Source organism: Haliotis cracherodii, unplaced genomic scaffold (assembly GCF_022045235.1).
Source record: "Haliotis cracherodii isolate W230 unplaced genomic scaffold, xgHalCrac1.p SCAF_3, whole genome shotgun sequence".
Lineage (NCBI taxonomy): Eukaryota > Metazoa > Mollusca > Gastropoda > Lepetellida > Haliotidae > Haliotis > Haliotis cracherodii.
Window position 1 is genome coordinate 49,192,886 of NW_027266286.1, and position 130,604 is coordinate 49,323,489.

A 130,604-nucleotide genomic window follows, 5' to 3' on the forward strand; every position below is an offset into this window, starting at 1 on the left:
GAGCGTTTTATGCCGAGTAAATTAATTATATGTTGTGCATTCAGTGGTTAGTTTATATGATCAGTCATATACATTTTATGGATAGCGTACTCCATATGATGGTGAACTTTATTGGATCTGGTTATATGGTTTAGATAAAATTGTCGATAAAAACTGATTATCACACCAGCATTGTGTGATTTATGTCATGGAGACCTGCAGGTGTCTGTAGAGGACTCCAAAGTAATGCCCTTTGGCTTTCTAATCAAATACTCTTGTCCATGTTAAATGTCAAGGCCAGGTTACAGTTCATAACATTGTTAACATTCATATTTATAAACACGTATTGCTTAAGGATACTGAAGAAAAAGAGTTACATTTGTATGTCGTACATAAAGCGACAGAGACAACTCGATTATCATATAAAAGGAGAGTCATTAATGCAATTCACGGTGTAGAGTAACGTAGAGTGGGTACCCCAGAAAACTATGACTGTGGGCTCGAATCCCGTCTTGTTCCAGTTATGTTGCAAGATTGATAAGCACCAAACAGTGCTTCTGGGTTTCCTTCCACATTAAATTGACACGCCGTGATATAACTGGAATACTGTTCAAAGCGGCAGTAAATCCAACTCACTCAGTCTCTATGCATATGTCAAATTGAGGTGAGGTGAGGTGAAATGGTGTTTAACGTCGCGTCCAAGATTATTGCACTTATATAGCGACGTGCATTTACGTGTGTGTGTTTGTGTGGCTGCTTGTACTAGTCCGGACTGATGCCGATTTATAGTGCTAGCTCACTCAGATACCATGCCGAAGTTTAACATGAATACCCCACTCAGACACAGTATACTGACTCCGAGCCGACCAGTCCTTGTTTTAGCCCCTTAATGCCGAGCGCCAGACAGGGTAACAACAAGTACCATCTTTTAACGTCTTTTGCTATGACGCGGTCGGGGATCGAACCCCGGACCTTCCGCTCTCCGGGCGGACGCTCTACCACTAGACCACGGAGGCGGTCTCCCCCTCAGAAGAAGTTGAATATGTTTTGAAAGAACAACTTCACCCATTCGATGTTAAGGGCTCTAGGTGTCGTACATAATATTGGTTGCATGCCAATGTCAGTGTTCATTACTTTTTAAAGATTTTACGAGCTTCACAAATAGTTAATATTGGTTTGTGAGCATAAATTTCTTTATGTTACATTTTGGTTCCAAACGTACTTGTCTTGCTTGAATGTTCAGTTTGTTTGTTTGTTGTTTAACGCCGCACCCAGCAATAATCCAGCTATATGACGTTGGTCTGTAAATATTCGTGTCTAGACCAGACGATCAAGTGATTGACATCATGAGCATCGATACACGCAACTGGCATACGATGATATGCATCAATCAAGTCAGCGAGCCTGACCACACGATCCCGTTAGTCGCATCTCACGACAAGAGTTGTCGCCTTTTACGGCAAGCGTCGGTTGCTGAAGACCTATTCTAACCCGGCATCTTGAATGTTCAGTGTATGATGTATGTAACAGTATTGAGAAGGTGCATGTAACAGTACTATGAAGGTGTATGTAACGGTATTGTGAAGGTAAATGTAACAGTATTGTGAAGGTGTATGTAACAGTACTGTGAAGGTGCATGTAACAGTACTGTGAAGGTGTATGTAACAGTATTGTGAAGGTGTATGTAACAGTATTGTGAAGGTGTAAGTTACAGTACTGTGAAGGTGTATGTAACGGTATTGTGAAGGTGTAAGTAACTGTACTGTGAAGGTGTATGTAACAGTATTGTGAAGGTGCATGTAACAGTATTGTGAAGGTGTATGTAACAGTACTGTGAAGGTGTATGTAACAGTACTGTGAAGGTGTATGTAACAGTACTGTGAAGGTGTATGTAACGGTACTGTGAAGGTGTATGTAACAGTACTGTGAAGGTGTATGTAACGGTATTGTGAAGGTGTATGTAACGGTACTGTGAAGGTGTATGTAACAGTACTGTGAAGAGGTATGTAACAGTACTGTGAAGGTGTATGTAACGGTATTGTGAAGGTGTATATAACAGTACTGTGCAGAGGTATGTAACAGTACTGCGAAGGGCGTATGTTACAGTACTGTGAAGTGTGTATGTGTATTACCTGTGTTTGTGTATTACGTGTATAAGTGAGAACAAAGTAGATTTACCAGCAATTGAAATCTGAACATGTATAATATTCTGTGTTAGTTTAGGAATGTGATGCATTGCGGCCGAATTTTGGTTGCTTGTTATCTATATCCCGTATTTATATTGTGTTGTTATGTATTGGCATATGCATTTACATTTATATACTAGTTTTCAATGCAAAACTGTGATAATCTGGTAGTTACTGTCCTGCCGACAGGTGTTATAAACTGACGCCCAAAAGAAACTTTACCAACTGAAAATATAAATTTCAGACAAAGTATAATTATTTTTGACTAATGACTTGTCATTGAACGTGAGCGATTGTTTCTGGACTATGCCTATTGTCCATGATTCTGAAAGCTCGAGTTTTGTACCACACCCAACTTTGGGGGGCTCTGACGTCATTCTCGGTCGCGGTATTATTGTCATTTTCAGTGTTGATTATGTTGATATATTGATCATCTCAATACTTCATGCATGTATGTTTTGTTGTTTTTGAGCAGGAGTGATTTCAAACTCTGGTAAAGTTTCTTTTAGAAGTCAGTTTATATATTATAACTGTATTGATCATGATTGTATCATCGCTACATGGCTTCAATATTGCCGATGCGATGTAAAATGTCAACTCACTCACTCACTTAAATATAAAACATATGTGTGCAAGTTTTGTATCAATCTATGCTTCGCAAATGTCGGTGTTGGTCAAATTAACAAATTCATGATGTGAAGTATTGCCATTTGATATAATCAATTATGTTTGTGGTGTAAATTTAAATGTGATGTTATAATACTAAACATTTTTGTAAAATCTTGATGTGGAGAATTTATTTTCCATGTATGTGTACTTACTTAGAGTGATTATTGTAAGGTACGGATCGTTTCATATTCTTGGGCTGGGCTGGGGGTTGTAAAAATAAATATTTAGGCTCATAGTTTAAAATTAAATTAATATCTGGTAATACAGCATATACATGTAGCTGGAAAAAAATATATAGTCTAAAAAATCCCAGCCCAGCCGAACCAAACACCCCCACCTCAAACCGAATATAAATGTATCTGTCCCTATGTGTTATCATGTACATGGTTTCTTTTCACGTGTGTGCCGTTAGCGTTAGTATTGACTTAAGACGTCTTTGTTGTTTGTAGATGACATAAAATGCATTGGTTCACTTTGTCAATTGTTGATGTGGGTTTACACCCAAATAGATTTAGTTTGATTCATTTAATAACCATGATATGATAATTGCATGGTTGATTTGATCTCGGCTTTTGTCTTCTCGACCATGGCAGTTGGTACAGCCAGGGATTAACCTGTCAATAACTAAACTTAAGAAATCAGAAACAAACCAAACAATCTACCAACAAAAATATTATCAGTTGCGCAACACATATGATACTTTCAAATCTATATTTACAGACGGGTCTAAGGATGGTGACGCGGTTGCCAGCGCCACCGTCATTGGATCCGAGATTATGTCTACAAGACTACCAGATAATAGTTTCATTTTTACAGCCGAATCCCATGCCATTTTAACAGCTCTAAAATATATTGGTAAACAAGTTAAGATAAGCAGTTTATATCATTTCGGACTCTCTCTCGTGTCTTCAGGCTATTAAACATATATCATGTAAGCGTTCACCTTTAATTGAAATGATTGAATTATATACTCTTCAAAAAAAGAAACGCAAAGCCAGGTTTGTGTGAGGTAGGAAAATACATTTATAAGAGGAACCGTACAATGTTTTGAGCCAAAATGCTGTGGAGAGAACACTTGGTGATTGTAGTCATCTTAGTTATCGGTACATAGGAAAAGTTCAAGGTAAAGGTCAGCTACCATCAATAAGTAATGCAAAAGCCAACTGCTGCAACGTCTGGGGTTGTGATTGACGTCGGCGTAGCCGTCTATCCAATTCATCCCACAGGTGCTCTATCGGGATCAAAACCGGGGATCTGGAGTGCCAGGGGAGAACAACGTTGTTATTGTGTAGACAGGCTCTTGTGATCTATGCTGTATGCGGTCGAGCGTTGTCCTGTTGGTAATACACCGTTGCCGTAGGCTGAAATTGGGAGGACATGTGGTAGGAGAATTTCGTTGAGCCGTAAGATTGCCCTGGATATCGACCAAATCTGTCCTGCCATGATGAGAGATAGCTGCCCACATCATAACGCTACCCCAACCAAATCTGTCCACTTCTTGTACGCAGTTTCCACCGTAACGTTCTCCCCGACGTCTGTAGACCAATGCTCTTCCATCTCAAACTTGATTCGTCGGGGGGCGGTCGGGTAGCCTTGTCGTTAAAGCGTTCGCTCGTCAAGCCGAAGACCCGGGTTCGATTCCCGACATGGGTACCATGTGTGAAGCCCATTTCTGGTGACCCCCGCCGTGATATTGCTGGAACATTTCTAAAAAGCGACGTAAAACCATACTCACTCACTCACTCACTTGATTCATCGCTGAACCAGCCATTTCTCCATCGCAGTTGAGGCCATACCCTGTGTTGACGACACCAATGCAGTCGTTGTTGACGGTGTTGTCGACTCAATATGACGTCTTGTCTCGTAAACTTACTGCTCTGAAACGGTTTCGTACGGTCTGGTCGGAGATTCTGCGCAGTCCGGGTATTTGGATGCGGTTGAGGTGGCTGTGGTCGTCCTTTCACGTAGGTGGCGCAGTCGGATGTAGCGATCTTGGGCGGGGATAATTATTCTTGGTCGTCCCGACCTTGGCCGATCACATGTTGACCCATGCTGTTGATCCGTTCCCATACGCTTGTGGTGGTGCTGGGCGCTACATTGAAAACCCTGGCTACAGCTGATCAGGATTCCCCTGCCTAAAAGCGGCCTGTGACGTTCTTTCTTTGCACTTCTGTTAATCTTGGCATGAACTGTCACTGTTCGATTGATGTGGCTGAAACATTGCCGATGTGACGTAAAGCATTAACTTACTCACTCACTGTTCGATTGACGCAGATGCCAGGCAATCAAAAATCCTGCACTTTAATACCGTTCATAGTTTTGCTACACGTGCAGTTAGTGCAGCTCCATGGCACTCAACAAATCTGTGACACCACTTCTAATTCCGTGAAGGTCCGGGATATAATAGGTCTTCAGCAACCCATGCATGTCGTCAGGCGCTGACTTGGTTGATGTATGTCATCGTATCTCAATTGCGTGGATCGATGCTCATGATGTCAATCACTGGAGTGTCTGGTCAAGACTCGAATATTTACAGACCGCCGTCATACAGCTTGATTATTGCTGAGTGCGGCGTTAAACATAAAAAAAACACCATACACTTATTACAAGCCAGTGATTGGATCAAATATCCGAGATCTGATGCAAAAGAAGTCGGATACCCAAGTAGGTGTAAATAAATTACTAGAAATTAAATAAAATATCGTTTACACCTACTTGGGTTGTGAGTCCAGATTTGAAGAGGTCATTTTACGACGGTGTCGTATTGGCCATAGTAGATATACATATTAATGTTTATTCAAAGGTTTTGTGTCCATTGTGATGAGAGAGAAACGGTCAAGCTTGTTCTTACTGTATTGATTTTGCCATCACAAGAGATAAATATTTCAAATCATCTTAAGGATATTTTAAATAATATTAATGCTCATGTAATTTAGGTTTGTAAGATGAAATAGAATTGTATTACAAATTTGATTATGAGAAAATGACCTTTTAAAATCGGTAGAATGAATTTATATCTGAGTTTGTTACTGGCTGTATCCTCAACTTATTTTTTTCCTGAGAGGATATCGTAAGTCTATGTCATTCAAAGAATATGTCTGCCTACTACTCGAAGAATATTAGTGATTTTGATTGTGGCTAACAATTGCCAGCTACTGAAGGAATGATGTAAATCTTGGTGGGGTCCATACAGGTAGCAAAGGTACTGTGAGTCCCCATGGTCCCCAGGATGGTTGTCTACCTTCAGTGGCTGGCGATTTATAGCCCGTTTTTTATCTTGTATTGTTGTGTATAGTGCTGTCCTTTTCATGATTCCATACTACCTTTATATATTTTTCTGTCATAAGTCTAGTTATTGTACTGTCCTTCGTTGGCAGGTTTTTATAGAAGTTTCAATGTATTTATTATGTTTTACCCTTGACAGTCACGATATGGCTGAAATATTGCCGATGTTGACTTACAATATTTACTCACTCACATGATTTACATGTATGTGTTTGTGTTGGCATTAAGGGACAAATAAACACATTAATGGCATGACATATTGAATATCTATTTACCTAAGTAAATATCAGGCCTGAGCCGACGACGGTTAATGGTGAATGCAACATCCCGTCAGGATGTTATGAAATATAACTGCAATTTGAGTACACAGAACTTATGCCTTCTCTGCACTCGGAGGTGCCACTCTATTGTTCTGAGTGTTCCCGAGGCAGTAGCGGTTACAGTTTGTTTCCTGTTTAGCCATTCGTGTAGCCCTCGGAGTGCCAATGTCAATAATTGAGACTCCAGGAGCTGGTGATATGGGGACAGAAAACCAGAGACAGAATCAAAATCTTCAGGTTTATAAAGAGCCGCTGTCATATGATACAAAGCCGAAACAATCAAAACTTTCCAGAAACATGTTTCCTTTACGTCCAATAATCCCAAACTCCCTTGATTAACTCTCTGCCTGCAATTGAATGAGTGAGTTGGATTAAACGCCGCTTTTAACAGTACACCAGATATATCGCGGTGTGTCAGCTTAATGTGCCGTCTCTGCCTGCATTTTGAATTTTGTTTGTTGGTTGTTTAACACTGCACTCAGCAATATTCTAGCTGTATGACGGCGGTCTGTAAATAATCGACTAGACAATCCAATGATTGATATCATGAGCATCGATCCACGCAATTGGGATACGATGACATGCATCAACCAAGTCACCCGACCCCGTTAGTCGCCTCTTACGACAAGCATGGGTCTCTAAAGGCCACTTCTAACCCGGGCGTTCACGGGTGCTGCCTGCAAGAAATATTGTTTGAATTAACACAAGAAAACAATTAAGTCTGTAAATCATCGTGTTGGCCCAGACAGTCCAGAAACAGGCATCATGAACATCGATCTACGCAATTGAGATACGACGACATGCATAAACCAAATTAGAAGCCTCTTCCGACAAGCATGGGTTGTTGAAGACCAATTCCTCAACTGGCTCGGCATTGGGAACTTTGCTTCGTGTTGTTTCTCAAACCGCCAAATAATATACTGGCAAAAGCAGTGATTATATGTATTCTTCAGTCCGTCCATTCAAGACCTCAGTCTGATGGATGAAGGAAGGCGATTGATATCAAACACTGAGTGGTTTTCAGAAAAAAATAAACTCAGAAATATGAATAACGAAAACAATAGACCTACATAAGTCAAATAGATCTGCATAAGTAAATGTTATCTATTAATTTCTTTCCAGATCAATTAGATACAAACTTCAATAAGGCCTAAACTATTCCTAACTCTACTGATCTTGATAAAAATATAATTTTAACAAACTGGACAAAATTAATCGTAAAGTGACAAGCTACTGAACCAACCCACTTACGAATGCCACAGTGCCTTAAACCTCCGTAACATAACATCTTATTGTCACTGTTATTCCTCTTTATGAACTGAACTGAAATACAAACCTGACCATGTCTACAACGTTTAAAGCCCAATATTTTATTGACCTTTTTTTAAATTCTTATGGGTCTAAATAACACCTAAACTGTTTCCAATTCCATTAAAAGTTTTCCATCTCAATGTAACAATGGAAAACAAAATTACCTATATGGCAACTTACTGAAAGAAAACTTATTACAACTTGTCATGTCAAAGAAATTGCAGTACTGGAGAACACGGGAGTCAGTAACTAGTTATACTGACAGATGACTAAGGTACTGAAGCTCAAGTCACTCCTGTTACACCCAACTGTACCTCCGATTGCACAACCGATGTCGTGTGTCTTATGTAAGACAATGAGCCTTCTCCCGGTCTGGGCTGATCTGTGGATGTTGTCGCGTCTGTTTAGCTTGACTATTGGTTTATGGAATCGCGACCAGTAGTTGAGGTAACTGCTGATGCGGGAGTTGTGTCATGCGTCGACTTCCAAATTAAAACAATAAGTTTACCCAGACTTCTGTACACAAAATAATTCAACAAACAACAAAGAAATGATATACAATAAATAATTGTAATATATAAATTAACTAGGATTACAAATCAATACAAATTACTGCACAGCAATTGCAATGGCAGCACATATTAGAGTGGCAGTACAAAATTAAAATGGCAGTACAAGTACATCGACTTCGGTCACATACACTTAATAAGATTGCTAGACTCAGCAAATACCCTAATTACTTTGTTTGTCAAAGCAGGGATGTATACGATGACAATTACTTGTTATCTTATGCTGGACAGGCTAATTACTGGCAAACTTTGAAATACACAGATTTGCCATATGACCACACGGTTAAGGAAGATAGGATACCCTATGATGTTTCGCTGACCAAGCAAGAGCACGTGGTGTGAACATGTGGTCATTGCATAGCATATAGTCTGGATTTGAATATCCCTTACGCAGCTGGAATAAGAACTGCTGACGTACGCCACGATGCTAACTCTGGGCCACCACGTCAACCCAGACACCCCTTAAATATAAAGGTGTTTTGCAGTCATCACCAGCAACATAGTGAAAAGGTCCCGAGAGCCAGAGCCAGGAGTGGAACCATTTTGTACTGACAGAAATAAATCTTCGTTCCTGAACAACTGTTTTGTTACAGTACAATGGCAGTATAAAATACAATAGCAGTGGTTATAGCAATAAAGAAAGGATGATAATATTCACCTAGCAGCAACAGCTTACAAAGTAGGCCGAGGCTGGATATCCAGGGTTAAAATAATTATCTTCATACATCCGCTGGTCTTGATGTAATGCGAGATGAAATGTGAGATCCGAGAGGCACGCACTTGCCCCCTTATATATTCTAAGTGACAGATGCAGTGAGTAAAGCAAAACATGAACGCCGAACAGCAGAAAGACAATGGCCTCAAACTAAACTTGAGGTATAACAGATGTATAAAGCCTCAAGAAACAAGGAACACATTGATGGACAACAAAAACAATTAAAGACAACTAATTGCCATCACAAAGAAACAAACAAATACTAAGTCTACGGAAGTGTCTAGGCCTGAAACTGAATCAAAGACTTTGGCAAACTTATTTGCATCCATTCTCAGATATTTTTTAGAAATAACATTATCCCCGAAGATGTTATGGAATTTGATATTCCATTTGCTGGGCAACATCTACTATCATTCCAAGCTACTAGTTCCAAGGAGGCGAAATCGATAACCAATGCTGCGCCCAGCAAATCATGTTGCCTGGATCCTATTCTCACGTGGATTCTGAAAGGATGCCTGGGAATTTGTAGTCCAGCAATCTCAACCTCGTTGAACCTTCTCACCAGCTGATGATAAGCAAACGTCAGCAAACCTGTTGAAGTTGAACGACGATAAGTTTATCATCCTAGGAACTTGTCAGCAACTTCTTAAAGTTCCAAACTTATCACTGGAAGATGGTGAATCAATCCACTGTTCAACCTTCTGATCAAGCTCGCAATCTTGGAGTCATCTTTGAGTAGTCCATGTCATCAGATAAACAAGCTCTCTCAGTCGCCAGATCAGCTTCTATTCGCCTTAGGAACACTGGAAAAATCCGTCAATGGCTGTTGGATATCTGTCGAGCACATAATACCAAAAGCGTCAGACAGCACAGAGTGGACATAGCGAAATTCACAGGAACTAATCTCATCAGCTCTAGAGATTATCAAGCCCACAATATGCCCGTCTTTGTGTGTTGGATGTATGACATGTTGAATCAGATGTTTGGTAGAAATTAAATGTTTCAGTCTCTGAGAATTCACATTGTCAATCTCTAATTTTCCAACATAGTTGTATATCCTATCTGTTAGGTCACTGAGGAATGTATCCAGTGACTTTAGTGGTCGTTAAACAACATTAAACTGTCTCATTTGATTGCAAACATTGAAGTTTACATATATAATTTCAAATGAAATTGATTCCATACAAATTATAACAAAGACTTCAGTGTGGAATGTAACAGCACATCCGCCTCCATGGAGTTTTTTTAAAATGCTGATGGCTCATTGATCAATGTCACCTTGTCGGAACCATGTATTGGTAAGCCATGTATTGGCTAAGCGTCCCAGACTATTGTTTTCCACGGCTGTCCTTGAGAGATTGGCAACTCCGAGGTCTGCGTGCAGTATATATATCCTGTGTCAGGACCTTGTGTCATGAGACTATCCCATGTGTCATGAGCAACCCATGCGACACATAAACAAAAATAATTTTTACTTAAGGAAGCCATCAAATAAATTCTGACTCTGCCACAAAACCACACGAAACACAACCAACACTAAATACACAAAATAAACCACCCTTTAGCCAGCCCCCACCCCAGCACCCCTGCACACCAGCGCACCAACCCCCCAGCCCACCACCCCATTCCCAAAAAAACTTTATGGGTGGCTACCTTAACATATCGCCACTATTCACGTTGTTGTCAGGACTATATTTTGCAAATTCTCCCTCTCCGTTTTTTATTTTATTCCTGTAATGCAGTTGCTTAGCTAAGTCGCTTGTGTATTTACCATGTTTTAATTAATACTTTTTTTCTTGATTCACGACAAGTCTGATCACTGGAGCACGGCTCAGTGACATTATCAACAGGCAATATGGTATTGGGCGGTTGGGTTCTTGACACTGCAGGAAAATGTTTCTTTAGAAATGTGCAGGAGTCATGTGACAGAGGTGATCAGATGGCGCCAGACGGAAGGCTCGTCACTTGAGGTCTCCAATTTCACAGGCGACGGACTCCTTCCCGCCTACCCATCGTGCGTTGGCGATATGGATATACACTCTTCAAAAAATTAAACGCACAGGTAGATTTGTAGTAAATATATTGTACCTAATAAAGTCGATATATTTAATTCAATATCATAGTTACAAATATGAAATGTTGGAGCTCGATAGTTACATGTTGTCGTTGTACAAAGGCATTGGAAACTGTTCATTGCAATGTCAAATAAGGCCACAAGATTATGCTGACCCGTGTATCTTGTGTGACCGCCCCGGGCAGCAATCAAGGCTCTGCATCTCCTCGGCAATGACTGGATAAGTGTATGATATCTGTCCTGAACGGCCAGGGCAGAACGTTGATGGTGGCATTATGGAGGTAGTCTACCGTGACACGAGCTGTCAAAGATTGGAAGAAGGTGAGGTTGAAGAATTTGATTCATGTAGCGATTAGCTGTCAAATTTCCCTGTACCACAACTAAGTCAGATCTCCTGGTGCAGGATATGCAGGTCTTCTGGGTCGGTTTCCAGCCTCGCGAAAATGGTTCCTGACAGTATGGTCCGATATCCTCCTCAAACCAGGGATGCGTCCTGCAGTCGCCACAGCTATGTGCATTGCGATGACGTAGGTGGAGCAGTCGAATGTAGCGATCCTGTGCAGGGTTGGTAACTCTTGGTCGGCCGGTTCTCGGACGGTCTGCAGTGGAATTGAACTGTGTGTATCGGTCACAAAGGCGGCAAATAACGTCCTATGGTGATGTTCTGGTCGGCAGCACTGAATCTCGGCGTTTTCGAACTTGAAAAATGTTGACAATTGAATGACAAAATATTGGCTTATGCTTGCTTTTTATTGCCACAACCACGAGTTATGAATGACATAACTTGCACGTGCATTTTACTTTACTGTTTTCCTCCATGACATGTTTGAACAAGTGTGAAAACAATGCCATGTAAGACATTGTAAATGGACAATGGCTGCATTTTGACGCATCGTTTGTCGAATATCAGCATAATACTTATGAAGGCATATTTAACCTTCTTAAAGACCAACCTTGTCACGACATGCACATGGGTAATGGTGTTTGCGATTCTTTCCAGGTTGCCTTTGAGTAGAAGTACATGAAAGCTCCTGGGTGTCAGAAATCCACGCAGACACATGCTATCGATTGACAGATTGATCTGCCAGGTACCTAAAGTACTGAGTCCGATGGTTTATACCTGTTTGTACCACACTGACAAAACTGTACATCCTTGTCTCGAATTATGACGTAGCTTTAATTAAGTATTGTGTTGTTGATAAATGTTTTATTTTCGTTTGAGTTTAACGAATCAGTACATAATGGTAATGGGTCCACGTAGATGGATTCATTCTGCATGGTCAAGTTCGATGAAGTCAACATATTATGCACGCGCACACACATTCACACCCACACACATGCACCCGCGCACTTATTCTCAACTGATAGATCCTTATGTAAACATACAAACCGTAACCGTCAAATCGAGAGTAAGCACCATCTAATGGGTTCTAGCTGTGGTCGATAAAGCCAAAGTAACCCTAATGCCAGTGTTGCTCCATTTGGCATTACAAACACTGCGACAGACGTCATATATGATATCTAATCCGATTTCTTAAAAGCTTCACTTTAGATTATATTCAATCCTCTGTTTGCAAACGCGCATATGTTCACTTGTTATATTCACATACATATGCAGTTGGTGCACTTCGTGACCGCACATACAATTAGGTACGAGATTCCTAGAAAACCACATCACTATCTATGATCTATTGGAAGATGATGTATACCAACTTGTTAGTGTGTACGCAGTGTACGCATTAAGGCACTTCGACAACTTAATGCCTGTTAATCCTGAGATTTATAATATCCACATGTAGATATGATTCGGTTTATAATGACTTACATTTCAAATTGTGAATTTGTCACAATGCACAATGACAATGCTCAAGAAAATGTCCCCATCAATCAGTGATGACATACATCATAGCGGCCAGTCCTTATGACACACAAAAGAATACTACTTTGTATTATGTTAATGTTTATTCGAAACATCACAAACTGCATCATTGATCTCCAGTCATTCGCGTCAGTCGGTAGTTGGGATTCTCGGACCCACAATCACCATATTGCATGATCTTGATGTTTGCTTGTAAGATTTATCAATTGACACTATGTCGCCTTTATAGGGGGGCGATCCTCTCAGGTCACTGAAAAAGAATGTTTTGAAGCAGGTTCTGGCTAATTATAGTTCTTCGATACCTCCAACTACTGAACCGATTGTGGGTGTGTATAATTGCTAGACCATGACGAATCATGACCTCATGAGGTATGGACACAGACACTAATTATTCCCAATGGTGCTGCCAGAATAGCCAATATTCCAATCTATGTGCCATTAAACGTTCTTTATTCTTGTCATATATACGGAATCATTAGTGAGGTCTTCAAAACCACATGCGATGTCGATGTTACAATGTATCCATTTGATACGCAAACATGCACAGTTTTAATTTTTACCTTGCCTGAAACTATTCAGATCTCAAATGAATTCAGTCCTTATCACACAGTGAGTAGAAAGTGGGAGTTAGTAAACGTAACAATGACGAATTTAGCCCTGAATTCAGAGACGTCAAATGTAACCATAATAAACGTCGATTTTGTTTTGAAGCGGCACAGCATTTTTTATGTAAAAAATGTCATCTTTCCAATAGCCCTTCTGTCCTACATGACTGGCTTTGTCTTCATCCTCCCAGTGGAATCTAGGGAAAAGGTGTCATACCTGGTCTCCATCTAGATCTTCGTAGCTGAATCTGTGTTCCTCAACTTCGTCAATGATGTCCTGCCTAGGTCCAGCAGTCCGCCCAGGATGACATATTTCCTCACGATACTGTTGTGCCAGAGTTGTCTAGCGTTGATGATCACTGTCTGTCCTCAAACGACACCACCATGGTATTCACGCAGGGGGTTGCTTGAGAACATCAACAACGCGCAGAACCGTGAGGAAGTGTATCAGTAAAGTCTGGATCGGTAAGAGAAGGTCAATCTCCTGCAACTGACACTTCAACTCGGAAATCTTATCTCATTCTTTTTTCCGTCCTGATATCCAGTCTTGCATTCACGGTTTTCTACATCTAAGTTATGATATATAACGTATGTGATTTTCACTCTTTGTATTGATATACTACTATACTAATGATATCCAGTAGTGGATATCTTGCATTTGTCCTTGGGGAATTCTCTGCTCACATGTTATGAGACGGTGACAGATTACGGGTCATGAGATAACATAAATACTCACAAAAATGTATTAATTAATGGTTTATACTTTCTTAACGATAAGACGATACCTTTAAAATGAGTAACCTTAAACCAGCTAAATGCCAGACATTATGGTAACATGTGGTGTACATGTAGTCATTATTTGAATTTATCTTAACCTCATCCTATTGTGTACCACATCACTGTCGTATGTCTGTCAAAGACATTTTTAGTTCAGCATACTGTGAAGTATGTAGTGTTATTCATTCCGAGGAAGTTAAGAACTTTTGGCTGTACAACTCTATGCCTTGCAGGTCTGGCTCATATGTGCCTTGTAAATTGTTGTTATATTATCTGATTAATTGTATTAATTGTATACATCTTATGGATGAGACATAATGGCGAACTTTATTAGGTCTGGTTATGTGATTTGGATATAGTTGTCAATAACAGCTGAATATCATAATAACATGTGATTACACACATACAAGCCTTTACGTGTCCCATAGGGGACTGCAAAGTAATGATACTTTGTGTGAAGTATAGCCCAAACACCCTTGTCAATGTTAAACGTCAAGGCCACGTTCATTATATTATTTACATTTTGCTAAAGGATAGTTACAGATGGGAGAGTTAAATTTGTAAGTCGTGAATAAAGCGAAAATACAATCTTCATAATCATAGGACCAGTGAAGAACCGGGGTAGAATAGTTTTGTCGTATGATGCGACGAGCGGGGTCGAGTGGACAGGCTTCCTGACTTGGTTGATGCAAGTCATCGTATCCCAACTGCGTGGACCGATGCTCATGATGTCAATCACCTGATTGTCTGGTATGATTGTTGGCTCGAATCCCGGTTCGCCCTGATTTTGTTTCTAGGTTTGTCAGCACCATACCAGTGCTCGTGGGTTTCACCAAAGTGGTAAACGTCTGAGCCCTGCTTCACTTATGATGTGATGTATATGGTGGCCGAACTTTGCTTGCTGTTGTTCTGTAGCACGTATCTCTATTGTGTTGTTATGTATGGACATATGGTTGTACGTTTAAATACTACTTTAGATGCCAAACTGTGATATTCTAGTTGTTTTACTTTCTTTTGTTGACAGGTGTTTTATATCATAAATGTATCAAGTTCATGATGTGAACTATTGACATTCGATATAATCAATTATATATGTGGTGTTAATATAAATGTGATGATATTTCATTTTATTTTAAACATATTGTAAAATCTTTATGTCGAAGTTTTCGATAACTTTAACGTTTGCCTAATCATAATGTTCAACAATTTGATACGCCATTTCTCTTTCTTCCTTTTCATATATATATTCCATACATGTAAACATTATGATTGCATTGGTCACATCACCGTGTAAATAATCACAAACATGACTCCCGTGATTATCTCTGCCTGCATGAAACAAAAAGAAAACTTGTATTGAATGAAAAACAATGAATTCTTACATGCACAGCTGGAAGTGCGCCTTAGTGCGGGGAATAATGGGAAGTAGCGTGGTAGACATATATCTGGCAATACAGACACATAGTTATCGTGAAGACAGGGTGTCGGAATAAAATGAGATGAGAATAAAATGATGTAAATATATAAATTAAAACCGTTAAAACCGGATACCATGCTTAGATTTTGACTTACTTTGTATGATGTTTAACGTTTACTCAGCAATATTCCAGCTGTATGGTGGAGGTCTGTTAATCCAGTGATTGATATCATGAGCATCGATCTACGCCATCCGATCCTGTTGGTCACTTTTACGACAGGCATTGGTTGCTGAAAAACAGTTGTAACCCGGATCGTCACGCGGAACTTTGCTTTGTGTTAAATGTTTTCTAAACTGCTAGATGATATTGGCAAAAGCAGTGATCATGTGCAACATTCGGCCCGTCCGTCAGGACCTCAGTCTGATGGATGTAGCAAAGCGATTGATAATAAACAATGGTTTTCAATAATTAAATATTGCACTCATGAAAAATATGATTAACGAAATCAGTCAAAAAATCTTAAATTAGTGAAATTATTTCTTTCCCAATCGATTATATACAAACATCAATAAGGCCTAAAATAATCCCAACTAATCTTGATAAATATTTCTTTTAACAGACAAAACTAATATAAACAGATTAGCCAATCAGTCTCAAGACAATGCCTGAAGCATCCGTAAAATAACAGGTTATTCGAACTGTTATCCTTCTGTATAAAGTTATACTTTACTAAAGACTAATCTCACAACCCGTCTACAACTGTAAAATCCCGATATATTTTTTTTTACATTTTTTATATCTTTATTGGACTTAATAATATCTAAATATCTTAATATATTCTTTTCTGATTTGACCATCCCAATATACTAATGGAAAATAAAATAAATTGAATGACAACTTACCGAAGGAAAACATATTCCTAATTGTCATGTCAAAGAAACTGAAGTACTGAAGAAAAGGAAAGTTAGTAACTGGTTGTATTGACAGATGACACAAGTACCCACGCTCAAGTCACTGTTCCACCCAACTGGTCCACCCAACTGTTCCTCTGATTGGGCAACCGATGTGGTGTGTCCTGTGTCACTGGGCCTCCTCCTCCTGGTCTTGGTTGATGTGTAAGTGATGCCATATGCCCTGTGTGTGTCACTGCGCTTTTCCCGGATCTAGGCGGATCTGTAGTTGATGTGTAAGTCACTGGGTCTGGACCAATTTGTGGTTGCCGATCAACGATGTCTTGATGTGATGCTCCTTGTGGCAACCGTTCTCTCGGCTCTCTCATTCAGCCATGTTGTCTCAACAGTATTGGCGCCTGGACGATGGATCCTGACGTCACCGAAAGCGTGTTGTCTCTTTGTAAACATCTTGCCACAATGCTTGTAACGGTTAAGCTTGACCATTGTTTATGGAATCGGGACCAGTGGTTTAGGTTACTCCCGGGACGGGAGTAGTGTCATGGGACTAAATCATGCCTCCGGCCACACCTTAGAAGTTGAAGTCAGCTCCTTCCTTTATGTTTTTCCAAATTCAGATTCCTTTAACATGCTCTCCTCAGAAACAAATATTGCTGTAACATACAAAAAAAATAGTCAAAACATGTTAATGCCGTGGCTGAAATAATATACAGTAACTGTGCTTCATATAAAGTTCAATAAAAAATATATTAATTCTGAAATTCTATATGCATAAAGATAACTCCTCGACTATAATTCCCAATTTGCTGGTGACATGTTTGGTTGTTTGTTTGCTTGTTGTTTAACGCCGCACTCAGCAAATATTCCAGTTAAATGACGGTGGTAGGTGGCATGATCATACACGGCACACAGTCTGGAAGTTTGCGTGTTTGTTTGGAGCATGGTACTAAACACACGTCGTATTTAATGTAAAAAGCACATAATGATTGTTCAGCTATCAATTGATACTAAAACATTATTTTTTTTAAGTAAATAACGTCAATAAGACAACTAAATTTATATTCGACTGGTGCATCTACGGAATTGATACCAAACTGCCACATTTGCAGCTCGGACAATTTCTGGGTTGAGACCAGTCAGTGGCATAACAGTATGCAACCGCTTCAGGGAGCAAAACATCCGGCCCCAACGTCCATTGATACGCCCATTTGTGCTTCCACGTCACCGTCAGGAATCCCCTAGCTTGGTGTAGACAGTATTTGAGTTCCAACAGAGAAGACTGTGACAGTAAAATATCCAGGTCCAGGTTTCATCTGGACAGCTCTGGTGACAGAAAACAACCGAGTGTAGGTTACGTAATAAAACATCTTCTTTGGTGAACTATTTCTCTTTGCTTTCGATACGACCCCCGTGGAATATGCGCCACTACAACAACACCCTCAAAACGTTCACTGCGCCATCTGTAAACTCTCCTCCGGATATCAAGGAAGGAGAGTTTGTATTTGCTCTAACACTGACAATAACTTCAAACTTAATGACAGTCGTACCATAGCGAACGAGCATGCCTTTGACTAAGCGTTTGTGCTTCGTGTAGTGGTCAAGCCAAAGCAAACGTTTGTAGAGTTAATGTTATCATCCATTTGATGACGTGACGTCAGAAACATGTTTCACAGGGCAAGATTATTGAGATACCTAGATAACTTCTGTGCTGTGAATCCAGGACAGCCAAATTTGTGTGCACATACAACAACCCTTGCAAAGTTTGTTTTGATCAGTTGAAAATAACATTTGCATCCAGATTTTTCATCGCTTACGTCTTCAGGGATAATACTGTCACAACCCGATGGACAGAGAACACATAGGTGGAAGCCAATGGGACATGAAGCCTATTAAACAGGATAAGTGATTATTGCTTGATGAGTTCATAGTGGGCGGATGGGATGAAATAGCCTTTATCTCTGTTGATTGATGGCTTGTGGCGGCGAATGTGGATTGCTTCTGTTAGTTTTCTTATAGTGAAATCATGGAGGTTGTTGGAGAGGATTTGCACGTTGTCCCAGTTGATGTTGTGATTAGGACAGTTGCTGATATGGTCCGAGATGGCTGATTTACTGTAGGTTTTGTGCTCTTTCATTCTGGTGTTGATTGGGCGGGATGTTTCACCTACGTAAGATTGCCCACAGTTGCAGTCAGTTTTGTAAACTACACCATTAGGCTCTTGGGGTTTGGTTGTATTCCTGCCGTTGGCTCTTATCAGGGTCTTTGGGGAGTTGGATTGGTTGGTTGGTTTGTTGTTTAACGCTGCACTCAGCAATATTCCAGCTATATGACGGTGATCTGTATATAATCGAGTCTTTTCCAGACAATCCAGTGATTGATATCATGAGCATCGATCACGCAATTGGGATCGATGACATGCATCAACCAAATCAGCGAGCCAGACCACCCGATCCCGTTAGTTGCCTCTTACGACAAGCACAGTCTCCTTTTACAGCAAGTATTGGTTGCTGAAGACCTATTCTACACCGGATCTTCACTGGCCTTGAGGGAGTTGGAGCTGGTGAAGTGGGTGTCGATAAAATTGTGTCTACCTTGTCAACCATTTGAGGGCCGAAAGACATCCTACTCATTTGTAGATATGCATATTATTTCAATTCATCTCATCAATATCTTTCCAATGACATTTGAAATCCTGGCGACTCAATATTTATATTTCGTGTCCGTAATTGTCATTATGTAAACATACACGCCAAAACCGTTTCTTAATGACATAGTCTGTCTTGCTGTGGTTACTATCGTTAAGGATGTTCCATCTCACTTTTACAAAACTGCTATTCAAATATCGAATATGTATTCAAATCTCAGGCCTTGAAAGATTTACTTCAGATAAGAAGAAAACCCAACTAATAGCTGTCCTCCGTTTGAGGAAGATGTATATTTTCATATTATGTTCCCTTTATTAAATCGTTAATGCACTTCACAATCTCATACATAGTAATGCCTGAACTTCCCGAGGTCTAAAATTCATAGAATACCCGATAATTATCTTTCCTCTATTTGAAGAAGGTGTATATTCACTTGTTAAGTATTCTTCAATAAGCAGTTGATGCACTTCGGGATCTCATTATGTCTGTAATTCCTGGGGTCTAAAACAACAAAACGTACAAGTGTATATCCTTATATTGACTTGCGCCTCAATTTGTGAAAGTTACAGAAACGTGTTATAAAAGTTGCTTTGGCTCTAATGCACATTGACAATGTCAACGAAATTGTTCATGTTAATTAGTGCGATGTAATTTACAGGAATTGATCACAGACAATGACCGTCTCATACCAACAGTGTCCTACTGTATGTAGTGTAGCAAGTCTATTTTCAAGGCGAAATAAAAGAATTCTACTCAACATGATTTTCAAACATAGAGGGGGTGCAGTACTCGGCCTGGTGACTATTTGGTTTCTCCTACCAGACATATTGCTGAATGTCATGCTTTGTAGAACTATTTAAAACCCTGTTGTTAAGGACAAAGAGAAATTCATAATCGTTGAATTAGCAGATGGATGCGTAGCTATAACCAGTCAGTCAATATTTGTATTTTCCCATTCATCAACAAAATGTATGTTGGTGGGGAAATCAAAGTTTGATGTAATATTTTGACAGCATGCAATAGGTCGATGTCATCCGTTAATTGTTTTAAAGTAACGTTGTTGGCCACTCAGATACCCTGAACAGGATTAGCCTTACGGGTCATTTTAGGAAATAACAAGTGTAATATGTATATATGCACTTTATCTGTATACTACTACTACTATCTACAATAATGTAAAGATGGATATGCCGACGTCCTTTCATAATATAAGGGGACCCTTGGTATTAATCCTAACGATTCATTTGTATATTATTTGGCAGTGGTATTGTTTAACGCCACACTCAGCAATATTCCAGCTATATGATGGCGGTTTGTAAACAATCGAGTCTTGACCAGACAATCCAGTGATTGACATCATGAGCATCGATCCACGCAATTGGGATACGATGACATGCATCGACCAAGTCATCGAGCCTGACCACCCGATCCCGTTAATCGCCTATTACGACAAGCATAGTCGCCTTTTACGGCAAGCATGGGTTGCTGAAGACCTATAGGGTAGACCTATTCTACCCCGGATCTTCACGGGTCGCTGCCCACCTCGTGTTAACTTTCCAAGTTGCCGTGCTGATATGCTTTCAATGCCTGTCATATGTTCGAGTTAAGTATTACGGTGTGAACAAACTTCCTTAGCATATGCAGCGCTAACTTATGTTAAAGGCCGTTGTCGGTGAATCCGTAATTCAAATTGACAACCAACTCAAAACACTGGACTGAACCCAAGCAGCTTCACTCAATATATTTGTTAGCACCAAAGAGTTTTATTTAGTCATGCGCGTTCGGTTCCAAATTCAATTTAGCGCGGTAAAATCTACAGGTAACCTAGCACTACTATGAAAACACAGTATGTTTATCTCCAAAATCGAAACGCAGATGTACCGCATTATTGGTCTCCTGTCATTCGCGTCAGTCGGTAGTTGGCATTCTCAGAGCCACACTCACCATGCTCGTATATTGCCTGATCTTGATGTTTGCCTGTGAAGGTTTATCAAAAGCCACAAACAACACCACAGCGACTTTACGGGGAGGCGATCCTCTCAGATCATTGAAAGGGAAAGTTTTGAAGCGGATTCTGGCTAATTATACTTCTTCGATACCTCCAACTACGAGTTTGTTTCCTGAACCGATTGTGGGTGTGGATTTCACCCCAATAGCTATTCTTGACCTTGACGAATCCTCCCAGATCTTTACCTTCAGTGGTGTCTTGGCGCTAGGATGGACTGACGAGGCAGTAGCATGGGATATTCAGGAATTCCCTGGTGTTGCAAAGATGTATTTCCAACCTGATGAGATATGGACACCGACCATAATTATTCCCAATAGTATGGACAGATTAACCAATACTCAAGTACATTTGCCATTGAAAGTTCTTAATTCTGGCCATATATACGGAACCATTACTGAGGTCTTCAAAACCACTTGCGATGTCGATGTAACAATGTATCCATTTGATACGCAAACATGCAAATTAGGAATTCTTGCAAAGCCTGGAGTCATAAAAATATCAAATGAACTTTCATTCGATGCTTTCCGTTCTTATTTCACGGGCAGTACCGAGTGGGAGTTGAAAAATGTAACAATGACTGAGGAAGCCGTTGTATCAGGGACGATAATAGTAAACATGATAAACGTCCATTTTGTTTTAAAGCGGCATAGCATTTTTTATGTAACAAATGTCATCTTTCCAATGGCCCTTCTGTCCTACATGAATGCCTTTGTCTTCATCCTCCCGGTGGAATCCGGGAAAAAGGTGTCATACCTGGTCTCCATCTTCGTAGCTGAGTCTGTGTTCCTCAACTTCATCAATGATGTCCTGCCTAGGTCCAGCAGTCCGCCCAGGATGACATATTTCCTCATGATACTGTTGTGCCAGAGTTGTCTAGCGTTGATGATCACCATGTTTGTCCTCAAACAACACCACCATGGTATTCATGCAGGGAGTTGCTTCAAGAAGACCAAGAACGTGGGGAACTTTGAGGATGGTGCATCAGTAAAGTCTGGATCGGTGAGAGAAGGTCAATCTCATGCAAAGGACACTTCAACTCGGAAATCTGATCTTATTCTTTTTTCCTTTTCTATCCTGATATCCAGTCTTGCATTCACTGTTTTCTATATCTAAGTTATGACTTATAAGGTATGTGGTTTCTATTCTTTATATTGATATACTATTATACTAAGGATATCCTACCGTGGATATCTTTTATTTGGCCAATTTGGCTTCTTTTTTCCTTTCCGTCCTGCTGTCGAGTCTCGCATTCATTGTTTTCTTTATCTAAGTTATGATATGCAATGTATATAGGAGACAGGATTTTTTTATCCCTTGGAAAGATATACCATGTTATTCAGAATTCGATTATGAACACTTATGAAATATGATCCTTAGTACTTTTCCTATATCTTACAATTGTCTGTTGGGCTATTTTTCTGTTGTGGGTTTTTATTAAATTGGAACATGCTGCATGACATACTTATATAACTTTACCCCAACTACAATCTCCTTGTGGATATTGTTTTTGTTTTTTTGGGGCTGTATGTATTTTAATCATTAATGGGTGATATATTCCTTTACAATGTTTGCAAAATATTGACAGAATCGTTAGTGAGACTCCATTCCATAGGTGAAGTGAAGAATGCCCCTCCCTGTCAATGTAGATTGCGACCCGTGAAGATCCGGGGTAGAATAGGTATTCAGCAAACCATGCATGCTGTAAAAGGCGACTCTGCTTGTAATAGGCAACTAACGGGATCGGGTGGTCAGGCTCGCTGACTTAGTTGATGCATGTCATCGTATCCCAATTGCATATATCGATCCTCATGATGTCAATCACAGGATTGTCTGGTCCAGACTTGATTATTTACAGACCGCCGTCATATAGCCTGAATATTGCTGAGTGCGGCGTTAAAAAAGAAACCAAACCAAAACCAATGTAGATTTGCGTTCACACTCAAAGAGGTTTAGGGTTGAGTCTTTTCATAACCATACGATTGTCTACTTCATCAGGGCATTATTTGATCATTTGTTGCCGTTGATATTCCCAGAGGATATCCTGGTATAGATATGTCCCATGAGGCCCTGGGAAAATCCGGTTAGCACAAGAGACAGTTTAAGGCCATGAGACAAACGTTCTCTGGATAAGACCCAAGTTCTTTTCACATGATTAACCAAAGACAATCCAAAGATGAGACATAATGGGTAACACGTGATATACATATCTATATTGTCGTCCTAAATATCCCACGTCTGTCAACCGCACTAATATCGGATAACATATCATAACATATCGGATACAAAATTGGGATCAGTTTGGATCTATCTTAACTGACAACACTCCTCATGAGCAAGCTGTTAGCTGCAAGATCTGTACCCAGATTGTCTTCACAAGATCCGAAGCTGACCAGACTGACCTGGAATATATCCATGCACCGTTAGACCAGTTATCAGCAGGATCCTAAAAATGTTTTGGTGATAGCAGCTCGAGGAGGCCATAATCGTTACTGACTTTCCACCTACCCCGGACGTCTTTGCACCTGTTTTTGTTAAGTGCACATTGTACAGCAATAATTTACCTTTACATTACACTACTTATAATATTTATGAAATCTTAACTCAAAAAGTAAACCCAGTTGCAATCCTTATGTATAGTTTCTTTTTTTTTTTGCAGAGTATAGTTGACCAAACAGACTTGACACCTACGTGAAACACCAGAAACAAACTTACGAGATCCGTTGAGAAAAAAACAACACGAGTTATAATATCCAGAGACGCCATACGTATATACTAGTATATTTTAAAATATTTGATAGTCACATATGACATGTGACATTGAAGAAGTTTCTTTGTACAGCTGCAGACGTATTGAATTTTGTTCCTTTATGCAATTCGTTATAATAAAATAAACGGCCGGATATTTCAGTCAATTTATAAAATAACTGAATAATAAGACGTTTAATATATTGCCTAAGTGAAATTAATAGTCACTGACTTCAACATATACACACGATAAAAAAAAGCAATGCTCAGGTGTAGTATTTAGTTTTTTGTTACAGTAAAAAGTGGTGTAAACGAAAATGGCACAATAAGAAGCACGTGACTTATCAAAATTTCGTTACAATTACCGATGTTGCCCCTAAAGATACCTACTGCATTTCATGTTGTTGATCAGTGTGACGATACGCCCTTATACTATCAATAAAAGGAAACATCCAGTCCCGGGGAATTGCTGTGGATCAGTGCCCCTCTAACTGTTGAGGTCGTTGATTTTCTATTTGAGCTGACTGTCGTAGTTTCTGTAGCCTCTATTGTCAGCATTAATCCAGTTATATCGTGGTTGCCTAATTTGTTCATACAAGCCAGTTGATATTATGAGTAATTTCCCACCCCATCATAGGGTGGATGGGATGGCACTGCACCAACAAAGCCGCCTAGCCTAACCCGGCAAGTGTGCATTCTGTCGCACAATCCCAATGGGGAAATGCCAAATGCCAGCTCAGAATGTTTGATTGACGTTATGTCTGGATGGTGGATAGTTTGTGTACATAAATAAGCATAAAACCCATAAAACACTGCGCCACAGGTGTTGGTAACACATGGCAATTATCACTGTCGAGGATTGATGTCCTGGCTACGGTGACATGTTCCATTCTTTTTATTTCGTTATTTAATCATGAATAAAAGCGTTCTAAAGAACATAATTAATTAGGTATTGATGGTATGTATTCTGATATGCGTCAGGGAAATGCAATTTTCGATTGTTGATATAAATTCTTTACCATAGAAAATGCAACTTTGATGATGATTTCGCATTTTTATTTTCTACGTGTTATTCGAACTTTCTTGTCGGTTTACATTCATTGAAAAGAAAAGTACAATAGTAGCTTTGTCAATCTGTGGAACACTTGTTAACCTGTCATAATTGTATGTTATAGGTTATAGCAATACACGTGGTTGTTGTGTTTCTCCTTCTCCCACCAGACATCTTGTGTAAATCCAAGATTGCATTTTACTAGTAATATTTCGGGTACTGCCAATGTTATCCCAGGTTATAACACTTGTGAACTCCAGTTGAACATTTGAAATTGAAGAAATATCCAGAGCCATAACGTCAATGGAATGTAATAAAGGTCCAGGGTAAGGCGGATTTTCAGTAGAATTCATTTCTTTAAAATTTGGGAAGGACTGAGGTAAAAGGATTTTAGATATGTTAAACAATCATTTGACAGCAAGCAACTGACTTTGACTAAAAACAGGGGTATTATTATCTGTATACCCAAACTGGAAAAAGATAGAAAACTACTTAAATCTGGTGCCCCATCACGTTAATATTTTTATGTAAAACAATCAGCTCTTGTATAACAACCAGGTTAAATAGTACTCTAGATACAATAATGAGAACAAAATGGGATTCATTCCTGGTAGATGTATCAGTGAAAACATCAGGCTCTTGCCTGACATTATGTTCGTAAATAAGATACAAAATAAGAATGGATTGTTAGTATTGATTGACTTTGAGAAAGCTTTCGACACAGTATCTAAACATTTCATGAACTTAGTTTTAAGAAAGTTTGGATTTGGGTTCTTTTTTAATTGTAGGGTCTGTTGACAAGGGGATCCTGTTTTGCCATATCTTAGCTGAAATCTTGGGTATTGTGATTCGAAATAATGACAATATTAAAGGAATTGTGCTTAATGACCAAGAACATAAGTTCGGAAAATATGCAGACGACACTCAGCTTTTCCTAGATGGCACCAAGACAAGTCTCAGGGCTTCTATTCGGGTCTTATATAGAAAAATATACTACCATCAGTAACTCACTTTGGAAGGATGCCCTTGCAGCATGGAAAAGGTACAGATCTTGTTTTAAAACTGATTAAACTGCCTCAATAAACATTTGACTCGAATCATCAGTTAAATAACATACAACAGTTTGTTCAAAAAGGGTGTAAATACAATTAAAGATATCTGCAACTCTATAGGATAACTGTCTTTTGAAGAATTTGGGAAGAAACATGTCAAAGGTAATTACTAAGACTTTGGAAAAGTTATGAGGAATATTCCCACAGCCTGGAGACAGACTGTCGATACTGTCCATGTAAGCAAGAAACACAGGAACTAATAAGGTTTTGTTGAACTTAATTACATCCTCAAAAGATGCAAAATATGTCATGATGCACTTACAAATGCATAAACTGTACCAGTAGTATGTAAAAAATGGGAAAATATTACCGCTATTTCACAACCATGGAAGGTTATATTCACTGATTATATAATGTATAAAAGATACTAAGTTGGTCGATTTTCTATACAAGTTTATTCACCATATAGTATACACTAAAAATGAATTAGAAAAGATGAAAATAATAGATGTGTACTTTCTGTGAGGATGAAGCACAGAATGGAAAACACCTCTTTGTTTCCTGTGAGCATGTGAAGAAGCTCTGGAACTATCTGACTCTGTGTATTAAAAGAGAACTTGATAGCGATGTTATTTTCACTGACTTTGCAATACTACTGGGAATTACCACCTGGCTATGACTTCTTAAATATTATTATCTACGCTAATCTGCAAAAAGGTATATCTATCTCTAAAGTAATAAAAACTAACTTAACTTGGATATATACTCATGAATGATTAAAGATATTGTTCAAGTGGAGCACTTTATTGCTAGAAAGAACAGCTGTGTTGCCAAGTTTGAGGAAAAATGGCCAATGCAATTACTGAAATTCTTTAATACGAAATATTTGCTAAGTATGTATACATACACATTTATATTCATGCTCCAACCAATATCATACCTTGTCCATATGTTAAGAAATATGAATATTTTTCTGTACAATTATATGCATTCTATCCGACTATCTCACAGTCACATACTACTCCTGACTATGTATGAGAAAACAAATATGCCTGAACATGTGGAAACGTGACATCCTACTGAAATGGAAACAAAATTTGGAAAACAACACACACAAAATCCAGTTGAATCTAGTCAACTCTGGTTTCCAGAAATTTGGTAACCCTCTGTCGACTAAGGTCCTTCAATCGAACACACCCATTTTATAACAGTTGATCACAAGCCTGTTTGAAAGTGATTCATAAATACATGCATTTGATTAAGTCTGAATTGTACAATGGACTCTGCTTTTAGTAGAGATTTCTTACGACTATGGAAATGTTTTTTGTCACTTCTATTTCAATATTAAGAAGATCTACATTTTACCAATAGAGAAGAAACAAAATGGATGATATACTTGGCAGGAATGTCTGGAACAAGGTGAGTATGCCAAGTGCTTATAACCCATTTCTTCAATCCAAGAAGTTCTACTTGAATAATCCTTATCTTGAGCCATGACTAGTGGCCTTGAACTGATCGATTTGACGATATATGACATCAGCACTCGCGAAAGAGGATATTGGTTTGTCATGACTGCAGAAATAAGGGCTTTAGCTCACTGACAGATTAGGCAATCTCACCACCAAAATAGTAATATGTTATATTTGTGATATGAAGCAATTTTATTGAGCAGTTTTATTCTGCTCCAATTTCATGATTTCCCCTTTTCCCCAAGCTGATTGTGTGGATATCATGACTGGTTTCAGATTTTGTTGCCCAATTTATGATCAAATACAACAAGACTTGGGTCCTTTGCAGGTTCCTTTGGGTGTATATCTGATCCATACCACCTTCATGTTGGGTACGTGCTTAAAGCCAAGTCCTTCATGAACCTTGAGGGACACAGCATTACTCTCCTCAATCACAATAAATGCTTCCTTGCCAGTCTGAAGTCTCTTCTGTGCCAGATGTGACATGATGACTTTGGCGTATCCCTTCCCACGATGCTCCTCCATAACATGGAGCATACCAAGGGCCCCATAATGGTAGGACATGGCAAATCCAACAATGATGCCATCTGGATCATACAGACAGCAGGAAGGTAAACATGTAATGAGCTTGTTGATGTATGCAAGGGATTCATTTCCCCCTGTAAACTTCCACTCGGTGTTAACTAACTTGGAATCATCTTGGGTTAAGGGTAACAGCTTGAAGCCATTTGGAACCGGCCTGGAAGACAATGTGACATCTTATTCACTACATGATGCATCTAATCCCTCATTTATAAAGAGAAATGATCAAGCAAGATATGGGGGCACAGGTGGCCTATTCATCTGAGGTGTCACAATTATCTGTGTTATCTGAGTTGTGTCCCTTGGGCACAATGAGATTTCAATTATCGTGGGTTTAAATCCTGGTTCGCTCTGATTATGTTTTAGGTTTGTCAGCACCATACCCATGCTCATGGGTTTCACCAAAGTTGTAAAGCCTATAACCTGCAGGTTGTCATCCCCCATTAAGCTGACAGGCTGTGACAAAACTGGAATACTGTTACTCATTCACTCAAACAAGGTATTCTGTGACAAACAAGTTGATTGGAACTGGTATTAAGATGGCTTCCAAACAACTTGTCCATATAAATCCCTGTATTGTTTTACTACAGCATGCCTTCTTGATGCTATTTATTTCAATATCCTTCTCATCTTGGGGTGGGGGTGGGGGGGTTGCATCCCATGGGCATGCTAGAAACCTATGATTGTGGGTTCGAATCCCGGTTCGCCCGATTATATTTCTTGGTTTGTCAACACCTTACCCGTGCTCGTGGGTTTCACCGAAGTGGTAAACGTCTGAGACCTGCATCACTTCAGGATTTCCTCCCACATTAAGCTGACACACTGCGATATAACTGGAATACTGTTAAAAAACGCATTAAACCCAACTCACTCACTCACTCACTCCAATCAACTTGTCCATATCAATCCTGTATTTTTTCACTCACCCACACATTGTTTATCCTATTTATTTCAATATGGACATCAATCAGGCTTTAAACTTCAACCATATCTGTTGTGTCAACATCAATCTATCATCATTCACCCTTGTATAAACATCAATCATCCACATGTACATAACCTTACTACTTCACATTTCTGTACATGACATCCCAGTCTTTGTAACAAAGGAGCTGTATGTCCATAGAACTATCGCTGTGGTTCAGTATACCGACTTCTAAATGCCACTTAAAGAAGACTTCTTACATAAAATCATATCGAAGAAACGTAACCTTAGTACTTTCGTAATGTTATTGCACATAACTAACAATTAATTGAAATGCTCTATTAACTTTCTGAAAGTAGCATTTCTTCATTATTATTCCGACCTGAGTAGTCTCCCTTGTCTTAAGAACTTACTTGACATTCAGACTCTCTTGTGTAACACACTGGATATAGCAGGGCTCTGAGGGATCACTGCTTCCTCCGTGACATTTTATTGCTTCATTTATAACTTTGGAAAATGTAGTGTCCACACCTGTAAACAAACATCAACATCTGTATATGTGATAAATAAACATTATATGTATATTTGTAGGGTGCTAAATCGCCGGTCTGTGACATAAGCCACTAGTACAAAGCCTTAGTCAAGTAAACTTTTTTTCTGTCAAGTGCGGTTAGCTCATGACAGACATATTGTGTTCAGAGTAAAGTCTACTGAAGGGCATGTGGAAGGAGAGGTTACAGCTAGTATTGTCACTGGCTAGCTGTAAAACAAGTTGTACATTGTTCTGATCAAAATGTAACACTTTCAACATTGTCAGTACTACTTGGTTAATTTGTTTCGCAAACAGCAAAATAAACATCAGACAATAACATTATGTTACCTCATATAAACAGTGTATGCAGTGGAATGATCTATTAATAAAACAATTTAAAAATCAAAATTAAAATAACACAACTACTAGTAGTGATTTACTATCATATAGGGCTATCTTTAAAACATTCAGTACTATCTCTTATCCAGTTATATGAGCCAGTGATTGAGCATGTTGAGTATGGATTTTTTTCATTATTTTCTTTTTCATCAATATTCCAGCAAAAAAGCAATATTTCACATTTGGTACACCAAAGATGGGTTTCACACATTGTACCCATATGAGGAATCAAACCTGTCATGATGACCAAATGTGTTAACAACTGCTGAGTTATACTCATTTATATAACATTTATGCACAATCAACTTACATGCAAAAACAATGCCCTGACTCCAGTTGATAACTCCTTGTTGTCCTAACAGTTCGGATAAGGCCTTCTCATCTTCGGCAGCCACATTGTAGATGTTGTTGAGAAACTCAAACTATAATTCAGTGTTCAGAATTAAGGGGGGTTCTTGAGGTTTTCTCCTTGGGACTTAACTTTTAAATCCTTGACTTTTCAAATGATGGTCATGACAAGGACCCCATGATTAGTTTAGACTACTGAATAAGCATATATTTTATCATCCAAAACAGACATACACAGAACAGACCTCGTGGCTGAAATCAAGTGATATCTTCCATGAGATACTGCTACAATGAACTGCATCACAATACTCTTCATACATTGTGATGCCATTGGTTATCATGATGTAACAGTCAAGTGACATCACTATTCTCTCTGCCTCTGAAGCTGGATTATTGATAGCTGTACTTTTTACTCTCCAAACACTCGTGATTACTGTCCAGAAACCGAAAAAGTTGGAAGAATGATTTTGGCAAGCCTCAGAGTCTTAAACATTTATCAACTTGTGTTGATATAATTATTTGACATCAAGAGACCCTCAGGTGTGATTGTCTGTGTGTAACATTTGAGAAGTAAGAGAGTAATTAAGTCCAAGAATGAACTCTGAACCTGGGATGCAGTGTGACAACACAGGTGATAAGAGCAAGCGTTCTAAACATTTCAAACCACTTATTCATTTGTTCAGCAGTGTACTTCATAAAATCCCTTAATCAGGAAATAGTTCCGAACCATGTTCCAGAATTAACATCAACAGGTGAAACCATGTATTATTTTGAAAATTCAGAGCACTAAGTTCAGCATATCTCTAATCGCCAATTGAGAAAATATCTGATACCCACCTCCACAATTTCAGGATTTGGTTTGGTAATAACTGCCTTGAAGTCTGGCCATTTGTCCACAACAAAATCAAACCCTGTGACCACTGAGTCCAACTTTGTTATCACCTCATTGTATATCTGAAATAATACCACACACTTGCATTACAATGTATGACCTGGAGGTGTGTAAATGAACAGGAGTTGTGTAAATAAACATTAGCCTGGTAACATCTATTGTTACCAGTGCTGTGCGATCCAATATGTATCATACCTTGCTCACGATCCGATACTTATCACGATACTTGCATGTGCATTCTGTGCATCTAACAGGATGGCCAAATACCTTGCACACTAACAATTTACATTTGATAGTATCAAGTATGGCACAATGGATTCCCCAGGTCAAAAACTGCAATTATGGAGTTATATTTTGGCTGGACTAATGCATTGTCCAGAAGGGACATAACTTGTAATAGCCAGAATTCTAGCCTAGTTCAGCAAGGGTCGAAAATGGACTTTTAGAGTCACCGAACTCCCTTGTCTCAGGAAGGTGTTTGGATCCACATCCTCTCCAGACCCGGCTGTAATGGCTGCTGTTTGTGCTGATCGATCATTCACGTCAGCTCAAGTTATTTTTGCAGGCTGATATATTCTTATGTTTTACATTGGTTTTAATTTGATGAAAAAAGAACATATTTTTTAAAATTTTTGGATATGTAACTTTAAGACCGTGTAGTTTAACCATTGTGTATTGTATGATACATATCTCCATGTTGGTACGAAAGAAAAACATCATGGAAATAATCTGGAAAATAAAAGCAGTTGATTAATAACTATAATAAAACAGGAAGATTGCACGCAACATTAAAAAAAATTATGTGTAAATAATAAAGGCTTTAAGAATAAGATGAAACAGAAATGAAATGCTCGGTATTACCACGGACCTATATACAAGGCCGTGGTATTACTTTGTGCAGGTAAGAATGAAGTGTCAACCAGGTCGCACAACGTGAAAAAGCAGACACACTGGCACAGCTAGCTCAAGACACAGCAGAGATACAGCCTATTCCCTCCAGCAAACTTGAGATAAAAAGAAAAATCAAAGCCCCCACAGCCCAAAGATGGCAAGTCCAATGGGCCGCAAGCAAAACTGGCAGGTGGCTATCCAAAATTCAACCAAAAGTCATACTCTACTTAAATGAAGGGAAAGTTGAAGCAGCCATCTCACGCCTCACAAAAGGCACTATAACAAGGTATGCCCATCTTGCAATCAGCCTGAATTCATTGCTCACTTGTTACTGGAATGTCAAGACCATGGCCCAACCCAAGTTCAGTAGAAAAGACAATAATTGCAGTTAGATCCACCAAAACGAACAAATTGTAAGGATTATCTACATTACGAAACATGACTAAGTAACAGAATGTGACAGGCGATTGGTTGAAACATGTCGTGATTAAGTCACTCTCACTTCATTTTACAAACTCCAAATTTTTATGAGAAACCAAAATGGTGCTCTCCTTCAGTCAAAAACAAACTAACCCTTATATTTCCCCACCTTAAGGGAGAGGAAGAATAAATCTAAATACTATTCTTCTGAGGCTACAGTGTAATGAAGACCAAGGCAATCATTAATATTTGTAAGGAAATATATTTTTGTGTAGCAGACGCCCCTGAGCTACATAGAATCTACAGATGTGGACCATAGACTAGCTTGGAGCAGAGTTTGGTAATTTTCATAATTCTTAAAACAGTACTTTATCATTATTCCAATAAATTCGTATTGTATATTGAGGTGAAAACATATTCAATGAAAAAACAAACTGCATTATTTCAGTACTCTTAAATCTGTTATTGTCTTTTTGTGCACGTGAGTGAATGAGCTAACAAAATCAGATACAAGAGTTACCCCCCTTCCATTCAGCTAACACAAGCTCCTTCTCAACGCGTGACACCTTCCTAACACTCTCGGAAAAGCGAGCTCCCCGAACGGGCTACCGGGCTATATTTTGATAAATGTATTAAAATTAAACCTTTCCTCAATAGTAGATTTACTGGTGGTTTCTCTTTATTCATCAGAAGGCAACATTACGCAATCGTCTAGGATCCCTAGCTCCTTTGAACATAAAAGATAACAGTCAACAAACCCGGTGTGTGGGTGGGGGATGGGGGTTGGGGTCCTGTCCCTTATTCCATCGTCATCACAGCATGACAGTTACGTAAAATGTTAAGTACAGTGAATGTGTCACCTTGAAATATCTTGGCTTGTGTTGAATTCGGTCCCTCAGCTCTGGAAGTTTATGGTCTGCTAGAAAGACTGCCATGGCCTTGTGACGTGTTGAGAGGGGTCAGCCTTCTTGACCGAGATTTAAGACACAGCTCCACTTCTGCAATGCGACCCTTATCAAGATGCACGAAATGGGTTCACATCAATCCTAGGAATAGGCTATATACTGCAGATGGGTGAAGATGATGTTTGTTTTCAAAATCTCTGCCGCGCACAGGACTGCCCTCATGTCTGTGTAGCGTGCGCAACAGAGGTAGGGGACCGGTCTATACCACACGGCAGTCTCAGGCCACGTTACGTGGTCGATTTCTCTCTTTTAAGTAAACATATGCGCTTATTCTGAAATCAGAACAGAATGGTGTAATGCAAGCCTTTCGGAACGCTTCGCATATTGTTTAGCATATTTATGTAGATATGCTACTGCGGCTGCGACAGTTAGGTGCCTGACAATGTATCTTGATTTCACGGCGCCAGCCTGTACCCCCTACTCTTTACAGTTTTACGAAGTTTACAGGTTAGTTTGTTTTTTATTTAAGGAGAGTGCCATTTTGGTTTCTCAAAAGATGTAAAATGAAAAGAGAGTGACTTAATCTGGACCTGTTTTAACCAATCGCCTGTCATATTATGTGACTTGGTCATGTTTCGAAATGTAGTTAATCAAAGACATATATACAATAATCCAAGGTATATACATGTATATACAATATCTTATATACGTCTTTGAGTTAATCAAGGCGATTTGTTGATTTTGTTTTCGAGAAAGCTTAAAATGTTTAGGGAAATATATCTCCTATCGCCAAAGTTAACGGGTCTATATTTTATAAGGATAAACATCGCGTTTTGAGCTATTATCTCCTTTAGCTTCTTCACGCACTGACCCTGCAAATGCTGTACATCGTACCCTATTCAAGCTGTAAGCTGCCGCGGGTTTGGAGAGTGAGTGATTATCTCCCTTGCTTTTAATAGCTCTATTGCGCGCTGCCTTTACAATGTATTGTATATTATTCAGGCAGCCAGGGAGGAATTCAGGTCAAGCATGCAATCGTTCTCCCTTCATAGCGCTATTTGTTGCTTTATTGCAACTTATTGTTCGACACAGTGAGAGTGTATGGTAATAGGCGCCCTCTAAAGCCTGTAAAAGGCGCCCACCGACAGTACAACTATAAAAATAATTGACCAAAGGTCTGATTTTTTACTGCGGTGCTTTGCGTTATGTTCTCTTCTCCATGTGCAGTTTTCTTATGTCTTTATGTGCTAGGAGGCTCCTGACTGGGTTACCAATTTTAATTATAGATAAGACACAAAGAGTGAAGTTGGATTTAAAGTTTATTTAACAAAAACAAAAAAAACAGGGGCAAAATCCTTCTCCATTTAACTATAACCTAAATAACCACCCCCTTCCCTACCTACGTAACCCAATTCAACCTTATTTCTTAAACTTGTTCTTTCAACCACCCCTAGTTAACTTAACTCGCGAAAGTAAAACGTCTCCAAAACAAATTAACCTATTTAATCTCTACTCTATTTTCACCCACCAAACCTCCTGATCTAATATCCAAACGAAAGCCCTATAATAAATAATCAATGGTCCTGATGCAGGACGCAGGAGCCGCTCTTAGCAATATTCCAGCAATATCACGGCGGGGGACCCCAGAAATGGGCTTCACACATTGTACCCATGTCGGGAATCGAACCCGGGTCTACGGCGTGATGAGCGAACGCTTTAACCACTAGGGTACCCGACCACCCCAATGTTCAACCCGATTAAATACCAGCCTTCTATAAAGTATGACTTTGATAAATTATGTGTAATTATTTGTCTTCATAATCATTTGTATGGCGCTTGCTTAGAGTGCAAAGTTGAGCACAGTATTGTTTCAAGTAATTAATTCACTGCATGTTCCATGCTGTGGTTCACGATTCTACCTGGTTTATTGCTTGGACAGTTTTATTAACATCGGGAGAGATTATCCACCCGTGTGTGTTCTTTGCTTCTGGAAACATCGGCAATGAACAGGTTGGTCTGTAGTTTGCAATTATTTTCCTAAAACAATACGGTTGCATGATATATTCATGATGTTGGGTGGAACACAGAAACATTCTTCTGAACATACTTATATCTTAACCGGAAGTTATCACAACACAAACCAAGCTAACCAACCGGAAACGTACACAAGAGTAATGAGTGAGTGAGTTGGGTTTAACGCCGCCTTGAATAATATTCCACTTATGTAAAGGCTTGTCAACACACAACAGAAAATTATTTATTCCATGTTGACCCCTGGATCAAAGTTTTCTTTTACATCAAAGTAGCCGTATCGCCAGCTTTCCGTAGGGCTTCCATAACAGGACGTGGAATCACACAACCAAATTAAACAAAGGATAACTACGCAAATGGAAATACTTTTCACGTTTTAGGGTATTTTCTCAATGAAAGTTAATCATTCGATGACGTATGTTTATCGAAATGTGTAGATTCGTCAAAAAATAGCCACTAAAATTAAACATATGCTGAGGTACTATTCTAGCTGCATGGAACTCTGGTTTGGAGAGTGGTGGAACACATGAAGGGAACTCCAAACATCGACATATACCTTTCAATCGACGAAGCAGCGTAGTAGACAGTGTTCGGAGCTCCGTTTTATATATTTTACGGGCGTTTTATCCTGACAAAAATTACATTTAATCGAAAATTCTATGGACAAAAAGACATTAACGTTTGTTGACCGAGTTGATATTAAGTTAATTCAGTGACTTAAAATTTTAATTATTACAAAGATTACTAATATGAAACGCCAATAAGCATACTAAATAACACACCTAATGCGTGGTTCCTGACTTATTTCTCGATCGTTCATGGATAGTTACATGGATAGTTGCACGATCTCTGGTCAGTTAACAGGGTGACCCGGCTACCAGTGTGAAAATTGTCCTTGATGAGCTGGTTCGACATTGTTCTGTTTGCTTGTTGCATTGTTTCTTTGGAATATCTGGGTTTTGATCACAAGAAGGAAACTGTTCTACACTTACACTATGTTATGTCCAGAGTGAGTGAGTTGGGTTTAACGACGCCTTGAACAGTATTCCAGTTATATCGCGGCGTGTCAGCTTAATGTAGGAGGAAAGCCCGAAGTGATGCAGGTCTCGGACGTTCACCACTTTTTTACCCCCGTTTTTCAGCTTACAGAGAGAAAAGAGCCCGAAGTGATGTAAGTCTCAGAAGTGTACCTCTTTCGTGAAACCACGAGCACAGGCGTGTTGTCATACCTAGAAATATAATCGGGGCGAACCGGGATTCGAGCCCACAATCATAGGTTTCTGGCGTGCCCAAGGGACGCAACCCTGCACAACGAATCGCGGCGCCTCAGACGACTGGGCCACCCGTTCCCCTGTTATGTCCAGAACGTGGTTGGGATAGGTTTGTGATATCTGTTTTAGACATATTGTGTTCGGTCGGATTGACAAGCGTTGTAAGTTTTAAATTAAAAAAATATATACTGTAACATGATTGCTTTCATTTTCACTACCCTAAGCTACGCCCCTGGTAGGCCCAATCGTACCTTGAACGAGTGGTTGAGAGTGTGAGCATCGCTGGGTTGTCACTGATCACGAACTGGTCATAGCAGGTCATGGCCGAATCATGGTCTTTCTCTCTGATCACTGCGCTAAGTACATAATAACTATGCAAAAGGTCACCGCTCCAAAGTTTAATCGCCTTAAACCCAAACCACAAATAATCACTTATACTAAGCAGGGTAACGGACACAGTGATTTGACAAGTGGGGTGTGTTGGGATGTTGGTCTTTCTCAAAAGGATATTTATCATCAGCGGACACTTACATGTATGTTGATTTCGACCTATCTTGCTGTGTTCAAAAGAGTGCCAGAACACCCCCTGTGGGTTATCATCGCTACAAGGTAAAGTTTGAGTTCTTGCTTTACCGCAGTAAGCAATATTTCAGCTGAATGTATATCAAGGCGAAGTGAAACCCCCGATTCAGGGGTAATAAACCCATGGTCGACTGTTTGAACAACGAAAAACACCCTCAGTATACGGTGACACACATTATGACCACCAGATCCTATAAAGTTAGTGAGTGAGTATGGTTTTACACCGCTTTTAGCAATATTCCAGCAATATTACGGCGGGGGACACCAGACAAATGGGCTTCATACTTTGTACCAGTGTCGGGAATCGAGCGAACGCTTTAACCACTAGGCTACCCGATTATTTGAATTATAGTTTCCTTGCAATCTTAAATGTAGCCAAAGCAGCAAACAACAGTTTGTCCGCGTTGTAATAATGCAGCAGTTGCGTGCCAATATTAGCCAACTCCACATAAGTAATTTCATTATTTGAATTTAGTGTATGAATAAAGTGAAAAAGAGTGAGTATAGTTTCATGCCATTTCTATCACTATTCCTACAATATCACGACAGATGACTCCAGAAATGGGCTTCATACATTGTACCCATGCGGGGAATCAAACTTGGGCTTTCGTTGTGACACACGAACGCTTTAACCATTATAGAGGCTACCCGACCTACCTTCTTCTCTTAAGAAAATGATAATATCAGACGATAGATCTTCAATAGAAACATACTTTCAATGAACATAGACTATTCTCCATTAGTGATTCTGGAGACGCAACGTATTTTTGACAAGATATGTACAAGGGGGCATTTTTTAAATAAATACAAATCATGGTAGATAACTTGATGTCTTGCTCGTCCAAGCAAAACCTTGCTTGCAGAACCTACTTTGCTGTGTTTGATTCCAATAGTTACCCAATGTTTACATGTTTATTCAATTTCGTTTTGTATCAGCAATTATTTGTTTCTGTCATACATTGTGACCTTTGTGCTCCCAGAATGGAAACCTCGGAGTGGAAGTGTGAGAGCAGATGAATCATATTTAGGTATCAATTCAGCAGTGCGCTTATCAAAAATAAGTATAAATATTATCCCATTCATTATCATGTATTCGTTAAAGAAAAAAACTCATGTAGGATCAAAACACGCCTTCAACTCTTGTGTTGGTGATGACCCGACTATCTCCTCCCTTCGCAACAGCTGGGGTGATCTTCTTAGCCCTGTCGTATTTATATCAAACGCGGAATATTTTGTATTGTTGTGATTTTCCCTTGACAACATTTCTACCGATACCTGTCACGGATCAACTACCCAACAAACGCCCCTCAAGCCGACTGACAGAAGTCATTCAGCGACCCACAAACGAGGACCCAGGCGGTGCCCTAAGCTTTCATAGCCACAGTTAATACAGCCAACAAAAGTCATTAGTAACAATAGTGTCGGCTGTTGGACACAAATTGACGCATGTTATGGCAGCGCAAATGTGTTCATGTGAATATTAACCCACACTATCACTCACGCATACGTTTATGTTGGAGAAAAGAAACTAACGGTATACCACTTCTGAAAGATATAGTCTACGGGGAGAGTAAGTACTGCTTATTTTTTATTTCGAGCATACTGATGTAATCAGTTGTGAGATCATGAACGTCTGTGATGTCTTCCAAGTTCCTACTAAACTGTGGTGATAAACTGGGAATATATCAATTCATGTTATACACCCATGGTTCAGGCCTGAGGCAGATTTGCAGTTCCTGCAAGACTGATGAAAATCAACCCATTTGTCTGCAAATCTTTTATGATGTATATTTATCTAGCAGTTACAGTATTACAGATTATCTTAGTTTATCACATAGTAATAATTACACCTGGGGACTGGCAATGGAGACAGTTCAGGAAGCATGGTCCCCCTGTGAGTCACTAGTGGAGGGGGTTGTGCCTTAGTATCACACAGTAACATTGGGTATAGATGAATAAATATATTTACAGGAAAATGAGGAGATGCACATGAGTATGACAAGTATGGTATACTGGGGACCCTTCTGTCCCAGTATTCCCACAGGGGTCTCTGCTGAAAGAGTGAGTAAGTGAGTATGGTTTTATGCCGTTTTTAGCAATATTCAAGCAATATCACGGCAGGGACACAAGAAATGGGCTTCACACATTGTACCCATGTTGGGAATGCAATCCGGGTCTTCGCTGTAATGAGTGACCACCCCCTCTGCAGACAGAAAGCAATCCCAGCACAAACCACTTTCAATTTGTTTCCACATTTATATCATTGTCAAAAAAAGGGTAAAGATGAATTATCATACTAGTATTTCTGTGTAAAGGTACAGATGGACATTTTACTGTCAATATAGATGTAAGTGTTTTCCATTAAACTAACAACCAACTTGGTGTTATGGATAGTTTATGAAAAAGTGAATTACCTTTGGGGGTGGGGGGGCAGGGTGGGGTGCTAATTTTGGTACACCCAAGTAATATATTCTTTTCTGGTTATAATTATGGCTACACAGGATTTATTGTGCTGTATCGTAATACCCTTCAGAGTACTTTGGAGTACATGTGACCACATGTGTTCCTGCAAACCAGAGGAGGTGAAAACTACTCTATAGCTAGTTGAATGTTTATGTATCTTGAAAAATACTTGATAACAGTCTTGGTCATGGAGTAAACCTAGACACAGATCAGACACAGATCAGACACAGATCAGACACAGATACCAGTCTAGGCCATAGAGATGGTCTAGACACAGATCAGACATAGATACCAGTGTAGGCCATAGAGATAGTCTAGACACAGATCAGACATAGATAATAGTCTAGGCCATAGAGATGGTCTAGACACAGATAATAGTCTAGGCCATAGAGATAGTCTAGACACAGATAATAGTCTAGGCCATAGAGATAGTCTAGACACAGACACAGATACCAGTCTTGGCCATAGAGATGGTCTAAACACAGATCAGACACAGATAAAAGTCTAGGCCACAGAGACAGTCTAGACACAAACACAGATACCAGTCTAGGCTTTAGAGACAGTCTAGACACAGATCAAATCCAGATTACAGTCGAGGCCATAGAGACAGTCAACACACAGACACAGATACCAGTCATGGCCATTGAGACAATCTTGACACAGATCAGATCTAGATAATTGTCTAGGCCATAGGGACAGTCAGGACACAGATCAGACCCATACAAAATGTCTTGGTCAAAGGAGATAGTTCACATATTAGAGACACACTAGGCATTATACAAAGTCTAGACCCAGGACAAGACACAATGCCATGGTCACATCCAAGACACAGGTCACAGAGACCAGCCCCAATGACAGTGTAGACCAAGATTAGCCACAGACAGATTTTCACGCACCATCTCAACCCAGACTGGATACCAAGGCCACAATTTATAGAAACAGGCAGGTCAAATACAGAAATTCATAAATGTGGGTTTTACAAACGCAAATTTCATAGCTATCAGAATGATGAAATAACAAAATTTGATGAAACATTTTATTGGTAATATTCAAACATATTACCTCATAAAAGTGTTAAAGATGATATAAGTAAAATTGAAAATGCCACTGTACAAATTGTTGAACATAACAGCTTCATTGTCAACATGAAGAAATTCCCATAATTACAAGCAATAAAACACTGATGTCTTACTTAAACCATATATAAGCTACATATTATTTTTATAATCAAGTAAACAAATATCATGCTGTAAGTACTTTCAGAAAAAATATCTTTTTGTGTGATTAAACCTGGATTCTTGCTACAAGAGACATGGCCAACTGTCAATGAATAATAGTTTTCGTCATCTTTGACCTCAGCAACATATTTATATGTCAACATACTCATTTCAAAAAAGTTTCCATTTGTTTTTGGTCTCATTGAAACAATTTCCTCCAAGGTAAGTATTATCTCAAGAAATGAATGCATAAGGTCATACACAGCAGCAGGGGTCAGCTGGAGCAGGGTACGTGATGGGAACAAAACTAAGCAATGGTGGATTCAGGATAGGTCGATGGGGGCAGTATAGGTGCAGGGGGTGCTCAACCCCACTTTCATCAGACAACTTGCACTTACTTCTGACTACATATGTTGTGGTTTTGTTCACTTAGGCAGCGACCAAATCCCCCTTTTTTCAAAACCCTGGATCCACCTCTGAAAGCATTTGCTACATGAGGAACAAATGCCTTGTTAACTTGGACAGCAAGACTAACCCAGCATTCTTGTGTTTTACTAAAAATGGAAAGAATTTTCTTGACGTCAGGCATAATTCTTGTGTGCCTGAGCATAAGTCTTAAAGATTATTCAGACTTGCTGAATATCTTATTATACTGTTACTGTTGTGAAATCTCTTGATTAACTTCAACAGGACAATACAATGGTGCAATAAGATTCTGTACTACACAAGAATACATGTGTACACAGCAAGTGAATATTCCTTCGATTGTCATAACAATCACTTACACCAAGTGCTACATGTCAGTCCAGAGACCATTGATTAACCATGATATCCAGATCTTGAGTATATACCCTGATAATGCTGATAATGGCCAATACTGTCAATTCAACATAAACGAATAAATGTCAGGCATTACATATTATTCAGAACCATTTTCTTTAACATGTTAACATGAACTGACATGACATGACACACCAACTCCAAGCTACAATACAGACAAACCATATACACATAAATGAGTGGAAATATTTAAACTGTTATGTAGAAAGCCCCAAACATTTCATATTGTTTATTTTTGTTTCTCAAATTTGCCAAGGAAATTATCTTTCCACTGTTTTAATCCAGATATCATATGTGTTGGTACGTGATTTGATTTTCAAGCATTTAAAAGAATGCAAATGAAAACATTGAAATGTTAAATGAACACATTATGTCTATGTTACACAACCATTGCTAAATAAAAAGCACCTTTGAGAGCAATGAATAAGAACAGAAGACTTTGGGCATTTGAACAAGTCAGCAATATCTGATTCTCAAGTGTTTGATAGTCATTTCAAAACATGAAGACATGAAACGTTTATGGATAATAACTTTCTAGTTTGTAACACAATTTCAGTCAAACTTCTTGACCCTCTGTCAATTTATATACGTTTCATGTTGTCATGATTTCTCGTTCCAGACACAAATGCAGTAACAATTAGGACTGGCTAATATTTTGATCAATAACCAGAATTATCGTCGATGGGAAGAAATATTGACGATTATCAATATGAAAATTATGTCATCGATGATATCTTGCATAAATAATTTTGATGAAATAAAGTCTAAATTTCCTGAAACAGACTTGTTATTATCAATCATGTGAATTGCCAAAGAGGGAAAGCAACAGTTTTTGTTACAACATAAATGTCAACAGAGTAATCCATGCATAAATGTGTCATAAGTGTCCTGATTTCTTTCAGACATTTTTGCATATTGCTCAAAGTTACTTCTCCGATATTCATCGATAATTGATCAATATTTAGCGAACGATTACCGATCTCTGTGATCAGTATCGATAGCCAGCCCTAGTGACAATAGGTTAAAACCAGGAAACCACCAATATAACTGAAACAGCTTGGAATTCTTTAACAAAACTAAGATTCACAGGAAGAAGTCTTTCACAAATGAATATGCTTGTATATAGATGGAATAAGTACAGTTTTATTCATAATACACACAACTAGCAGAAAAGGGAATGCTATTTTAGTCTCTTGTACATGTTGAAAATCATGTTGTAAACACATGACAATCACAGTAGAAAGAAGGATGAAACAGACATGACTTTTCATGGATACATCCACTAAAACAGATATTAACATTCTTAATCGAACTAAATTATGACAGACCAATTTAATGTCTTGTTTCACAGATTTGCATGTCACTTTTTATCCATTCCCCCAGCTCCCCCCCCCAAAAAAAAGGTGTCTCGTAACCTCAAAATCTACAGTTATTATGACAGTTTGACTATGTTTGATCTCTCCTGTTTACCCAATCAAAAGGCTTCACCCGAAACAAAAGGATGATATATTTGTCCCCACCCCTATAAAAAGTGGGTTGATATTACACACAAATTATAATATTTCCAAAATGGAAATCATGTTAAAGCACAATATAGTGATAATTTAGTCACTAACATTATTTCTTAAAAGTTAATCATAATGCTTTTCCCCGGACCTCCTGCCTTCAACAATTTGTTTAAACAAACTGTAATACAAGGCTCTAAAATGGTCCACCTTTGACATAATAAAATAACAATTCTTAAGGTCTCTTTCAGTGATAGTGCATAATTTCCTATTGAAGTAGTGAATATTACTTCTTTTTCTTGAAGCAAGTGAACTTTGTTGGTACAAAGTGTTCAGTCTACATTCAGTAGCTGGTGATCTGTATCCACCAGTGGACAAATTCAAATGTTTTGGAACATACAACAGTATATGAAGTGTACGATTTAAATATTATTCAGTCATACAAACAATTATAAAACATCAGTCTCATATTAATAACAGGTAGTGACATACCTGTATGCCAGAAAGCTTCACAATAATCCAGTTATATACTGCATGTACAGCATGTTGCAGTACGTGATCATTCAGCATATGCCAGACTTTTTGGGGGGCCTTACTAATTTTGATAGTGATAAAGTTGGTCGGTACGCCAAAAATATAATTCTAACTTAACAGGATTTTTGAAATTATATTATAGTTTGATTTGGACCAGGAGAGGATCAAATAATTATATAATTTTGGTCTGGTTTGGTTCCTTACAAATATTATAAATCTAAAATCTGACAGCGGCATTTCATAGCATTTTGTTTTGACAAAGCATTCTTTACTGATGTATAAAAAAAACACCTTGTCATTCTGATTTTTTTTAATATTATGCAATACGCAACATGCAGCAATACATAACACAAACAATGAGGGATATGCAAGTAACACAAAACAAAATGGGAAAATGCAAGACATTCAAGAACCAATGCCTGTAACTGCTGTAAGTAAATGGAGTATTTGAGATGTAACAGTACACATCTTCCTGGGGCCAGGCTTGTTTTTCAATTTGGTCAACAAATTCACGAAAATTGACGCGTTGAAAAATAGTTAAGCTATGAAAACAAATGGTCTTTGTGAATTCCATTGACATGAAATATATAAGTAAAAGGATAAAAGAAACTCATTTGCTGTCATTATCAATATGAATAAATTATTTAAAATACTAAAAATAACACCTGTTGAACATTTATCTCAAAGACATAAACAAACCACAACAAAAATCTGACAAATCATGAGAGGGAATAAAAAAATGTGTATTTGAAATTGTATTTTGTGCCATTGTATTTTTTCGACCTGACTTGAATAATGTTGTATAATGAGGCATGATAATATAAACAACATGGTACATTGACAAACAGTGAACTGTTACATCCCTCATATGAATATCATAATCAAGAACACATTACATGGTATAATAATAATAATGTGTGCATTTATAATGCAGAAAATTTGCTGCTTGGCATAAATTAAGATGAAAAGGTTGGGTGAAATATTAACTCAATGTATGCTAACCAAAGTCCACTTTATAGGAACTTTAAACAATGTTAAAGTGAAGAAATGCTGTTATGTGTTAGAATCAATAGTTCTTGTCTATAGGCATAATGTAGGCATAATGTATTCATGAATTCAGTTATTTCCCCACTCTCTGTATAAATTAATTCATGAAGAATATACAGATAATGAAACCATGCAGATGCTCAGAGCTCATTTGGCTAAACATAAACATAATGGGCAGGTGAACGAAAGCTTATCAAGAACAATCACATGGAATTCATTTGGCAAGGATAATAAACAACTTAAAATATTGAGTAAGAATTATGCCAACAATATATATTAAATAATAACATTCTGGTGACACACTGACACATATGGCCTGGTTTGAAGCACGGACGTTCCAGTAAGGTCAGACCAGTACAATTACTTGTACCACGGATCAGCCTTTTGCCTTTCATGTCCTTCAACACACCAAGCACACACATTCAAAACATAAATCTGTAAAGGGAAATACTAGTCCAGCAACCATTTATCTGATAATATACATTTGACATTTCACTGGGAATGTTCATTTCTGATGGCTCCATTTCACCTGAAGCTAAATAGAATATTTTCCCCATAACCCTCAAAAGGTGAGCGTGTATAATATGTATATACTACTCAATAAAAGTTAAGGACAAACCGATTCTTTCATATTACTAAAGTTAACCTATCATGTCATGACAGATTAATTGTATTGATATGAAAGAATTGGGTGGTCCTTTCTGTGATGCATGATATATTAACTATAGCAAGATGAAAGTACTGGGTGGTCCTCAACTTCTTTTAAGTAGTATTACTATGGTCATACATACAAGGCCGTAGTTAACTCTTTTTTACAAGGGGGGCAAATATTTGTACAAGTATCACTTGTCCCCAACTTGATTCAAATCCCCCCCCCCCCCCCCCGACTGGCTGCGGCACTGTCATAGGCACAATTTAGTCATAAATTTAGTGGGTTTTTTTTTTAATATAGCAATGGATCATTTTTTCCCCCCCTTTCCTTTGTGTATTTATGGCATGAAAGTCTGTGAAACAAGTAATCCAACTGGTCTGGCCTTCAGTGAAAACTGGACCATGAGGATACCATGATCCTAGGGTAACTACAGTTCTACATTGGCAGTCTATCGGGCTACTATCCATATCCATATTCTCCGCATTGATATCTACAGCACTCCATGAAGTGACCCATACAAATATACACAAAACAGCCACTGCTCAACTCAATCACACCCACCAACATATGCATTGTTAATAAAGTGGGTTACACTGCCTTTCCACAGCAGACACTGACAAAGTACTACCTGCTGCATGACAGGTATAAGGCATGTTTGTGCAAAGCATTCAAATGGTTGGAGCAATTCCACTCCCATGTGTGAAACATAGGGGCTCGTCCACCTGGTACAGACACAAATCTGGGCGTTGTTCCACCTAGCAATCTTGGCGCTAAGACGATTGTAAATCACATACTTTAACATAATCATAGCACTAAACTCACTCTGTGGAACAGGGCCAGAGTCCTAGTGACTAACACTAACCTCTATGTTGCTGGGAGTGTCAGAATACATTACACAAAAGATGGAGGACCTCTATGGGGTTTTGTTTAGAGAGTTAATGACTTAAAATTAATTACTTGGTTCTTGGATCAGGTTTAATGCAGCAATGATGCAATGAATTAAAATAAAGTGGCAGAATTAAAACCATTTGTTTCAATGGTGGTTACTGAGGATGCCCAACCCCCATTCCGGAATCCAGAATATTATCTTATTTTCTCATTTTGCACTCCCATACCTGAATCTTGAATACTATTTCAAACAAACCCAAAAGGCATTGAGAAATGGGTGCGATTTGAAGTTAAATTACTTTGAAATTAATGAAGAAATAAAAGTAAATATTTATATACACCGTTTTTTTAAATGTTGAATCTGCATACTAATATGATTGTATTTGAATCCTGTGTACCACACTGTTTAGTCTTTGATACCCTCTAAATAGACCCCTGAATCCGGTGTTCTAAAAGGGGTTGGCAGCCTCGTTACTGATCATACTATCTTCTAAATTAACATTACAGAATCTACAAATTAAGATGTATTTAAAGTCCACGGAAGCATATCTGTGGCATAGGATACACTTTGAGAAAACGAAACTCTGGAGATTGTAGAAGCAACATAAAAGTGTAAGGAACCGTTAGAACCCTGTGTGAACTGGGGGCAGAAACACTTCCTGATGATCAGGTTTAAGAGTCAATTATATCATCTTGTGGTTTGTAACTAATGAAGGGTGTCCAAGTTCCATAATGTTGTAATAACTTCAACATTGTTTAATACAGGTTTGTTTTCCACTGCTTCCTGTTATATTGAAACATGTATATTGAAAATGAAAGAGAATTGCTTACCATCTGGACTAACATTGCTCTCAGTGACGACAGCAAATCACAAATCAGAATGACAATGTATTCGTAAAAAATTACTTGCTTTGTTTGTACTCAAATTTAATATTTAAATGATCATGTTCAATGTATCGACATAGTATGACCATGTACCAGTTAGAAATAACAATTTACATTAGTTTCCATTACTATGTTATCATTTTCCTTCCATTTTGGGGGGAATATTTGAAACCAAATGTATCCATGTTCCAGTTATAACAAACGCTTCATGAATGTATTCAAACGCATGAGGGACAAGTGGGTACTACATTTGCACTGGGATTGATATCTGCCCACTAACAATGCCTATGGTCCATGTTATTTACATATCCTGATAAAGAAATAGTTCAGTCGACATGTGCTCTGCAACAACGTAATGCCAGACACCATGGCATTAGCTTGCTGTCACCTACTTGTGTGCACACTGATTTCCCCAAGTGATGAGCGTTCCCTACTGAGAGCTAAGCCATATCACAGGCTGCAGTACAGATATTCTTATAATGTATAGATATAGTCTTGTTCCAGGCATTGTGCACTTCAGTACACACAGCATGTGTACACATGGATTCTCTGAATGAGCCAATACCAGTATTAGGAACGACCTTTCGTATATTTTTTCGGGATATCTTTCAACAGTGCAGGGTAGAAACAGTCATATCTAAAACTCAGATAAAAAAATATATTCAACACAGATCGTGTATTTTTAATGAAACAATGACACAAGGTGACACAAATTTGTATCAACAAACACAGAATTATTATGAACCCCCTAGATCACTTGCTTGCACACAAGCAGTTTTTTTGTATTGTATTTCAAGAGAAGCTTTTTTCATACCAAGATAACTGTATCCCTTATCAGATTCCTATGACATATCAAAGTGTACGTTATTGTTTTCATCATTTGAGAAAGGATGCCTTTCTCATGTCGACATCCACCTTCACTGCTATCAGTGTGTGTAAGTTTATTAGGTGTACAAGACCATACTTCTGTGTTAAGGTTACTGGGAGACAACGCAATGTGTGACATTCACAGTGTATACTCCTCAGAGAGATGACAATGAAATTCTTGCGCACACCGATCCAAAGACCAGGGCAATAATTAGGTAGCACCATGAGCATTAACTTGGTGAATGGAATCTGGTGCGTTATAAATGGCCTTAACGCATTCGACGTAATAAGCACCCAGGGCACTCTCAAAATTAGAAATAGGGTGCTCTTATTAGAATATAATTTTGTTGAAAGAGTTGAAAGATCGTAAATTTCATGGTTTATGCTTACAGCCTGAAATGATACAAAAGAAAAGTCTGTGTGTATTATACACAACAGATACATTTTTCCAGAATTTATTTTAGGCTGCATATACCACATGAGTGTGTATTATACACGAATAAATAAGTCTTGTGTACATTGATCAGTTGGAAGGGTGCTAATTGGGATTGTTCACTAGCCAATATATTAGCAAATATCGCCTGGGGCGCTTATTACGTCAAATACGGTATTATTATTACCATTATTACATAGTAGGACAGATGATAACTCACAGCTTCAAGTATAACATGGTCCATACAGCGCTGCCTAGCTACATGTTATGACAAGCAGTGCTGGAAGGGAGGAAACTGAAGCTTCCATCACAGCCCATACTTCATTATAAATGGACTGCATAAACTATGCACACAGTTTGCATGTGAGTAAATCTAATTAAAGTCAGATCTTTCACTCCAATATGATACCTCGATTTGGAAATATAAACCTTATCCAAAGAAAACCAGCACAGAACCTAATTATTCTTTCAATATTACTGCCTTTAGTGTGCAGATGGCATGGTGCTCAGAAGCCACATGGTGTCCATATATCAACAACAATATAACAGCACAGCCAGTAGTATTCGTAACTGCCCATTTATGTTTGTTTTCACAAAACAGAAATCAACCATGCTGCTCTGATTACCTTGGTCATTCGTTCATATGGTTAATTTACAAAGATCAATGCCGACTGATTAAAGTTAACCTGGACGGTTAGTCAGATCTTCAGTATCGTATGTGGCATAATAGTACATCTGAATTTACCAATTTTGTATGTGAGTGACTTTGAGAAGACAAATACGTTTGTTCTTCATTACTAACCTACCCAAACAATTATATAAATTGACATTTTTATAAAATATTTTGTGCATGATATATTGGTAGCAGTTTTTTGTATTATATTTTTATTCTGCACTGCTGTTGTGACCTACCCTGACTACCAACACTGTTGTTGTACATGTATGTTGTTACATCAGGGATGTCTGCAAGCTTGTAAAGCCTTGGAGGGGTATTTTGGTACCAACACTTAAATCCATGAAAACCACATAAACATACTCTCTACTTCTATGAATATTTTAACCCCATGCATTTGTGAATTAGTTTGGTGTGGTTGGGAGCTACAGTCAAAATCGAAATTAAAACTTGACCTACCTGCCCATTTTGTTATAATATATGATTACTTTATGAGAAATAGGAAATATATTTATGTGGCCAAATACGGAGCTAGTAAGATGCAGAACACAATGACATTGGTTTTGTCCATAACATAACGAGCAGCATATTCATGCTTGCAGTCTTTCTTAACTTACATAGCTTCTGTTGCAACATACCATCTACAGTACATGACATATGGCGTTGAGCTTGACTGATGATTGGCATCACTCGTGATTATTTCATAAAACTGTAGACAAGAGTCCTGAAGCACTATTTGCACATAAGTCAATGTGGTTGAAGCCATTTGAGAGTGTCAACTGCTTACATAATCACTGACAACATGGTGTATCAAATAGCCTGTTTATTTAAGTATTTAATTACAAAGCACAACTGCTGATACGTTACAAAACTAATGCAATACTTCGCAAGTGCAATTGATATCCATATCAAATGTCATGACTGTCATTTTGTGTCTATATATATTTTTAGAACCAATCTTACTTTGAAAACCATTCTGTGATTTCACATAATATTGACGACAAATAATGAATACTTAACTGTAGGACAAGCAGGAACTAAAACACCTGAACCTAATAAATTATGACAAAGCTGCATGAAACATTTGTGTGTGGTGCAATCTGATTGGTTGAAAAACATTGTTGATCCCGGAAATCTTTTGGATTTTTGACTGTATAAGAATATTTTTCATGACAAGTATCTTTTTTCTCCTCAACCCCAAATTTGAAAAATGTGCCATTCGTCTTCGCAAAATGGACACCATGTTAATTAAATATTATGTTTGATCAATATCTATCTAATTAACTTTAATTTAGTTGTTCCTTTCCAAAGTCTGCTAACCAGGCAAGTTTGTCACTACGGAAACATGATTGTGACGTAATCTATTGTATCATGACATCATTACATTCCAGGGTAACAGCAAAGTATTCCAGAGTGACGTCACGTCTGTTTCACAACTGCAAGAATTCATGTAGAATGAGATTGCTTCGGAAAATTTCTGAGAGCTTTTGTATGTTACAAGGTCGATAAACAACGGTGTCGGTTCCAAATGAAGTTTCCGGGCATCAAATACTCAATAACACATGTGATTCCAAAAACATATGTCTTCTAAGTCCATAAAACCATATGATAAGCCATGGTAACCCCCAAAATATCTCAATCGGTGTTCAAAATTAAAGGCGATCTTGGGTCCCTTGAGACTTGCGGATATACTAAATTACTATTTGAATCTAGGGACCCCTAAACAGGTTAAAGATATAACTTTTGACCTTTATTGCAAGGGCCCATTGATTTTCATCCTTACATTTTGAACACTGCAAATGATCCTTTAATGTAAAACATGTTTTTTATAATCCACATTAAAATTATATGAATCATGAGAATTCATGATTTTTAAAATAAATTTATCAGTTATTACCCAACTATTATTAAGTATCAAACAGGTGGAGACACTTTATGTCATATCAAACTAGACACAATTCATTCAGACTAATTCATAAAACAGAACTACCAGTAGATCAAGATGAAAACAACTTGTCTCAGGCGAGTAGACTATAAGTCATGTCATAAACAAAACTATCAGTCTTGTCTGTACTTGATAAGTTCACCTTTATTATGTTTATTGAAAAACTGATATTGTTAGCAACTATAAGAAGTTTCCAACTACTACAGGAGCTCCTGATACTACAGCTGAAGTGACATGCTATACCACTTTATTTCATCCTACTCAACGTTTGATAGGGAAAATCAGATACATCACTCTATTTAAATATACACTTGACATACAATGAGAATCAGTTTTGTGTATCGTGGAAAGATAAATAAATATCCCTATCAAAAGTGGAGTAGTATACTTAGCCTAAATTCTGTAAAACCTCAAGATGGGCCAACATATTTTTTCACAAAAATACTTCCACCTACAATTGTTTGAGAAATAACAAAATACCACCACTCCATCAGTCTGAGATTTTGAAACATGTGATGCATTCTCTGTGAACTGCATCTTTATACACCAGGGGCCGTGCCACAAAGCGATCTTAGGCCTACGACTACCGTAGGCCTGTGTTAAAGTATGGGAGTTACGATCATCTTAGCGCTAAGATCGCTTTGTGGAACAGGGCCCAGAACAGTATGAATATAACATGAAAAATGTTTGAAACTCTGAAGTACAATGAATGTGCGTAATAAGTTATCTGTCCCCAGGCAAGATGCTTTTGCATCATCATCACATCACATTACAACCACCATCAGTTTCATTTGAAAGCCTGACTGATTCTGTGGTTGGCAGCTGACTGAAGTCTCAGACTGAATCCAACAGCTCCTCCGTGTCCTGTTCAATTCGTACCATGCTCACATATGCCAAGTCTCTATGCTCTCGGCAATGCCACTAAAGCTGTACATTGATAAACATAACACAAAGAGCATGTAGCCAGCAGCTGGATGCAATCACCTTCAGCCTATTCATGTTGGAAAGAAAATGGCATTCCGGTCTGTGGAAGCTACCACTTTCCATGGCAGTTTTATCACAATTGTATCTCATAGAGTTCACTTTTTCTCTCCCAGGTTATCCATCTTTGCCTTTAATTCTCGTTCCATGATTTTCTGACGATCACAAAATCCGAGTCGGTTTTTACCAAATGAGTTAGGACCTGCAGCAGTTGGTGTGTCTCTGGAACACATATGCAGAAAAGAATGAGTTTGGTTAATGGCGCTCTGAACAGTGTTTCAGTTGATACTTATATCATGGCATGTCAGCTTGATGTGTGAGAAAATGCTCAACATGATACAGGTCTTAGATGTTTACCACTTTGGAGAACTCTGTATGGTGCAGATAACCCTAGAGGCAAACCTGGCATTCGAACTAATGTTCATAGGTTTCTGTCATTCCTATGGGATGCATATCTACAAAGCTAACTAACAAGACTTAAACCAGTGTTCCCACATCTGTAAGGAGTTCATGTACGTTGAGGATCGTATTAATTATTAAAGAATTGATTTCAATATTTTCTGTGTTTATGGAGGTATTAATATAAAAACCAGTATACAAACTGGTAAACGCAAAAGGAATTTAAGTCAATTCTTAAATAATTAATATGATCCTCAACATACCTGAACTCTTAATAATTCTTACAAATAAATAGTCAACAGTAATTACTTCACAGACTGCTTATTTAATGATACACACACACAAAACTGTTGACAACAGAATGAAATCAGTGACATCATTCAGCAAGCCCCGCCCATTCTATTATCAGCCAATCAGGACGCAGTAGTTTCTGAGTGGGCATGACCTAATTGTTTTCGTTTTATGGAAACATCAACGCCACAAATATTGCTTGGTTAGCGAATCAATGCAGTGGAAGTGCTTGCAATATATTTATATAGATATACAAGGAAACCTCATTTACTAGAAATCCTTACACTCAAAACTTTCTTAAGACTTTTAACCTTATTGTCCGAATAGAATTTTTTATTGGCATTATTGTATCAAAAAGCAGCCCTCTGCTTGTCTACATTTTACCTAACATATTTTCTCCAGGATTTTCACTGTGTTACAAAAGCAATAATGTGTAGTCATAGTGACAAAAATGCAGGCCTAAACAAAGATTACCGTGAACAACTTGATGGAGCATATGACATCAGGCACATGACCTACGCAACTAGGGGTCCAGGAGACCCCCAATAATTCATTTCGAGGGTCCTTACAGGAAATAAGAGGGCCCTGTAAAGTAATGTACTGTAAGATAGGATAATTACAGGATCTATGTAATTGTTGTCAAGAATTTGATTCAATGAATATTATTGTGCATCCCTCGGGACACAATAAATATTCTGCCCCCATACCGTACATTTGGAAATACTGGATTCAATGATGATTCATTTATTCATAAATTTTGAGAAACCAGCGTTTTTTTCAAGAATTAGTATACATTTCAGATAGACAAGTTAATATGTTTGCTCAGATATTTTGCAGATTTTATCCTTCTCCACTACACCAAATTTCCACTGGAAATAATCAAGAAAGACAATTAATACATGAGCCAAGATGACACGGGACCTTATTATGTTAATTTTATTGGTTTCCCAGCCACATGTTGAATCTTTACTTTTGGTGCTCAGTGGTAAAAGAATATATTTGCATGACTTATATTTGTCAAAACAAAATGTTTAACAAACCATGGCCATCCAAGACCAGATATCCTCCTGTAGATTTATGATAATTTAGGTCTTGTAATATCATATGTGATGAGAACAGTTTGCTGGCAAGCAGTCTCTTTTAAGTGTGTAAAAGATCTGCTACCAAAATGTCAGAATCTTCATATCTGTCTCAGAAGCGAAAAGAAATAAACTGTTTTCATTTGGTGCTATCATACTGTTGCAAGTGATGCTAGGGAACCAACACTTTTCCATTGCTAATTGTCTTCACCTTCCTATGTTTCTCATCCTCATCTTAGCCTCGGGTGGCATTTCTTCTTCATCACTCTGTCAAAAGAACATGATATTTATCAAATATAATCATTGCATTCTGCTGAGGTCACGTTCACTGTGTTCAGCCCTCAACACAAAACTTCACAAGTTTCTTATCCAGTCTAGTTTCTCAAAATATTTCAGTATTTTTAAAACCCCAAAGTTTGTCAAAATATGACAGGAAATGACCTTTTAAACAAGTGTTTTGGTTTTTTTCTTTTTTTGGTTTGACCCTTACAACAACTTATTTATGAGATCTCCTGAAAAGACATGTTATATTATTGTTTCAACTAATGACCCTGTGTTTTTGTGATAACTTCAAACAATGTGATTATTTTTTGGTTAGGCCCTACAAGCATATTCATAGCACACTGACGTTTTCATTCAAAGTTATCATTACCCCATATAACATGTCTGATGTGATATCAATGCACACTGACATTAACGTTCACATACCTCATCATCTGGATTAAATATAGCAGCTACTTTAGCATTCTTCTGCAGTACACTTGTAGCTGGGCAGTCTTTGGGTTTCTGAAAGGTTCACATTGCATTAGATGATATGATTGGGTTTGGATGAGTCAGTGGGTATGGTTTTACACCGCTTTTAGTAGTATTCAAGCAATATCATGGCAGGAATGCCAGAAATGTGCTTCACACAATGTAGCCATGTTGGGAATTGAACCCGGGTCTTTGGCGTGACTAGCGAACACTGTGTCCACTAGGCCACCCGACCGCCCCTGGATTTGGATGACTTATTCAAAGTTCTTTCAACTGACATTTCACATCTTTGATTTACTCCAACTTATTTTAATGTGTCGGTGAACGTATCATAAATCATAAATAAACACTGACAGGACTTATAAGTTGCTAAACCTCTTATCCTAAAATCAGTAACTATATCTACCCATGTACATATACACTCAAAACGGGTGACAGTTTGACAGCAACAATGAGGCTGTTTCTTCAACAACAGCTGGATTAAGAGAACTTTGAACAGTATTTAGTATATCACAGTGTATCAGCTTGATTTTGGAATGCCTGATGCAGGTTAACAAAGCAAAATGTGGCTCCTCAGACGACGTTTTCAAGAGGCTGTGGTGTTGCTTAATGGTGATAGCATTCACTAATCATATGAATGACCCAAATCAGATTCCCTCCCTTCATTAGGAGTGTGTGTGCAGCACATTCTTGGTGTCCTATATACTGCTAAAACCAGTATATGTGTGTTGTGTACATTTAAGAGCTGAGATAGTAAACGGAAACATACACACTGTTCTTCATATTCAAAACATCAAGCACAACATCATCAGGACATTGCAAATAACATCAATGATTATGATTATTCATCAGTTTCATAAAGGTTGACATTAGCTTCTACTTTCAAGTAGGTCCCATATTCATGTCAAAAACTCTATTTTTGGTGGAAAATTGATTTTCTGTGAGGGCCTCAAATCCATGCTCCACTTCCGACTCATATTTGTGTACCAGGGAGTTGCGGTTCATTTTAACCCATGATTTACCTGTGTTGAGAGGGACATCTTGATAGGTGCAGGTGCTGGTTTTGGAGAAATCTGGATAACTGGACTCTTCTTGGAATCAGCGAGTTTCGAACTGAAACCCATGGAGAACTTTTTCTTCACAGGTGGCGCTGTCTCACTGTCATCATCAGCCAGTTTCCGCTTCTCTGGGCTTTCTCCTTCTCCCCGCTCTGTGTTGACCCCTGGGTAATTTGAAATACTGGCAAATTTGAAACACTTTGTCACAATCCACACATGGATTTGACCCAACCGTCACTGTGAAATGTAAAGAATGAAACAAAACACTAAATTAGAAGAATATCCTACAAATGTTGAAAACTGTTTCATCTTGGTGTCTCTTTGTGATCGTTTAGGTATGAAAAGAAATGTTGACTGAATCATGATTATTATGAAGCCTGAAAAACATGCTTGGTTTGCAATATATCTCTTTTTCACACAAACACTCCAGTACAGTAAAACAAACAATCATGATAATCTCAACACCTTTCTTGGCACAACACATTTTTCATCATCCAGCCTTTTCATAAATTTTAAAGAAGTTCATTTAGAAATGGCTTCACAAAGCTTTTAGAAAAAGTAACCAGATTGTGTACCACTAATAATGCTAAAACTATCTTCCCGAGGCAAGGGAGTTAACTGACTATAAAAGTCCAGTTTCCACTCTTCCCAAACTAGGCTGCTATTATGGAGTTACATGTTGACTGGACTAACGAGTCTATGCATAGTCCAATTATAAATCGCGCACCGAAATAGAACTCTGATTCGTAAAATGTTGTGCAGATTTCGGTTGATTGCAGGATTTGCAAAGCATGTGCACCTCCAACTCGCTGTCAGCAGATATTTTCCAAATATTTTCATGTTTTTAATCAAGGTGCTCACGTGATTTGATGCACTTCTCGATGTAAGACCCGTTTTATCACAATATAGATCTTGATTATCGATCAGGATCGTCCTGACTCGGCGCCACCATTTTGTGTGAAGCAAACGCAAGTGATGCGAGAGGTGGAATCTGATTGGTCCATGGGAGAGGCTTAGAAGGGACATAACTGGTAATAGCCACTGGTGGCGCTAAGATCGAGCCCAGTAATTTCAGCCTAGTTCAGCAAGGGTGGGAACTGGACTTTTAAAGTCAGTTAACTCTCTTGCATTGGGAAGATGGCTAAAACTGACTGAAACAAGTAGCGCTAATGCTTGTCAGTCAAAATGAACAGTCAGGTCAATAGATGATTAGAGTGTCACATGTATTTAATCAGAAGGATTAGCAGTTGTTTTGACTCTGAGCTGACCTTAATGCCGAGCGCCAGGCAATTTAACAACAAGTACCATCTTTTAACTTCTTTTGGCATGACTTGACCGCCCCTTCCGCTCTACCACTAGACCACAGAGGCGGTCTCAGGAAGGAGGAGCAAAATACAATATGAACTGTACTGTGTAGTAGCATTGATAGCATGGTACTCTGTACCATTGCGGTAGTTAAATTACCTGTTATTAGCGATTCAAGGGTGAGCAACTCTATGTTATTGCTGCATCACTATTTTCTGGTGTGACAGATGTGGAATTTGTGGGTAACATCACTTCCTGTTAAGAACTATACATACTCAGTGTGCATACCACCTAAGTTGGGTCAAGGGACATCGTCAAAACATAATTACATTTTCTATTTTCTTTGGTAATGCACTCAATTTTTATATTCATTACAATTAATAAGAAATGCTTTTAATTTGTTGTCTGCAGACTGACGTAAACCAATATTCCCCATATTCAATTTACACGTGCTTATCCTCAAAACTACTAACATTTCCCTGAATTCACTGAAGGGATAGATGTAGATCTACAATGTAATTTTTTTCTGAGGAATACAAACACGTTTTTATTGCAAATGTAGGGATTGTGTATGCTGTGGTGACGTGCTTCATTCTGATTTGCTTTATAGATGGGGTATATAAATTAGCATCGATTTTGAAGGCTTGTACAGGGGGGTCGCCTTATACAGGGGGGTCGCCTTATACGTGGGGTCGCATTATAGACGGCGATGTACGGTTTGTACTATGGATTTTTGCAATATACACAGGGTTATGCATTTTTGGAAAAATAGCTCACATAGGATTTAGAACAGTATTTTGGGGAAGAAATGACAGACAGATAGTAAACTATGACAGAACTGAATGTGCATCATCGTACTGTATTTTCATTTACGCATGAATTAGTCACGTGACACTGACTGTGTGTCTTTTCTAAAATTGTATTTGAGCAACAAAGTCAGTTTTGTCCATCAATATTGGCTAAATTTTTCTCTCTTCTAATGAAAATGAGCAAACGTAAAACGAGATGCGATCATGTACATGCTATAACATGTATAATGGGGAGTTGCTGATAATTGGTCCTCGGCAATAACTTGTCGCTGGCCATGCAGTATCCAATACATAATTATTATGAGCATAAATACTTAAAATTTAAAGTGAGACTAGGCTGGGAACAATTTGTCAGCTTAGTCTGCTATGACTGATTGGTGCATCTACAGAATACCAGCCATTTTCAAAATAAAATAGCAGAAAAAATGACTCAGTTTGCATTTAGAAATCTAGGCTATATGATTAAACATCAAAACTGAATATCATTGAAAAGTGCACATCAACATCGAAATATTACTTGAAAATAGAAGAGAAATAAAATATAGTTAGCACAATGCGTATCTACACAACAACCGCAGGTCAACGTCAACACTCTCCGCAACTGCGTTGCTGTCTGGCAAACTGGTGATGTTGTTACGCGAAAAAATGATGACAATGAATTACAAAGAACAATGTGAAGTATGACACAAGCTGAATAAAACCCTCTGTCATGAAATAAACTACATTTTGATATGGCATGTCAAAGAGGGATATAAATATTGAGCTAAACACAAATGCATATTATACCTGAGGGTAACTTGTCTGCCATGTTGGTAGAAAAGGGAGTATTCGGTAATTTGACAGTCAGTCGCCAAATTTGTGGTTATATATTTCAGCACAAATGTTTAAAAAATATACAACACATTGTGTTTGGTGTTTTAAATACTAATATGATGATATATGATGCTAAATAGTGTCGCCGTGCGTATGAATATATTTGGAAGTTTTCTTTGTGATGTGTAAATAATTTCTCCCTCCTGATGATATTCATCATGGCGGACCTCTCGGCATTGACTGGGTACGTGCCTGTTTGTTTATATTAACAACGCCGCTGTTAGGAGATGAATCGTGCTAGTTATTGAATGTCTGTAGTCCATTTTATTGTTGTACAATATTACAGTATTTCTGTACTGAAATATCATTACTTTTTGGGTGGAAATACACTGCGAGTTTTATTACTTTTATCTCACTTAGGGAGCCTTATATGTGCGCTTCATTCAGTAGTTAACATTTCAAGAATATAACACATGTTGCTTAACATGAATGCGAAGGTCGCTAGATACGTGATTGTACTTTTATCTTTCAATGAAATATATCACCCATGATGAAAAATTTTCTTTTAAATTTCAAGAAGCTATAATATTTACAATATTTAATAACATTTGGGGACACCATTGTAGCTACAGGTATATGTGGTGACATTTGAAGTCAATGATGTGACGTTGTTGTGGATTTCATATATGCTATGATATCCACTTATATAGAATTATTACATTTGCTTGTGCATGATACTGTTGATATCAGATATCTATGAGAATACAGCAAACTTGAATGTTTGGGTTTTTCTGAACTAGAGACCATAACATAAAGGTATGGCCCTCCCCAACAGTTTATCATAAACCACCGGCGCTATGGTCTGGCATGTAACTGATACGCCCTGACACCCTGCTCTTAACCTCATGGTACTGCTGCAGATGCAGATACAATATTACATAATATCCACTATGAATACCACAGAAAAATACAATCTGATAAATTGCAGTGGAACTCTGGAAGTATAAATAAAACTCATCCAGATGCAAGCAAGACAGTTGTAACAGTTCACCATATTCCAAATGTTCATAAACTAAATCTCCAGATTTTCTTCATGTCATATAATAAATCCAGGATTTATTTACTTGCAGACATGCATGGCCTCTGGCTGGTATAAATGCTTCACTATATTATATGTGATGTATCTATGGGTGTATGCCAAAAATCATTAAAAAATAACAATCGATTGTACCTAAATAATTTTGGAACCAAGCAAAAGGGGAAATTGTGATAAATTTACAAATATTTATTTCCGGAATGATAATAGGAAAATATTCTGCTTAAAGCATGTGAAAATTAATAGGTGCGTAATTATTTTTATGAAAATTCAGATTGAGTCACATTTCAGGAGTCAAAATAAAAAATGGCGCAACTGCCCCGGATTTGTTAATGGCAGTAAATTAATTAATCCCCTTATTTACACATTGATAACCAAGGACTTCCATTGTGAATTAGAAGCTGTCATTGAACATTACAATCTGCTCTTTTGCCGATTTTTTTTTATGTGCGCCGTTTTGCTCACTCAGACAAAGACAAAGCGTGACCACATTCATCGAATACAATCGCAACGATATGCTTTAGCACACCACCAAATCTCAGTTGTAATGTTGACAATGTTAAGAAATGCATGAGCATAAATATATATTGTGAAATATATTCTTTGCATGGAAATAAGGCGACCCATGATGACTGCAGTGAAAGCATTTCTGCTAGTTTCTGGATAGGCTGCACAGTGAAAGCCGTAGCACTGATGGTTTAGACTAGAGGGCTGTCCCTTTATTTTATGGTCTCTGGTAACACATAATGGCTAAACATCTTTTATATATAGGACATGATGTTTATGTTTCTCAACATTATTTTTAGGTATATGGATTCCCACTCTTCCCTGCTGTGTCACATGATGACGTAGATAAGAGATGTAGAAGGACAGTGGTCAACAATGGACCGCCACCACTACCACCTCCGTGGCCACTACCCTAGTCATAAGAGATACTCAGTCCGTCCCCTAGACTATCCAGAGCTTCAAATTACTGGTGCAACACTCCTCAATACTGGACTACACGTGTATGAGACTGCTTATAAAGTCAGGTAAATGATCTACTTAATTTGAATCTCCAGTACAAAGTGAAATTTATCTATCTTATCTTTTTCTGCATATCTTGATATGACTGAAGGATTCTTCATAAGGATGGAATTAGAATCCTCATTCTCTTTCAGATTATATCCTCCTTGGGTCACTTATTACATTTTCCTTGCTCAAGAAAATCTACATGACATAGTTGTAACCATTTTTCCTTAATAAAAAATGTTACCACACAAAAAATTTCGTTTTTGTATGATATACGACCACCTTTACAGTGCCTCACCCTCCACGGCGCCCAGCGCCAGGGGGAGTAACTCTTACCCAAATCACTTTCCTTTATGTCGTCCGACTGACAAGACGTTTGATTTTCTCAAGAAAGTGTTCTAAGAGGAACCTAATTGTTCACTGAGAGACCATGACTGACCAAACTGCATGTATGGTACATTTCTTTCCTTGCAAAGGCGTAATACCTCGCATTGTAAAGTTATAGTGTTGTAATTCTAATAGAAGAAACGCCACGTGCACGGTACATTTGAATTCAAATGGCCGCAATGGCGTCAATTGTGTAATTCCACTGTCTGACACATGTAACATCAAGGCCATCAAAACGGCTTGGTTTTTTGTTATATCATACAGAATTGAACTACAGGTTTTCCTTTACAAAACCCAAGGTGGTGTACTAGATTATAACTACACTTACCTTTTTCACGCGTTTTACGTGTTATAATTATACTACAGACATTGGCCATTAGTATCGCGTTACAAATCGCATTCTACATTATGCCTTTGCTTCTGTTTTCACAATTTTGCATGTATCTTTCCGATCTTTATATCGCACTGATACACTATTTTCCCGCCCCCTGCCCAACTCAGAATTTACGAGGGACTGGGGAGAGGGCTCTAGGGTCCCCGAGGTTCCTACACCTGCACCCACTCCTGCACCGTTTTTGGCAGACATTTCTGCTTTACTAAAGTCGCAGATGGCGTCGATGATGGAGGAGGTTAAGTCCTAACTCCGAGAGGAGCTGCGGGCTGGGCCTTCCCCGTTGTCGGCGCCGGACGTGGCCTCGAGGCCCTGTGGAATGCCCGGAGGGGTGGCGGGCGCTGGCCCGTTTACTTCTTCCGCACCTTTTTCCCTAGCGGAGCCAGATGCCTTCTCCGAGGCCGAGGCCTCCACTATTGGATCTGTGGCCCAGAGCCAGGTGGGTTCCCTTGAACCCCAGGCACCTCGGGACCGGGACTCGGCTTAGGGCCGGGGGCAGCCCGGCAGGCCTTCAGGCGTCCTCTTCCTATCTCGTCTGCTACCTCTCTCGAGGATGAGTCGATTATGGTCGGCTCGGATTTGAGAGAGGAGGAGTGGATGGAGAGGGAGGGGATGACTCGGAGGCTTTGGGGACATTCTCCTTTGTATCCTCGTTGAGGCACGTACGGGACAAGATTGTCCAAGTACTGCCTCAGGTGGCTGCGCCCATGCCCGCGTAGGATCCGACTGAGTTCCGCCTTCCGGGGGACGCCTTTGCTCCAAGCAAGGCGCCCCAGGTGCGGCTCCCAATTTGTCCTCCTTGGCGCACGAGGTCATCGATCCTGCCCGAACTTATTAAGCGGTACCTGTTAGCAGAGGACGGTTATTTCGAGGTTCGAGGCTGGCTGACTCCCCAGAGTTTGATGCGCAACTGACAGAAGTTCATAGTCATCTCGCGCGGGACGCTATTCGTAGCTGGTCTTCGCAGATGATGTGGGCTGTCATGGGCATGCGCAGGCTGTGGATGTCGGTGTCTAAGTACTCGGCATCCACACGCCTGGACCTCCTAGATTTGCCATATAAGATGGGTGCTACCCTCTTCCCTGGGGCTCAGCAGGTGGTCCGAGAGGCCGCTCAATTGTACGCTTCGATCAAGGACTCTAAGGCCTTGTTGGAGGTACCTAGCACCAAGCCGCGTAAGCGGACCTCTCCCCTTGACTCTTCCCACGCTGACACGCCTGGTCAGAAGTCTGCACCTGCTTGGAAGCAGCCACTTCCTTCAGGTAAAGGCGCAGGGAGAGGCAAGAGAAACAATGGCCGGGGCAAGGCGGCTGGTCGAGGCCAGCAGCCTTTTCGCGGGGCCGGGAACACCTCGGGTTCCCATTAGCACCCGAAGAGCCCTGGAGGGACGCACAGTCACCAGTTCTCGAACTGCAGACAGCCGGGATCCACTGCCTCAAGCCGGATGTCCCCATTGGCGGCAGACTGGCTCTATTCCTCAAGGAATGAGAGACAGTAACATCCAATCACTGGACCCTGTCCACTATCAGGGATGGCCATTTGCCTCGGTGGAAACACCATCCGCCCCCCTTCTCCGGAATAAACCACACTCCGGTGCCTGCTACCCGAGAGAAGGCAGAGTTCCTCCGTACCAAGGTCGACGCACTTCTTATGAAAGCTGCGATCGAAAAGGTTCCCAAGGGACAGGAAAACGAGGGCTTCTACCCGATGTATTTCCTAGTCACCAAACAAGACGGAGGGTTCAGACCTATTCTCAATCTGAGAAGGCTGAACAAACTTATAGAGGTGCAGTCCTTCAGGATGGAGACACTGCGCTCAGAGATATCAGCTGTCAAGACAAGAGAATGGCTAACGTCAGTAGACCTAAAAGACGCCTATCTCCACGTACCCATACACCCCGAGTTCAAGAAATACCTGAGGTTTTCTTTCGACGGGAGGTGTTATCAATTCAGGGTTGTACCATTCGGGATCTCCACGGCCCCGAGGGTGTTCACCAAGCTGATGATTCCTGCCCAAGTGGCCAGGTCGAAAGGTCGGGTCTGCCATCGGTACCTCGACGACTGGTTACTAAGAGCTCTATCGCAATCCCTGAGTCAGATAGCTACACAAGAAGTGATAGACATTCTGATCACTCTAGGGTGGATAGTCAATCTCAAGTAGTCAGATCTGAGCCCTACTCAGAATCTTGTCTTCCTAGGGGCGAACACAGTGAGCGGACTTGTATCTCTATGACAAGATCGCATAGTCAAGGTCAGAAGTGTTACTTCCCAGTTCCTTCTGTCCACAAGACACACTGCTCGTACATGGCTCCAGTTACTGGGCAACATGGCGGCGACAGTGTATGTGGTTTGGCGGGCGCGCTTGAGAATGAGACCCATTCAACAAGCGCTCCATCGACTTTGGGTGAACTCGGAAGATCTCGAGACTGTTCTTGAGACACCGCAGTGGCTCATTACACACCTTCAGTGGTGGACCGAGGTCGGGAATCTGTCCCCGGGGCTCACCTCGATACTCCCATTCCGTCTCTCTCACAGTTCAAACAGACGCGTCACTCTTCGGCTGAGGAGGCATTCTGAACAATCACACTGCCTCTGGACTATGGTCCCAGCAGGAGATCAAACCCGGGGTCAGTGGCACCAGACGCCTTCCAGATAGATTGGACGGCCTTTCTGTGAGCATTCCCGCCAGTCCCTCTGATTTCCAAGGTCCTATCTCAGCTAGCCACTCAGCCTGCGCTACTGCTTGTGCTCCCAGATTTTTGGCTCAGCCTCCTGTTCTATTTACCTTTATGACCAGACCTCCTATCCCAGAAAGGGGCCCTCCACCCAAATCCCAGGATTCAATGGGTGGCTAGGCCACTGTCAGGAATCGCCTCCAGAAGAGCGGTATTCCTGCACGAGTTGCAGACACAATACTGGCTTCGCGGAATGATTCGACAAACGTTCAGTAAGAGGATAGATCGGCCTGCTATGCGCGCTGGTGTATCGATAGAAGGATTGCAGATCCCTTTTCTGCAGATCTCGAAGCCATGCTTGAGTTCCTCCAGTCGCGACTAGATGACGGCCTGGCCGCATTGACAGTCCGGGCGTACTCTACAGCTATTGCAGCTTTTCACGTCCCTGTCGACGGGGCACTTCTGGGTGCAGCGCTTTTTAGCAGGTTTTGACAGGATCTGACAGCCTGTGTGGCGGATCAGTCCCCCTTGGGACTTGTCAATCGTTCTTGATTGGCTGTCTGGTCATTCCTTTCGGGATCTGTCGTCTCTCTCTCTTCAGCTGTTGAGCTGGAAGACAGCGTTCCTTGTGGCGATAACGTCCGGCAGACGGGTAGGCGACATTCTTGCAATGTCAGCCGATCCCGAACTAACTGTCTTCCACCTGGACAGAGTCAGTATTCGGCTGTCGGACTCTTACCGTCCTAAGGTCGCACACGCCTTCCACGTGACGGCTCCTATTGAGCTACCTGCTCTTTAACAGCCTTCCTCTTCGGGGACCACTGCAAGACATGCTCAGCAGAACTAAGGGTATCCGTAAGGATAACCAACTATTTTGCTGTTATGGCGGTAGGAAGGCTGGCTCACCTGCGAGCAAACAATCTATCTCGAGGTGGATAGTTTCAACCATTTGTACAGCGTATACGCTTCAAGGCAGGGACCCCCCCTACCAGGTTGAAGGCTCATTCAGTTAGAGCAGTGGCTACGTCACAAGCGTATACCGCAGCTCTGCCCATTGAGGAGATCTGCTCCGCGGCTATTTGGAGCCAGCCAAGCATGTTCATCAAACATTACCAACTCGACAAACACTCAAGCTGATTGAGCCTTCGAGATTTTAGACCGTGCTCCAGTTATACTGCTCAGTAATGGTGGGGATTTTATCTTCTGCGGTCGATAAATATCAGTCCTTACTACTCGATAATACTCGTATCTGCACACATACTCCTTCGATCCTCGGGGAACCTCTGACTTAGTTTAGCGCAGGTTAAGTCTCGCGTGATCTTCGCCCCCATCTCACTTGTTCAAACAAAGCGGGGGGGGTTGGGGGGGTTTCGAGTTCTCGAATTATGATAAGCCACACATTACTGGCTATTTCTTTCATCGTATATGGTCGACCACGCCCTGTCTCTAGCCCCAGCCTCTCGACGGTGGTGCCTCACGATAAGGTTGGTTCCATTTATTGAACTCTTTTTTTATTCATTGAATAATCAGAATACGATGTATTTATTTACTCTTGTTGCTGACAGATGCCACTTCCTAGATTATCTTTAGGAGTCTATCTTGATGCAATAAGTGCCCCAAGGAGGATTCAATCTGAAAGAGATTTTTACAAACCTGTAGAGGTTATGAATTCTCTGATGAAATCCTCCTTGGGGCACGGCCACCCACCTCCCCACATTCCTCAGCATTAGACATATGGAAAGTGATTTGGGTGAGAGTTACTCCCCCTGGTGCAGGGCGCCTTGGAGGGTGAGGCACTGTAAAGGTTTTTTGTGTGGTAACATTTTTTATTAAGGAAAAATGGTTACAACTATGTCATGTAGATTTTCTTGAGCAAGGAAAATGTAATAAGTGCCCCAAGGAGGATTTCATCAGAGAATTCATAACCTCTACAAGTTTGTAAACATTTTTATTGTGATGTAGCTTTGGTAGTTATTGCTAACTAAATCTAGTTTTCACTCACTCATTTACAAGGGTATTTCTTTATGTTAATCATTAAAATAAGGCTATAGGGAGGGGGCAGGTAGCTCTTGTACTTGGGTCATGCGAGTCCTGAGTAGGACCCGAGTACCCACAGGACTATGCATATTAATTTTATGGCTGATTTTAGACTAGGTTTTGGTGTTTTCAGTAATTTAGTGCCACATTAACTTCATGATTTACAGTACTTTATATCTGGTATATTTCACTATATATTTCCAGGCATGACCCAGATCATGAGAGTATCAACGCAGTGTTGGCAAGACTGGAGAACTACCAGCATCACCGGGGCCTGCCACCAGTGTGTGTGGTCTGTGAGTGTCAGAGAAACGTGCAGGCCGCCGGCAAAGCCAAGTCAGCGCTAATGGCTTTAGATAGCGGGGACAGTGACAGTGACACTGACGATGAAGGTGAGATTAGTGAGACGTCATGATTCAAGTGGGAATCAGAATGTTACTTCGCTTGTAAATCTGAAGTCTGGTTACCAGACTTTGGCGCCTTGATACCCCATTCACCTTTGTTTCTTAAACTGTCAGTATGTAGACTTAATGAGACCGTGCTTCTACGTCTATGTGTTCTGTGGTTCTTCCCATCAGCATCGTTTTAGATTGTAATTTCTCCAAGTTGATTCCATTCAGACCTGTGTTAGAATAGATGCCCAGCACTGTTTGCCTATTCATAAGAGATGACTACTTTGGATTGGGTCAGGCTCTTACAATTGATTCATTTCAAGTCATTTTACCCTGATGTCAGTGGTTTGTCAATTATTTACAGTCTACCGTGATTTCCCGGAATATTGCTGACTGTGGCATTAACAAACAAAAATCTAATGATGTATGTAATGAAATATGTTTCAGATGCTCTAACAATCGATAACATGTTGAGATTAATGGAGCGGTATATGACTCGTGCAACAAGTGCCTCTCAGATGAAGACAATGGTCAGACTCATTAACAACCACACCATTACAGATTACATAATGGCAGAACAAGTCAGGAAGGTACTTGGCATCAGATTCACAATAAATGGACTATAAATCTGATATCTTTTTTACACAATCACTCTTCTGATTCAGGTAATAAGGGATCCGACATTGATGAGTTTTCATTGATTGGAAATATAAAATATAGATATATTGACTTAAAAGCATCACAATATATATTGATAAAATGAAATTAATTATTCTGTATGTGTATAGATAAAAATATCAATGTATTAATGATTTTAATGCTAAATATGAACTAGGCTGAACCATTAAAGGAAGTTTTCTGCCTTCTAATGGTCCATCTTTTCCATGCTTAATGCTTCTGTGGCAAGGAATTATTAAGTTTGTATCGATATTCATAGTTTGTATTGATACAGTATCGTCTTTTCGCAATGTACGATGACATTTCTAGTCACAAGAGAATCTCACGTGCCATTAATTACAGCACCTTGACTCAAGGACCCTATTCTATTTTCTTGGACTTGATTATTTGAAAGGGAGACAACTCTAGCACAGAGACATTGGCTATATCAAAGAATCAAACATGAGTGTGTGTTCTATATGTCTCATCTTGATCATGGTCACCAAAATCATGTTTGTTCTTTATGAATGACAGCATTTGTGGTAAAAAGGAATGGTCTTAGGAATGGTTGCTCAAGCTTTTGAGAATTTTGGCCTCTGATGTAGCAAAGTTTTGGGATATCCTGACAAACATTTATTGCCTTTGATGCAGCTGCAAGCACTGTTACGCAGAACCAAACCAGAACTCAGAGAAGCAGGTCTGCTGTTGATAGAGCAGCTGTGTTGTAAAGCGGATAACGCTGTCATCATGGCTGAAGAAGAAATATTCAATGATCTTCTGACAGTTCTTTCATCACCTCACAGCATTAGGGTACAGGTGGCTGCACTCAAGGCAGCAGATAAGGTACATTATATTTATATATATATGTATCTGTATGGGAGTTACAAGGGTCACAGGGTGCCACCGGGATCAGGGAGAATCATTGAGAGCCACGGGGTTCAGGGAGAATCATTGAGAGCCACAGGGTTCAGGGAGAATCATTGAGAGCCACAGGGTTCAGGGAGAATCATTGAGAACCACAGGGTTCAGGGAGAATCATTGAGCACCACAGGGTTCAGGGAGAATCATTGAGAGCCACGGGGTTCAGGGAGAATCATTGAGAGCCACAGGGTTCAGGGAGAATCATTGAGAGCCACAGGGTTCAGGGAGAATCATTGAGAGCCTCGGGGTTCAGAGAGAATCATTGAGAGCCACGGGCTTCAGGGAGAATCAGGGAGCACCACAGGGTTCAGGGAGAATCATTGAGAGCCACAGGGTTCAGGGGGAATCAAGAGCGCCACATGGTTCAGGGAGAATCATTGAGAGCCACGGGGTTCAGGGAGAATCATTGAGAGCCACGGGGTTCAGGGAGAATCATTGAGAGCCACAGGGTTCAGGGAGAATCATTGAGAGCCACAGGGTTCAGGGAGAATCATTGAGAGCCACATGGTTCAGGGAGAATCATTGAGAGCCACGGGGTTCAGGGAGAATCATTGAGAGCCACATGGTTCAGGGAGAATCATTGAGAGCAACAGGGTTCAGGGATAATGATTGAGCGCCACAGGGTTCAGGGATAATCATTGAGAGCCACAGGGTTCAGGGATAATCAGGGAGCGCCACAGGGTTCAGGGAGAATCATTGAGAGCCACAGGGTTCAGGGAGAATCATTGAGAGCCACAGGGTTCAGGGAGAATCATTGAGAGCCACGGGGTTCAGGGAGAGACATTGAGAGCCCCAGGGTTCAGGGAGAATCATTGAGAGCCACAGGGTTCAGGGAGAATCATTGAGAGCAACAGGGTTCAGGGATAATGATTGAGCGCCACAGGGTTCAGGGATAATCATTGAGAGCCACAGGGTTCAGGGATAATCAGGGAGCGCCACAGGGTTCAGGGAGAATCATTGAGAGCCACAGGGTTCAGGGAGAATCATTGAGAGCCACATGGTTCAGGGAGAATCATTGAGAGCCACGGGGTTCAGGGAGAGACATTGAGAGCCCCAGGGTTCAGGGAGAATCATTGAGAGCCACAGGGTTCAGGGAGAATCATTGAGAGCAACAGGGTTCAGGGATAATCATTGAGCGCCAAGGGTTCAGGGAGAATCAGGGAGCGCCACAGGGTTCAGGGATAATCAGGGAGCGCCACAGGGTTCAGGGAGAATCATTGAGAGCCACAGGGTTCAGGGAGAATCCTTGAGAGCCACATGGTTCAGGGAGAATCATTGAGAGCCACATGGTTCAGGGAGAATCATTGAGAGCCACGGGGTTCAGGGAGAATCAGGGAGCGCCACAGGGCTCAGGGATAATCAGGGAGCGCCACAGGGTTCAGGGAGAATCATTGAGAGCAACAGGGTTCAGGGAGAATCATTGAGCGCCACAGGGTTCAGGGAGAATCATTGAGAGCCACATGGTTCAGGGAGAATCATTGAGAGCCACATGGTTCAGGGAGAATCATTGAGAGCCTCGGGGTTCAGAGAGAATCATTGAGAGCCACAGGCTTCAGGGAGAATCAGGGAGCGCCACAGGGTTCAGGGAGAATCATTGAGAGCCACAGGGTTCAGGGGGAATCAAGAGCGCCACAGGGTTGAGGGAGAATCAGGGAGCGCCACAGGGTTCAGGGAGAATCAGGGAGCGCCACAGGGTTCAGGGATAATCAGGGAGCGCCACAGGGTTCAGGGAGAATCAGGGAGCGCCACAGGGTTCAGGGATAATCAGGGAGCGCCACAGGGTTCAGGGAGAATCAGGGAGAGCCACAGGGTTCAGGGAGAATCAGGGAGAGCCACAGGGTTCAGGGAGAATCAGGGAGAGCCACAGGGTTCAGGGAAAATCATTGAGAGCCACATGGTTCAGGGAGAGCCTCAGGATTTAAGGAGGATCATGAAGAACCACAGGTTTCAGAGAGGATCAGGTTGCGTAACAGGGCTCAGGGGCAATAGGAGGGTTCAGGGAGAGCCACATGGTTCAGGGAGAGGTGGGGAGGTTACACGTAAGTTTAGTTGTTTAAATTATGATTAAAAAAATGTAAGGAAACAGAGGTGCAAAATATAGTTATTTGGAATCTTTTGTGTTATAGACGTAAAATGTTTTTGATGTGAAGATGCAGTTGTCTCTGTTTGCAGCTGTTCTCTCACAGTCAAGTTGCTGACAAGCTGATGGAGGCTGTTGATGAAGTGTTGATGGCGGTGCTCTTGAGAGTTCTCTACAGTGAGCACCCACTAGAGATGAAATATGCCAGTTGCTGTGTGCTCCGTACGCTGTCAAAACATGAGAGCACTGCAGGACTGGTGGGTCAGGAACTTCTTTTCATTGTCAAAGAATTAAAGGAGAGCAGCTCAAAAATGAAGGTACCCACTTTTAATTCCTTTAATGATTGAAACGCTAAAGTATTGGTTCTTTCTTTGTGCTACCACATGCACACTCCAGTGTGAATGATGAGGAGTGATTTAAGTCATATTGGCCCTCGTCAGGCTGTACTGGATTTGGCGTTGCCTCAGGCCAATATGACTGACCAAGGACCTATACCAAGGCCGATATGAAAACACCCATGTAATGGCATAATAATGACATATGTCCACATGACTAGGGGTTCAAAGCTTGTTTCTCTCTAAATTAAAGTTGTGTCAAAATCCTGTCCTTGTTCCAATTAAAAGTGTTATTAGTAACTCAAGACATAAAAGCACATGATGATGTAAGGCCATTATCGTAAGGAGTTTCTTTTCTTTATTTGCTGTTTTATGCTGCCCTCAACATTATTCAAGCTTTATGATGGGGACCTGTAAATAATCAGGTCTGGACCAGACAAGCCAGTGGTTGATATTATGATTAATATCCTACGTTGTCAGGGTATGATGACATTTATCAACCAAGTCAATGACCCTAACCATCTATTTAGTCATCTCTGACAACTAGCATAAGTTGCTGGGACATAGATACATCAAGTTAATGGAGTTTGTATGAACAGGTTTTACTGCATTGATTCCTTACCTTGTCATACAGTTTCATAATACACGACATGGTCTCATGGATTTGTTCATGGTATATTTCAGGAAGTATTTGTGGAGATTGTGATCAACCTTTATCGTCAAACTGATGTTATATACCCAGATATGATTGACAAGAACATCATTAGATCTACCACATCTATGATTGTTGACGGACCATGGTAATGTACCTTTGAAGTTGTATATTACTGACAGAAATATATGAATAAATGTTCTTCAACCCCAGATACCCAAAATAGTTTGCCTAGTGTTTGAGGATGTTGCTCCTCATGTTATTATTTCTGTTTGTAGGTGAAGTTAGGCACCATGAACAGTTCATGAAACAGTCAAAACTTAAAAAACTGATAAAAAGCAATTGAATTATTTAAAAACTCTGAACTATATGGCTCAGGGGATTATGATTTCACATGGATTATAAGATTTGTTGAATTCAATTTTCTTTGCTTTTTGATTGCTTAAAGTATCTGTTCAAAAGCATCATATGTTGTATATCCTCTACCACTGCTTCCAGTATCTGCATTGCATGGCAGACTGTGACAAATGTGGACAAAATCACACTCCTTTCATTGGTACCTATTCATTTGTACAAAAGCCCCTACAACTGAATTTTATCAGCACCACATGCACTGATGTCAAATGCAATACCCATGACTTGTCAAGTCTGCATGTGTTGCAGTGGTGTGCAGCGGCAAGCTCTCTACTTGGTGTGTTGTTTGGTGGAGGATGACGCTGAAGTAGCCGACGTTATCAACAACAAGGATCTGATGCTGTACGTGATGCAGCTGATGAGGGACTCCAAGTGTAGGTGAGTCATCCGGAAACAAGTCGTCAGTACTTTATGCTTGTCGTAAGGGTGATTGGAAAGAGGATTTGATGGTCACAATGGCTTCAGATGATGGACACCATGTGATCGTTCACATGGCTCATGAATTTAATGTTATGTTTGAGTCTGTTCTTGAATTCGTTCAAAGAATTGTGTGATTTTGCTTGTATAAAACTACATTTATTAACATGAAGAAAATTCTGTCTAGGAAAGTGCGCGAGGTTGCAGGGAAGATAGTCCAGACGATGTGTGGGTGTCGTAAAGGCTCACTCGCCCGCACGGTGATGGAACACTTCACAGCATTCCTGCACCCAGAGGAGGACCACCTCCATCCTGTTGGGGACACAACTGCGCGGGGGTCGGCCAAGATTGTCTACCCTGTCAGAGTGAAACACCAGGCAGAGGCACGGAACTGGCAGTCATTTGATCAGTTTCTCGCTCTCATTGGGAAGCTGATAACTAAACATGGTGAGCTCTGTGTTTTGTTTGTACCGATAGATGTTATTTCTGTCAGAATGTATTGTGGGCTGATCTCATCTCAATAGACATGTGTTTCGTAAGGGATGTAAAGATAGGCTTAACTATCAATGCATTGCAATTAACAGTACATGTACATGTATGATGTGATAAATAGTGATAGTTATCAATGCTGCACTCACTCACTGCACTCACTCACTGCACTCACTCACTCACTCACTCACTCACTCATCCAGACTTGACTATTTACAGGCCGCTGTCATATACATGTTGAATATGGCAGAGTGTGGCATTAAACAACAAACAAACACTGATGACTGAGTGTCATTGGATCTGATAAGAACACGACTTGACTTGAGCTGTTTATTTCCAGCAATGATAAAACAGGATCCATTAAACAAGCAGCTGATGATAGATGACAACCCAACCACAGAGTGGAACTGTCACCAACTTGGTTACCTAGCAGCACTTGTTGCCATAGCAACCAAACTCACCCAGTGGCCAGTTGAGAAGACCAAGTCAATTCAGAAATTAGATCCTTCAGACTTGACAGATGATGAAAACATGAGGTGAGATGTGTAAGAATTTACTTTTAGTTGTAACCACATTGAAGTGTTAAAGATGAATGAACATGTTACACTACAGTAAAAACATCATTCAAACTTCATGCTTGAGTGCTCCTGTATCTATGTTCATTATAAGGCAGAGCCTCCATGGTCTAATGGACAGAGTGTCTGCCTGGAGAGCGGAAAGTCAGTGGTTCAATCCCTGACTGCGTCATACCAAAAGACATTAAAAGATGGATCTTGTTGTTACCCTGCCTGGTGCTTGGCATTAAGAGGACAAAATAAGCACTGTCAGTAAACTGTATGAGTGGGATATTCATGTTAAACTGTGGCATGGTGTTCAATGGGCCAGCACTAGAAAAGTGCTATTCAAGGAAACAAGCACGTGCACATGCATGTCGCTACATACGGGCATTCTCAAATCTCATATCATAAACATTAAATGCATTTATGACATAAACATCCATCAATATGCTCCACTTGTCGGTATGTTTACATCGGAAATGATCAGTATGCTGCAAAGCATGACACTTCATTACCTCCAGATCAGATCACAGGAAGCAAAGTATTTCTGGATGTAGCTTTTTTGCAAGTGTTAAAAGTACACTTGTCGATTTCAGTACCTGAAACATTGATATTTTGGTGATAATCAGCAATAAACATATTAAGACACTTTTGAGTTTGTTCTGTGAAAGGTGGTTGTTTTCATTTCCTTGGCTTGTTTATAACAAGGACGCCTGTCTTTCTTTATTGACCCCTTTTTCTTGTCACATAAGACTCTAATTGTCTTGCATGCTTGGTAACTTTTCCAGCTGCCTATTCTTATGATATTGTGTTTTATGAGAGAATTCAGCTGACTTGTAGTGAAAGCAAAATATCCTCTATTTCAGAAACAAACTCAAAGGTGTGAATCGACAGCTTACAGCAGAAGTTTGGACGACGTGTGGTCGTCAAGTTGCTGTTCTTTTATCCAAATTTGCAGAAAAAGTTCAAATAAGATGCAATCCATTGTCAGCCCGTCCTGGCTCACGGCAATCCATGCGATGTCCTTCACCTATGTCGGGTAGGAGGAACAAGACTCCTCGAGGTGACATCTTGAATGAATCAGAAATCACCCTCGTTAAAAGCCTGCTGGAATTTTTCTTGTTCGTTTCTGTGGCAACCTGCACAAACAAGAACTTCATAAAAAACACTGTTGTAGAGAAACCTGAAAGAGAGTCGGTTTCACGTTCAAGGGAAGGATTGTGGGTAATGGAGAATCCCCACCTTACACAGAGTATTGAGCGACAGTCGACGACGGACGCAGCAGAGGTGATAGAGAGAAGACAGCAGGAGCTGGCGGAGAAAGAAGCCAGTGCAGATCGCAGGTTGCTACGGAAAGGCCTGTACGAGGAAGACCTCTTCAGATTTGTCTCTCCCTTTGTTACATTTGAGGATGAAGATTTGAGGGTGAGTCTACATGAAAAAGGGAACACCTTGGTTGATCTAATAATGCCACTTCTTTCTGGATGGATAATGTTCTTCATATAGAGTTCCCAAACTTTGAGGGACCATGGGAACTTATTGGGTAGGTTTTTTTAGAAAAGTACCAAACTTTGTTAATTCTTTCACTGCGAATATGGTAATAAGAATAAGGATAAGAATAACATCCTTAGGATTGCACAAGATTCCATACACCAGGTGAATACTCAATGTTCTACGTAATTATTATCCCGAGATCAATCATTTGATAGAACAGCAGACATATATAATGCACTGTTTCTATGAAGTATAACTCTATGAATATCCCAAAGCATATTAATTCCAATCAACCCGTAACTCACCAGAAGATCCAGTGGGAATGCCATGGAAATTAATAATTGAGTAGAAATTAATATTTGGATCCTCTAGCTTTCATGGGATATTTTGAAACTCTTCAAAATAGGAACTGAACTTTGTGTTTGCCAAGAGGGTTGGTGGTAATTTCTTTCCTGTGAATGAGTGAGTATATGGCTAAATGCTGCTTTCACCAATATTCCAGCATTATTCCAGCAATATCACAGCAGGGGACACCAGAAATGGACTTCTCACATTGTACCCATGTGGGGAATTGAACATAGGCCTTCCACGTGACAAGCAAATACTTTCACCACTAGGCTACCCCACCTCCCCTTGTCCTAGTAATGCATTTTACATATGTGGTTAGGCAGAGATCGAGAGATGGCAGTTGGATCCCAGTGCATCCTGACTTGGATGTATCCAGGAAGCAAGAGTTGATAAATGAGGCTCACACTTCACCCACTGATTTATCTACACGAAGACTGAATAGTGTTGGCTGTAAGTCCTCCTATAGTAATGAGCCAATGTTGTTGTAACCCTCCAGGAGACAGCAGCCATGATCTTGAGGTGTGGCATTCAGCCCCTGGATGAGAAGCTGGTCGCCTCCGACTTCCACACATCCAATGGGTCAAACGCTGGACCTGTGAATGTCTACAAACCAAGGCTCAGGTCAGCTATACACTACTTTCTGCTATTGTATCAAAAACTGGGCATTAGTCATTTTAGAACGAATTCTGTTTTAATCATTGATAAACATAAGAATGATTAGCAGGGCTCAGTATGAAAGAAATAGGATTGATGATCCAATGCCTTGTATTCTGTAAGCTTATTTTCTTGAGGAATCAGTCTTTAAGGTTGTATGTATATGATATAGCTAACATCTTGAGTGTTGAAATGGATATCACCCAATGATATGGGGCGATCAATTGTCAAATTTCCACGCACACGCACACGCACACGCACACACACACGCACACACACACACGCAATAAAGAACATGGAAACTGTCAGTCATGTTACACCAAGCTATCATTTGATGGAGCAGGAGTGCAATAATTATTTGATTTTTGGCTTACCTGGATTTTGCTTATATTGTGTAATATTATGTTTCCCAATGAAATAACTGTTTTGTACAGTCATTTATCTTCTGATGAGATTATCCCACTGCATTTACAAATTAATTTTAGTGCAAAAAAAAGATCTACAAGTAGAATATCTGCATTGTAAACACAGCATGTCTATCTCCCAAGTGAGTGTAATAATGTTTATGGTATTGACTGGTGTACTGAACTATAGTGTAACTGTGTCTATGCATTGCTACAGACCCCAGTCTGCCAAGACGCACAAGGAGCGGGACAGGAAGATGAACATCGCCCTGCACAGGATGTCCCCTGAAGTGGCAGGGGTGATGAGGTCGGCCATAGGGTCTCGCCCCTCGTCAGCTGATACATACAGTGAGTACAACTTGTACATGCAAACATGATCATCACCTACACACAAGCTGATAGATAGCAGATTGTTTTTGGTGAGAAAGCAAATGCCCCTATTTGTTCACTGACCTATCCTGTATAACTGAATTGAAAACTAATCTTTTATTTTTTTTATTTTTAAAATGTTTCAAATCATATTTAACCATCATTTCCATCAAGGATATGAATATAATGCAGGTACTGAGATGACTTTGCCTGTATATTCTATTTCCATATGTATAAAAAGACTCTGCATATTGTTTTTATGAATTATCCTAGTATGTCAGACACCTGATGCCACTGTATTCTTGTACATGACTAGATGTGAGTCAGAGAAACAGGTCAGTTTCTAAGTTTGGCCGCGGTCAGCCGACAATTGACCTGACCCAGCCGATTGCCCAGCAGTGTCGCAAGGTGACGGTGGACAACTGTGGCAGTCAACTCCTGCAGGGGCTGTTCAGCAAGTCTCGAGATGTCCGCAAGAGTTGTCTCCTCTTGATTCATGATCTTGTCAGTCATGGAAATGTAAGTCTTCCTGTTAATTACCTTTGAGGATTTTGACAGATCAAAAGTTTTCGAGTGCATGAGAATATTGATTGCTCATAAGAACTTGGTAATTACAGTCAAAAATATGTGATCAGATTTGTTAGTGCCAGTGGTCTTTGTACATGTTGATACACCACAGTAAAGTAACACTGCAAACTACAAAATGTTATAAAATAAACATTCAAAGTCATCTTCTTGTAGATGAACTAGATTGGTTGTGTCCTTTGTATGAACATAGTATGTCTACATATGCTGCCTCATATACTACTCAAAAGAAGTTAAGGACCACCCACGACAGATTAACTGTTGTAATATGAAAGAATTGGATAGTCCATAAAGTCTTTTGAGTGGTATATATGGGTGAATGCCATGTTGACCCTGTATGATCATTGTCAGGTTGAAACACACATGCAGCTGTCGGAGCTGGGGTGTATCCCTCGCCTTATTGACTTCCTGCGCATCAACGAAGATGATGAGATGCTGGAGATTATTGGTGAGCCTTGATGACACTCATTGCTGTTGATGTTGATGATGTAGTTATGCCACAAAGGAGTCCTTGGATGCCGTAACAATACACAAGTGGTGACCTGATACATTGAAAGTTGAATTTTTTGTAACTCTCTGAGCTGTAAAATAATACTACATAGGGATAAGAATGTTCCATGTATCCGCAGATGTCATTACTTCAACGGTCACCATTGTGATACATGCCATTACAAAACACACATAAATTATTATAGTTCCCCTGGCTAATTTTCATTTTTTTAAAGAAAAAACATTTTCCTCCCTGAATATATCTAAAAATCCACACAAGATATCAGAGACCTTGAAATGCTGTCAAAGTAACTGCCTGAAAAAAGTCTGTGTGTGATCACTGTAAAACCCCAAAAGCTCAAACTTTCAACAAAACTCATGAAATGAGAGAGATGTTCATGTTGTACAATGTGAAATTTGTAACATTCAAAAATTATACAGTCATCTTAACACTGACTTCAATGATGTACGTATCCTCTGACAGCTATCATCCTGACGAGGATGTTGATTACTAGCGACTACCGCCTGAAGCAGCTGTTCAACCGCCACGGTGGGGCCAACCTGTTGTTGTCCATGTCCCAGAACAGCAGTGGGGTGTTGAGGGAGGAGATCAAGTCAACCCTGACAGCCCTCACACAAGGTGGGTGTGGCAGGGTTAATGATGGGTCCATGTCCCAGAACAGCAGTGGGGTGTTGAGGTATTGGAGAAAACATGCTCACGAGGTTTTGGTAGACAGAGCATGCCCTGGGGACAGGGAAAAACATTCTAAAAACCAGTGAGGCTTATCAACACCTCTGTAGCCTCGTGGTACACTCACTGGGCTACAGATATGAGTTAGATCCTCGGGAATATAAAGAAAACATTTGTCATTTGATTTTACATTTCATTACATGTTACAATCTGAACGGAAGTTATTTTAATAAAATACCCAGGACATTATATAAAATCCCTGGGGTATTATATAAAATCCCAGGGACATTACAACGACCCTGTTTATGAGATTTAACCCGACTGGAAAGTAAAACCTAACAATAGGTCTTAATGCCTATAAAAAGAAGTCTCTTCCTTAATAGCGATCCCAATGAATAGGTTTATAAGGAGGAGATCAAGTCTACCCTGACAGCCCTCACACAAGGTGGGTGTGGCAGGGTTAATGATGGGTCCATGTCCCAGAACAGCAGTGGGGTGTTGAGGGAGGAGATCAAGTCTACCCGGACAGCCCTCACACAAGGTGGGTGTGGCAGGGTTAATGATGGTCAATGTCCCAGAACAGCACTGGGGTGTTGAGGGAGAAGATCAAGTCTACTCTGACAGCCCTCACACAAGGTGGGTGTGGCAGGGTTAATGATGGTCAATGTCCCAGAACAGCAGTGGGGTGTTGAGGGAGGAGATCAAGTCTATCCTGACAGCCCTCACACAAGGTGGGTGTGGCAGGGTTAATGATGGGTCCTTGTCCCAAAACTGCAGTAGGGTGTTGAGGGAAGAGATCAAGTTGACCTTGACAACCCTCACACAAGGTGGGTGTGGCAGGGTTAATGATGGGTCCATGTCCCAGAACAGCAGTAGGGTGTTGAGAGAGATCAAGTCTACTTCACACTATGCTATGTCTTTATTATGATCAAAGCTTTGAATGTTTGATACGTCTGATTAATGCAGTAAACCCTGTGTATCTGCAGGCATGTCCCGGCAGACCATGAGGCCAAGCTCAGCACCAGCTCAACGTCCCGACGATGGGAAGGAGCCAGATATCTGGGATAATGTGAGTACATAAGGAGATACACTGTAAAAACCTGTATCAGGTCATACATAGTTGTTGTCAGGAATGAATGCTATACAAAAAATGACATTATTATGTCTGTGATTGATGTTTGTTCAAAATACATTTAGTCAGATTCAAGTGTGTGTGTGTGTGTGTGTGTGTGTGTGTGTGTGTGTGTGTGTGTGTGTGAGGTGGGGGGGGGGATATATCACTGATGGGAACAATGAAAGCCTCATAGCTGAGATGTATCATTAGGTCTTGAAATTTACATATGAGTGACAAACTAGTGTAGTGGATAGAGCATCTGCCTGGAGAGCAGAAGGTTGTGGTTTAATCCCCGGGCCCTGTCACACCAAAAGACATCAAAAGATGAAACCTGATGTGACCATGCCTGGTACTTGCCATTAAGGGCACAAATCAAGGACTGGCCGACTAAGATTCAACAAACTGTGTCTGAGTGGGGTATCCATGTTAAACTGTGCTATGGTATCTCAGTCAGATAGCTTTTAAAATCAGCTTTAAGTCCGTACAAGTACAAGCAGCCACTCTCGCATGTGCACTCGCATCGCTGTCAAGGTGAAAAAACCCACTTCACCTCACTTCAGTTAGGAATGACCACTTGACTCAGGGCAGATTAGGTCCTCAGTACCCCAGCTTGTGACAATCCCTGATTAGAATAAGGATCTGATGGCTGGAATGTTTGACCTGCCTGGACGTGACTGTGTGGATCAATGCTCATGCTATCAACCACAGGTTTACCTGGCCCAGACACAATTGTTGACAGAAGGATGTGATTTAGGTGGAATGATGAGGACTGTTTTGTAACACCCTCAGTTTCAGTCACTGTTTGTGACACAGTGTTACATCACAGTATGAACCTACCATGTGGTGGTATGTGGATACTTTGTGAATATGTGATGATCATTAGTCATAATCATAAAGTTTTTTTTAGACTTATTAGCATTTCGGCTGCATAAATGTGCGGTTTCTGTAGCACATTTTGCCTGAAAAGTGATGAAGGAGGAACATTATCAACAAACACAATTCACGGAGCGAAGATTGAGCTGCGCTCAACTATACATCAGTTGTCAAGCATCAGCTGTCAAGCATCGATAACAGTGTCTGCTTCATATTACAAATGGGGGCACGCGTGGGTCAGTCGTCTAAGGCACCGCGATTCGCTGTGCAGAGTTGCGTCCCTTGGACACGCCAGAAACCTATGATTGTGGGTTCCAATCCCGGTTCGCCCCGATTATGTTTCTAGGTTTGTCAACAGCATACCCGTGCTCGTGGGTTTCACCGAAGTGGTAAACGTCAAAGACCTGCATCACTTCGGGCTTTCCTCCCACATTAAGCTGACATGTTGCGATATAACTGGAATACTGTTAAATGCGGCTTTAAACCGAACACAGAATGACTGCCATGTAGGATTTAAAGTGACATGCCGAGGCCTGAGATTTATTTCCCTTTTCAGCCTTGCACACGTACATGGCCTGAATGTGTGTTGTGTGTGGTATTGGGGTTGTGACAATGTGCCTTGTGTTTCAGATAATGGAGAGGTGGCATTACGAGGACAAGGTGGTGCGAGTCTTTCAGAAGTGGATGTAGAGGATGACAGAATCTCATTGTTCACTATTACTGTTTAGCTGAACCTACAGCTTCCTTAGTGTTACAGCTACTTACACTGCATACTAATGATTGTCCAAATTTGTTGTGTTTATGATAGCTGCGGAAACCAAAGTGGGATCATCCAACATTAAATAACATGGCCTATTTATCATATGCCAAACTTGCCGAAATATGTGACATTTGTATGGGATTTGGTTAAGCTTCTACGAGCCTCGACAAGTATTTACAGATACAGCATTATTTGACACATTATTGGGTACATTCTATTTGACAACTGGGATTACCCGGTACAGTATCCTTCAGAGGTGATTCCATTGCAAGAATTCTAGGGCTGGGATGAGTAACTCGGGTCGGCTGGGTACTGAGTAGGACCCAGGTCAGGTAATAGGGGTCAGGTACCAAGATAGTAAATTTGGACTCGTTCCAGCCCTAAAGAATACATAAATCAGTATTCTTTAGGGCTGGAACGAGTCCAAATTTACTATGCATACCCTTGAAACGACCCCTTTGAAATGTAGCATAACATAGACTTCCTAACATTCATGTGATCCATCTCTGTTGACATTTCCTCTGAAGTCAAAAGGCCCATGAAGCTCACACCTTTTGTGAGTGGTTCCAGTGCTCACAGGTTTTTACGACATCAATGGCGCCATGTTGAAAATGTAATTATTACTCATAATTCAGTGTATATCGATATATGTTAATTACTAATGTAACATTTTGATATGAAACATAAGGATGGATTTTGTTATACTTGTTTTACCTATTTATTGCCTACATACTTTCAGAACTTTGAGAACATTTACAATGGTATTGCTTTTCTACGCATGTCCTACAGATAGAGAAGATTTCGATACTCTGTGATTGTGATATTATAGATCTGTTGATCATGTTACTGATGATTCTTACAATTGTTGATCTCAGCACATAGTGGAAGTTTATCAAGGTTAGAGCAAGGCTTTACGCCAGTATAATTAACCAAAGGTTAGATTGCTTTAACATTGATACTCTAGTGTTGTTATTCCTTCTTTGTTATGACATAGTGGCTAATTTTTATCATAGTTCTATTTTTACAAATCATTGTATGTTTTGTTCCTTTTGGAACCTAATTTATGATTTATGATGGAATGAGAATTCTGCAAATATTAATCTTATGCAAACTTTGTCTTCGTTACTTGTCAATAGTTTTGCCTTTATAACATGTGCCTTAGTCATTTGGAAATATTTTGTACAGGATATAGCGAGAAAGTCCTCCTTCTTACCCACATTACATCTATTCTGTTGCTCATTTGGTGGAGATTCATTCAACAATCCTGGGCCCACTTGCGATCTTAGTGCTAAGATGATTGTAACGCCCATACTTTAACATAGGCTTACGATAGTCTTAGCGCTAAGATGGCTTTGTGCAAGTGGGCCATGGTGACTAGTTTGCTATCAAAGTCAAGGTTCAGGGACCAGTCATTTAAATTCGATGAGGGAGATGTGGCCAAGATGTTTTATCCATGAAGACCCAACAGTGCCGCCCCTCAATCACCCCAAATACAAATGATGGTCTGTTTTTATCATGCCCCTCCCGTAGGATAGATAATCGCCAAAGACAAAAATTCCTTCTAATGTGCTACTATAAAATGACTTTCCATCTTTCCAAAGCCCTCCGGAGCCTATCATGTTTGTCTATGTCCATGTGACATGTGAGTGTCTATATGTTATACATATTACACAATATTTAACTTAAGTCAAATTCAGCTAACAGATAGAATTCCATGTAAAGGCACTTTTCTGCTTATATCAGTACCCTTGTGACCTGTGGTCATTATTCTTAGGGCTTAGTATTTCTTACATTTATTGAATTAGTTTGAAATAGGGAAGCTGATAGTAGTGTTGAAGCAGGTGATGTTTCGATATTTCAGGCTTTTATGTTGATATCGTGTAGTAAACAGCTCTAGATCATTATCTGTCTTCAGGTCAACACTGGTCATATCAGCATTGTCCTCCTTAGATATGGAGAGGAGAATGAATGGGTAAACTGAACATTATTACGAGAACTTCAGAAATATTGACCCGAATTTGTCATTTTATTATTTTGCATTAGTATGATTGGAAAGAACTGTTAAAACATGCATATTTATACATAATACTGGTCATATTTTCAGAGTATGTCCAAAATTATGAACTATTCAAACAAAACTTCATGGTTACATTTTCCATTGTCTGAAACTTCAACCATTACAGTGATGAACTATGTTATTGAATATGCTTTTAACAACTTGTAACAAAACAGTGAAATTGCTTGACATTGCTCAAATTTCTAATCTGTTAAATATATGTACTTACCGGTTAAACAGAAATAAATAGTTTTTAGATTCCTTTTATTCACCTGTTTGTGTTATGTGCCTCAAGGCATCATCATCGATAGAACATTGTCCCCACAGTGCAGACTTGCAGAAAGAGACAACAGTCACTTGGGTGTGCAACTAACTCTGTGAACATGTGGATGCCAAAGTTGCCATTCCTTGTCCTGTCCTTGTGGATCAGGTGGACAAAATGGCTGCCTGGAATCGATTTTACTAACACCTGGAAAATACTGGACAAACACAGGAATGTTATATATTTATTTATTTGTATCATCCAAGTACATCAAAAAGTACAAAAATATATTCAAATACACATTCTTGTGTATTAACCGCACTGAATATAGCCACAAACAATATCACACATATTGGCATACATATCAATTAAACAGTGAAAGTTATAACAATCACCTCTGTTCAGTGAGCATCTTCCTGGTAAAAGATTAGGGAACACATAGCAGCACACCAGAGGAACATTTACAATGCATTCCATAAATATTCTTCACATCTGTAAATAAGTACAGCGTAAAACAGGAGTGTCTGTGTCCCTTCATTGTAAAACATTTTTGGTCATTTTCAGGAGGAAATCCAATATTTGCAACTTGTGTTAATGGACATGAAGTGAAATGCAAAACTAAGGCCACAACACATTACTTATTTGTTCGCTGGAAAAAATATGCAAGGTTTTTTTTAGAAGAAGCATTTTGGTCTGTTTGAATAACTGCATTAAGCAAAAATTCAAAATTACCTTGGGAGAAGGAAGGAAAAGTAAATGCATTGTTGACTAGTCAACACAACATGTGTTGCTATTCAAAGAGGTACATATCTATTCCTCCTTGAAAAAAAGTTACTGCCAGATATAAATATCAAATAAATAGTCGCCTTTGATGCATCTTTGTTACATGATTTTGATTAGACAATACATAGACTCGTTAGTCCAGCTCAAAAATAACTCCATAAGGCCAGCCTAGTTCGGCAAGGGTGGAAACTGGACTTTTACGTCCTTGCCTAGGGAAGATGCTGTTGATGTGGCCTAGTTGATAAGATTGGAACTCCTATACATACTGAGCAAAAGTCAATCATTATTAGGGGCTTACATCAAGGTTCCAAATTAACATACATGCATGTCCACTATTTTTAAGGCAAGTAAATATCTGCAAGGACAAGTGACATTTCCTTGTTGACTACCACTTTTACCATTAGATAGATGGTATCTCTGAAGAAGATCAGTTTTGCAGACTAGTGATATAAGAAATTAATTTCTATCCCCGTGACATAAAATGGTCATTATCAACCTTTGATTTTAAAGGAATGTTTTACATGTAAACATAAATGTGATTGAGAAAAATCAAATAATCCAAGTCCTTCCATGTGTATATTCTTCTCAAACAAGAAGTGGATAAAACACTTAGTGCAATGTTTAGCCATCATACAGAGACACCTTTGTCTTGAAGACATGACTGTGTATACCAGAATGTAACTATGGCTATTCATGTGCACAATCACCATGTTCATGGATACAGACAAACAGTACAATTACAGGCTCAAGGGGATGTCTGGGATGGAGCCGGTGGAGGGCTGTCTGGTGCAGATGGACCAGCAATCAAGGGACTCCCACTTACCTGCGCAGTCCTCCATGAAGATTCCGGGGTAGAATAAGTCTTCAGCAACCCATGCTTGCTGTAAAATGTGACTATGCTTGTCGTAAAAGGCGACTAACGGGATCGGGTGGTCAGGCTTGCTGACTTGGTTGATGCATGTCATCGATCCCAAACGCGTGGATCGATGCTCATGATATCAATTACTGGATTGTCTGGTCCAGACTCGATTATTTACAGACCGCCATCATATAGCTGGAATATTGCTGAGTGCGGCGTTAAACGACAAACCAATCAACCAACCTGCGCAGTACAGAGACTGGATCCTGCTGACCCCGACAGATTCTAAGTCACTTGTCAATTCAAGGAAAGTGCAAGATGACTGTTGACCCTCCCTGACTCTGTCCTATCCTGTTCATCTCAAAGATGAAATCAAGGCAGAACTGGAAGATGTGACTATTACAGAAGTGTCCGTGTCTACAGACTGGCCTTGCCTACAGCTGCAAGTCTAGTGGAAAAATGAGAGTATGTCTGGAGCCTAAAGATTTAAACAGAGCAATCAAGAGGCCCCATTATAAGACCTGAACACTGAGTGAGCTCACTCATGACTTCTTAGGTGCAACAATATTCTCAATACTTGATGTCCGCCATGGATTTTGGTCCTTAATTCTTAACAAAGAGTCGAGCATTCTAATGACCTTTAACAGCTGCCTTGGTCGATATAGGTTTCTTAGGCTCCAATTCGGACTTAACCCTAGCCAAAAAGTATTCCAACAAAACATGGACCAAATCCTTGAACAGTGTCCAGGCACCACGGGCATTGCTAACAATATTGCAGTATTTGCATAGAGGAAGAACACAATAGCAACCTGAGAAACACGATGAATGTTGAAAGAGAGAATGGTCTTAAATTAAGTTCTGGAAAGTGTGAGATCTAGACAAACAAAAGAAAATTCTTTGGACTAGTCTTCAACACCAAAGGTGTAATCTCAAACCCAAACCTAGACAAGGTCAAGGCTATCAAAGAAATAGGGCCCCCTTTGACGCTAAATAGCTACAAGATTTCTTTAGAAATAGCAACAAATATGGGAACTTTCATCATCCACCTGTCTCAGCACACAGCACCACATAGGGAACATGTAAATAAAGTGACAAAACCCTTCCCATAATCATAGGAAATCTCCGTCTATATCATGAGCATGTGTTGATGAACCACTATCAAATAGTGATGACACCAGGTGTTTGTGAAAATAAGGACACAGAGTTTGCATGGTCCGCGTCCCACCAGAAAGTATCTAAACAGAAATAAGGACCTAATCTGTGGCAAAGTAACCCTGAACTACTTAAACCCAAGACTAAACTCAACACTGAGAGTGGATGCCTCCACAGAAGGCCTCAGAGCAGTTCAACTAATAAATGACAAGCCTTCAGCTACTGTCTCGAAGTCTCTGAGCGACATGGAACAGAGATACACAAACATAGACAGAAATGTTGGCAGTTGTCTTCAAGTGCAAAAGATTCCACATTCCAGTATATGTCAAGATTCAAGTACATGGCAAGCACTTCATTGCAGAATCTGACCACAAGCCACTGGAGATGATTCACGAGAAGAGCCTGTCAGCAGCCCCTCAGAAATTGCAGTGCTTGCTTTTAAGGATACAACCATACGTATTGAAGATTAAGCATAGACCTGTCAATCAAATGTTGTTAGCCGATGCCCTCCCAAGACAACAAGTACACCAGCCAAACTATAGATTTGGATGTTCATGTCGACATAATAAGTTTTCGACAAAGTAGAGAGGCTGAAAGAAGAGAACAGCAAAGATTCACAGCTCAAAGTTCTTGTACTTGCATCTTTAGCTTGCAAACATGAGCCTACAGTTGGGCTCCAGTTCTCTGTGCATGGATTGTGTTATACTGAATCATGACATACCAAGAAGCATTACAACTTACTGTTCAGTGTCGTGTTATTCCACTCCCACACACAATGTAGCTGTGAGGAACATTATACCTATCAAACAGAAACAGCATTCCCAAGGGCACTTATCCATGTATCTCAATACATATGTTTCCAATTGCCCTCTTCTACTTTGAACTGACAGGCATCACTGAAGTAAAGTCAGAATGGTAAACCCTTGACAAAACACTCTTGCAGGAATGAAATATATTCATCTCTTAAATTAACCCACACAAATTAACGATCAGTTAGCAAGAGGAATGGTTACACACGAATTGCAATACAAACTTGGTCCACACAATCACACATAAATATTCACCCAAATGCTGAAAACTTGACTCCGTGACTTCTTTGATAGGCATTTAGAAGTTGGAGTACTAAGTAAGGACAAGAATTTATTTAAGCTCTTAATTGTAATAAAGAAGTTGTTCATCAATAAATTTTTATCCTTACTTGACTCCATGAGCACAACAAACAAATTATTTCATTTCAAAGAGTGGAGTGAGTCGGTAGACCCATGGATCAGTTCATTTTATCATTGGGGTGTGTAGGTAGATCACTGGATCAGTCCATTCAAACAGAGGATTCGCAAGGAGGTGAAATAAAAACAGTAAAAGCTGTCCACGTGAGTAGCATAGTGTCTCACAAGCCACAGCAACAGCAGATCAGGTCCACCTATAGGTCACATGCAATGGCATTTTGTTCAGTAGCTGGGAAATGGGGAGCCTGTCACTTCCTTCAGCAGTATTCAACAATGTTCCAGCCAGTCAGTTTGAACATTAGACAGAAAGGTGTAAACTAATTCAGCTGTTCTCCATCACGATGACGCCTTTAGTTTCCTCATCTCTTCTTCCTTCCCTGCATAGTTTCTGAACACAGACAGAGAAGCAGATTAGTGAACATATACAGTAAACTCACCATGCAGTAAACTACACCACACAGTAAACTAGTAAACTACAACACACAGTAAATTGCACCACATGAAAGTGCAACATAAAAAAATTACACCATCCCATAAAGTACATTAAACAGTAAAGTGCACCTCAGAGTAAAGTACAGGGCTCCATTCCACAAAGCGATCTGAGGGCTAAGTTGATTGTAACTCACTAAGTATGCGATCTTAAATTTTTGTTACGATCCAATGCCCGTTCCATAAAGCAATCTTAACTAAGAGAGTTAAGTTAAGATCAAAATGCTAAGTTGCTCCAGACCAACTTAGGATTGCTAAAAGTGATCTTAAATATTGTACCATAACAACAAAGATGGCGACTTTTATTATGGTGTTCAAGGAAATGTGTCGTCTGCTAAACATGACCAAGGGAGGCCACTCTAAGGGAAACTTTCGTATCTTCATGGCTGAAGAATCCGATCTTTGTTAAGATCGGCTACTTAAGAACTTGTTAAGTTTCAATCACTCTAAGATCGCTTTGTGGAACGATTGTAAACTTTAGCTAAGACAATTTTAAAATCGACTTAAGTCTCTAAGATTGATTGTAGTTACGATCGCTTTGTGGAACGGGGCCGAGGACAGTGTAAAGTACTGTAAACAGTAATGTACAGAGTACTGTAGACCTGTGCTGTTGTCCAGTCTAAACAAGTTCCTAACAAGTTCCTAACATCCATACTTCTACTTTCTTGATTCATGCCAGGTCTTGTTTTACACATGTCCCAGGGCAAGTGACAAATTACAAAAAAAACACCTACAAAGTAGGAGCATATTTTCAACAACACATTTCGATCAATAAGTTGGAATACTGCAAATTATTAGTCAGTAATAGCACCCCACATATGTTACCACAGCCTGCTAGCGTCATCACCCTTGATCATGTGATCAGACAAACCAATCGGTTATTGTAACAACTATTCCTCGGCCCGAAGTTAACACACAACTAAAACCAGGGGCCACTTGCACAAAGTGATCTTAGCACTAGGATGATCATAACTCCCATACGGTAAGATAGGCTTACAATAACCTTAGCACGAAGATCACTTTGTGTAAGTGGGCCCAGCTGGTCTCAGCAGAACAGGGGATATGATACGTACAATGGTCATGGTAATGGGAATGAGGGGGCGGGGAGCCACGTTAATCTGCAGAAGCTGCTAGATGTACCACTAGTCATAACCACTGTACCTGTAGTCCCACTCACTGATGCCCCAGCCCTCAACACCATTCAGTCGGAAGTTACACAGACGCTCGAAGATTTTAGCATCCCACTCCTCCCCCATGTAGAACACTGGACACTGAACCACATCGATGGACAGCTCGTACTTCGTCCCACCTGCAATGGTAAGGAAGATTGATTGGTATGGCAACCGATTTCAGCAACAGATATTTTGTACTTATACATATACCGTATTCGCCATAACAATCACCAAGGGTACTTACATGTTACATGGTAATTTACATGTTTGTTTGTTTGTTGTATAATGCTGTACCCAGCAATATTCCAGTTATATGACAGTGGCCTGTAAACATGGTAAACAACCAACCAGACATACCAATCATTGATATTAACCCAACTTGCCAAGGGATGGAGGTGTGATGACATGCAATCAACCAAAGTCACCAAGCCTGAACACCCAAGCCACAATGCATGGAAAGGCTTGAAATTAGAAAAATTTCAATATCTGCTTCACAGGTAATTTTTCAATGTCAACGTCAGCACAAGCACTCATTATAGTCTGTTGTTCTTTGCTCACTGTCTGTAGTAACTCCCGGTATATATTAGAAGTTACAGTGGTAGATCTAGGTCTAAAGAAATAAAAAATAGTGGAGTTTTTTGTGTTTTTTAGACATCTTGACAAATAGTGACCATCTGCTCAGTGTCTCACAACAGTCAACATGAACAACCACTTCCGTTTAAACCGCAAGACCTATGCAATATTTGTGATGTTCCAGCAAAAAGCAAGTACATTCAAATGTATTTCGTGCTATCTGGAACATCTCATCAAACGTCTGTAAGATATATTAAGATATAGTCAACAGAAACCAGTGAATAATGCTGACAGAGTTTACAACAGGCAGTTGGTTAGAGATAGTGGAACATGCAACTAATGGGGAAAACTATTTTCACTTCAGTTTAATTTTGTCAAGACTTGAAATAAAAATCAACGTAAGTACTTGTAATGAAAATAGCTGTGCCCACGAGGCACTGTACATAAACTTCAAATGTGCCATTTCCTATTTCAGGTCTGCTACAAGCACAGCAGCACTAGGAATTTTGATGGGGACCAACTCAGACCCTGTATCCCCATTGCGGGTTATATATGCATATCTTGTCAATAAACAAGCAACAGGCTTATGATAAATGCTACATATGTATTTGTATCAATGAGAATACATTGGATTATCCTCACAATGCCTCTTGGTCTACTATAACACACACTTACTACTCAAAAGAAGTTTAACACCCAATTTTCTTCATATGACTATCAGGTGTTCTTTAAGTGCTTGGGGGCACGGGTGGCTCAGTTGTCTAAGGCGCTGCGATTTGCGTCCCTTGGACACGCAAGAAACCTATGACTGTGGGTTCAAATCCTGGTTCGCCCCTTTTATGTTTCTAGGTTTGTCAGCACCATACCCGTGATCGTGGGTTTCACCGAAGTGGTAAACGTCTGAGACCTGCATCACTTCGGGCTTTCCTCCCACAGTAAGCTGACACGCCATGATATATCTGGAATACTGTTAAAAGCGGAGTTAAACCCAACTCACTCACTCACTCTTTAAGTGCTGTAGTAGTGAAATACCTGACTGGATGAGAATGGTTGATCTACCCTGTCATGTGCTATGTACTGCATCGTGAGATTATTTTCCCAAAATACAGCTGTGAAGAGGGCTGTGCACACTAATCAAATATCATTGGCAACAACAGATGTAAATTAAAAGCAACAAATGCAAATTAAAAAGTGCATGTTTATGTGAAAAGGTGCAGTATTATGTCAGTGTTCTTAAGAGACTGCCACCATTGACACCCACAAGGATGTAAAGTGTCACAGCTTGATAGAGATACCTGCTGTGAACCCCAGAGTCGTCTGTTTCGGGGGATTCTGATCTTCTCCATGGTTGAAGAATTCAAAGTCTGTGTGAGACACAGGGACTAGAGTGCCGTCCTTCAGAAACATGTAGCCGACGGACAATCTGTAACAAAGACTTCATCTTAGACCAGGTGTCACAAAGCAGTTGCACCGTATAGTGTTGGTTCTCTGGGCAGGTGGCCATGGCTTGGTCTCAATACAGAAGACACTGCTTTTCAAATAAGTATACACATAAAGCAAAAGACAATAAATATGATGTAGATACTTACAGTTAAACATGTGTGAATCATTCAGTCTTTACAAAACTAAACCATATGCTAATCAAAAGTCCATATTCCTGTCTGCAAGATCTCCTACTTTGCTAATCACAGGACAAGCTATTCTTACAAAGTGGCCTCCATACAAATGGAATCAGGAAGACACAGCTTGCACCATCAACACCTGTCTCCACACATCATCCCAAGGCAAGGGCGTTTACTGACTGACTATAAAAGTCCAGTTCCCACCCTTACCGAACTAGGCTGGTATTTCGGAGTTACATTTTAGCTGGACTAAGTAATCTGTGCATAGTCCAATCAAAATCGCATAACGAATTATATTGATTTCAACGTGCAGATTTAGGTTGACTGAAGGATTTGCAAAGCGTGAGTACTGTCAATTGGGTGTCAACAGATATTTTGCAAATCTTTTCTAATTTTAATCAAGGTGCTCAAGTGATTTGATGAACTTCGCACTGTCAGCATGTTTTATTACAATATAGATCTTGATTATTGATCAGATTGTTTTGACTGGGTGCTGAAATTTTGTTTGAAGCAAATGCATGTGATATGAGTGATGGAAGCTGATTACTCAATAGGAGGGACATAGAGTGGACCTAACTTGTAACACCCACTGGGGGCGGTACGATCGAGTCTGGAAATTCCAACCTAGTTCGGCAAGGGTGGGAACTGGACACTTGTAGTTGTCAGTTAACGCCCTTGTCTCGGGAAGTGGTCTCCACATGACTGACTCCCACCTTGTCAATAACCAGCTGGTAATCAGTGTATGTAGACTTTGTATGCTCATCAAGATGTCACTATGACAAACCCGACCAGGAGTTTGACAGGAGGCATTTTGGCATGTAAAGCATTGATCACCAAATGGAGCAAAATAACAGTACTGACAATTCCTTTTGAGAAATCATTGATAGTCACTCCCACACATATATAGACGCACACACACTCAGGCACAGGTGCTGTGAGAGGACATACCTGGACATACACATGGGCATGGAGATGGCGCCGACACAGAGGCAGGTGCCGTCACTGAAGTAGCCGTACTGCAGGCCATACCGATGGAAGTACTTCCAGTCTCGGATGTTGCCTGAAAGGAAAACAGGTACTGAAAACAATATGTAGCAGCTCTCCTCAATGGGATGACTTAACAAAAAGCAAGACAAGAGACAAAGTGCTGATATACTTTGTCGTAAATCAAGGTGTCTTTCAGGAACTGTCACATCAGAAACATTATACCTTCAACAATAGTGACATCAAAAACATTATACCTTCAACGATAGTCACATCAGAAACATAATACCTTCAACGATAGTCACATCAGAAACATTTTACCTTCAACAATAGTCACATCAGAAACATTATACCTTCAACGATAGTCACATCAGAAACATTATACCTTCAACGATAGTCACATCAGAAACATTATACCTTCAACAATAGTTACATCAAAAACATTATACCTTCAACAATAGTCACATCAGAAACATAATACCTTCAACAATAGTCACATCAGAAACATAATACCTTCAACAATAGTCACATCAGAAACATTATAACTTCAACAATAGTCACATCAGAAACATAATACCTTCAACAATAGTCACATCAGAAACATTATAACTTCAACAATAGTCACATCAAAAACATTATACCTTCAACAATAATCACATCAAAAACATTATACCTTCAACAATAGTCACATCAGAAACATTATATCTTCAACAATAGTCACATCAGAAACATTATACCTTCAACAATAGTCACATCAGAAACATTTAACCTTCAACAATAGTCACATCAGAAACATAATACCTTCAACGATAGTCACATCATAAACATTATAACTTCAACAATGTTTCCTTATAGTATGTGTAGTGCTCCAAGTCAACTCCATAATCGACAAATCTACCCCAAATGTCCAGAGGGACCTGGTCTGTATTACATCCAACATGCACACGTATACTTATATACTCCCCGCCATAAGAAACACGAACACCTTACAGGTTGGTTAATATATGACGACTTACTCATATTCAAGAGATAGTTGATTGGTTCAATGCACAAACGAACATACTGGTATGTTGTGTGAACTGATGCTCATGAACACTGTACATGTGACGACATAGATGTATGACTCAAGATGCACCAGTTGTCTCGTGCAGGGTTAGCGTGTAGAGCTTGGAAATCACGTGTAGCATATCGTGATAAGAATAAAGACACTGTGGTAACACTTGACTGATTTTTAGTTTTGTCATTAAGTGGTACACATTGGAAACATCTCTTCTTAGCTTAGATACTTCTCGATATGTTTCTATGGTTCCAGTTTCTTTTGGAAGTGAGTATATTTTACCAATATTCATTCTGAGTGGGATAAGGATGGCCTAGTCATAGCAATTTGATGTGCAGAGCTGCATCTTTTAGGCATGCAAGAAATCTATGATTTCAATCTGAGATTGGACATGATAATGCTACTAGGTTTGTCAGCACCATACCCCTGCTCTGGTTGGAACAAAAATGTTACATGTCTGAGACCTGCATCACTTCAGTCTTGCCTCCAAACTGACGGGGCTTGATGTAACTGAAATGCTGTTCAAACTGGCTTATAACACTCTTGTATTCTCAGAAAGACATTTCCTCCATGAATCTCACCATACGAGTGATCCCGGACTCCCCTGACCCGGAGTGGCTTCGGCTCCATTCCCTCGATACACACATCACCCACCAGCTCCCCGAACTGTTCATAGTGGGTCTGATGCACTCTGTAACAGTGTTCTAATCAAATTGTTCAAATCAATCTGATGTCCAACATGAATGAAAACAAGCATTAATAATGTGTTTTCATTATGACACTTGTAATGATAAAATCACATCAACAATAACAAATAATAATAATCATGATAATAAGGAGCATATCCATGTATAATGAGGCAGAGTCATCATTAGTGCATGCTCAAAGCATCATCATCATCATCATCATCATCATCATAAGGAGCATATGCATGTATAATGAGGCATCACAAAGTGTCACACTTTATATACTGCTGAGATTGTAGGGCTGATGCTCTGTACATGCAAGCCTACTGGTTATAAACCCATGTTTGTGTGTCATGGAAATACTTCCTAAAGCAGGCTGCTGACTGCATTGAGTACAAACAAATACAACAGATGTATGTCATGTTTGCCAAATGATTGAACTGACTTACATTTCCAGATTTTCGAAGTATCCCCTTGACCATTTCTCCCTGGCTATGGCGTCTGCTGTTGGTGCAGGGTGAAGGTCAGTGTCAAAATCAAAGAAGTTTGTAATGGCTGTCCATTTCAGATCAAAGCTGACAGCTTTTTCTTCCCCTGTCTCAGAAAGTCTGCAATTCAAAGAAAATCCTTAAAGTCATGTCAATAATATTTTCTTCTTGAAGATAATCTGCATCACAATCCTTAGGACTTGCATGGCTGAGAGGTTAAAGTAAGAGGATCACAGAGGGAGCAAGTTGTCTCCCTTTATCCAAATCACTTTCAAAATCGAATTGGTGTGCCCCCAAGTTCTGATGACAGACGAGGACTCAGTTAACATTTTGTCAAAGGCTTGGTAACCATGGAGATATTCTGAAAGGCTGGTACCTTTAACTCGCCAGTCGCGATATGTGATACAATGAACAAGATGAAATAAAACTGCAAACTTATAACTTGCCCATATTTGCTGAATGTCAATCCTAGGGTCAGAATAGGTCACCAGTAACCATGGTAACCACTATATTTACCCCTCACCTGAGTTTCCCCTGGAAGGCAACTCTCCATGTCTTCATGGGTTCCAAAACCTCCATGGTGAGACCCCCAGCCGAGTAGCTGTCCCCCGGACCGGTCAGGTTGGTGTCAGGCATAGACGGCATCGTCAACAGACCCACTCCAGGCACCTGCAGGCACAGATGGCATCATAAACAGACCCACTACAGGCACCTGCAGGCATAGATGGCATCATCAACAGACCCACTCCCGGCACCTGTGGGCATAGATAGCATTGTCAACAGACCCACTCCAGGCACATGTAGGCATAGATGGCATTGTCAACAGACCCACTCCAGGCACCTGCAGGAAAAGATGGCATCAACAGACCCACTCCAGGCACCTGCATGCATAGATGGCATCAACAGACCCACTCCAGGGACCTGCAGGCAAAGATGGCATCAACAGATCCACTCCAGACACCTGCATGCATAGATGGCATCAGCAGACCCACTCCAGGCACCTGCAGGCATAGATGGCATCATCAACAGACCCACTCAAGGCACCTGCAGGCAAAGATGGCATCAACAGACCCACTCCAGGCACCTGCATGCATAGATGGCATCAACAGACCCACTCCAGGCACCTGAGGCATAGATGGCATCATCAACAGACCCACTCCCGGCACCTGTAGGCATACATGGCATCATCAACAGACTCACCACAAGCACCTGTAGGCATAGATGGCATCATCAACAGACCCACTCCAGGCACCTGTAGGCATACATGGCATCATCAACAGACTCACCACAAGCACCTGTAGGCATAGATGGCATCATCAACAGACCCACTACAGGCCCCTGCAGGCGCAGATGACATCATCAACAGACCCACTCCAGGCACCTGCAGGCAAAGATGGCATCATCAACAGACCCACTCCAGGCACCTGCAGGTACAGATGGCATCAACAGACCCACCACAGGCACCTGCAGGCATCATCAACAGGCAAAGATGGCATCATCAACAGACCCATCACAGGCACCTGCAGGTGTGTGGGTGGGTGGGTACTTGTACAAGTCAGGACAAATGCCATGCTAGCCCACTGACATACCATGTCTCAGTTTAACATGGATACTCCACTCAGCCAACCGGTCCTTGCTTGATCCCCTTAATGTAAAGAGCCAAGCATGGTAACAAGTATCATCTTTCAACGTCTTTGGGTATGATAGACCCACTGAATCTAACCACCGACCTTCTGCTCTCCAAGCAGATGCCCTTTCCACTATACCACGGTGAAATTTCTGAGTGCAGTATTAAAAAACAAACTAAACAAAACATATGTACTACCACACTGAACAACAGTGTTGCACATCTATACTTTATGATGCACATATGACATGTTATTCCCTTAAAGGCCGTGCTAGCCTCTACTGTGTCCCACATATTGCAATATTGTTGCAAGTGTGAAAGCAGCTTCTGGTAACAACAAATATGCTTACCCGAAGTAAAACTATAGTTTGAACCAGATTCTTGTGCCGCCTTGCTGTCGCTGTGACTACAAAATAGCCTTCCTTGTTTCCACCATTGAAATAGACAGCATCTACAGCCTGTAAATAAACATGGGGTCTATCAACACCATGTGATCATGGCCGCCAGCAATCAAATCTACAGGTTAGACAAGTAAGTGTAAAAAACATGTAACAGTGTTACACTTAAAGCATGTTGTAAAATCATGTCAGATATTTTGCATGATACAAATACACATTATAGTTCTAAATCCTATATATACATGACATAAGAAATGGTAGTGAGTCTAGAAAGTAATATCGTGAAATAATATTAACCAGTGAAGATCCAGGTTAGAATAGGTCTTCAGCAACCTATGCTTGTGTTAAGAGGCGACTTACAGGATCAGGTGGTCAGGCTTGACTTGGTTGATACATGTCATCGTATCCCAATTACATAAATCGATCCTCATGATGTCAATCACTGGATTGTCTGGCCCAGACTAGATCATTTACAGACCGCCGTCATAAAGCTGGTTATTATTTCTGAGTTTGATGTTAAACAACTAACAGAAATAATATTACCACCTGAAATGGAATTAGACAAGGGTTGGACTGACTTTAAGCCATAGGTTTGATTATCATATATTATCTTCCAACACTTTGTTATTCATTGGTGTATCTTATCAACCTATCTATCATTGTTTTCTTGAATTCACAAAAAGTTACAATGTACCTTTATCAAAACTCCCCAGAAGGTAGAATGTATCCCAACACCCCATCACTAGTTGCAGGAGGTACCTCAAGTGGAAACCCATATATATTGGTCAGTGAATAGTCATCGCCAATTTTCTCATATTATTTCTGACGTAATCCGTGTGCAAAGTTGACTGTACGAATAACTTTCATTTTTGTGAAACTATAAGCAAATGTGCTTATTTCTGTCCATGGAATAAGATTCAGTTGATTTCGGTTATAACGCTACGACCAGGAATCAAAACAGTGGAATAGAGCTTTTCTGTTGACTTACTGTACCAGTTATCGCCATCATCTTAACAGCAAATGCCATGTGATCATGCACACCGCTTTAGTTATACAAATTAATTTTTTTGTATCTCGGGTATCGCCCTCAATTTTTTCATTCATCAAAATGAATAAGAAATGCCGTTATCAATTTGTCGTCTGGAAACTGACAAAAAACAATATTCCCCCAGTTCGATCTACACGTTTATCCCTACACTATGTTCTATGAATTTTGCCATATATACAGGTTATGAATTTTTATAAATATAGCTCAAATAGGTTTCAGAATTGTATTTTGAGGAAGAAATAACAAACAGATAGAAAGCAATGACAGAACTGAAAGTGCATCATCATGTGTTTGATTTATATTTTCGTGTGAATTAGTCACGTGACACCACCCACGTGTCTTTTCTCAAGTTGTATTTAAGCAAGGTGATTATGGTGGGGTTTTAAAAATATTACCTCACAAGAGTCCGTTTTGTTCATCATTTTCGGATAAATATTTCTCTCTTGTAATGAAAACGAGCAAAAGTAAAATGAGACGCGATCACGTGCGCGCTACAACGGGGAAACAACAAACACATAACATTTTCAAAAGGTTTCATTGTAGTTTTTCAAAAACATTTTTGTCAAAACATTTTAATAACGTTTTAGAAATGTTTTACAACTATTCAAATGTTATTGAAATGTTTTCAAAACGTTATTCAAGAACATCATGCTATAACATAGCAGAAACTATTTCATACCATGTTATTACAAAAATAAACTATTTCATGACATGTTATTACAATGTCTTCAACACATTGCAGAAATGTTATGCTAGAACATATTTTCATGAAATGTTATCACCATGTATTAAAGTGAGTACTGATAACGCCCCCAAAAGCCTATAGTTGAACATAAGTTCCCTAGCTAGCACACTCCGTTTCATAATGCTGTGGAATGGTAATGCAGTAATAGAACATTTTCACAACAGTTACAGTTTAATTTGTAGACTAAATGTCTAAAGAAATTACAACAGCATTCCAGGAGATACACATGGAAATGTTAGGTATATTGAGGAATACACGAAATACACCAAGGGCTGAGAATGATGCAAACATTAGTACAGAAACTGTTGTTAAATACCATGAGCTACTAGATCAAGTATCTTAATGATTTTGTGGCTTTAAATTAATGCTAAGAATTGGATTTTTATGTGCACTCAGCCACTGACCATTAAGTGGGTTTGGTTGTTCCTGATGTACCACTTTTTGTATTCAATGTGATGCATGATACTGTAATACTATTACAGTTACCACAAGAATTTATCTGTCTCTGAATGAATATTAAAATATGTTTCCACCAAACACATACAAATATATTATTGTTAGAATACTGATTTCTGGAATATTTTACAGAAACATTTTAGAAACGTTAAAATCAAATGTCCACAGAAAATGTTTCCAAAAAGTTTCTGGAACCATACAAAATCACATGAATAAAATGTTTACAAAAGCATTTCTGCAATATTTTATAAAAACATTTTTGAAACATTATAACCAAATGTTCCTGGAAAATGTTTCAAAAACGATTCTGGAACATTACATAATCACGTGAAGAAAACATTTTTTAAAACATTTCCAGAACGTTTCGTAAAATGTTTTAGGGAAGTGTTTGTAACATTGTAGCGTTAGCTGGGGAGTTAGCGATAACTGGTCGCTAGCCAGTAGAGATTCAGGTTTAGAATTGGTCCATAGCAACCTATGCTAGTCTCAAGGGCCAGCTACATTGCGGGAAGTTCAGACTTGGTTGATGGCATGTCAACATACCCCAGCAGTGTAGATGTCTGTTCTTAATATCAATCACTGGTTAAGACTTGATTATTTACAGTACGCCATAATATTTGTGTAAGGATTACTGCTGAGTGCGGCCTTAAGCAGTAAACAAAAGAGTGTTATTTCAATTCATGATAACTGTTGTACTGAAATTCTTATTGTAATCTTCCTTGTCACACTACTGATCACTATGATCAGTAATAGCTATTCTAAAAACAGTTCCGTTCATCAGTTGTTCATGTGGTGACTCACAGAAAGTCAAAGATAACACGACGCGTCATTTACCTTTGGATGTTCAGGTGGTAGTATCTGGACTTTGTCCATGTCCTCGGGTGAACTTCTTGATCGCATACCATACCCAGCATCCTCTCCGCTGGTGTTTTTCAAGTTCTTATTTTGTCGTTTTCTCATCCACATGAGAACCCGAAAGATCAGATATTTGAGAGGGTACCATTTGTTGGGCTGCACGTAAATGCCGCATTTCAGTGGTGGCTCTGGTGTTAAGATCCATTTGATGCAGAAAATACCAACAGCACCAGCAATGACGAGTGTGATCATTTTGACAGTAGGGTGAATCCGCGCTGATCGAAGTTCATGTGGAGATGTTTTGTTGATATGCTTCGATCAAGGGCGGATAACTCTAAACTGCTTGCAAAATGCAACGACCGTCAACAGTCAATTAATGGACCTAAATCATTGTGGGTTCAATCCGCTAGAATGTCGTGCATTTTACTGTCTGTTTTCATTAATATTTGGAAAGACCATTAACTTGGTGTACATCATTTTTGAATAGTAGTTATCATGCAAAAAATATCCCACAATGACACCAGAACTTCTAGGCAGGTCGATCGTTACAACATGTTTAAAATGCTAGCTGCTGTTCTCAGCTCCTCATGTCGACCGAACGCTATTGATTCCTTTACAGGTGAAACATGTGAGATTCGGCGAAGAAGCGCAGTATCATTGAAAGTAACCCTGGTATTGTCTAGAAATGAAATAATTAATCACAGAGCCAAAGGGTAAAAAGTGGACATTCGACTTGACAACGAAATATTCATAATGAAGAACAAAAAGGTATTGAGTAATTAGTGACAGTGCCAACCCTCTCCTCCTGAATCCTGAATACCTCTTAACAACAATCTTAAAAACAATGAGATAACAGTCCGTTTTCAAGCAAAATTTCTTTTAAAAAAACATGAAAAAGAAAATATATATCTATCTATTTATATTTTCGTACGCCATTATTTTTTTTTATAAATGTTCAATCTGCGAACCAAGTACGATTTTGTATGAGTCCCGCGCACGACACTGCTGAGTCCCGAATAGCCTCTATATAGAACCGTTAGTCCTGCGTACCAGAAAGGGGGTTGGCAGACTGTTAATCTCTTATGTTGCTTACACCTTCGTTCACCTGCATCAAGACTACACCGCCACACTCCACCAGCGTCCAACAGACATGCGAGTAAACATAGTGAAGCTCCAATAAAATCTAGAAATTTGCTTTCAATCTTGAAGATATCCCTCGTCCTCGATGATTTAAAATAGGGAATTGTTGAACAAATTTTTACCATTTTTGAAACACATGTAGAATCAGATGTTATGGCTGCGTTTTCTGAACTCTTTCTGTCACATTTGTTGGCACGGCTCTCTAAGAGTTTTGTTTGTTTGTTTATTGTTTAACACATCACTCAGCAATATTCCAGCTATATGACAGCGTTCTGTAAATAATCGAGTTTGGACCAGACAATTCAGTGATTGACATCATGAGCATCGATCCACGCAATTGGGACACGATGACACGCATCAACCGAGTCAGCGAGCCTGACCAACCGATCCCGTTAGTCGTCTCTTACGACAAGCACAGGTTACTGAAGACCTAATTTAACCCAGATCTTCACGGGTCCTCTCTGTGAGAAACGGGTATTGTTTGCATGAATTATCCCATGTTAGCGGTCGTCCAAGAAACGCCAAGACTATACACTGATTAACCTTTAATAAAACAACTGGAAAGGATTTTAATCTAATATCTTTATGTATTTTAGGATTTGCACGTGAGCTTTTCAGTATCTTACTGCAAATATCTTTACTGTCTTGATTCAGTGTGCAACAGTGTGAAACAATTACTCATACAGCACGATCGATGTATTCCTTGTGGCATATAAACAGTCCCATATGACGGTCTCATATCCAAACAAACACACATGTCTACTTATGATTTAAAAAAGTCGCCATACATTATTCAGTGGCTAGACACGCGATTATTAGATAATACGTTTATGTTGGTATAGACTATGCAAGTAGCTTGAGGTTACATGCCTGACAGTGATTAATATGTACATAATGACATTGGGTATGCTTAAAATGTCTTATTGATGTGAGTGTAAGTTTGTTGTTTTTCCCATGTATACACAATGGGCGTTAACCTATATCCCCTAAATCTGGAAGCATCCCTTTAATGGAAGGCACAACCGTCTATTTCTCATTACCCTGGAAACCAACTAATACAGATTGATTTCCTTTGAAATTGATTTGTCAATATTATTGAGGTACCTTTTATTGACTGAATTACCTTAAATCGCATCGGAATAATAATAATGGCTTGAGCCTGCGATTGCATATTTGGTAAAAGAACAGAAATATTTAGATATGACACGTCTCTTACATTCCCATGATTGAACAGGATATTACTGCAATTGACTCAGCATTAATGTGTTGTTATGATTATATCAGTTCAAGGTGTAAAACAATTACAGCGATGGCGATAGCTTGTACGTAATATTTAATGCTATATGTAACACGCCCATCCATGAAGGAGATAGGAGGTAAGCGATATCCCTGTCTTATCCATGTTTTGGTTTCTCGGGTGGAAGCCGCGGGCGGCTGTATTAACCTAAAACTCCCTCTCCAGCTTCGCTCTCACATGTTAATTGAGAAATTAACACTAATAATAGGGTTGGGGATGAAACATGGCGTGCTGGGGCACACCACATGAAATGTAAACGATGTAAAAGCATGTAAACATGTTAATGGTACCCCGGTATTTCCCGTGACACAGCGCGACATACACAGGACAGGGACTGCTTCATGGATGACGAGGCGTTTCTTGCGGGATATATACTAAATATGTGTTTACGTCATGAACATGTCTTTGTTTGACTTTTAGATATGTACTTTATTGAACTTTATTGACATAAACTGCCGGGCAAAAGAAAGTATACATTCATGTTTGGTGGTGGCTAAAAATGAAACAAACAAGAAATGATTATTCGATGGTGAATGTAGTTTGCAGTGTTTCGGCGACAGATTTAAGCCTAGTAACTCTTTCATAATATTTATATTTTTTGGTCAAATCCAATTTTCAAGTGTATACCTTTTTGGCTCTGTTGTTTATATCAGTTCCAGTATACCTAATATGTCTAAGGTGGATATTTCGCCGCCCCTTCTCTCTTATAAATAGGAGTGTTTACACAATTTGCAAGTTACAAAATCGTAAAAACACAGACGATCATACATTTTACACTTTCAAAGTTAATGTAACTAGAGCAACAAAGCGGTTTACGTGAGTTCGACTGTATATGCAAACAGGATCCTCGAATGTGCTCATCTACAGGTCAACTGAAACTTTTTGCCAGTATTTTGACTTCCCACAGATAGCTCATTTTTCAACAACTCCATCCAAAGAGTGCCTTCCTGAAAAATGAAAAACAAAAAAAAACCCCGCGTAGAACCCATGTACAGCGAAACCCCGTTAATCCGGAATGTAGCGTTCCGACTGAAATCACGAACCAATCATCGGACAAAATGTAACTATGTATGCAAAAAGCAGCCCCAGCAGTCATTGTCTATATCTACATATGCACAAGTCGTGAAAATTGCGTTATGTTTTATAAAAATACCAGCTACCTGTATTAGGAATTACTGATTTTCACCCCCATGGGGAGTTTCGGGGCTGAATAGTTTCAAAATATCCCGACCTATCGTAAGAAAATAATGATGATGTAACCTACACGATTGTGCGTTTTCGTGCCCCGAAGACGTGGATCGTTGCTTATGCTGTCAACCATTGGTTTGCCTGTCCCAGATTCGATTAATTATAACATCTCATGATAGACATTGAATATTACTGACTGTGGCATAAAACACCATTCATCTGCTGTTCCACTTCCAAATGTGCACCATGTTCAGCTTAGTGTACTCATGCAACGTGTCCAACGTGTATCCTATATTAAATTTTTCATGTATAGTTAAAACGTTCTCACTTACATGAATGGCGTTCTCAGGCCCTCTCTTGCACACTAAAATAACAATATATGTATGTACCGGTAGTCTTTATTTATCATCCATCTCGACATACCATATTCTAAAACCTTTCAGAGGTCACCTTTGAAATGATAAACACCACCCCCATTAACTACCCCTACCTAAAACCTAGGTTACCCGCGGGCATTGCACATTCTCAATATCCGAATCACCATCATCCCATATCATACACTGGTCAGCTGATTTTAGCCTATGTATACTCAAAATCCGGTCAAAACACCTGACTAAAATGTATACGGGTCACTTCATTTTCACACCTCCGGTCATAATTACAAATTGTCGTCTCTGTTTCTTCCCATTTTTGTCAATAAACATGCGAGGGTAGGTTGTTAACCCCAGCCCAGAGTTCAGCACCCCTGGGCGCCCCGACTGCATTGGGGGACAAGATCCAACACTCGGGCGTAGGCCGGATAATCCCAAGATTGTCGCGCGAACAGGGCCGCCGCTGTTTTATCCATGGTTGGGATATAACACGGTGTAAGGGGTCGGGTGACGGTTTCATTGATGGTTAGGAAGGGATTTTGAGGTAACAGTGGGTGTTTGTGTACGACGTGTTATAAAATTCAAGTGTTTATTATTGAAACTCGTTTCATCGTGCGATATGGAAACATGTTTGCAAACAACGTTACATGAAACTTAACAAGAACGTATACTCACAGGAAAAGGTAATTTTGATTTTATCAATCGATTGATTTTTTGAAAATTCATAATGATTATGATCATATGGACCGTATGGTTTACAGAGTGATCAATCCCCAGGCCTGTCTACTCAACAAACACTTTCCAAAACAGACTAGGCAAGTCTGCTACCCTTCTATTTGGTATGTTCAGGGTAAACAGAAACATAACCCTTTAGCTTAAAAATGCTGGACAAACCAAACAGAGAATGTAAATAACCGGAAATATTTAAATCATATTATAGAGCTGCCAAAACAGCCGTTCGCTGATTGGTGATAATAAGAGTCAGAGATGCTAATTCGGCCTTGACCCTGCTCAGGTGATGCTCGTACTCTCGGCCAGAGCTTTGAGCGTTCCAGAAGGGAGTGCAACAAGTGCCCCCTCCCCAAAACACACACTTTTTGTTTCCAAAAAATTGCCGTTTGGTGGATGCTGAACTTCTACTGTACCGCGGTCAACTGCGGAGAAATGATAAAGCTGATAATTTGTTTCCGCTTAAAACCGAAGACCTCATTCCACAAAGCGATACAACATTGACTTACTATAGTCGTAGCGCTAAGATCGCTTTGTGGAACGAGGACCAAGCCAAGTGTCGGAGTCAAATTCCTACTGTAAATTTGAACTGAGGACATCACACTGGCTTGACACTGACATTATTTACAGTTACAATTAAAGATGGCCTCCCCTCGGATGGTTTGGCTGGGGCCGTGTAATTGGTTCCAACTAAACGAGGAGTACATGGATAGATGGAATTCAACACTCCCTGGCCCCAAAGTTACAGGAGGAAATTCGTGCTCAGCCCACTTTCATGCTCAAAATCCTGAGTTAGTACTTAATTGAGATTTGTTGAAAAGTTTAAAGGTACACTACGCTGCACGGTAACTGGGTCCATTTCGAGTCTTAAAACTTGATCAGGGCGTTGTGATTACTGTCAAGTGTATAACTGATAGATCGTATTTCTGTACTAAGGGTAATCATTAACTAGGAGCCAAAATCATTTAAAAAGATTACTGTAAATTGGCCGAAGACTTATCCCGTCATGTGTTTGCATGTGTTTCCTCGTTGGTATGTGAGTTGGGTGATTCAGGCCATGGTGGTAGAGCGTACTGCGAAGAAGTCACACTGATTAAAACTGAAGTGGTTAGGAAACTAGACCGTCGGAACCTATTTAAACATTTTTATTGCGAAAAGTCAAATGCATGGATTAGGCACAAGGGACACACTTACGAGGCTTTCTATGTACATGTCATTGCATTGTGGTTTGTGAATAATGATAATACAGGATACATGTACAGGGTCTGAACATCTACTGTAGCACGGCCAAGTGCGGAAATAACGATTTCGAGTATAACGAATGACGAATGGGAGAGAGAAACAAGTTTTGAGGGACCCACATGTCACAGAACATGTCCAGTGAAAGCCTTAAAGTTTATTTTCCTGGATAAGACAGGAAGCCTTTTCGGGGTAGAGTTATATTGAGTACAGAGTAGTATTGTTAAAAAACAGCCAACACCCAACCTTGAGCCAAAATAATGTTGTTTAATAGATGTCAGTATGACAGTGTGTCAGAGAGCTATTGGTGGCGTACTAATCCTTATGAGCCTGAGGTTTACACTATACTACAAAGCATTACGAATTACTACGTACTAGTGATCAATTATTTTATAAATTAACTGTTGGTATTTGACAATTACTGTAATTTCCCTGACCAGGATACATCGCCGAACGGGTATGAAAAATAAAGATAAAGTAATAATATTCAAATTCATTGGAGTCTGTGCGAATGTTATAGTACGGCATGAAAAGAAACAAAATATTTTGTTCGTGGCCTAACAACAATCATAAATTCATTAATAAGTGTTTTCGTATTTGTACTCGTTTGTACCTCAATTGGTCACTAGTATTGTTGGGACTAAAGACAACTGTCCATTAATTATCATACGTCAAATACAACTTCATAATATTGATAAGCAGCCAGACGGTTACAATTCCAATGGCGCAACGTTTGTCTTTGCTGTGAGGTCAAGCTGACCCGATGTGACCTTCTTTGGCCTGTGTCATTGACCTTGCGTACCATGTCCACCTACATCTTTGAGAAAACCACCTCCGTGGGACGATGTCGCCTGGATGGCCGGGGAGCAAGTATCCCGGATGGAGGAGGTTTGCTACGCGCCTTATCTCACTTCTGCCCGAATTGTGAGATATGCCACCAGGTGGCGCAGGGCGGCAAGGTCACGTTTTACGTGGCATAACGCCCATCACAAACAACTTGCAATAAACAACATTTTTTATTTGTATTTCAGCGATCTTGGGCAGGTGTCGGTCACTGTTTTCTTAGTGTTTCTTCCACTGATGTAATCACAAACTTCATTCCTGGTCTTACGATCATATGTTTGAGTTTATGAAGTTGGGCTGTGAGTTCTTTATATTCCATGTGGATTTAATCATTAAAGTTTTGAGTTAATACCCTATTACTTGTAAGCAGGCTGAGGGCTAAGTTTCCGTACAGCAAAACGTTTGACTCAATTCATTCAAACATCGCTAGCCGTGACAAGTATAGATTTATATTATCTAGTTCTGTTAATAGCTTGCAAAAACTAGTTTTCCAAATTTCATACAATGCGTTAATTTAACACAGGTCTTAACTTGTATACGCAGACAAAGTATATTGTTGAAATGACCCGACTGAACATATGCTGTGACTACAATTGTGTTATTGTGTTATTGTCATGGGTTATGCCTTCATATATTCCGCTGTGTTCAGTCTTTTTTGTGTGCAGGATATATACGTTCGACCATCTGTTTCTCTGTTTTACCTTTCGTTCTGTCGTGGCCCTTTGGTTTGTTTACCTGTCTACCTATCCATCCGTCGTTATGCCTACTGTCTTCCAGTCTGCGAGTCTGCTCGTCCGTCTGTCCTTACAATCAGACTCCATGTCTTTTAGTCTGCCAGTCTGCTCGTCCGTCTGTCCTTTCAGTCAGACACCATGTCTTCCAGTCAGCCAGTCTGCTCGTCCTTCTGTCCTTTCAGTCAGACACCATGTCTTCCAGTCTGCCAGTCTGCTCGTCCGTCTGTCCTTTCAGTCAGACTCAATGTCTTCCAGTCTGCCTGTCTGCTCGTCCTTCTGTCCTTTCAGTCAGACACCATGTCTTCCAGTCTGCCAGTCTGCTCGTCCGTCTGTCCTTTCAGTCAGACACCATGTCTTCCAGTCTGCCTGTCTGCTCGTCCTTCTGTCCTTTCAGTCAGACACCATGTCTTCCAGTCTGCCTGTCTGCTCGTCCGTCTGTCCTTTCAGTCAGACACCATGTCTTCCAGTCTGCCTGTCTGCTCGTCCTTCTGTCCTTTCAGTCAGACACCATGTCTTCCAGTCTGCCAGTCTGCTCGTCCTTCTGTCCTTTCAATCAGACACCATGTCTTCCAGTCAGCCAGTCTGCTCGTCCGTCTGTCCTTTCAGTCAGACACCATGTCTTCCAGTCTGCCTGTCTGCTCGTCCTTCTGTCCTTTCAGTCAGACACCATGTCTTCCAGTCTGCCTGTCTGCTCGTCCGTCTGTCCTTTCAGTCAGACACCATGTCTTCCAGTCTGCCTGTCTGCTCGTCCTTCTGTCCTTTCAGTCAGACACCATGTCTTCCAGTCTGCCAGTCTGCTCGTCCGTCTGTCCTTTCAGTCAGACACCATGTCTTCCAGTCTGCCAGTCTGCTCGTCCTTCTGTCCTTTCAATCAGACACCATGTCTTCCAGTCAGCCAGTCTGCTCGTCCGTCTGTCCTTTCAATCAGACACCATGTCTTCCAGTCTGCCTGTCTGCTCGTCCGTCTGTCCTTTCAGTCAGACACCATGTCTTCCAGTCTGCCAGTCTGCTCGTCCGTCTGTCCTTTCAATCAGACACCATGTCTTCCAGTCTGCCAGTCTGCTCGTCCGTCTGTCCTTTCAATCAGACACCATGTCTTCCAGTCTGCCAGTCTGCTCGTCCTTCTGTCCTTTCAGTCAGACACCATGTCTTCCAGTCTGCCAGTCTGCTCGTCCTTCTGTCCTTTCAATCAGACACCATGTCTTCCAGTCAGCCAGTCTGCTCGTCCGTCTGTCCTTTCAATCAGACACCATGTCTTCCAGTCTGCCTGTCTGCTCGTCCGTCTGTCCTTTAACTCAGACACAATGTCTTCCAGTCTGCCCGTCCGTCTGTCCTTTCAATCAGACACAATGTATGCCAGTCTGCTCGTCCGTCTGTCCTTTCAGACACCATGTCTTCCAGTCTGTTTGTCCCCCCGTCTGTCCTGGCGACAACCTGCCCACCTGTCTGCTATGCAGTCTACACCCTCGTACTGTGAATGTTTGACGAAATGCTAAAAAAAGGCAAATACACAAGAACAGAGCCTTCTATAAAAAAAACAAGCTTATTTGAAACTGAACAGAAATGTCGTCATCAAAGCTTAACAAGAAAAAAACTTCGGAGTAGTTAACGTGAGACGGATATTGGACTCAAATGAAGGTCAACAACAACTGACCGTCAAATCTGCCTGGATCCTCTGGAAAAGCCAAGGTTAAGCTGCCGTTTGACTCTTCTGTTTAGTTATCACAGGTTTTCAACGAAGTCGTTTTCCGGTATTCGTATAGTCAACATACGAGCTATCGTCTATTCCTTGTGTCAAGACAGGCAAAATCTCCGTAGAAAGTCCCGTCACTTCACGTTGTAAAGGGCGAGATGTTGATTGAATAAGGCGAGAAATGTCTAAAAAGTGTGACGTAACGGAAGCCTGATATTACAAAGAATAAACAGCGTGCACATTGCTTGCGAGCCGTCGTGTTTGGCGAGGTGGGATGTAGGGAGGTGTGTTTGCTCCGAGGAAAGATAGAGAACCTTATCCCCCTGTTCAAATCAAAAATAAAATACCACAAATTTCGCTTTTCCGTAGGATTCTTCCTTGACACATATAGAACAGTTCAATGCATTTTGAGTGGAAATTTAAAATTGTTGTGAATTCTACTCCAGAAATCGTTAAGTAAGAGTTTTCTGTCTAATTTGCCTCTGGAAACTGTCTTAAATATTTGAATGCAATAATTCACATATTAGCCTTCGCAGTTCGTGACGCCTTCAGCACACAACAAAAATAAATGTAAACGTCAAAACTATCTAATGAAGTGAAGCATTAATTGTTGTTTAAATATGGATACAAAAACACGATTCAAACGTATAAAAAGTAGACATATATTATGCAGGAGGCAAAAGAAAAATAATATTATTGAAGATAAAGTAATATTGAAATATGATCAGCCGATCGCCATCATACAACAAGTTAGTGTTAGTTAATTGGGAGCAAATACGCTTGCGATATTTTCGCTGTATGACGGAAAGCGCACTTAAATCCCCAATTAACTAACTAACATGAGTATGACGGGGCTTAACGCTTCCCGGGCTTTACATGCCAATAATTAAGTGATAATGATCCTATGTTTCTTATAACAATTAAACTAGATTGCATATTACGTGCCCCGTGGGGACTACAGGTCAGATTTGGTCCCCAGGAACTTGTGCGGGTCACGCCCGGTGTCTTTGATGGCATGTCGTCGTTGCTGACAATATCAATGGTTTGTCTCAACCAAGCTATTTTATACAGACCGCTGTCATAGATATCGAATATTGCTGAGTGTCGCCTTAAACAACAAAAAAAGAACATTACCGAAAATCGATATAACGATTCCAATTATTGTCCGTCTCTTGATCCAAGATTTCAATTGCACTTAACTTAAAAATATCCTACATCTAACCCCTGTACCTAGGAACAGGGTTATACTAAGCTCTTACTGACCCTCTAAACTCTGCGACAACGGAACACCGTTGTGTATATATATAGTTCCATCCCCAAGCATCAACTTCAACTGTGAACAGCATATCCAGCTACAGTGTACTCCATGTACATGACAAGTTGACGGAACCTCTGACCCCGACACACAGGTAGCACGTGTTAGGTGACCTTCTGGGGTTGAGTAAGTGTTAATTCTATTAGCGAAGGTACTTTTGGGAGACATCTTGGTATCACCACTTCCATCTCTTCTTACCTTGTTTGAGTTCGTGATGTCACACATCGCTCTATGATCCAACGTCACGTTAAATACTCAAAAGCGCAGACTCACAACAGATTTCTATTTCAAAACTGGTCCATGTATGTGTGTCCTATGTACAGACAAGTCTCCATTTAAACACTGTAGGTCTCGAACTGAGGTTCATCACGGCATGGTAACGACCTCTTACGTCCTTGATACCGACAGTTTTACAACCTTGATGTCATGACGGCGCTCGGCCTGCTTTCATGGACAGATATATCATCCATATGTTTTCAAGGGTTCTGAAAAGTACATAAAAAGTACGCGTGTAATAATGAGTCTATGTTAGTATGGTGCGCGATTTCATACTATGGTATTGGGACTAACAATGAAAATTGTGCGTGGCGATGCTACGGGTAGAGCAGGACATGCTTACCCTTTTTGCGAACATATGTTGTCATCACTGATTTTCAGTGATCCATTTATATAATTTTCATCACTATTTTTCCTTTGACTCCCTTTGGAAACTGTCTCGGCAGATATTTGATGCCTTGACCTTTTGAATTTTCAGCAAATATGAGTGAGTGAGTTGGGTTTTAACGCCGCTTTCAACAGCATTCCAGTTATATCACGGCGTGTCGGCTTTATGTGGGAGGAAAGCCCGAAGTGATGCAGGTCTTAGACGTTTATCACTTCGTTGAAACCCACGAGCACGGGTATAGTGTTGACAAACCTAGAAACATAATCGGGGCGAACCGGGATTCGAACCCACAATCAAAGGTTTCTGGCGTGTCCATGGGACGCAACTTCGCACAGCGAATTGCGGCGCCTTAGACGACTGGGCCACCCGTGCCCCTCAGCACAGATGACATAATGGAAACACCATGGTTGTCAAAGTTCACTTAGTGTTTTCAAGGATGTCTTAATAGTAAGGGTGTTACAGCGTATCAGTTTTGAAGTCATGTTTATTCTGTCAGCTTCGACACGGCTTTGAATATGGAAGACATCACTCCTTCACTACAGCTAATTATTAAGTTAAGGATATTTGTAATATTTTGAACATTTTCTACCAACTGGATATAATATTTTATTTATTAACCACAGACAAGAAAAGTACGTCGTTGCATACAGCGCCAAACGCTGTCACACTGACGACGGGGCGCATGCAGGGAGTCATCGATGCATAATCTCCCATTCAGAGAATTAGCAAATGAGTTTATAAGTTTTATGAAAAACACACGAGGATGCCTATCACATATTCAGATACATGACATTTTCACTCTTGGCAAATGTAGAAAATACATAGAATAGGTTTGGCGTGATTTAACAGTGATGACATTAGTATGCAGATTTAAATTCCCATTTCGTCAATGTTAACAGTACATCTCAAAAGATTATGACAGTGGCGTGTCACGCTTTATAAAAGCAAAAGCAAAGCAAAATAATCTTTGCACAGCTTGTTTGATGGCACGTTTAATCAATAGCACATATATATCTCAAATAAATATTTGTATTCTTTATTTAATACGACTGCCGAAATGTACACAACATTGTGTAACTGTTGATATTGACATTATCTATAGTCCACGAGCATATGAAACCACAGCAACTCAATATGAGAAAAAAAGTGTCGCTATCATTTAAAGAAAAACAATGTATTGTCTCTCTAAACAGAGTTGCGCAATAGATATTGTTCGTGTAAATAATCTCGTAATTGACCACCTTTTCTAGCGTCCCGCGGTGAACTCATCTCATTCTGGTGTGGCGGAGCTGGCGATTTGTCGCCACCACGAGCTTCGATGTTGTCAATGACATCAACAAACTGTGAGATGAGGCCTGGCATGCTTGATGAATACTAACACCGCGCACTAGGTTAATGTACCCGACTCACGACCGGGGGTAATGCGGGGCCAAGGTTGCTAAAGAACTGCAGGATTAGATCATGTAGGAACCAGGTGTTTATAGAGCTATTTTCGGTAGTATTTCGGGTTTGATGTTTGTGCTCGGGTGTAAATGTACGCGAAACAATTTGCAGGTAACGTTTACGCTGATTACAATTAGGCCTATTCAAGTTGTTTTAAAGTGTAGTGAAATTATTGTTAAAAGTTTAAACAGATGGTTTGACATTCTTAAAATGATAAACATGTAGAATGGTAATTATAAAGCTGTACAGACCGGAATTGGCATGATAGCATGAATGAACTTATTCTGCCTGGCAAAAGAAATTATACACTAGCTCGTCACGCCGAAGACCCGGGTTCGATTCCCGACATGGGTACAATGTGTAAAGCCCGTTTCTGGTGTCCGTTCCGTGATATTGCTGGAATATTGCTAAAAGCGGCGTAAAACCATACTCTCTCATTCATTACCTGATTACCTCTGCCAAAAAAAACCTATTACATTAGAAAGAAAAGGTGTTGTCATTGCCTATTACTCTCGACCAATAAAATAAGCAAAAATAATGCTAAGATTTAAGACTTAAGGAATAGCAAAACTTGCCGTTCTATGATCACCCATTTTTCCGAGGCAAGAGAGTCAACGGGCTATGCATTCACCAGAAATGGGTTTCACATTGTATCCATGTTGGGAATCGAACCTGGGTCTTCGGTTGGAAAAAAGGCCCCTTCATAGGGATGACGTATGAAATACAACATTAACAGCTAACAGTTTGATTGGCATTCAAGTTGGTGAGTAAATAAGAAAACGTACAACTTTATGGATAATAACTTCTGGTTAATTGCACATACCGACGTGTCCATGTCGATTCCTACTGTGGATTCTTAGCTTGATAACGGTGTAAGAATCTTCATCGAAATGTCGCTATGCAATAAACCAGAAACATTAATAACCGATGATTCGACCAGAGGTTATTCTCTCAAGTTGCGACCAGGCTTTCTAAGAGATCGAATTTGAAAAAAAGATCAGATATATTCTTAGAAACATAATCACAATAGCCAAACGACAAACATCAAACGGTTTGAAATATTTACTATCTAACTCGGTTCAGTGTAGGCCAGAGGATCTCGAGAGATAATCAGCGATTTATTTACTATATGATTAAATGTTAGGAAAAGTGTTGTGATCACTGTTAAGCAACACAAACTACAAGTCAGGAACCAAATACTGCATCGGTTGACATAACGAGGACAGAGGTTCACGGCCACAACTACATGTGACGTGGTTCGGTACACGTGCACGTTGATTCTGTGCTGGAGGATGACGGGACATGTCTTCAAGGCCGGTGTCAGCACGTACGTTGTACAGTGTATTTGTATTAACGATAGCCGGCAAGCGCAAAGCCTTTAAACTATATCATATTGCTGAGAAATAAATATTTTCTTTGACTGCATTTAATGCACGACGTACATTTTGATTTGGATATTGTTCTAGCACATTCTTTCAAAGAAATATTATTTCAAGTTTGTAACATTTGTTCTCTTGAAGCACACAATCCACTTTTTGAGCATCGCTCGTGGTGAAGGATGTTTCAGGCTCTGTTATTGTGATCAGCAGGGGTAGACGCCATTATTCATTTCCAACTTGTCCAGATCTCATTTCAGACCAGTGAGTTGTGTAAAATAAGTAAGACTTCAGGATACAGTAATTGTTCACGAGTCCCGGACTAGTAGCCATGCCTGTCCCCGGTGAGCCTGGATACAACGTTTTGGTAGGGAGTGGTGCGTTCTTTTATTATGTAATTCGTGTTGAGTTGCCGAGTAATTATGTTGAAAACATATCACGTAATGAGTTGATTTTATACGTTCAAACGTTTACATTTGGTATACCCGATAAAATGTCCGAATTGAAGTGAAAATATTAATGACGCAAAGTCACCTCCTTTGAAGGAATTCTATACCTTTTAAACAGATATTAATTCTAAACGATATGATGATCACGACCTAAATCATGATCTTGAAGAAGTGGAACCAAATTAATTTGACTACGATATTTAAATAGAACAATTACAGCTGAAGAAGTCAGAGAAGCAGTCAAGTCTTTAAAACGTAACAAATGACATTGAAAAAGGTTTTATCATTGACTCAATATTATTGATGCACACTATCGTGTAACCTCATACTAACACCTGGAATAGTCCCAGATCAATGGTTAATTGGAGACATTTAACCAATGTAAAGGGGAGACACAGAAGATCCCAACTCTTTTATCCTGTCAACTCCTGTCACTATCTTGAATTGTCTTGGAAAGTGTTTTACAGGTATTCTCAACAGGAGGCTGAATACTTTCTTAGAAATACATAATAGGCAGGTTTCCGTAAGCACCATTCAACAATTGATAACATATTTGTAATGCACCTCCCCAATAACATACTCAAAATTTATTCTTTTTAAAACTATATTGTGCATTCATTGACTTCTCTAAAGCCTTTGATAATGTCCCCAGTCGTCTAAGGCGCCGCGATTCGCTGTGCAGAGCTGTGTCCCTTGGACACGCCAGAAATCTATGCTTGTGGGTTCGAATCCCGGTTCGCCACGATTATGTTTCTAGGTTTGTCAGCACCATACCCGTGCTCATGGGTTTCATCGAAGTTGTAAACGTCTGAGACCTGCATTACTTCGGGCTTTCCTACCACATTAAGCTGACACGCCGTGATGTAACTGGAATACTGTTAAAAGCGGCGTTGAACCTAACTCACTCACTCACTCACTCCCACATTAAGCTGGAACGCGGCGATATAACTGGAATACTGTTAAAAGCGGCGTAAAACCCAACTCACTCACACCGGAGGCTGGGTCTCTGGAACAAGTTACTTAAGAGCGGTAGAACGGTAAATTCTTTCTGTTAACCCAAAACATGTACAAAGATATAAAATCACGTATTTCAATGTTAAATCATCCCGAGGCAAGGGCGTTAACTGACTGTAATAGTTAGTGAACGCCCTTGCCTGGGGACGATGCGAACGCTCATGTATATCCTTGGTTAAGTCACATACAATCAGGTACTATTAAATAGCTTAAATTTTGAAAGCCGCTCTCTTGTCTCATCATATAAAAAAATGTCGAAGTGATACCATGTCAACTTCTAAAGGCACATATTACCAATATCAAAAACACCCACCTTCTTTTAGCAGCAACTTATTTTGGCCCAAACCTATAGCCTATACTATACTAAAATATATTATAACGAATCATAAGCTCCCAGTTGAGACTGGTCACTTGAGTGGCATTACCAGGGAAAACAGACTGTGTACTTTATGAGACTCGTCCGCTGTAGTTTCACCTATGAAGCATTTCATTCTTATAGATTATTGTATATACTACAATAATATTCATAATTTTCAAACATATTTACATTTAAACAACTATTTTGTACTTTCAATCTTAAAGACTTAACATGTTTGTCAAAATTTATCAGCAAAATTTTCAATAAGTAACAAACTTACAAATTACATTAGCCATTCTTATGTCATGCAAATGAATAATAATGTTCTATTTTGTTATTTGCTCTTGTACTACCGGTGCTGGCCTTTATGGAGAAGAAAAAGCAAGAAGCTGTAACATTATATATATATATATATATATATATATATATATATATATACGCCTCAATGACACCGACTGCAGCGCTTGGCACAGCGTCTAGCCAATGCCCAAATTATGAACATACAAGCTCTTTAAGTTGTCTGGTAATACAGAACCTTTAAGCTCCCACGTTACAAACATTCTATTTTAGCTTCTTTAAGGTGTGGCTCTTTAAAACTAGAAATAGAAGATATTGTAATCCCCCTCTTACACTAAATCAAAGAGTATGTAAATTTTGTCAAAATGTATCGAACATAAAAGGCATTTTCGTTTACAATGTCCATTTGATGATGATAGCCGTTTAGCTAAATTATCATATATTTTTAATAATCCAGCATTTGTCAATACCACCCAAGATGTTAAATTGAAATTTTTACTTCAAAAATATGTTATGTTAGAAAAATTGGGTACATATGTTGAAAAGTGTTCTTTCAGTCGTAAATGTCTCAAAGTTATATGATGTTATTGTATATCTTTTTACGTGAAATTGAAAACAGTATATAAACATGTTTTCTCGTCGGTCTAATAAGGCCTTGTATAAATATACCACCTTTTTTACCATGTATCTGTTCGTGTAATTTTATGAGTGACACTATGATAAAAAGACAATTCATTAATTCATTCACTGAAGCTGCGTTTAAACTAAGCTCTCTTAATCATTCGTGAGTTGTAGTAGGTCCGACAAAATTATAGAGCCGAGACTCATCTTCAATGGTGCCTAAAGCGGTGCTTGTAGAGTTACTTTCACCAGGGTGAAAAATTAATCTTGTTCGCGACAGGTCAGCTCAGGTGAAAGATACGGCTTGAAAGCAAACAAGGGAGATTACTCTAAATTCCCGGGCTGGTACAGAAGTGGGTGTGTGATGAAGCTCTGATATATGGGTACTGAGGTTGGCTTATGTTGTGTTACAAATCACTTTGTATTATCAAGAATATATAAAACAAATTGTCACATTACTGCTTTGCTCATCGAAGCATAATTCTCTCTTTTGAAAGGCTCCAAAATGAAATCGTTTATGATTGTAAGACATTGAATTAACTGACTAGTAACAGTATTACATAATCAGAATGTTTTTCTCCCCATCCGAACCTTCGACATGACTGAACTGGACCTACTTCCGTTACTCTTCACTGTCAGTGGCTGCCAAAATAGTTGGTGAAAGTGTTGTTTACAAATTGAACCCAGAGGACAACTCCGATCTGTGATGATGCTTACCATTAACGTAATGATTTACAGCTGGCACAACCTTGCTGCCAACAGAACCACCCGGAACCCGGAAGTATGTCTGATTTCCATCATTTTCAGATGAACACGAGTCGGCACTGTACGACACGAGAGAGTCAGAGAGACTAGTTTGGAGAGTGGCAAGTGTGTGTTTTACCTGACTGTGTGTGTTCTGAAATAGATTTCATCATGTTTGATAATCTGTTTGTTCTGATATCAAACGAATGCAATTCTAGTGGGTTATCGACAGCCATTGTCATATGTATCGATGTGTAGGTAGGTTATGGATAGATCAATGTTTTTATACGCAAGGTTTATGCGTCTAAAGGAATGTGAATTTTGAGGTATCGAATGGAATTGGATACCCGAATACCCGATTTTGACCAATCAGAATCAAACATTCTTCAGACTGAGACATGTAAAATTAGGATTTAACAACTTAACACTTCATATACTTAATATATTAAAGATATGAGATATATTAAATGGTAATTGAATTGAAACACTAAGATTTGCTGCCGATGTCCTCATACACCTGCCTGTACTTCCCCTGTGGTCTTATTTGAATGTATCCCTGCAAACAGCGCGTCCCGTGCTGTCTGTGTATCTACACAACACCCAGGTGTGAATAATCCCCTCCGTGCGTTGTGGGAGACCTGAGTCAACATCGGCCAGCAGACGTGTGGTTGATGTCTCTACGTTCGGACATCGGTGACCGTGGGCTTTATAAGAACCACTGGCGCGTAATTGAAATTTACCGTGGTAGAAAGAAAATCATGCCACAATTTCTCACAACTGGGATCCTCAGTTATAATTTGTCCGCAATATGCCATTGCTTATCGGAAGTAACTGACGTGGACCCTCGTGAAGATCCAGGTTAGAATTGGTCTTCAGCAACTCACCCTTGTCGTAAGTAGCGATTCGACGGGATCGGGTGGTCACATTCGCTAAAAGACTCAAGTGAATTGGATGGTTGAGTTCTGCGACTTAGCTGATTGTGTGTTATCGTTCCCAGATTGTTTGGATAGTTGCACATGCTTGCACTCACTAGTTGACATGATCCGAAATCGGTTATTTACAGTCTGCCGTGAAATAGTCGGAATATTATATCACTCACTCACTTTTTAGACAAGAAGCTTAAGATTTGATCCCTCTGAATTATTGTAGATTTCACTCACTAGTTGACATGATCCGAAATCGGTTATTTACAGTCTGCCGTGAAATAGTCGGAATATTATATCACTCACTCAAGACAAGAAGCTTAAGAGTTGATCCCTCTGAATTATTGTAGATTTCAATATATTTTTATAAATTATCCTCGGTATTGTTTTGCGACGGATCTGAGCTATAGCTCAACACGGAGTCCCAATGCTGATTGTCTGGCTCCTTCGATCATGGTCGTCTCCCGAGACAGGTCGATGCCAAGCAGTCACAGTTGTCAAGATAAATGACATTGATGGTGGTGTTTCTGTCGTAACTGAGACACTGCCAGTTAAAGGTGGGGAGAGGTGAAATGAGGTTGAACGTCGCGTTGAAGATTTTGAAGATTATTTCACTTCTACAGCGACGTGTATGTTTGTATGTGTGTGGCTGCTTCTACTAGTGCGGGCGTGTACTCGTTTTTATAGTGCTAGAACACTGATCATGAGGTGACGCATTTTAACATTAATCCCCACTCATACAAATTTAACTAACTCCAAACCGCCAAGTCCTTGTTATCTATCCATATGTTAACGTGTTAACGTGGCCAGGGCAGCAAGTCCCAAAAGGTCACGTGGTACTATTACAGATATAGCAATAAGCAGCAGCAGCAGCAGCAGCAGTAGTAGTAGTAGTAGTAGTAGTAGTAGTAGTAGTGGTAGTAGTGGTAGTAGTAGTAGTAGTGAGTTATTGAGTATGGTTTTACATTATCAACATTTCAGCAATATCACGGCAGGGGACACCGGAAAATTGGCTTCACACATTGTACCCATTAGGGGAATCGAACCCGGGTCTTCGGCGTGAGGCTACCCCATCCAGTAGTAGTAGTAGTAGTAGTAGTAGTAGTAGTAGTAGTAGTAGTGAGGTGAGGTGAAATGGGGTTTAACGTCGCGTCTAAGATTATTGCACTTATATAGCGACGTGCATGCACGTGTATGTGTGTGGCTACTAGTCCAGACTGATGCCGACTTAAGGTGCTAGCTCACTGAGATACCATGCCGCAGTTTAATATGAATACCCCACTCAGACACAGTATACACAGTTATTGTTTTAGCCCCGTAATGCCGAGCGCCAGACAGGGTTACAACAAGTACCATCTTTTAACGTCTTTTGGTATGACGCGGTCGGGTATCGAACCCCGGAGCTTCCGCTCTCCGGGCGGACGCTCTACCATTAGACCACAGTGTTGGTCCAGTAGTAGTAGTAGTAGTAGTAGTAGTAGTAGTAGTAGTAGTAGTAGTTGCTGTAGTTGCTGTAGTTGCTGTAGTTGCTGTAGTAGTAGTGAGAAACACACAATGGGATACATATGTCCCAATACGCTGATCCTGTATAGACTAGAAACTCGATGTCATATTTCCTCAGCAGATGGTGGCCAAGTCGTCTAAGGCGCCGCAATTCCCTTGAAGAGTTGCCTCCCGTGGGTACGCCAGAAACTATGAGTGTGGTTCACCCCGATTCGGTTCCTTGGTTTTTTAGTACCATACCAGTGTTCTTGGGTTTCACCGAAGTGGTAAACGTCTGAGACCTGCATCACTTCGGGCTTTCCGTTGGTATATTGACTGGAATACTGTTAAAATCGGCGTTAAACCAATCTCACTCACTCACTCACTCACTCACTCACTCACTCACTCCAGAGAAGATATTCATATTTCATTATCAGTTCACAATATCACAATACACATAACGAACACGCATACGAATAAGAGTGTAAATATAACTATGTGTTTCAATTAATTAGGAAAATGTGATAACAGAACTTAAATGAAAGAGCATAGTGTTGTTTTCTTGTGAGCCTTTAGAAAGTAGTCGTATATGCATGTTCACAAGCCTAGCGCGTATTCACATTTACGACACAGTCCTGTTATTATTTTACAGATTTCTTTTCACAACCCGACGTGCAGTTAACGACTGATATTTTTTGTATCTACATAACATAAACACAGCATCACAACGCCAACTACAAACAAGGTGATCCAGGCAACGTATTCCGATGGTCACAGCTTTGTTTAAAAACATGACGCTATGTATATCATCTGGTGAATCAGAAGAAACTACGGCTGAATATTCCCTGACACATTTTACATGAACTGTTCAAAATCTCCAACCTTTCCATAGAGTCCATGTTCACAAATCCAGTTGCTGTCAACTCCAGTTTCCAGATGACGAGGATAAACACACCGGCAGAGATTGCGTAGACGGGAAAGGTATCAGTGATGATAAACAATCCAGTGTTTGGAAATATTGACCTTGGAAACACTTGGCGACCCTTTGCGTTTAAGCTGAAATAGTCCACCCAATTTAGTGAATTTGCAGCCATTAAATGAACACAGGGTGAAAATGCGGCGCACACATTTTACCCGTAATTTCGATGGGAAAATAACATGTTTGGCCTTTGTCTACATACTTAACGTCTTCCACAAACACTCCACTTTTGCTATAGTTCTCCGAGGCGCTGTAGTGTGATATTGGTGAAAAGACTTGTTGATATTTCATGGTTTTAGAACCAGAGCGTTTTAGGAGTCTATTCATCAGGTCACGTATTCTATGTAAAAGCACCCTGAGGTCGCCTCACGCTTCAATGCGATATTTTATTTTGAGGCAATACAAATTCTAATTCTTCATTTGTGAAGTAAATTGGCTCGTGAATCATAAAACGCATTCCGTAGATGCTAATGTGATTACAGCTTGAATTTACACCCTTGGAAGCAGGAAAACGAATATTTACCTGGGTTCGTTCCATCGTTTTTTTCTTTATCTCTATACAAATACAGAATGTTGTCTATTTTCGCGGTACAACTTAATGATGCCTCGCATTGATCAAGTGGTGGTAGCAAAGTGTTTCCTCCTGTATAATTTAACTATATTTAAATATTAACTTATATAAATTAAGGTTTCACCCATAGGTGGCATCTCATTAAGAGCTTAGTAAAACATTAAAGAGTTCTACGGATTTATGTATAATATATATTCATATAAAATCACTGTTACATTTTATATAAATGAATAAATGACATTAGATGAGTCCGCGTGTGTTACCTCCTACCATGTGTATTGGTGTGTGTTAACTGCCAATTATTACCTGTATCACTGTCTTCCTGTCGAGTTGGGAGAACACGCCCAACAACAATATGATGTATGGAAAGCAGGAACGAGATTGCCGGAAGCACTTCTTTGATTGGATGTTCAAAAAGTTGATTTATGAACACCGCCCAACAGTTTCAAGGGATTTTTAAAGGGTTTTTTTAACCACGAAAGACTTTGTCATAAAACATTTACTCCACAACACCCAAATTATGATTGCATCCTTATATCATTCGCTTTGACTGATACTACTCTGGGCAAGATGATGATATCTGTGATCTCTCAATATCGTTATACATCATGCTAGAGCTATCATCTACGTCAGCGTAATTTGTAATGAGTGTAAGTAATATCTGTATATGAGTACATCTCAGCATTAATGAATGTATACTGGTGAAAATATAAAAGGCAAAGACTGCAAAAGAAACCTCACGTACATAAACTAAACCTGAGATTATTCAACAAATTTTGTGAATATTATTCTGTAACATTTTAATGTGTTCCCGTGTTAATTCACTGGGTCTTTTTCATGTAGATATAGTGTTAAAACAACTTACCTCGAGGTGTTGAGTTGACTATATATAATTATACACTCACCGCCAAAAGAAACGCGAACCATAGAAACATTTACAAAATATGTACGCTAAGAAAAGATTATTCCAATGTGTACCACTTAATGCCCAAACTAACAATCAGTGAAGTGTTAGTACAGTGTGTATTTATTCTTATCACGATAAGGTGCAGTGATCTCTAAACTGTACACCCTAATTGTGCACGAGACACAAGGTCGATCTCGAGCAATGAATCTATGACGTCACATGTGATGCATTCAAGAGAATAGGTTCTCACAACATATATGAAAACTATTCTTTTCTTCGTTCAAAGATCGAGATGTGATTTCATAGGTAAGCCTGACTTACATACGTAGAATACCAAACATATATACCAAACGGTGCAAGATTTAAGGTACACACTTCAGATGTTGTTTTTAATTCACAATTCTGGAAACGCCCAACGATAAATTATTCACACAATTGCGAGGTTAGTGTGAAAAATCGCAGCGAAGACCTCTGTTCAATTGCAATATGCTGGACTCGTTTCGCTCGAATGTAAACTTGTACATGTATTAGCTGAACCCTGCGGTACAAAAGGCAATAGCCCCAATAGATGAACTAAGTCACACGTACACTATTTCACACAGTATTTATACGGCAATAATATTTGTAGAAAGTATAGTAACCTCTCAAACATTTTGTTAAAAGTCCATTGACTGGCAGGTCACTTTGTGTTTGAGTGTATTCACGACAGCACTTGGTGACACCTCTGCTGTGCATGTAAACACTCTATATAATTAACTTGCCATTGAAAATTTGCAGAACTAGTCGTATAAAACACTTTATAATTGACCTACACTCAAGTCAATATGACGGACTAATGTCATTATGTCAAACTGTCTGCACTGGTATACTGTAGAGGGATAAAGAAAATACAGTACCTTACACAAATAATCATCTACAGTTTATTATTGACCTGCAATCAAGACAATATGAAGGCCCCGGGACAATAGGGATAAATCATGTTAAACTGTCTGTACTGGTATAATGTAAGTTAAAGAACATACAGTACCTTACACAAATAACCACCTACAATTGGGAGTGTGCGAGTCTGTGAGCCGTAGTGTCATAGTTATGTTACGGCGGCTTGCATAGTGTATTTGACCCCGTGTCATCCCTGTGGATGCGGTTTATCGTGAGTGCCTGTTCCCGATTGTTCAAAGAACATCGTGTTATAGATTAACTGCTACAGCAACAACCACTCATCGACATATGTTTAAATACTGCGTCCTACATGCCATGGCCGCATATTCTGTAAAGACATTATATTGTGTGCTCTAAATATAAAACGTAGACGCCAGAGAATAACTAGTTTCGAGTACCCTACGAAACAGATTGCATTGTAGGGGCTGTGGGGTAGCCTAGTGGTTAAAGTGTTTGCTCGTCACGCCGAAGACCGGGATCGATTCCCCATATGGGTACAATGTGTGAAGCCCATTTCTGGTGTTCCCCGTCCGTGATATATATTGCTGAAGGCATACTCACTCACTCACTCACTCACTCACTAACATGTGTAAGCACATCTTGAATGCATTGATCGATGGCAAAGTCGTCAAATTAGAATTTAACACAAAAACACTTGTTTCGGCACAGCTGGTATTGCAGGTTTGGTACATATCCATTTGAGATTTGTTGCTAGTTTGTAGACATTTCCTTAAGCATTCAGTATTGAACATTTAGAAAAGTAAGTAATATATCCTGTGATCTTGTGTGCTGTGTATGACTTCGCATGTCCTTTATGTTACATACTTGGAACTGGCAATACAGGTGGCGCTTGTGCGCTTATGTATCAGGATCCGCTATCATACGTGTGAATCTGAGATAAGCCCTGATTATGATCCTTAGTCTGTGCTCGTGGGTTTTACCACAGAGCGAAATTAATGTCTACGACATATGTTAGGCGTCCCTTCAACATTAAGCCGCACAATAACGGAAAATTAAACTAGTGATGTATGATTAACTTTGATACTTTGACAGCGCATGCTGTCATCTGACATCATTAACACCACTCTTTATTACATATGTAGTTTCTAGGTAACAGGTGTCACTTACAGATGATCTGTACTGTACTGGTTACATGGTCTATTCCTCAGTGAGTGGATACATCACCGTGACATGGAGTGAAGCACCTGGTGTTGGCTGTCATATCAACACAGCTCTCTAGGCGATCAGTGCCACTTATATATGATCTGTACTGTACTGGTTACATGGTCTATTCCTCAGTGAGTGGATACATCAACGTGACATGGAGATAAGCACCTGGTGTTGGCTGTCATATCAACACAGCTCTCTAGGCGATCAGTGCCACTTATATATGATCTGTACTGTTTATATAATCTATTCCTCTGCGAGTGGATATATCTACGTGACATGGAGGTAAACACCTGCTAATGGCTGTCATATCACCACGACGGTCGGTGACTACTGGGTGTCGCTCCGTCACACATTGGCTTGGTGACGCGTGAACGCAGGGTGGGGCGCCTTTTATACAATGTCTACAAATCTTATCATTATATTTTTCACTTCTTGCGGACAAAACATGCTGTAAACATTGCTACGGGAAATAACATTTTTTGCAGCAATTACATTTATGATCAAATGTGCAAGAGAAACTGTAATTTCCTGTTCATGTAGACACGCAGGAACGCACGTGCCAGGATATAAGATGTATGCTATATGGGTACATTATCAAACTGTCTATGTGTAAGTGTGATGTTGGAAAAGTAAATACACATATAGGAACTGTGGTTCGCCCTTTTTATTCGAGGAGGTGAGGGGGTGTGGGTGGGGGGTAATCAATTACAAAGTTATTGAGTGATTGATTGATTGAGAGATTTAGTGAGTGAGTGGGTGGGATGGTGATTCGTATGGCGATAATATGTTCCTGGAACGCCCAAGGCACGCAACTCTCCACAGACGCCTGATGCTCCAAAGAATGCGTGCAAGAATCGTGTCGAACGATTTTAAAAATCTTATAGTTCTGTAGAGGGTGTCCAATGTACATATTAGTCTGGAAAATATAAGTACCCATGATGCAGGTGAAACAATCTATTTCGTAGACTTGACGGACGACTGTGTGTGTTTAGAACCAGCAGCATAGCAATAGTGACATCGATACACACGGGTGTTGCCGGTGAGAGGCCATATTGATTCTCCCGAGTTTAAAAAAAAAAGTTGTAACATGGAAATAAACGTATTACGACAGACCTAGCTACGACCATGGAATTGGCTCTGTATCATTGGTATTGCAACACATAAGTCAATGCATCATCACATACAGACGACCATGGGACCAACTCTGTTGCATTCGAGTTATGATACACAACATACAACCACATGTTCGACATGTATGCACTTGTTTAATGCAATGTAGATGTTGTTTGGTACGTCAAATATACAATAACCACCACAGCCTTGATCTGAGTGAGTGAGTGAGTGAGTGAGTGTCACAATCCCCTGACCTAACTCATGACAGCTAAATAGTAAGCAAGCCATGACACATTCGACCAGTGGATAACTGGGTCACTGTTATAACTCGCGACCCACCCACACAGCATACAATGAACGTAACGAACCACATACGATATGTAAGTATTTAACCTAATTCATCAGGACCACACATATGTTAACCTAATATATTCTTTGGTGTCATATAAGTTCATTCCCCTTCAAAATATACCTATGTTCACATTCCTTTCAAGAAATCCACTTAACTTTAAATGAATCGATTCTGTTTGTCATAGCAAAGCGATTCTTGATTGATCTGTAAGCTTAACCTGAGAACATAACCACACCTTAATATTCACCTGCCCTATACAGGTGTGAGGCTCACGATCGACTGGATTGTTGGTTGGGGGTAGGAGGAGTGGGGAGCAATTAGACTAGGTCGCATAAGTCACGTATAAACTGGCTAAGCAATCATATATGTAATATCCCAGCCATTCAGAACAAGGCATGTGGAAGATAGATATAAACAAAGTTGTTTCATACTACCTTAAGAACGAACCATGCATTGAGGCTCGCATAATACCATCCATCGTACCCTCTGCTGAATGCATTGTGGGAGGTGTAACGAACTGAGTTTAACATACATAATTCTGGGTGGGACGGATACAGAAGTTGTTTGTGATTTTAGAATATGAATGTTCTGCATATACTCGTAACTATGACAACCACTGAGGTAAAACCGCAGAAAGAAAGGCCAGGATTTGTATTATATCGTGATATCTCTACAACTGAAGTCGTTTAATGGAGATGGGGCTGTTGTAACGGATGCATCAGTCAAAGTAACATGTGGCTACCCGAACACAGGAAGACGTGATCGCATGAATAGGAAGAGGGTGGGTTTTAAACGAGATCTTTCAGGCCTGACTTTCTTGGTCTGTAAGGGATGCACTTATTTTCTTCGCAAATATTAATTTTATATGAGTGATTGCGTTTTGGATAAGTAGACCTAGGCTAATAAATAGCGACTGTGACGACGAGAGACGACTGTGAATGTTTCAGGTTACAAACTGGCAGGCTTTTTGTTTGGGAGAAATTAATTAGATACATATTTATTTTTCCGAGAGCCCAAAATTTTCATATTGGAACTTTTCTGAGTATGTAGTAATATAACTAGAGAATACCTGAATTCACGTCATCTTGGGAAATAATTTACAGGAAATTATGCCTGTACTACGTATAATACTATAATGCTCTAAGCGGGGTTTGTATAACGATTAGTGAGTGACTGGGTTGGGTTTAATGCCGCTTTGAACAGTATTACGGTTATATAACGGCACGTCAGCTTGATGTGGGAGAAAGGCAAAGTGGTGAAGGTCTAGATGTTAGACCGCGTTGGTGAAATCTTCGATCACGGGTGTAGTGTGATGGTGAGACTCCAAGGATAGACAGATCAGGGCACTTCAATAAATACTAAGATAAGGGGGTAATGTACATTTGGTTCATTTTTATTCTCAGTAACGAAGGTATAATTTTAGGGAGTAATTGAAATGATCTCGATGGCATGATCGGTATTTAGAGTCCAATGAGAGGAACATTGGACGAATGCTACCAACGCGACCGAGATAATCTGGCTGGTGATTTCTTACATCGATTATCAGTACGAAGAATACACTGTGAGGTCAGCTACAGAATAATAAATAAAACGGTTTCTCAACATGTAGAGCTTGTGCGTTCGTGTGTGCGTGTTCGTGTGTGTGTGTTCGTGTGTGTTCGTGTGTGTGTGTGTGTGTGTGTGTGTGTGTGTGTGTGTGTGTGTGTGTGTGTGTGTGTGTGTGTGTGTGTGTGTGTGTGTGTGTGTGTTCGTGTGTGTGTGTGTGTGTGTGTGTGTGTGTGTGTGTGTGTGTGTGTGTGTGTGTGTGTTCGTGTGTGTGTGTGTGTGTGTGTGTGTTCATGTGTGTGTGCGTGCGTGCGTGCGTGCGTGCGTGCGTGCGTGCGTGCGTGCGTGCGTGCGTGCGTGCGTGCGTGCGTGCGTGCGTGCGTGCGTGCGTGCGTGCGTGTGTGTGTGTGTGTGGCGGTGCATTATTAAAATGTAACTTGTTGTAAAAAAGATTATGCGACCCCCATGGCGTGTGCGTGTGTGTGTTTGTGTATGTTTTAGTGTGTGTTTGTGTGTCTGTGTTTTTGTGTACATGTGTGTGTGTCTTTGTGTGTGCACATGTGTATGGGTGTGCGTGCGTTTGTTTTTGTGTAAATGTGTGTGGTTGTGTTTGTTTGTGTATGTGCGTGTATTTGTGCACATTTATGTGTTTGTTTGTGTGTGTGTGTGTGTGTGTGTGTGTGTGTGTGTGTGTGTGTGTGTGTGTGTGTGCGCGCGCGCACGTGCTTGCGTGCGTGTGTGTGGGTGTGTGTGTGTGGGTGTTTATGTGCGTGTGTGTTTGTGTATATTTATGTGTGCGTGTGCGTGTGACTTTTGACATGATCATGCCCGTTCCTCCTTAGCCCTGTACTTCCGTTATCACGAGTTCGTTATAAATATGAATGCAATCATTCGTTTTAATTCAGAACATTTTTTAAACTTTAAAACGGGACACGGTGTATGTCACATGACGTGATAAAAAACATACGAGTATATTTACCTATATACAACTACATCCATGTGAAGAAGTGTAATTGATCGAAAATGCCCTCCTTAGAAAGACGGTATATATTTTTTTATGTGCCTCCATTGAAAAGAGATATATTACTTTCTCTATTACATAAACGTTTCTTAATGGAGTATTTTAAGTACAGTCTTGTGAGTCACACACAAATTGTGACATGTAGTGTTCTGCATCAAGCTCGCAGAGTAATGCAACCCCATTATAGGACTTTGCATTTCTTTGAACAATTTTATTTATGATTGGGAATTTTAAAAGCTAACATTTGCCGTCTGATTCACAAAAGACAATATATCTCGGTGTCTGTTATTAGGGATCACTTAGTGTATAAGTAATAAATCATGGTATATCTCATTCTGTTTCTTTTTCGATTGTTTTAAACTGATTTACATAACTATTCTTAAGAAGGATATGGCTAAACTTCATAGAAACCGCCCTAGCAAAAGCCAAGAGGTTCATAAAAACAAATAGTTTTCTCATATTAAGACATATATTAATGAGAATAAGATATGTGATTTAAATTTATCATAAGAAATATCGCCTCCGGTCTGACTCCTTACAACGACATCAAAGACAGATCTGCCGCCAAGGCTAATCAAAACCAGCATTGCATAAAGAGTGGGATTAAGGTTCTGATTTATATTGGTGACACACTAATTGTAATTTGTGAACACAGACCTTTTGTGTCACGTGATCCTGAAATATCGGACTGGTGAATGTTGGGTAATCTTAGCAATACAGGTTGATAAATGATAGATCGGGACACGAGGGATTTAAAAAATCAATGAGTTTATAGTCCCGTTTGATCCGGTATAGACTGAGATCGACATTTACGTTCTCCACTCTATTGTGCGACGTCTCCTCCATGGTGGTCGGTATCCGCCATGACTGTTATAACACTGCATTCCCCAAATTCCTCGCACTATAAACCGTTAATTTGACAAAATTTACCATGTGCAACATACCTGGACTGACGTATTCCCGTGTAACGATATCGCATTTTTCTTTTACGTGGTATGTGAGTAAATATTTGATTAACAACTTTTTTATGTTTGGGGAAAACCTTTGTTTCTTATCAGGATAGATAGAGTGAGTGAGTGTGTTTGGTATAAGCTGTTTGAACAGTATTCCCGTTACACCTGGGTGTGTTGGCGTAAAGTGGGAGGAAAGCCCAATGTTTTGGGGGCCTAAACCAAAGAGCCATAGTCAGAGCGAATTAGGGACTCGTATTGTGATGATATGTTCCTGGAACGCCTAAGGGACGCAACTCTCCGCAGACGCCTTGATCACATGTGCCCCCAAGATTGCTTGTCAGGATCGCTTCGAATGATTTTAATAATTCGATAGTTCTTTAGAGGATGCCCGATGTGCACATTAGTCTCGAAAATACGAGTACCGCTGACGAAGGCGAAGACATCCATTTCGTAGACTTGGAGGATGCTGCTGTGTGTTTAGAACCAACAACATAGCAATAGCGACATCAGGTGTTACCGGTGAGACAGCGCATATTGAGCGTCCCGAGTTTTTTAATGATCTTTTTTGTAACGTAAACGTATAACGACAGACCTACGACGATGGGATTGACACTGTTTCATTGGAATTGCAACACGGAAATCAATGTATCACCACATCCCTGGGACTAACTCATATGGAAACATTGCATTAACTATTTCATTTAACAGAGATAAAATAGTATGTGTCACATGGACTTATGTAATGCAGTGTAGATCGTACATGTGACTAGCTCGTGTTATGATATGGGAATATTGCACTGACTATTACATTTGACTGAGATAAAATAAATATGTATCACATGGACTTATGTATTGCAATGTAGATGGTATGTACTACAACGTTTAACTATGACAATAAACACCACAGCCTTGATCTTGCTGTGTTGTTTTTCATGCTGCCCGTGTGTAATGGTCTTGTCGTGTGTTCACAACACGACCCGTGAAAGGCCACCTTGCCAACCAACACAGCCAGTTTCCTGTTCCCAACCATTTAGAGGACAATTGTTGCCAAATCTAACCCTACTCCAGATCTGTGGAAATGATGGAATCAATTCCCAAGATGACATTCATTCATTGTCTAAATATAAAATCAAAATCGCGTTAACTAAAACAAAAGGTCCCACTCCTCCCGCTCACCTGATCCTAGGCTCACCCAGCATATCTAATGTGTTGCTGTGATATATAATTACTTAAACGCTTTTATTGTGTGTATACAAATGTAGGCCAGTGTTTCAGTATATCAGGGACGTATCATGTATGCCAATGATTGACAAATGTGACCCCCATACACGTCAGACACTCAGGGCAAACTTTTCATTTCTTTCAGATGTTTCCTCCTCTGTGTGGAAGTGTATAAAACAATCACCATAGCACGACTCCGGT

At 40.0% G+C, this 130,604-nt stretch overlaps 4 protein-coding genes across 5 annotated transcripts; 1 reads left to right on the forward strand and 3 right to left on the reverse strand.

The window, feature by feature from the left end:
* Positions 1 to 27,756: 27,756 nt before the first annotated feature.
* Positions 27,757 to 33,820, reverse strand: LOC139474747 (glycine N-acyltransferase-like protein Keg1). The gene is made up of 5 exons (XM_071257863.1): positions 33,518 to 33,820; positions 31,292 to 31,408; positions 30,417 to 30,528; positions 29,589 to 29,706; positions 27,757 to 28,407 (listed from the first exon to the last, which is right to left on the reverse strand). Exons 1-5 carry the CDS (start codon positions 33,590 to 33,592, stop codon positions 27,966 to 27,968), a joined length of 864 nt encoding a protein of 287 aa, XP_071113964.1. The 5' UTR covers positions 33,593 to 33,820; the 3' UTR covers positions 27,757 to 27,965.
* A 5,034-nt stretch (positions 33,821 to 38,854) lies between these two features.
* LOC139474823 (uncharacterized) lies at positions 38,855 to 82,446 on the forward strand. Of its 2 annotated transcripts, none has more exons than XM_071257954.1 (18): positions 38,855 to 39,016; positions 60,786 to 61,010; positions 66,684 to 66,871; positions 67,319 to 67,461; positions 68,180 to 68,371; positions 70,622 to 70,846; positions 71,549 to 71,664; positions 72,180 to 72,308; positions 72,535 to 72,794; positions 73,177 to 73,372; positions 74,260 to 74,818; positions 75,732 to 75,856; positions 76,511 to 76,641; positions 76,979 to 77,181; positions 77,599 to 77,695; positions 78,221 to 78,376; positions 79,414 to 79,496; positions 81,045 to 82,446. In XM_071257954.1, exons 2-18 carry the CDS (start codon positions 60,862 to 60,864, stop codon positions 81,102 to 81,104), a joined length of 3,012 nt encoding a protein of 1,003 aa, XP_071114055.1. In that variant the 5' UTR covers positions 38,855 to 39,016; positions 60,786 to 60,861; the 3' UTR covers positions 81,105 to 82,446. The 2 variants fall into 2 exon arrangements, with proteins under 2 accessions (XP_071114055.1, XP_071114056.1); XM_071257955.1 differs by lacking the exon at positions 38,855 to 39,016 and adding an exon at positions 59,089 to 59,127.
* LOC139473900 (PEST proteolytic signal-containing nuclear protein-like) lies at positions 43,380 to 58,885 on the reverse strand. The gene is made up of 5 exons (XM_071256698.1): positions 58,857 to 58,885; positions 55,921 to 56,120; positions 54,854 to 54,931; positions 54,357 to 54,412; positions 43,380 to 52,598 (listed from the first exon to the last, which is right to left on the reverse strand). Exons 1-5 carry the CDS (start codon positions 58,876 to 58,878, stop codon positions 52,475 to 52,477), a joined length of 480 nt encoding a protein of 159 aa, XP_071112799.1. The 5' UTR covers positions 58,879 to 58,885; the 3' UTR covers positions 43,380 to 52,474.
* Positions 82,447 to 86,263: 3,817 nt separating the features above from the next.
* LOC139473985 (uncharacterized) lies at positions 86,264 to 100,017 on the reverse strand. The gene is made up of 9 exons (XM_071256852.1): positions 99,692 to 100,017; positions 96,561 to 96,668; positions 95,107 to 95,252; positions 94,545 to 94,703; positions 93,991 to 94,100; positions 92,317 to 92,428; positions 91,042 to 91,169; positions 89,163 to 89,310; positions 86,264 to 87,900 (listed from the first exon to the last, which is right to left on the reverse strand). The coding sequence occupies exons 1-9, from the start codon at positions 99,962 to 99,964 to the stop codon at positions 87,849 to 87,851; spliced, it is 1,236 nt and encodes a 411-aa protein (XP_071112953.1). The 5' UTR covers positions 99,965 to 100,017; the 3' UTR covers positions 86,264 to 87,848.
* Positions 100,018 to 130,604: the final 30,587 nt, after the last annotated feature.

What these genes read in the sequence shown, in the direction of transcription:
- LOC139474747 (XM_071257863.1), bottom strand. Translation starts at nt 33,592, where the DNA reads ATGGCAGTCTTTCTAGCAGACCATAAACTTCCAGAGCTGAGGGACCGA. An exon ending in CAAATCCTGAAATTGTGGAG is followed by an intron (nt 30,529 to 31,291) that starts GTGGGTATCAGA and finishes ACTGAATTATAG; the next exon opens with TTTGAGTTTCTCAACAACAT. An exon ending in CAAGAGAGTCTGAATGTCAA is followed by an intron (nt 28,408 to 29,588) that starts GTAAGTTCTTAA and finishes ATTGTCTTCCAG; the next exon opens with GCCGGTTCCAAATGGCTTCA.
- LOC139473900 (XM_071256698.1), bottom strand. Translation starts at nt 58,878, where the DNA reads ATGGCAGACAAGTTACCCTCAG. An exon ending in GGCAGACAAGTTACCCTCAG is followed by an intron (nt 56,121 to 58,856) that starts GTATAATATGCA and finishes CAAATTACCCAG; the next exon opens with GGGTCAACACAGAGCGGGGA. An exon ending in AGATGTCCCTCTCAACACAG is followed by an intron (nt 54,932 to 55,920) that starts GTAAATCATGGG and finishes TGAACCTTTCAG; the next exon opens with AAACCCAAAGACTGCCCAGC.
- LOC139474823 (XM_071257954.1), top strand. Translation starts at nt 60,862, where the DNA reads ATGGACCGCCACCACTACCACCTCCGTGGCCACTACCCTAGTCATAAG. An exon ending in GAGACTGCTTATAAAGTCAG is followed by an intron (nt 61,011 to 66,683) that starts GTAAATGATCTA and finishes ATATATTTCCAG; the next exon opens with GCATGACCCAGATCATGAGA. An exon ending in GTCTACAAACCAAGGCTCAG is followed by an intron (nt 75,857 to 76,510) that starts GTCAGCTATACA and finishes GCATTGCTACAG; the next exon opens with ACCCCAGTCTGCCAAGACGC.
- LOC139473985 (XM_071256852.1), bottom strand. Translation starts at nt 99,964, where the DNA reads ATGATCACACTCGTCATTGCTGGTGCTGTTGGTATTTTCTGCATCAAA. An exon ending in TACCACCTGAACATCCAAAG is followed by an intron (nt 96,669 to 99,691) that starts GTAAATGACGCG and finishes GTTTATTTACAG; the next exon opens with GCTGTAGATGCTGTCTATTT. An exon ending in AAACTATAGTTTTACTTCGG is followed by an intron (nt 95,253 to 96,560) that starts GTAAGCATATTT and finishes CTGTGCCTGCAG; the next exon opens with GTGCCTGGAGTGGGTCTGTT.